The 144,179-nt window shown below is 45.7% G+C and overlaps 3 protein-coding genes across 4 annotated transcripts; 1 reads left to right on the forward strand and 2 right to left on the reverse strand.

Moving 5' to 3' along the window:
• The first annotated feature begins 18,168 nt into the window (after positions 1-18,168).
• Positions 18,169-24,052, forward strand: LOC135916745 (uncharacterized). The gene is made up of 5 exons (XM_065450193.2): positions 18,169-18,588; positions 19,227-19,342; positions 19,770-19,972; positions 21,320-21,434; positions 22,579-24,052. The coding sequence occupies exons 1-5, from the start codon at positions 18,245-18,247 to the stop codon at positions 22,686-22,688; spliced, it is 888 nt and encodes a 295-aa protein (XP_065306265.1). The 5' UTR covers positions 18,169-18,244; the 3' UTR covers positions 22,689-24,052.
• On the reverse strand, positions 23,046-26,030 carry LOC135916744 (uncharacterized). Its single transcript, XM_065450192.2, has 4 exons — positions 25,737-26,030; positions 25,016-25,162; positions 24,610-24,684; positions 23,046-24,345 (listed from the first exon to the last, which is right to left on the reverse strand). The coding sequence occupies exons 1-4, from the start codon at positions 25,936-25,938 to the stop codon at positions 23,312-23,314; spliced, it is 1,458 nt and encodes a 485-aa protein (XP_065306264.1). The 5' UTR covers positions 25,939-26,030; the 3' UTR covers positions 23,046-23,311.
• Positions 26,031-36,172: 10,142 nt separating this feature from the next.
• LOC135916746 (angiotensin-converting enzyme-like) lies at positions 36,173-116,588 on the reverse strand. Of its 2 annotated transcripts, none has more exons than XM_065450195.2 (14): positions 116,504-116,588; positions 110,640-110,917; positions 99,903-100,061; positions 98,076-98,184; positions 97,800-97,943; positions 97,119-97,310; positions 94,728-94,825; positions 87,090-87,259; positions 71,474-71,598; positions 63,489-63,587; positions 53,109-53,253; positions 46,239-46,337; positions 42,536-42,658; positions 36,173-36,859 (listed from the first exon to the last, which is right to left on the reverse strand). In XM_065450195.2, the coding sequence occupies exons 2-14, from the start codon at positions 110,874-110,876 to the stop codon at positions 36,595-36,597; spliced, it is 1,965 nt and encodes a 654-aa protein (XP_065306267.1). In that variant the 5' UTR covers positions 110,877-110,917; positions 116,504-116,588; the 3' UTR covers positions 36,173-36,594. The 2 variants fall into 2 exon arrangements, with proteins under 2 accessions (XP_065306267.1, XP_065306266.1); XM_065450194.2 differs by having other exon boundaries at positions 116,419-116,568.
• Positions 116,589-144,179: the final 27,591 nt, after the last annotated feature.

Raw genomic sequence — 144,179 nt, forward strand, 5'->3', positions numbered from 1 at the left:
GATTGAGTTCTAAGCTTCTTGTGTTGAAAGGGCTCCACTCTGGCTCAGCTGGAAGGCTCTCTCCTTTCAATACCGAATGACCAACATAACCACCCAGAAGTGGATCGTTCCTTGTGGCTCGTGCCACCACAGCAGGTGCAAGAAGTCGTGGATAGGCCTCCTCCAACATGAAAAATCTCGGCGGGGGCAGGCAGTGTCGTGCTGTCGTTAGGTAGTGGCAGTCTGCTAATAGCATCAGCAGGGCCAAGCTCTCTTCCAGGCTTGTATACAAGTGCGTACTTGTACGCAGATATCTTGAGAGCCCACCTGACTTATATTGGCGATGCTTGCACAGGGACAGGCTTGTTGGCACCTAGCAGCCCGAGAAGTGGCTTGTGGTCAGTGTATGCTTCAAACGGTATGCACCACAAGTACTAGTGGAACTGATCTACACCAAGCACGAGTGCCAGGGCCTCCCTGTTAAGTTGTAATTTCATTCTGCTTTTGACAAGCTCCGTGAGGCAACAGCAATGGGTTGTACTCGGCCATCAGCATCTTTGTGGGCCAGAACTGCACCTATGCCATAAGGTGATGCGTCACAGCTGAGACACAAAGGCGTGTCAGGGCGGAAATGGACGACAACTGGAGCTGAGGTTACCAGGTGCTTGCAGGCTGTGAATGCATCTTGCTGGTCCTGTCCCCACTCCCCTTTCTTTCCATCACAAAGAAGAGAGCGTAGGGGAGGAAGAAGTGCAGAATGATTAGGTAAAAAACGTCGATAAAAATTGACAAGTCCCAAGAAACTCTGAAGTTCTTTGACGTCTTTTGACACAGGGGCATACAGACTGGCTGCTACCTTGTCGACGTTCGGCGAAAGGCCTTCCTTGCTGATGATGTGCCCAAGATTCGCCACTCGTGGCACGAAGAAATGACACTTTTGAGTTTCACTTTGAGACCAGATTCTTGAAGCTTGCGAAGCACAACATGAAGGTTGTTGCAATGCTCAGCATCATTAGCACCTGTGACAAGAATGTCTTCGAAATAGACGGCCACATGTGCCAGTCCTCTCAGCAAGTTCTCCATCTCACGTTGAAATATAGCATGAGCTGATGACACTCCAAAAGTCAAGCGGGTGTTCTGAAACAACCCCATGCGTGTCGAAATTGTGACCTACCCTCTGGAGGCCTCATCAAGAACTACTTGCTGATGCACGTCGCGCAAATCCAATTTGGTGAATTTCTCACCCCCTACAAGGACAGTCCACAGGTCCTCAATCCTTGGAATGAGATATTTGTCAACTGACGCTATTGGGTTGATGGTGACACCAAAATCTCCACAGATTCTGATGCGCCCATCCTTTTTACCTCACGAACAATAGGTGCAGCCCACCTGGATGTTTTCACTGGAACAAAGATGGCATCTCTTCCAATCGTCGTATTTCTGGTGCGACTTTATCTGTCAAGGCATATGGCAGAAGGCGTCGCTCGAAGAACCGAGGTTGAGCATCTGAAGGAACATGTAATGACGTTTTAGCACCTTTGTACGTACCAAGACATTCTTCGAACACTTCTGCGAAGTCTTGGACTAGGTGTTTGATGTCAGAAAGTGTATGTATATTTACTGCAACATTTGAGAGGCCGATGCCCAGCTCGCGCCTCCAGTTGCGTCCTAGCGGAGTAGGTGAATTGTCCCTGGTCAGAAAAATGGGTAGATCCGCCTCCTTGCCATGAAACTTTACAAGGATATCAGCCTTGCCTTCGACTTTTTTTAGTTCTCCGGAATAGCTTCGCAGAAGCACTTGCGACGGCTGCACATTAACCGAAGGCAGAAGCTGTAGGAGTCGCGACTTGGCAATGACGGAGACGCTTGCCCCCCATGTCCACTTCCATGCGGAATGGTTTGCCGCAAACGTCAACGGTGACGGTGAAAGGCGGAGGCGGTTCGGCGTAGTTAATATGTCACATGTCGCAGACTTCTGAAGGCGAAATCGCAGCGGCATATTCATCTTTTATAGTGTGCACGCGAAGGTGGTTTCTTGACGTCGGCGAACTTCGTGCAGCGGACGAACGCTGCTTGTGAGGACTACTGCTTCGGGCTTGGCTGTCCTTTCTTTTCGTGTTGCAAACTTTCGCCAGATGACCCTATTTGTGGCTGTAATCGCAGACGGTCTTCGCATGCTTGCATTCGATTGCAAGGTGTCCACCTCCGCAGCGAAAACAGGTGACGGCCTCGTAGCCTGACGAGACGCGGTGAGTCGAAAAGGTGCCATTAGGGTTAGCTTGTGCAATCCCCCCGGCATCCCTTTTTGCTGCTTCCATTGCTAGGGCTGTCTGCACGGTATCCTGGAAAGTGAGGTCCGCTTTTTCTAGCAATCTTGTTTGAATGTCTGCGTTGGTCTCACCACATACAATACGGTCGCGTTTCATGTCTTCTAGCTCGGCACGCAAGTTGCCATGCTCAGAGAGTGCTGCAATGAACTCGTTGATAGATTCGCCTTCCGCGCGAACTCGGGAGTCGAAACGGAAACGCTTCGCGACTGCAGACGGCTTCGAGCAGTAGTAGTTTCCAAGAACCGAAAGAATTTGTTGAAGGGTTTTGTCACTAGGCTTGTCGGGTTTCAACAAATTGCGAAGTAACGCATACGTTTTGTGTCCGCAATAGCTGATAAATACGGACGTTTGCTTGTCTTCGGTGATATCGTTCACCGCGAAAAATGCTTCGAGTTGGTCCACATAGCAGGGCCAGTCATTACCTCCGCCCTCGAATGGCTCGAGACTACAGAAATTCGGCATGTGTAACTGGTTGTCGAGCCGTGCGGGAACGCAGACTCACTTGAAACGCAGCAGGCGCGGCATACCTGGTGCCCGTGGACGTAGTGGACGCGTCGCAGCAGAAGCGTTCGAAGTAGGGTTAGCGTCCGGGTAGCGTCTCAGCCGTTCTAATTCCGAGGAATAGGTCGCAAGCTGTAGCGAGGCTTTCCGTAGTAGCGCCTGAAGTCCGCAGTGTAAGTCGTTGTAGTAGTATACAAGAAGGGGTTCTTCAAAAGCAGCATGGGCAGCAAGTTGGACTCGTCGCGGTAGCAGTAGTAGCGGTCAAACAGGGATGCGTCTCAGTAGCGGCGATGTCCCCGGCATCCATCCCAGAAGTAGAATCCGAAGTAACAGTATCGTAGCAGCAGTAAGGCTCGGAAGTAGTGCGCGCAGCAGTAGAAGTCCTTTTCACCTCGTCACCAGTTGATACAATTGCGTATGGCTCAGTGGATGTGAACCATGTAGGTGCGCGAAACGCAGCCAGGGGGCGCTGCAGCTTAGCAACTCTTCACATTGTGTCAGTTGCCTGTTTTCAAGCGAACGCATTCCGAGCTCAGACATAAGTGTCAGAGATGCTATGCTGACGCTAATGGCGTATACTGCGTCAGTAGGCCTGAACTAGACGGATATGGAGAAGCTCGCGAGTGTTATAAGCCTCTTTCTTGGCATGCCCGTCCTTCCTACTTCGAGCTACCGGCTTAGAAAAGCGTGGAGGCAGTGGATGGGCGGCTTTGTCAAACGACACTACTTTTGTGAGGCATGCGAAACTGTGATGCCGAATACTCATCAAAAGGATTTTTTATGCCTGCACTGCAACACCGCCTACTCGGGGCAATATTTTTTGTTACATTGAACCTCAAGAAGCAAATTGAAATCATGCTTATTGACAAGTCTGTGTCAAAGGGCTTAATGGAATCCTTGAAGAAAAGGGAACTTCAAGCGGATGATGGCTCTGGGAAAGACATCTGTGATGGGCGGCTTTCCAAAGAACAGATGAAAAACTCTTCAGGGTGTGACGTATCCCTCACGTGGATAGTGCGAACGTTTTCACATACAACAAAGTTTCAATATGGCCAATTCAGTGTGCGGTGAATGAACTGCCATTATCATTGCGGTGGAGTAATGTCCTATTATGTGTACTGTATATTGGAAAGGACCACCCAAGAATTAGTCCATTCCTTGGAACTTTTGTTAAAAGCCTTAAAGAACTGAACTTTGTCAAGTGAAAGTGTCACGAACAAGGGCTTTCCTCGAAGGTGCACATCACGTGTTGATGTGTTGATGTCCCAGCACGTGCAGCAGTGCTCAATACGAAGCAATACTACGCCTACTTTGGGGGCAGCTTCTGCCTTCAGAAATGTGTCCATATCCGTGGTAAATACTTTCAATTACAAGCTAGTTTATGGCCGTTTAGGCACTTATTTATTCCCATATACGTGTATATATAACAAAGCTTGAGTTAAATTAGTCAAAATTGCAAAGGCACTTCATTACATACTTTATTATGTAACATCTTTTAAATGTCATCTATGATATCACTTATGGCAGTGGCATTTTACTACGTAGTGGACAATGCAAATCATACAAGGAAACTGGAGGGGCATTTTTTTTAGTTATTCAAGCCACCTACATGCTAAATAAAACAGCCTTTTCAGATATGTGTTTTGTCAACCCACCCAGAACTATTTCAAGAAGCGTAAAAGTTAGAGTGTGATGTGATTTATGTTCGCAGGGCCTCTGACATACCCAGTGCCAGAGGGAGAAAACCACCCAAATCTTAGGACCAACACAAGTGTCACGGGAGACATGCGGAGATCTCTGCAGTCGGTAAATCGATCCCATGGCATAAAGGGAGCTTCATCACTTGCTTACATACCCAACTTTGACTTAGGTTGGATTGTTCGTCCAGATTACATGCATTGTGAGCTAGAACGAGTTGCAAGGCAGCTGGCTGACATATGGTTGGGGTCAGCAGATTCACCATCATATATTGGAAAGCCAGCTCAATTCAAGATAGTGGACCAACGACTGCTCAGTATTCAGCCACCACAGTGATTCAGCCGACTCCCACGCACTATGCAGGAAAGAACGATGTGGAAGGCTAGCGAATGGAAATGGTGGGTTTTGTTTTATGGTGCTCCATGTCCCGACGGCATCCTGCCATCAAACTACCACAACTATTCCTATTTGCTGGTGTCAGCCGTACACATTCTACTGAAATTCAGCATTAGCAGAGAAGACATTAATGATGCAATAGGAAAGCTTTCTACTTTTGTCTTCAAAATGCAGATGCTCTATGGCGAGACATCAATGACTTTCAATGTGCATCAACTTTTGCACCTGCCGAAGAGTGGGCTGGAACTTGGTCCTTTCTAGGCTCACTCTACTTTTGTTTTTGAGACGGGAAATGGAGCACTGTTGAAATTAATAAGCAGTGCAAATGGTGTGCCAGTGCAAGGTATGGAACAGTTTGTCATGCAGCTACAGCGTGCACTGCTCAAGAATACTCCTAATTTGCAGCCTGAAGTGAAACAAATTTGTGTTCAGTTAACAGGTCCAGTAGCTTGCAAAGGTAATGAAACAAAGACTTTGGGAAGAAGGGTGGTGTGCGGCATTGTGGACAATGAACAAAACAATGCATTTCTTGCGGAGCTTGGCTACATACTACATAAGGTTACCAGCTTCCAGCGCGATTTAGTTCCAGGCCACCTGCTTCACACGAGTGCATACCACCGTGCGAAAAAAACCAGGAACTGTACCTTCAAATGTACAGTGGGTCAATTCTATACTTTGCACAGTGTGTATGAACTTTGTCATAGCTCTTGCATGGTAATGTGCACACAGTTGGCCTGTGAAAGTTATCATAACATTGCACACATCAACTCCTGAATGCCAAGGAGAGAAAAATTGTTAATGTCTCATGACAGAGTAGGTACCATTGCTGTTGTAATGTCTCTGGGCAGTTCCCGCTACTTTGTTGATCTACCCAATTTGCTTGAGAGAGACTAGAACAAGTGGTAGTCCATTTAATAAGAGGCAAGTCAACAGCGGTTAACATTGAAAAATTAGTTTACCATGTAGTTTGTTGTTCTTTTTTGTTATTCGGGAGGGTGAAATGCTCCCCTAGAATACCTTGGCTTTCTTTCTTCGATGTCAACCACTGCTGAATTGCCTTGACTTTACCTGTGCCATCGCACCCTCCTTTAGTACCATCTTACTCTTACATAGAGCCCAATTTACTTGATCGTTATTTCCTTTTTAGACTGCACTATTTCCAGATATGTTCAACATGTTTCACTGCGTAAAAAACCCTTCTAAGATGTCATTAAGATGTCATTAACTCGCGTTTGTTCGCTCACCCAATCTGCTCTTTTCTTATGCCTTAAAGTTACACCCATCATTCTTCTGTCAATAGCTCGTTGCGTCGTCCTCAATTTAAGTAGAACCCCTTCCGTAAGACTCCAGGTTTCTGCCCCGTACGCGAGTACTGGTAAGAGAGAGCTGTTATACACTTTTCGCTTGAGGGACGATGACAACCTGCTGTTCATGATCCAAGAAAGCCTGCCAAGGGCACCCCAGCCGATTCTTATTCTCCTGATAATTTCAGTCCCCCTGATGCTTTACTACGAATGGCAGAAAAGTGGTGAAATAAAAGCTATGCAGTACACTTTCTATGCCCTTCCTTTCTTCCTCACAGAAACGCAACCAATAAGGAAGTGGGGTCCAAACACTACAATCTCTGCCCACTTCATCTGGGTCACACCCATCTGACCGACCACTTGCATATAGTATTCGAAGTCCATTTTGAAAATAGGTCTGCATTTCTCGTCAGACTCGATGAAAAATCTTGAGACAGGAGGTCTTTTCCCGTGGCCTCCCTCAGCGAATAGGGGCCCTGCACTTCCACAGCACCCCACGGGAAGGGGTCACAGGGGTCAAAGAAAATCGCATCCGGTGACGCGCCCAGCCATGGCTTTGTGGGATTGACAAAAATTCGACAGTTAACCATATCAACAAGAGGGCCTGCAGCAATCATAGTGTCTTTGTATCGCAGGATTGCATCATTTTCATTTACAATTCTATACCTGAAAAACAAAATTTTACGTCAGGAACCCTACGTATTCCTCAGATGTGTGTGAGTGTGAGAAACAAATAAACATACCTGACAGCTGTAACACGAGAGAGGTCCTTCATAGCAGTTAGGTTAGCCAGCCCTTTCTCTGCCCAATTTTTGCGGCTCATCATGACGCCAAAGTTGGAAGCCGTTAGCCAATGGCTGTATGACTGAAACCATGTCGTACTCTATCTTTGTTTTCTGGAGGCCCTCTCCGGTCACTGGGCTTCAGAAGGCGTAACAAGTGTCCCATAAATTGCATAAAAACAATCTCTCAAAACAACACTCCATTATGTGGTACTTGTCTTAAACAGTTTTGGCTTATAATAGACATAGATGTCCTTACTGCAATAAACTAAACATACAGTTGACGAGAAGAAATGCCTTAAGCACTGCCGCAATAGCTCTATCCACTGCATAAAGGACCTGCCAAGCTGTCAGGCCACTGAAGCACACAAAAGGTTGAGGTGTCTCGCACAGCTGTGGTTGCCTGCTTCTCAAGTCATCTGACATGTGCACAGAAAACCCACGTGGCACAAGCGAATGTTAGTAGCTTAGAAGAGAGCCTTTTGTCCGCTCGCCATTTGTGGCTTCAACTGCTTCACTGAAATTGGCAGCTTGAAGCACACGCTCAAATTGTTCCATACCATTCAATGTATTCAAGGCATCACCGAGTTGTTTTATGTAATTTTCTTGCTCCTGCCTGTAGCGGTTCATGTGCAGTCTGGCCGTTGTATACCTTCTAGGTGCGAGGAACAGCTTGCCCGCCTTCTGCAACTTTCCGCCAGCCAAATTTTTGGACGCTGGTCCGTCGTGGTGAATTTGTTCTCGGCACTCGCCACTGCTGAGGCAACTCAGTGGATTACACACGACCTGGTGCCTCACAGAGTCTTTTTTCCTGAAGCAGCACCACAATCCTTAGCACTGCTTGCAAATAATTGTACGCATACTTGCCAGCATGACATTCACATCGACCACCAAGTACGTCGCCTTGCAGTGATAAGGCGGCTAAAACGGCGTAAGGTGGCTTCGTCTTCTTCTGACTCCTGTAGCAGCTGGCCCTCACAAATGCCACATTGTCACAAGAATAAAGGTAAAAGTACTGGAATCAGCATTTCTTGCATGACTACTCCAGCCTGACCCCAAACAATTTTTAGGGCAGAGAACAGCGAAACAGGATGAAAACGAAGAGACAGCACTGCATTACGTAGTGCTGTCCCTTTGTCCCCGTCTCATGAGATTGTTTTATCCCCTACAATGTAATACCTGCAAGCCTGAAACTGTAGCGTTGTCTTACATTATACGAAAGGACTGCCTGTGCGTTGCTGCTCGCCTGACGTAGTAGAAGCACTCTCGCTGCGAGGAAGTTTTAAAGCCTACACAGGTAAGGATATGCCGCGAAGCCGCAAAACACCCGCACAGCGACAGCAGACTCTGTAGTTACAGTAATGCCGCGAAGCCACGGCGTGCGGTGCAGGAAAAGCGAGTCCTACGCGAAACTTTGAAACAAGCTAGACCTTGTACCGCAACAGCAAAGTGAGGCCAAAACTGCGGTTACCTGGTTATTCATCTTACTGATAGGCGCAACAATGCAACACAGGCCTTAAACCAGACAACACGCACATGAGGCGCGCACGACACATCGACACACGAATGTTGCCTGTGTTCTTTCCTGCGCGTGACTTTATATGGCTCTTTTCAAGCAGCGTGTGGTTAGTTTACGAGAAAGACCTACACAACAACCCGCCAGCGCAAAGCAAAGCAAACACCGCACAGCGGGTGCCGGCGCAGAGTGTTCCTCCGTCACTACATGTGCGCTCAACTTGTTCAATATTAAAATCAGTGAACATGCCCAAACGAACTCCAGCTACTTACGCTGCGTAGGAATGATTCGGAGACACAGATGACGCGATGACGTAGCTCTCGGTGACGAGCGTGTCTTTCAATGACATTTCGTGGTCGCGGTCAATTGCGACACATATGATTCAATGTGCGCCTTCCGAAGCGGCGGCAACTTGGTCAAGTCGCTCTCCCATGAACGCACCGGTACACGATGCGACTCATTTCGATGCAGTCTCGTCCAAACAGTGTCTCTATACACCAGAACACCGTGAATTCAAAGGGCGCCGCCATATTGATGAGCGCCGGTCGCGCCATCTATCCCAAGCGCCGCGAAGTAGCAGGCCTGGGCTGCCACGCCGGGAGATGCGACCCGGCGCGAAAGCGAAACTTGGGCTTTTTAGCTGGGCGGAAGGCGTGTTTCACGTTTTTTTTAACCTGTCATTTTCGCTGTCTGGATTCAATCAAACTTCAAGACCTCGTGCAAGTCCACAATGGACACACTGAGTGCTGTGCAGACTGCAGAAGCGAATACATCGGGTAGGTACGCTATTACGTTTGTACAAACCGCGCGCTATATGCTAGAACACCTGTGAGCTTTTTGGCACGTAACCTGTGAAGGAATTTACAGAACTGTGTTGGTGCCATATATTATTAAAGCACGCAGAACACTGTCATCTGTACTTTCAGTTTGGTCTTGTTTGTAATAATCTCTACTGGGTTGGCCGCGCTTGGCAACCAACTGGCGAGGTCGTTTGACTGCCTGGTTAGCAGACGCCTGCCCTTCACCACCTGCACACTGAAAACTAAATAGATTTTATAGTAAGAAGGGCTGTTGTTCTTTCCCATGCCATCACTTTTGCGCAGACATAAAGTCCTCTCAAAATGAAATAGAAAATACACCAGGCCAATTGTATCGTGCAACCACTTAAGAGTACAACATTCAGAACAAAAGCCTACAGCACTCGAACAAGCAGCATATGATGTTAAACCTGCACTCATCGGAAAATGAGGTACTACAGTAGTTATAATGTTCAACTACATGTGCAGTCAAAGCCCGTATAACAGGGCGAGCATGACAGATGCAGGTGTTGTACAGTTGCACAAACCACGACAGGACACGTAAAATTACCATCCCTACTTAAAGCTGCATCATCAGGACCCCTTTGGTACAACACAACAACCGCACCTGCATTACAAGAAATTAGCCCCACCAACTGCAGCTACCTGGTACCAGACCTGTTTCGCTTGTGCGAGGCCATCGAATTGTTGGCGCTCCCTTAGAAAAGAAAACAGTAAAAAAAGAAAACTAGTGAGAACGATCAAAATTTTGTTACAAAATACAAGAATAATTAAGAACCTTATTTTCCTCGCCATATCAACAGAAATATTTTGCGCTTTGCCCCGCATTACAGCCCGCACGCAGTTTAGAGCTCAGGAGGCCCAAATGAATTCGTTACGAATGACACCCGCAACACCAGCTCGTAAAGGTAGGTGCGCTGCAAGAACACCTTCGGCGACGAGTAGTCGTCGTTTACGTTTTTGTGGACGCATGCTACGTGACGAGCAGACTTCGGTTTACTTTCATTAGCAATAACGCTCACCAGCAAGGCCTACAACTTGTCGTTCACGCTTAATGGTCATTTCGTGCACCAGCTACAAGTATCGCTAACCGCAAACTCAACTGTTCCGCTTAACCGTCGGGAGCTCTGCCTGAATGAAAGCACGAAAAGGCTTGCCTTTTTGTTATAGCCAAGGCGAAGCACCGGCGCGGGATTCTGCTCTGTAGGCTTGTTGCCCAGAAAGTGATCGGAGCAAAGCTGCGTATTACGTTTGTAGGGCGCAAAGTTGAACGTAGCACCAAAATATACACAGATCGAATACTCACTCGTGCATTTTCACTGGGTTGGTAGTTCTTCCTATTCGCTGCAGCTATCCACCGGTGGCGCAGCTTGGCATTCTTTGTTGCGGATGGAAATCGGCGCAGGCTGAAAACACCGCACCGGCACAATTCCCTACGTGTGTTGTGCTCTTCGCAAACAGCGCTAAGCAACCTGCTCCGTTTCCGCTGGTTGTTTTGGCATCCAAACACGACGCAATGGTGCCCAGATGACTTCTTCTACTTTGGATCCGTGTGAACGGGCACATTTCCGCACTTTGGAGCCCTAGAGCTGGCGCTTGCCATGTCTACTGGTCGCCGGCGAACACACTTTGGCAGCCCAGTACAAAATAGTGCCGGTCGACCGGGCAACCCGCGTGCGAGAGTATGCGTCCGGTTAGTCTGGGTGCGAGACTAGCGTGTTCTGGTCTATACCAAAGTATCTGAGCACTTTAACAGCGAGTCGGAGCTTAGCAAGCACTGTGTGCCCACACGCAACAGAAAGGCGGCCGGGCGGCCGAGACGGCTTCCCTTAAGATGGCGAATGTCTTCCCAGAGTACTTTTCGAATCAAAACTGAAGCCGGAACTTACCGGCAGGTGGCGTATTTTTCCGAGGGGAAATCAACAAAGAAGTCCTCAGCAACGTTTCCCGCAGCAGCGAACACGTCCTCCTAGCGATTGACATCGAAGCGGCTTTCGACTACGTCAGCCACCAAGGCATAGTAGAAGGCCTGGCCAACACCAACTGCGGCAAGCGTACGTACAAGTATGTTCAAAGCGTCCTGAGCCACCGCATCGCGAAGCTGAAGATGGGAAAGATTCAGACTCCAGTGTACCACCCTCCGAACAAGGGCACACCACAAGGTGCTGTGATCACGCCCACGCTGTTCAACGTCGCCATGATCGGCCTCGCAAGCAAACTGCAGGATGTAGCAGGTCTTCGGCCAGCAATCTACGCAAAGGACATAACATTCTGGAACACAACAGGGTCCCTCGTTGAAAAAGAACGGGCTGTGAACTGTAGCAAATCTCATTCAAGAATACGTCAGTCAATAGGGACTACAATGCTCCCCCGAGAAATCTGAGCTCCTATGAGTCTGGCGAAGCCGGGGAACCCACACAGTGTCCACAGACCCAACAAGAAAACTCGATGTACGCCTCAACGGGGGCTTCATACCAGGGAATCCATTGCTCAAGGTGCAGGGCATGTGGCTGCACTCCAACGAGCGGGCGACACACACCCTTGCACTCCTCAAAACCAGTGTCAAGGCTATATCATGCATGAACTCCCGCGTAACAACCAAGAACAGAGGCATGAAGGAAAGTGACACCCTCCGACTGGTCAGAAGCCTGGTTGTGTGCAGAATAACATACAGCCTGTCCTACTATCACCTTACACAGTCCGAGATGAAGCAGGCCGAGACACTTTTGAGGATGGCGTGCAAGACCGCTCTCCGCCTGCCGATGAGTACATCGACTGAGAAATTATTGGCGGTAGGGTTGCACAGCACCCTCAGCGAACTGACAGAAGCCCTTTACATGTCGCAGCAACAGAGACTTACGTGGACTCGCACGGGCAGGCAAGTCCGACAAATCTTGGGGTTCGCAGTTATAACAGCACGAACCCAAGAAACCTGATTGATACCTCGTCACGTCCAGGACAGGTTTCACGTTGCCCTGATACCACGCAACATGGACCCAAACCTACACTCCGGCAGGAGGAGAGGCAGGGCCCAGTATATGGAGAAAGCATTCAGGTTCAATACCACGGCCCGTTTTACGGACGCCTCCATGTATGGGACGAACAACAAGGTCGCAGTGATAGTGGTATGCGACCACCAAGGCCACGTTACCTCCGCTGCATCGACCCGCCCCTGCTACATTACGGAAGCCAAAGAGCTGGCCATCGCGTTAGCCATCCGTGAAGGCCAACACGCACACCAACCACTGATGATCCTCCAGGATTTCCAGCATGTCTGCCGGAACTTCCTACAGGGGAGTATTGGAAGACCTGCTGCCCAAGTGGTAGCCCAAATACTCAATTAGGATCCTGACGACTTCACCATCCAAACCGTCTTCTGGATACTGGGCCACGCTGGCGTCACGGGCAGCCTGCAGGCCGATAGAGCAGCTCGAGGATTCGTACATAACCGAGCACTCATCACGCCGGCTGCAGAAGACGCGGACCCCGTCAACCTCGAGTATTCAGCCATCGTGAACCACCACTGAGGGTGTCGCTTGCGATATCCACCATACCATCGAAATCTAAAAACAGAGGTTGCCGCTGCCTGGCGTAGGCTCCAGACAGGCACTCACACGAACCTACACTTATTACATCGCATACACCCCACAGACTACAAGGACGAATGCCTGTGGTGTGGGGCCACACAAAACCTATACCACATCACGCGGAAGTGCACACTACACAACATAGAACACCCCTACATGAACACCAAGAGGGAGCAATAGGAGGCACTGCCGTCCAGCTCGGCCCTTGACGACCAGCTCAAGCTGATGCAGAGAGCCGAGAAGATGGCAAAAGCCAGCGGAGCCCTGACAAGGGGCCCCGATCATTGGTGGTTTTTCTGATTATTCTTTTAATAAACTTTATCTGCCTATCTGGACAATGGTACACAACATGATATGAGCCCCAATGTGCTCACTAAAAAATAATCTCGTATGTCACGCTACTGCTAAAATGGCAGATTTACTGAGTGATCATGTATGCGATTTTCCGAGTTACAGAACTTCCATGCCATCTGTAAGCACAGCGTTAGTGTTTAGCAAATACCCCTTCTTCCCATCACAATGTGGAATTCTTTCCTGGTTCTCACATAATGTTTAGTATAGTGTAACGTAAGTAAAATCAAACGTGAAACACAAATCATAGGCACAAGTACTGGCTTTCAGTACATGACACAAAGTTGATATTGTGGAAGCTAGAAACAGAATATATCATTATCATAACCGCTCCCTTGCATGCCTTTATACGAAGTGTAGGAATGGTACGCATTCATTAGTCGTTATATTATTATATTTTAAAGCTACTTGTTTTCTGAAGCTTCCTATTAGGAAACCACGTGGAGGCAGCACACTAGGATAAAAGAAACAAGCATAATATACGCGCAGTTCTTTTTCCGCCAGTACTTCGCTATTTCCCATGGAACTTCTACTTGGGCCAAGGAAAACATGCAGTAATAATCAATTTCCGTACTTGTTGGATAGTTGAATTGTAGGCAAGTTAAGCAAGGAATCGGAATTGTAATTTGCGACACCCTGGCAATATATATATATATATATATATATATATATATATATATATATATATATATATATATTATCAGCCTGGTTACGCCCCCTGCAGGGCAAAGGCCTCTCCCGTACTTCTCCAACTACCCCGGTCATGTACTAATTGCGTCCATGTTGTCCCTGCACTGCAAACCTCTTATTCTCATCCGCCCACCTAACTTTCTACCACCCCCTGCTACGCTTCCCTTCCCTTGGAATCCAGCCCGTAACCCTTAATGAACATCAGTTATCTTCCATCCTCATTACATGTCCGGCCCATGCCCATTTCTTTTTCTTGATTTCAACTACGATCTCATTTACCCGCGTTTGTTCCCTCACCCAATCTGCTCTTTTCTTATTCCTTAAAGTTACACCCATCATTCTTCTTTCCATAGCTCGTTGCGTCGTCCTCAATTTCAGCAGAACCCTTTTCGTAAGCCTTCAAGTTTCTGCCCCGTAGGTGAGTACTGGTAAGACACAGCTATTATACACTTTTCTCTTGAGGGATAGTGGCAACCTGCTGTTCATGCTTTGAGAATGCCTGCCAAACGCCCCCCCCCCCAACCCATTCTTATTCTTCTGGTTATTTCAGTCTCATGATCCGCATCCGTGGTTAGTACCTGCCGTAAGTAGATGTATTCCCTTACCACTTCCACTGCCTCACTACCTATTCGTAAACTGCTGTTCTCTTCCAAGACTGTTAAACATTACTTTAGTTTTCTGCAGATTAATTTTCATACCCACCCTTCTGCTTTGCCTCTCCACGTCAGTGAGAGCATTGCAATTGGTCTCCTGAGTTACTAAGCAAGGCAATATCATCAGCGAATCTCAATTTGCTAAGGTATTATCCATCGAATTTTATCCCCAATTCTTCCCACTCCAGGTCTCTGAATACCTCCTGTAAACATGCTGTGAATAGCATTGGAGAGATCGTATCTCCCTGTCTGACGCCTTTCTTTATTGGGATTTTGTTGCTTTCTTTATGGAGTACTATGGTGGCTGTGGAGCTGCTATATATATCTTCCAGTATTTTTACATATGGCTCATCTACACCCTGATTCCGTAATGCCTCCAATACTGCTGAGGTTTCCACTGAATTAAACGCTTTTTCGTAATCAGTGCAGGCTATATATAAGCGTTGGTTATGTTGTGCACATTTCTCTGTCACCTGATTGATAGTGTGAATATGGTCTATTGTTGCGCAGCCTTTACGGAATCCTGCCTGGTTGTTTGGTTGACAGAAGTCTAAGGTGTTCCTGATTCTATTTGCAATTACGTTAGTAAATACTTTGTAGGCAACGGACAGTAAGCTGATCGGTCTATAATTTTTCAAGTCTTTATTATCGATTCCCCTTTCTTATGAATTAGGATTATGTTAGCGTTCTTCCAAGATTCCGGTACGTTCGAGGTCATGAGGCATTGTGTGTATAGGGTGGCCAGTCTTTCTAGGACAATGTTCCAACCATCCTTCAACAAATCTGCTGTTACCTGATCCTCCCCAGCTGCCTTCCCCGTTTGCATAGCTCCCAAGGCGTTTTTTACTTCTTCCGGCGTTACTTGTGGGATTTCAAGTTCCAGACTATTCTCTCTCACATTATCGTCGTGGGTGTTACTGGTACTGTATGAATCTCTATAGAACTCCTCAGCCACTTGAACTATCTCATCCATATTAGAAACGATTTTGCTGGCTTTGTTTCTTAACGCATACATCTGATTCTTGCCTATTCCTAGTTTCTTCACTGCTTTTAGGCTTCCTCTGTTCCTGAGAGCCTGTTTGATTCTATCCATATTATAGTTCCTCATGTCAGCTGTCTTACGCTTGTTGATATTTTAGCTGTAGAGTTAGAGGCTTTTATGCATTGGAGTTTCTTGATCAGATCTTTCATCTCCTGCGATAGCTTACTGGTCTCCTGTCTAATGGAGTTACCACCGACTTCTATTGCGCACTCCTTAATGATGCCCATAAGGTTGCCGTTCATTGCTTCAACACTAAGGTCCTCTTCCTGAGTTAAAGTCGAATACCTGTTCTTTAGCTTGATCCCGATTTCCTCTAGTTTACCTCTTACCTCTAACTCATTTATTGGCTTCTTATATACCAGTTTCTTCCGTTCACTCCTCAAGTCTAGGCTAATTCTTATTCTTACCATCCTATGGTCACTGCAGCGCACCTTGCCGAGCACGTCTACATCTTGTATGATGCCAGGGTTCGCGCAGAGAATGAAGTCGATTTCATTTCTAGTCTCACCATTCGTGCTCCTCCACGTCCACTTTCGGCTAACCCGCTTGCGGAAAAATGTATTCATTATCCGCATATTATTTTGTTCTGCAAACTCTTCTAATAATCCTCCCCTGCTATTCCTTGAGCTTATGCCATATTCCCAGCCTGCTTCTTGCCTACCCTGGCATTGAAGTCGCCCATCAGTATAGTTTATTTTGTTTTGACTTTACCCATCGCCGATTCCACGTCTTCATAAAAGCTTTCGACTTCCTGGTCATCATGACTGGATGTAGGGGCGTCGACCTGTACTACCTTCAATTTGTACCTCTTATTAAATTTCACAACAAGACCTGCCACCCTCTCGTTAATGCTATAGAATTCCTGTATGTTACCAGCTATATCCTTATTAATCAGGAATCCGACTCCTAGTTCTCGTCTCTCCGCTAAGCCCCGGTAGCACAGTATGTGCCCGCTTTTTAGCACTGTAATTGCTTGTTTTGTCCTCCTAACCTCACTGAGCCCTATTATATCCCATTTACTACGCTCTAATTCCTCCAATAACACTGCTAGACTCGCTTCACTAGATAACGTTCTAACGTTAAACGCTCCCAGGTTCAAACTGCAATGGTGGCCTGTCCGGAACCAGGTATTCTTAGCACACTCTGCTGCGTCACAGATCTGACCGCCGCCGCGGTCAGCTGCTTCGCGGCTGCTGGGGACTGAGGGCCGGGGTTTGATTGTTGTATTCATATAGGAGGTTTTGGCCAAGTACTGCACCAGTGTAGCCAATCCTGCTCTGGTGAGAGAGTACGTTACCGGTTCTGGTCACCGGGATCAGGCCGCACTCCAGGCCTGTTTGTGCAATTTTCTCAACACACGGTTTTTTTTCCGGTGGAGAATCGCGCGGCACCGGCGTTCGAACCACGGTCCTTTTTCACTCAAGGCAGATACTCTACCACCCGCGCAGGAGTTGTACGCCTCATTTACCTTCCAGTGGGGGCTTATTTGGTCCGTCAAGGTGGACCAATCTGAGCTCGGTTATACCGCGCGGATGGCACTCAACTAGAGAACCTGGTTTCAGTACCTGCATATTTGTGGTCATACATAATAGAGAAGATTTTTTTCCATTTTTTAAAAAGGGGGATAATAAAAAGGGAGGGAAAGGAAGAAGAGGAGGAAAAAAAAGAGAGAGAACAGGCGTTTTGAACTCGTGACCCTTGTATGTTGCCTGGAGAGATAGCTCCGTAGGTTGGCCCGTCAGGCTCGAGGTTACTATGAAGCGCCATAGCTCCTGTCCAGAGCCTCCTACTTACGTGGAAAGGAACTGATGTCCGCGATTCCGAGTGGTTCGAAGGCATACTTTCTTGGAAAAATTGCCGCTCGTGGAGAAGAGCGAACTCGAGCGGCTTTAGAGACTAGGAAAAGCTTGATCCCGTGCTAGGCGAGCGCGGCACTCTTAGCTTGGGAAGGTAGCCCTACTAACTATCTCAAGGACTGCGGCTCACGAGGGCGAAATACCTTCGTGTAATTATAATAACACTAAGAGGACTACTTTCGAAAAAGAGAACGTCCCGGAGAGCTGTACTACGAGTGCTATGACTGATAATTTTCGCTCTCTCTCTCTCTCTCTCTCTCTCTCTATATATATATATATATATATATATATATATATATATATAAATGTAGAGAGAGAGAGAGAGAGAAAATTATCAGGTATAGCACTCGTAGTACAGCTCATATATATATATATATATATATATATATATATATATATATATATATATATATATATATATATATATATATATATATATATATATATATATTCATCTTTGTGGGATCGAATGCCAGCGCTGTTGCTTTGTCTCTGCGTGTAGTAGTTAAGCGAGCGAATTTAAGGGAGGAGAAGAAGGAAGGAAAGGAAAGTTTCTGAAGCATAATCCGCCTTTTGCGATGCATTGTGGCGCCACTGTGCGGTGGCCACGAGAAACGATTTGGCAGGCGTCGCTCTCGCCGCGACAGACAGCCGCCGCACGCGAGACACGTGTGCAAGCAAGCAGCGTGTGAGTGAAAACCGCAACAACGTGTGCGCACAGTTTGTCGCCGTCCGCTAGCCATGGAGCCCGCTTGTGACTGCTTTGTACCTGGAGGTTTCTTCAGCGTGACGAACGGCTGGAAAAAGCGCTTCGGTAACGTCAAAATACCCACGGAAGCGCAGCTCGAAAAACACATGGTGTCGAGCGGAGCGCGCTTCGCGCGACAGCAAATGAAAGGAACGATGTTCCAAGAAGAAGGATACGTGCGCAGCGTCATGTACAACGACGTGTCAGCAGAATCCACGTGCGGACTTTTGCGTAGTATCTGCCTACCGTCAATGAAAGGCGGCTATTACATCGTGCACGCCGCGATTTCCAAGGCGTCGGGCTCCATCCTGGCTGGTCATTGCCTCTGCCCCGCAGGGTGAGCAAGCTTTCTATTCTACATCTGGAGCGCGACCTGCATGAACCGCGTGCTGGACATTTAAGTCTGATGGGTTAAATTTTGGAATTCATAACTATACCGGCCCTGCCGTTTTGGGCTAGCTGTTTGCTTATATAAAGGTACGGTTGCTTAAATGTTGAAAAAATACACATACTGTAAATGAAGAAAGCGGGGAGTTCTTGTTTTTGCGCATTTGCATGTATACCGATCGACACGGTCGTGCAGCATACCAATTTGCACTTGTCTGCGACCGTACACAGCCTTGGATTGCCGGTATCACACAGTACACTATTTAGAGGCATATAACGAGAATGACTTCCAAGTTTGGCTGTTTACTGTAAAACCGCTAGTTGTACCTAACTTCGTGCCGGCATAGCTGTCTGACAAGCCGCATCGCATCGTTCAATGATGCTGTTAATGTGTGCACATGGTGTTACAAGGCCAACGCGCGAGTGGTGGTGTGCGGCTCATGTCTGAGATTGGCGCATGTATTTCACGTTGAGTGACGTGAACTTAAACCCGTTCTTTCGAATTCATAAACACTTGATCCCATCTTTTCCTTGATGAATACCTGTTGAGCATGAAAACTCATCTCCTCTTCCATTTTATTCTTGCAGCCTGAGCGGCACATGCCAACATTTTGTTGGGTTAATCCTTCATGCCATTCACTTGGCGCAAAAGGATGCGGCAACGTGCACGGAAGTTCCATGTGCTTGGATTGTTCCTGCCCAAGGTAAGAATGCTACTACTTAGCAAGCATTAGTTAACATAGGAGGCGGCAAAAGTGCCTAAAAATCTGTGATCACACTTCCGGCCCCTTTCTGCAAACAGTTCTTTGTGGCACCGTGTTGACCATTTAACGTGTTGTAAAGTTTGCATTCGTGGTAGCAGCTGTTGAATATCAACTCATTCACACAGCTACATTGTTTACAGCGTACATGAGTATTGGTATGTGGACAAATATAGGCTACTGGTTTTAATTAAGAACACATATTGGTGTCGCTTCATAAATTCTTAACTACAAGACCTGCATAGAGAAAAAATAATCCCAAACTGCAACATTTAATTTTCTTACAATGGATGTGGTCGTTGGCTAAACATCACAGGAAGCACTTAAAATTTCGTTATTGTACTTGTACAAACAAAACTTTTTTTTTCAGTCAAAAAGCATGAGCCACCTCTGCCTCTGCAAGACATCACTTTTCACACAAGGAAACATGAAGGTGCGAAAAGGCGGCGGTTTGATCCACTGCCAGGGCTCTCACCAAGTGACCCATCTCTGCTTGCTGCCGATCTCGAAAAGGTGGCAGCAAACTGCCTGCTTCTCCGTTATATGAGCAAAGAAAACTCAGGAGAATCACTTGTAAGTGCTACACTTAACTCTGCATGCTTGTGATCTGTTAAAATAAGAGTTAGCAGTGTTCCATCAGCATGTGACGACAGACAGGAACAGTTTGAGAGCCCCTTTTACTGTGCTTTTATGCGAAGTACAGTTTGCATCAGTATAACACTAATGTCAGTAGTGTTTATATACGGTGACTTTCTTTTTTATCTCACTAAACAATCTGCAAGCTTAGCAATGAGATGATGCAGCAAACCTGTGATGTAAGTCTTGGTTAATTGAGGCAACTAAACCTATTTAAAGCCAAAGTTATTTTAAAAATTCTGGCAGAACCTATCTCGTGATGACTGAAATAATGCGAGAGCATTCATGCACATACACACTGTTAAACTGACACAAACATCTGTTCAACTTCCATTCTATAGCTTGTCTTGTCCATGACAGCAGTAAGGGACTGTGAATTCCAAAGTGTGATACATTTAAGGGCTTTGAAATGCTGTGTGCCTTTACAAATGACAAGACCTTTGACTCCTCCTGTAATACTGTAGGTATCAAGTCGGTGATGAACTCCCCAGTGCCTGCTTCATAAATTCTTATAGCCACATGTGATTCACATAATTATCATGCGAGACTGTCCAATCACCTGCAACTTATGCAGCAAAGCATGTGAGTATAGCATGCTGGGCAAGTCTTATTAAATTATCTGTACATAGTTTCCTTAGTTACGTGTATTAAGTGTCCCTTGATTTTTCATACCATGCTTTATAGCTGAATGGAATAACTTCTCTACACAGAGCTGCTGAACCTAATTTTAAAGAATTTTAAATCTTGCGTTGGCATATCTGATGTGCATTGATTACTGTTTACCTCTACGTATGGTTTGAGTTTTTTCTATCCCCTTCTGCAACATGCACATTATTGCACTTTCATATTTACATTTGCTCTTGATTTACAGCACATGTTAGCACGAGTTCATGTCACTGCATCTGAATGTTTTTTTAAATTTTCTAATGCTAGTAAGCTTGTAGTTTGCTTACTTTCAAAACTGTTCTTTGCTCACCCTGAAAGAAGGCATTTAGAGTACGAATAAATAAAATGTGAAAAATGATTCAGAAGTACAATACTGAGTTTGCTTGTTTAACAACCATGCGCAATAAGGCATGCCAGGTATGAGACCACAATCTGAACCTATTTTGTTGCGCTTCTCACCACTGGCGCAATATGATGCTGTCAAAGACCTGTTTACAAAATCCTCAAATCTTTACTATGCTGCTTCGTATATTTCAAGCTTCACTACTATTCAAGGTAGTCACTAAGCTAACATTTGCATGTTATCTGCGCTGTCTAATGTAAAGCACTATATTCCAGGATGAACACAACCCCAGTGAAGTGGCACCAGAAGCTTCAGACACTCCACTGGTCCCAGACATTGAAGACATCCACAGTGAGACCTGTCAAAGACTCATACAAGAGAGGTTTGATGGTAAGAAAGTCCACTTCCTTGTTTATTACTTTTTTCGCAACTTTTTGTCTTGGCACGTGTCATTCTGAGGCTGTCTCATTTATATAAGAATGCCCACCTATGTCTCTGGGCATCACCTTCACAAGTATCCCACTGAGCAGCAGATAATGCAGCAGTCACTTTTAGACTTAGTGTCTTGTCATTTCTTAACTTTTACAGGGCTGTCGCATAACTCTATGTGTGTGAGCACCCACAGGGTCCTCAAACATATCTGCTTCATCTATGGCATGTTTGTGAAGCACTGTGTGAATGTATAATGGATGTTCCTTGAGCATGAGTCCATCACCTGGATTCATGCACGGCATTTGTCATATATATATGTTGACTGTGTTTTAGCAGAGCATGGAATTGAAAGCATGCACATTTGTCTTGCTCTTCTTGTTTTTAGGCATGTTTAAATACTTGCAATACTGAACCAACTCTATGATTTAGCTATGTTGACCAGCATAATTAGCGAAAAAAAAAATAAAACATAATGAGCACATGCAAGTTACAAGCTGCAGAAAAATTCTTATGTCACTGTGAAAGTAAGCTGTACAATTTTGTAGGAGATTAGTATCTACCTACATTTTAATCGTTGCAATATGCAGTTGTGTCATTTGACACAACCTAAGTACTTTAGCCTCTTTGAGTAGGCCTGTAGGGGTTTCTTTGTAGGAGTAAATAAAAGCTAACCTAATGGTATTAAGTTTCTGACAAGTGATTCAACATAAAAGAAAGTAAGGCGTGCAAACACCAACAAGAGAACTAGACAACATGGCATTTACTTAGTTTGGTTCTCTTGTATCCATGTTTGCATGCGTTACTTTCTTTTAGTGCGATTCGCTACCAACTAGCTGAACTTTCTCTCATTTTAAGCTTCATTTCTAGTACACTTAGCTCCTATCTGCAGTGTTTGTGTTGTCTGGTTCTCTTGTGTCCATGTTTGCACCCCTTACTTCCTTCCACGATGAATCCCCACCAAATAGCTCAACATTGCCATGACAAGTGATGCTTTGTTGACGTCATGCTACTTCTCATTGCTTTAATACAATGTAATGCTTGCTGTACGACTTGTAAAACGGATTCTAAACCTATAAATTAACAATACTGTTTTTTTTTGCAGCTATACAGGCCCTCTCGGTGGACAGCAGAGCAGTTGTTCTCGAGTCAACGATTGGACAGGCCGCAAATCCAACCTGGCACATGGAGCGGATTGGTCGGCTAACTGTTTAAAAGAATTGTGTGGTGTTTGTGTAGCTCTGCGAACATTAGTTGCATGTTTTGTGCTAACTGTTGCAGCGTTAACGAATGAGTGCTGGAGGCGGTACTTTGTTGCAGTGATGTTTGTGGTGGTGATTTGGAAGTGTGGTCCGCAATTTGTATGGGTTGCTGTGATGTGCTGTTGTTTGCCGTGCGCTTAAAAGCTTCAAACTCGGCTCGTAGCTCGGCTAAACTGTTTCGAAGTATTTTGTTTTCTATGGCAAAATGAAAAGAAATAGCATGGCCTAAGCAAATTGTGTAGCATTGGTGATAACTATAGCCGTTATGTCTATAGACATAACAAAATAAATGTGCAGTGTACATGGAAGATAACTGAAAAAGCAGTATCATTTATTTAGAGATGGAAAATACAAATTTCCTCAGAAGGTAGCACAGTAGACAGCGTCGTCGTAAGTACACGTGATATAGTATGAGAGTACACTGTTGTTACACAGTCTGGTCTCTTCTGGTCATAAGCATGGTAAAGGAGGCTCATTTGAAGTAGAGATGTGCGAGCTGGCTACTTGTTCTCATTATTGATTGAAATGATTGGCTGTAGAAAATTGCACAAAAAGGCGCAAGTCCTAAAAATGCTGTCAATAATGTCGAGCATGTTGATTGGCAGTGGTTTGTCTAAAAAATAATTCTTTGATACGTCTTATGACTCGCTCAGCATGGATCCTAGCGCCAGCTATTTTTCGGGTGGCAATCACGTCACTAGCTGACAATTGGTTCCCCATTTTAAATGGTGGCATGTGGATTTGAATAGATGGTGGGAAAACGCCCTCCAACCTAAAGCCTTTGTCGACCATCACACCGTCCCCCGCATCTAATAAACCCAGTAGGCCCGATTTTTCGACAACTTCGCTATCACTAACATGCCCACCCCACAAATCTGGCACAAATGAAACGTAGCCATCTGGTGTTACCCCAACAAGTGCTTTGAACGTGTTATAATGCTTGTACGAGGAGAAAGTATGCCTCTGTGCCTGTAGTTTTGAAGGTCTTTGGATTCTCACCTCTGTGCAATCAAGGATGACTCTAGTGTTTGAGAAGTCACTGAATGCCATTGGCATGTGCCTTTTGATCTCTGCTAATGTGGGAAACCTTGTCAATGCTGAGAGCTCTTTATCGAGAAAAATTACCCATGTACAAAAGATGCGACTAAGGCATGACTGAGAAATTCCAAAGATTCGAGCCACTTCCTTGGCACAAACACCAGTCCTGAGCCTATACAGCACCATGAAAAGTTCTTCGCGCTTGGAGAGCTGTCTTTCCTTTGCTTGTGTTTTTCCTCCATCCCAATAAACCATGCGTTCTGCATTTTTTTCAATGTGCTTAAAGAGTGCTTCAAACTGTTCCTTACTTTGCAGTCCTGTATAAAACTTAAAAGACGATTTGTGAATAGTATCCACAGAAAACGTGCAGCGTTTTAGCTTTCTGCATTGCAGTTCTAGATCCCTGACTTTCCGTTGTATTGCCACATTTTCAGTTAATAGGTGGTCAGTGTTCTCCTCTCTGCTTAAGGGCGTTGGCTCTAGGACCTCCTGTGGCTCAGTGAGCATTGGGGATGTTGCAAGCAGCAAGAGTGCATCAGCTGCTCCTTCCTCGTCGAATGAAGAGTCTGCACCTGCATTTGCATCAACAAATGCAATAAAGTGACGCTATTGCTTTAGACACAATTCATTGAACACTGACATTTACTCTGAGCATTCGCACTTTGTGCGGAGTGCACTACTCTAATGACCTGGTCACCTGAAAGCAAATTATGGATAATTCATATGTCGCAAACGTGCAAGACTCGCAATGAGCAACATAAGGTGAGCCTCAGAAAACATTTCCAGCTGCATAATGTGACAGTGTGCTTGCCATTAGTTCAAAAGCCACTGCTCACCCTGAACACAGGACGTGTCTGGTTCCCCATCACTGAGACCTTTACAAGTTCCTCCTTGACCTGAAACCTCTGTACCTGTGACGTAAAGTGAGTAATAAAATAGTATGAGTACACACAAAAACGCATGACTCGGATAGGGCATGAAGTGTAGTTCTTAGGGCAAATATCACGTTTCACCACTGCATATATTCCTTTATAGTGTGCCATAGTGCTTGGCGTACATGCAAATATCACGTTTCACCACTGCATATATTCCTTTATAGTGTGCCATAGTGCTTGGCGTACATACACAGGCAATGGGGAGGCCAACAGAATGTCAGTTTGCATACGTGTTTTACCCACATAAAGTATATGTACACCTACAAAAATGCCAGAAAATGGCCAGTATGCCCGGAACCGGTGATACCTGCTGTTGGTGGAGCGCCTGTTTTCCTCTTGGAACGCGCCGCGGTACGAACATGGCGGTCGACCGCGTCCTTCTTTCTGAACTGGTCTGTATACACGAACAGCGTCGGTATGAAGTCCGGATGTCTGGGTGACAGTGAAGGTGCCCCTGGAATGTGTCCGTACTCGACTCCAGAAAGCGCAGCACGGGAAAATGAGCCATAGTACAAACCGTACTACATCGCTATTCGCTAAACGAACATAAGCTTTCTTCAAGAAATATTACTATACTCGGTGTCGACAAGAATGATGAAACGACAAATAGCAGCGATTGCTAACTAGCACCATCAGCTACTTAAACAGTGCACGCCGTTTCCAAATCTGCCCGGCAGTGCAGGCGCGCTTGGCTCCAACAGATAACTACGCCGACATCACGAGCACTCGCTGAACGCTTATGAAGTAGTAAAAGTGTGCACGGTGTAAAGTTGCTAAAGACGGCGTTCTAGCGGCGGCCGCACAGAGATGACAGCAAAAAAACAAAGTAAAGCACAACGCGGCGGCCGCACAGAGATGACGACAAAAAAGAATTAAAAAAAAAAATAAAGCACCGCGTTTCACTCGGCCGGCTCGCGCGAGCAAGAGATCGTTTGTTTCGCTAGCTCAAACACATTTGCGTCTTTCTCGAGATTATTCGTATGAGTCAGTAACGACAAAAACAGAGAACTACGTATGTGGATGCATACCTGTCACAAAGTGCTTCCCGCAGAGTCGAGATGCTGCTGACGGCTGCCATGGACGCCCTTGCGCATCTTGCCGCTTCACAGCCCTAATCCAGGCTTCACGGCGCTGTCGATCTCGTTTTACCGACGGAAATCGGAAAAACCGCACTGTCCTGCTGGGACTGTCACGTGAACTGCAGCCGTACGCGACACACGACATTGGCATCGCGCCAAATTTCGATGTCAATATGTTGGGAAGGCGTGCCGTGCGCGCGGCAGCGAGAATAGCGCAGCTGAGAATCGCAGCGCCTGCCCCGGCCGTCCGCCGTCTGCTCTAGCGCCTGCCAAATCGCTTCGCTCCTCAGCCGCTAGGGCACTGCGCATGCGCAGTTCGGCGTCGCAAAAGGCGGATTGCAGCGCCGTGGTTTTAAAGCGCACCCGCGGTAGAGAAACGGAAGGAGATATAAGCGTGCTTGTTCATGACACGCACACGACAAACTGCCTTAAAATATATGGAGACTTGAGAGACAGTGTTGCGAACAACCGATAACAGGGCAATCAGCACTCAAATACGACAAGAGAAATTGTCGACACGTGGAAAATTCCCTTCAAATAAGTATGCTTTGCGAGACAAATGATATGTGCATATATATATATATATATATATATATATATATATATATATATATATATATAGACGGAGAGAGAGAGAGAAGGTAATGTATCAGCTTATAAGTCAGCTTTGTCGTGTATCCTGCAATTTCGCAAGCGACTGCTTAATGCCGCGATCATTGAAACCTTTGTTTTAATGTTAATGTACGCGATGGCATAACTCAGCTCATTCTTTCCTGTCGTAAGTTGCTGGCACAGTCCTCATGAGGTTTTTTTTCCTTTGCAATATTTCTTTCCTTTGAAATATCAAGCTTGCCACTCTCTCTTACTGTCACCGCATTGAATCATTGAAGTTTTTTCATGCTGTGTGCCTCTTCACAATTTCCTTTACTCAGCAGCTTCTTCACAGCTCCTAGACGTACATCCACTTAACGCCACCTTGTCTGAATATGTATCCTTCTCATCACTGCACTGAGACATCTAACTATTGGTTTTGTCCACACTATCGAACTTTGGAATACTTCACTGGGTCAAGTTAATTCCCTGTCACCTGCTTAAATATCTTCTCCAACATATTTCTGATCATTTCCACCACTTTGTATCTCGTTGCAGGATGTATCAGCAATGTATTGCGCTTTGTATTTTGTTCATGCGCTTTTGCACGTACATGGTATGGAGAACATAAGAAAAAGTGTGGTGCCGACATTTGTGCTGGCCCTTGCTTCTATTTTAGTTACTGGCTTGTTACCAGTTACTTATACATCCTGTGTTTTGAGTTTTGTGGAATGTAATAAAAACAGTTCACTTTCCTCCACTTTCCTGTAGGAAAACAGGTGTTTCGTTCTCCTTTATTGGTGTTTTCATCAGGGCTGCTTTGTATTGATAGGGCTACTTATTCTTTATGAAGCATCTTAGCTAACTGCAATAAAATATATAATACTACAAAATGAAAACAACAATTTCTGCTACACGAACTTTAACACATCTTATGCAAATATCTGCAATCACTTGGTGTTTAGGTGGCAGTTAACATTAAAAAGTAGCCTTTGAACAAACGCGCCAAGGGCAATTCTTCATAACTCTTGACCCCCCCCCCCCCTCCCATGCAATGATGAGAAAATTCACATTAGAATGTCGCTCCGTATGTGTGTAAAGGCTAGAGCCTTGGCCATGAAGTATCAAGGTTTGCCTTTCCGTAGGCATTTTGCCTTTCAAAATAGCATTTTCGCAATAGTGCAGCCCTGCAGGATTAGCTTGCCAGCGGGCCACATCATTCGATGTGTAGGACAACTAGTGACCTATTGCAATATATGAAATAGGCGTTTCGTGCTATGTGTAGGACAATTTTTGGTCTATTGCAATAACAGAATTTGGTTTTCAAAAAAATGTAAGTGCACGCAAAGGTGACAGAATGGCCCAGAATGGTGTTATGAGATTGGGGTATAAAATTAGTAGCGATTGCTTAGGTTTGCTTTATGCATAAAATTAATTAGGTGTTGCAGAGGCCTCTATGTACTATGGTGGACTCTGCCTAAACAAGATGTATAGAAAAATATTAACAAGTAGGCATAGAGTAATTGGTGCTTTGTTGGAAAATACATGATGGTATGTCCAGCACATTTTTTAACAGAAAAGGAAGCAAGGAAACAAATAGAATGGTACTATAGCTGGGAAAACTTATAACATTAATTCCATATTCCCTAATTAAAGAATAACTAGTATTCCGCATCGCATATACAGCTACTTGTTATTGGCAATTACGTTTTGCGAAAACTATGGATATTAATGTAAAGATATTTCAACTCATGTTCACTTACAATTAAATGGTATACATTTGACAAACCGTTATACGATATGTGCTAAGCTAACTCTACAACGCCTATTTATCATTACATGTCCTTTCATAAAGTGGGGTTCTATATTTAGCATACTGCACAAAACAAGCTGCTGGATGTGCTTTAATGTGTACCTTCATAAACGTTTTTTTCTGGTGGATTCTGTTTTTCGTTCTTAATTAGTGCAATCCACTACAACTACATTGGAATGTAGTGCTTCTGGAATAGCATACGCCGAATCTCTCAAAACAATGCCTTAATTCATAGGAATTTGAGCGTAATGCTTTATCTTCAATTATGTATGTTGCATAGCTTCTTGATTGACAGTTACATTCCTACATAGGAAAAGCTACTGCGATATCTGGGTCATCCTCCATTGCATCGAATAGAGCAAGATTCATTCATTAAAAATGTAGCATATTTGAATTCTGTATCATTACTGTGGAAAATAAAGCACTTAAGTTCTTCAATACTTGACATTATATGTACGAAGATGAACATCCTTGCTAGGACTTTGTCCTTTTGGCACCTTGAAAGAACACACGTGTAGAAGCCTAGACAGTGCATTGAAAGAAAACATATTGCAAACAATCTAATTTATGCAATTTTGCTGATCTACAGCCTGCAGAACTATTTGACAACACACTTTTGCAACAGTGGCTGCCTTAAATAACATTGGCCTCCAGCTATTTTAGAAAGTTGGGAATTATATGTTACCTCTCTGGAAACTTGAATATCGCATGTTTTATGTGCCACATATGTATGATGGTCATTTGTGCGCATTATACACAAATTATATAAGAATAAAATTTCAGTTTGCCATCAGGATTCTATGCTTACTATTGGTCTCGCAACACTCACTGAGAGAAAGCGCTTCCCACTATGCTGACGGGTATATGCAATTTATCATAGCCAGTACTAGTAGCACAGGCGTATCTATCATGGTTTGCCATCACCATCAATGTTCAAGTTCAATTAAACTCGATATCACTTTAAACTCGAATCGTTACAATAATAAAAGGATTATTATACATACTAGACAGAATTTTAGCAGGATTATATTTTACGTAATAATTAGGCATGCATCTTGAAATAATATGCTGAAATATTAGAATAAAGCTTATAATAGCAAAATAAATGCGCATGCATATTTATATGCGTAAACATGGGACTACATACAGTGGTACCATTTGGCATATGAAACAAACATGTACAAATTAGGCACCCGCCATCATCACTCCACGTCTTACTTCCATTGATGGACACACCTGCCATTTTCTGGCTGTCACATGTGCTCGCTCATTTTCCTTCCACTATATGTGTTTCACGATGCACCGAGTACACCCACCATTCACCCAGCATGCACACCATTCACCTACCATTTACATGTCACCCAGTACTTATACGCACCATTCACCCAGCACATGCATCATTCACCCACCATTACCAGAGGTCACCCAGCATGCACCTCACCATCCACCCCCAATACCCACCATTCACCCAGCACATCCACCATTCAGACAAGTTACCCAGTATGTACCCCACCAATACATCTCACCATCTACCACTGTACCCGCTATGTACCCAATATACCCACGATCAATTCCATCATAGCAACCATGTCTTGCACTATGCGCAGCACGTTTTACATCATGCCCAGCATAAAATGCTGGGATTTTCAATAGAGTAAGGTCACAGTTGCGTCAAACAAAGTAATCTAGGCTCGTGTCTGAAGTGGTGAGCTCAAATTCGATGGGCTCTGAGTTCAAGGAGCCTCCAGAGCATGAGGTACGTACTGACTGTTCCATCTTGGCTCAAAATCCTGCACAACATAGGGTATGTCTTTGTTCAACTGCCTCTGCAGGTCGTTCAATCTTTTCTGCACACTAGGGCTATGTTTGTAGTGTCCTACAATCGCTTTCGCCTTCTTGCAGAGACTGTTGATTCCCGGAGTACGCAACATCGCATCGCTGATCGCCAGCTGCAGAGTGTGCGCAAAGCAGGCTCGCTCGAACCATGGCAGTCTCCTGGCAGCCGCTCGGATATTGCGGCTGTTTTCCGGCACGATATACTTCACGCAGTCGATTAGTATCTCCCAGTCGCTTCATAGCTGCGCCAATGAGGCAGCTATATTCACAGCCATGTGACTCCGGCATATGCCGCGTGTTCAAAGTGAACTTTTTCATATCGAACTTCACCGTAATAATAATATTTGGGGTTTTACGTGCCAAAATCACTTTCTGATTATGAGGCACGCCGTAGTGGAGGACTCCGGAAATTTCGACCACCTGGGGTTCTTTAACGTGCACCTAAATCTAAGTACACGGGTGTTTTCGCATTTCGCCCCCATCGAAATGCGGCCGCCGTGGCCGGGATTCGATCCCGCGATCTCGTGCTCAGCAGCCCAACACCATAGCCACTGAGCAACCACGGCGGGTGTAACTTCACCGTAAGAAAATGACACGTGAGGCTTATATAGCCCTTGTTGGCATGTGACGTCAAGATATTGCTCGTAAAAGCGAGTGCTTGTTCCTTGTTCAAGTTCTTTTCGTAGCTGGTGTCATACCTCGGCTCTTGCTTCGTCGTAGAGGCGCGGGACGAGCACACGCGACACTTTTGTTCGAGATGGCAGACTGTAGCACGTTGCAGCTGCTTTCGTCAGTACTTCGGAGCCCCGGTTTTCGACCAAGCTGTAAAGGAGGAGACCTATGGTGACCATTTGTGCCACCTTCTGGTTAGGTTCGTTTTCTTTCTTCTGAGACAATGGCTGCTGTCTCTGCTGTAGTATATCGTCCAGTGTCTGCTGTAGTGTATCGTCCGGCCGGGAGGAAGGAAAATCCCGTATTACAGGGCCTGGTCTCGTGAGCTTACCTTAAATACCTCTCTCGACACACAGCACAAAACTCTTCGAATATGGCTACACTAATTATTGAATGGAACGGCAGAGGTCTACTCCACAACCTGGGTGATATAAATGAACTCCTGCGCAAATGTAATCCAAGAATGCTGCGTGTACAAGAAACACACCTCAATTCTACACATACAAACTCTCTGCGACAATACACCATTTCCCGCAAGACCGCAACCTCGCTATCGCCTCATCGGGTGGTGTCGCCTCAATAGTTCATAAGGGTGTCGCCTGTCAGAATTTAGAGCTGCAAACGCCCCTTGAGGAAGTTGCAGTCAGAACAGCGCTTTTTAGTAAGCTACTGACAATGACTTCTTTATACATTCCACCCAACTGTCAACCCTCCAAAATAGAAATATAAAGCTTTATTGCACAACTTCCCGAGCCCTACGTTGTCGTTGGATACCAAAATGTTCATCATACCTTGTGGGGCGACCCACAATGTGATGCCAGAGCGCGTCTGATTGAAAGTTTGCTCCTAAATACAGGCTCATGTTTGCTAAATGAGGAAGAACCAACTTTTTACAGCATTTCAAGCAAAACATTTTCATCTATCAATTTGGCCATTGCATCAAGTACAGTCGTGCCGTACTTGGAGTGAACACTGCATCAGAATCTATATGGGAGTGATCGTTTCCTGATTCTAAAGCTGGTACAGCGCAACATAGAAAGGAAGAAACAAGCCGAACTGGCCTGTTCCTTCCTTTCTACGTTGCACTGTACCCGTTTTAGAATGCAATACCAACTCGCCCTATCCTCAACCCTAGTGAACTGCATTTACCGATTGTTTTAAAATTAAGAAAACACGACGAATGCTCCCCACGTGTGCCCCAGTTGAATGTTAACTCAGCGGGCAGGAAGCCATGTGGAGACCTGACATATTTCACCTGGGATGACATCTGTACGCTTAGTATTGACGATGCAGCGTCATATTTAACCGCATTTATTCTCGACGTTGCGTCAATATGTCTCCCGCAAACAAATACATCGCCTATTAAAAGATGTGTTCCCAGGTGGAACGATGAATGTAAGCAAGCACGAAAGAAACAAAATAAGGCTTGGAATCACCTCTACGGCTTTCCAACTACAGAAAACCTTATCAGCTTTAAGAAAATAAAATCGTAAGGGAGAAGAACGCGCCATCGTGCCAAAAGAGACAGTTGGAAAATATACGTCTCCGGCATTAATTCCTATACAGAAAAATAAAACCTGGAACAAGATAAACAAAATAAAAGGCCGCGAAAATTATCCTCTACCACTAGTAGACACACAAGCAGACACTCTTGATAACGAGGATGATTGCGTAGAAGCACATTTCAAGTACATTTGCATTACATCTCATTACATAGATACTTCCCTAAAATACCAGCGACAAGGTGAGCAGCTGACAACTGTGTCGGAAAGGCACATCCAGTTAATTATACAATCGTCAATTTGAAATGGCTGAGTTCCAGGCCTCACTGAATTCTTGCAACAAGTCCGGTCCAGGAAGTGACAGAATAATGTATCAGACTATCAGACACTTACACCCCGAAAAAGGAAACACTACTGTCACTAATCAATTCGATGTTCTTAGCCGGGTACATTCGGTTCGCCTGGAAAGAAGCAATCGTAATCCATATTCTCAAAGACGGCAAGGACCCTTCCTCACCCAACAGTTATAGGCCTATAGCTCTGACATGTTGTCTATGCAAAACTTTTCAGGAAATGATTAACCGTCGAGTCATCCATTTTCTTGAGAGCAACAAGGTACTCAATCCCTTACAGTCCTTATGCCTGATGCGAAATGTCTGTTGTATTTTTTCCTCTTCCTCTATTGCACTGCGTAGACTTTCTCTGTAATGCTTTCGGACCTTGCAAGTGTCCTTGTTAAAGAAAATAAATAACCGAAGCGCTCAGCTTCCATATAGTCCTTGGTATTTTTCCTATATAATGCCATTTCATATAAAATTTTATTCCTTATCGCTCGATTCTTTTTGCGAAATAATGCATTACTTTGTTTTTTCTTCGATATTAAGATTCTCATACTCCGGTTTAGAGAGCGAACACGAGTTTGCCTGATGTATGCACAGACTGTAAACATGGTCTTAGTTTTGAAACTTAGTGTGTTCACGATTCTTTACGTGATAATGGTGGAGGCTTGGGCTCGTTGGCTGTTCGTAATCAAAACCACATACAGCACAAAGGACTAGAACTAATCAAAACGACAAGCACTGCGGTGTGTGTCATCACTATTCATTATCGTCCTTCACGCTGTACGTGGTTTTATGTCTGTATGTGAGACATTCGCATCGCTTCCCTTTTTCGATTTGCCACTGAAGCTGTAAGAAGCAGAGCTTTACACATGTTTGTTGTGAGAATGACGTTGCTACGCGACCACGCAACTCTAAAAAATATTTCTACTGGCGCTGAATCTTCGTGTTTTATCATTTGAAGAAATCTGCAGCACCTGTGCACTTAGCCAAAAGCAATTTCTTTTTCTCATTATAATCTGAAAGGCTGAGCAAAAAAATTGTTGCGTTGGATACAGCTTGCTCTGTGTTTGTTGAAACTCGCGGACATGTATGTGATGAGAGATTTTGACAAGCATAAGTTTGCAGTTTTCTTTGGGCGTGCCTCGCTTTCATTCTGTTTTGTTTTGGTACTCAGCTTCGAAATATAGTCACGCCAGCTTTGTTTTCAAATTTCTGCTTCCGTAATCACGTTACTACGTGACCACTGCGAAAAACATGGCTGCAAACATCAATCAATAAATCATTATTTTACCGGAAAATCTGGGGTGACTCCAGAGCTAAAAGCCGCTATAGGCAGCTTGACTGGGTACATGAAGACGGCTACAGAGGCCGCATGCGACGTTCCTTCTACAATTATTCTACAACCAAGTGAAATTAATTATGAAGCATACAAGTGCGGAAATTCACGAGACATATCGCGAAATAGTTTATCAGGCAGGCTAATATCTACTAAGGCAAACAAGGTAAAAACAGTATATAAATAAGGCATAACTGTGTCATTCGAATAATCGCAACGTGAAAGCTATTGTTCGCGACACGTATTCAAACTGTCGGCACAGTTTCGGCACAGATTGGGCACAGATTCGGCACAGATTCGGCAGAGATTCAATATTGATCGTAAGTTGAAATGAAGTGTTTGTAAATGGCAGATAATTCGTAAACGAGGTTAGAACCAGACAAAACATTGTATCAGCAACCACCTCACTGCAGCTTACTCTATAAAAAAAGACTCGCCCGTCCAAAATTAGAATAGGCGTCTGCCATATGGGACCCTGCTCATGCCAATATAGCCATTTCCCTTGAAGGAATTCAGAACCGCGGCGCCCCTTTCATTCTCTCAAATTATTGTAGTCGTTCTAGCGTCACGTCCATGAAAACAATACTGCCTACCTGACCTTTGATTACGTCGCAAGCACTTTCGTCTCTGTCTTTTTTATAGAATATAGTACATCAACCCTTCCCTTAAAGAAAATCTTTTCACCACACCAATTACATCTCGTCTCGCATCGACTATCAACATAAAATTGAACAGCCATCTTGCCGAACTAACTTGTGCTATTCTTACTTTTTGCCAACAACAGCCATTGAATAGAACCGCCTTCCCGCCTCCACAGTCTCAAGATCTGACGCCACTAACTTCAATATCACCATTCAAAGTGCCTTATTGTTTGGGTTTCTATTCTTGTCCTGGACTGCAATTATTGTATATTTTACCGCTCCTTTCTGCGGTGCCTACTAGGCCTTGAAAGTATGTATAATAAAAAAATGAGTACCTAATTTTGCACCATTCACGTAGTAGTAGCGCCTCTAAACTCCTTCACGTAGTAGTAGTAGTAGTACAATAGTAGCGCCTCTAAAACTCCTTCACGCTTTATGGCATTGCAGAAACTGCAGAAACGGTAGTTGCAGAAACCACAGTTATGGAGCAAACCAGTTTATAATAACACCATGACGTCTCTGTCCCACCTTCTGTATTCTAAAACCACAACTGGTGCCTTGAGACATGTGTAGTAGTAAATGTTTTACGACTCTCTGGTGCTTGCCAGTATTATTTCTAAGGTTAGAAGGGGCAAAGCCCCATTCGATCGTTATTTAACGCAAAAAATGACAAGTTAGAAGTGTCATGTCAATATTCCTTCAAGAATCTGCTATACACGAACCCTGTCATCAAATTCTACCGGTGCGGGAGAGCTGACTCCCACAGAGCGAGTGTTTTAGGTAGGAGATGCATTTAGACGTGGCTTCTTGAGCGGCGCTAAATTCAACGCGGCTGCAGAACTGTGCTTATGGTGAAAAAAAAATAATTTGATATAGTGTGCAAACACATTTGCCTTTCACTATTCACCTACGTCATTTTACGGCGCTCATCCATCGCTTTAGCTCAGTGACTGTGACGTAGCGTTGCCCAGCACGAGGTCATGGGTTCGATCCAGGCCGCGGAAGCTGCATTCCAATGCGGATGGAATGCAAGAATGCTCGTGTAACGTGCATTGGGTGTAGGTTTAAAGAAGATAAGGCTTTCTCAGCCTGACATGCGAATTGCACTTCTACATTACCAAAAAGGTCGCACTTGTCCTTAGAAGAGCTTTGATGTGCTAGAAAAGATAACAAAACAAGTGGCGACGCCGCTTTGAAGTTTGCGCACCAGCTAGCCATGTTGCAATGAATTTTGACTGCGTCTGGTTGGGCCTATTTAATTTCATTTTGGCTAATCATCGACTGCATTGTATTCTACAAGTGCGAAAGGGTTGAACTTATTAAGTTTCAGAAAATTTTACTGAGATATATTGGCCCAAATACAAAAACTCCTTTGAAATCCATGACGTTCCGGTGCCTGGTTATCGGTGCGAAGTAAAAAAGAAATGAAACTTTGACCTTCATTTACCCTTCATGTGATGATTCTATTACTCGAAATTAACTAAAAAATGAGTTTCTAAATAATACTTCATTTGTCTAAACTAATGTAACGTTTCTCTTTAGTGGTCCCTTTAAAGAACTCCAGGTGATCAAAATTAATCCGGAGTTCCCCTTGCTCAGGCGTCGCTGATAACCCCTTCTGCGGTTTCGAGGCACTGAGGTCCACAATGTTCTACGATGTTCGCGTAATGTCTTGTCCTAGGAGGATATGTTACTCAATTACTACTGAAGCACTACTTTGGCAAAGAAGTGTTGTATAAATGCAAAAGCAGTAGGCCTCATTTGAAATCATAACGCTTATGGAAACAGTGTGAGAGCATATGCGTGCCGAGGGTATTTGCTATACACCGCTTGGAAATTTAGAACTTGTTAGCACGTCAACCAATCACGGCACAATGTCCGACGCCACAAGAGACTGCGACAAGAGGCTCGTGATTTGTGACAGGTGAGTTCAGTTTCTGTTTGAACTGGTTTTCATTCATCACCTTCTGTGCACTGAGAAGTTTGAGTAGCTTTATAGGTCTTGAAATGTAGACCGCAAAGCAAATTACTTAAACATGGTACTGGGGTGTTGAGTCCCTGCTCATTTATACTTCCTAGGTGCTCTTCAGGTTGACCTGCCTGCCTTTCCTGTCTTCGCCTTCTCTCTTTCTAGGGCACATTCTCGTAGCTCCTGGGCAAGCAGTCGGGTTGTTGTTCCTCCAGCCAACGTATGTTCCATTGTTGTACTTCTTGAACCATACATAGAGTGGTTCGAAGTACTCCAACAATGCACTGGCATCCATTTCTCTCGTCCTGCCTTTGGTTAGCATGGCCAAGGCTTCCGGCCATGGTTTGGAGTATCCCAGCTCCATTACATCTCTGCAAGAAAAATGATTCATGTTTAGAATACTGCTTATTATTTGTTACTCCAACATGATACACTAGAACCTTCTTATAGCGAAGTTGAAGGGGCAGCCAAAATTACTTCATTACATCCATTATTGCGCTTTTATTGTATTAACTGCCTAACAAGGTGCACAGTTGTAAACATGGAAATAAGACAACGGCATTGCGGCCCGCGGAACTGCTACACTGCCTCGCATGCGATGAAATTTGAATAAAATAGGAAAGGAATCTTCGGCGTGTGAACACGCGGCTTGGCACCTCACGCAACACCCTTTAGATAGACCATTGTGATTGTCTTTCGAGCTCGCCTTCCACTTGGCTCGTCGCGGTCGAGAAGCACGTGGCACACAATACAGCAATCCGATGTGCGATCGAGGAGGCAAGCGTACTTCGCCGCGCCGGCTTGGCTCGGCCAGCTCATGGCCACCGAGATAGCACCGATGCTAGTGTGATCTTTGAGGCCATGCCCCGCTGCTAGCTCACGCGGCATGTCGCGTGAGAAGTGAATCCACTGTCTGGGCATGACACCCGAGATCCCACCCTGGTGTCTCTGAGGCCAGGCCCAGCTGCGGCTGCATGCGCGGCGCGCTGTAGGGAAAGAGCAGTGAATGAACCAATCATTCACACCGCCGCGCGTAGCCGCGCAGCATGGCGCGACTTGCTTGTCACCCCCGAGGTTGCACTGGGGAGATCTCGGACGCCACGTTGCGCTGTGTCTGCCCGCGCGTCGCGTAGAAGTGAATGCACCAATCGTTCGCACCACCGCGCGTAGCCGCGCAGCATGGCGCGACTTGCTCGTGACCCCCGAGGTTGCACTGGGGAGATCTCGGACGCCACGTCGCGCTGTGCCTGCCTGCGCGTCGTGTAGAAGTGAATGCACTAATCGTTCGCACCACCGCGCGTAGCCGCACAGCATGGCGCGACTTGCGCGTGACCCCCGACGTTGTACTGGGGAGATCTCGGACGCCACGTTGCGCTGTGTCTGCCCGCGCGTCGTGTAGATGTGAATGCACTAATCGTTCGCACCGCCGCGCGTAGACGCGCAGCATGGCGCGACTTGGTCGTGACCCCCGACGTTGCACTGGGGAGATCTCGGATGCCACGTTGCGCTGTGTCTGCCCGCGCGTCGTGTAGATGTGAATGCACTAATCGTTCGCACCGCCGCGCGTAGACGCGCAGCATGGCGCGACTTGGTCGTGACCCCCGACGTTGCACTGGGGAGATCTCGGATGCCACGTTGCGCTGTGTCTGCCCGCGCGTCGTGTAGATGTGAATGCACTAATCGTTCGCACCGCCGCACGTAGCCGCGCAGCCAGGAACGCGCGATAGAGAGAGGTCAGTGAAGCAGTGCGATAGTGAGCTGATGCTTATGCGCAAGCACGCGCGGCGATGAAAAAGACCACTGCCTGTCGGCGACCTATTCAACGCGGGCTCGCGGGAGTTTTGAACTCCCGCGGCGAATGAATGTCGGACCCTTAGGAAAGCGATATAATCGGCGCGCAACCGTTGAGTACTTTTTTTTTGGTTTCGGAGACGAATATAGATCGTTATATCTATTGCCAGGACAATTTCGCTTTGTTAAAGGGAGGTTTTAAGAACATGGATGTCTATCGGAATTTAAGGGGTATTTTACTTACCTCATTATGTCCCGTTTTATTATTACGAGGTTCGAGTGTACATGCATTTGATCACGCGAGCTTTAAGTCACTGTCTGCACCTCCCTTTGGCATTTACTGCTGTTTTACTTTAAGATGCCTTCTTTTTTAAATATTTGCATAAGTCACATGATCACTCATGATGCGTTCACCTTTTGTAACTTGTGGACCTTTTGCAGAACTCACTCACGAATTTTTGGGCCCTGTCTTTATGAATCTTGCCCTGTAGATCTAATGACTAAGGGCGATGAACTAATTGGTTTATAATAGAGGTCCTTATATACTTCGTCTCCGTATTGCCCTCTGTAGATTACTGGAGACATAGCCGGAGCAAGCGACTTGTGTGTGGTGATACTCTGTTCATCCAAAGCATGTAGAGTTATCATTGGAATGACCGACTACTTCTAGTTATAGTACATTTGATGCATTTTTGATACCCCTGCATAGGCCAGAGGGACTTCCAACATATCCCCCACCCCAGTGTAGGGCAGCAAACTAGAAACTCGCCTCTGGTTAACCTACGTGCCTTTCCTCTCTCTCTCTCTCTCTTACATTTCCTGCGTTCATGACCAAAAAGTAGTGCGCCACATTTGAACTCAAGAAACTGAGTGCGTAATCTGGGGTAAAATTGGCTATACAACAAATTACGCGTGAAGAAATTAACATACGAAAGGTGTTACTGATCTGAGGCAATTCCCCATGGGATGAGCAGAGTGGTACATTTGTGTCACCACACCATTTGCACAGCACCCACCACATACGGCAGTGCATCGGCTGACGATACTTAGTCCATGAGATATACGAAATATACATGCAAGCAATGCACGATTTGTCATAAAAGGACCGCATGTTGCAGAGGCGACGTATGAAGAACTGATTCTGTAAAAGGTATCGCAGGTCAAGGGGCACGTCACCATAAAGTACGCAGTGATAAGTTTTCATGATCCATGACTGCACTACTTGCATAGCGTCGGCAACATTACCTGCTAATTATGACACACTGAGAATAGGTGTTAGCTTAACGGCATCTGCAGCTACGTGATCGTTGTAAACTTATGTGGCTTTCTTCTACGAGAGCACTCATGAAAACACATTTCTAGCCTGTTGTGGTTGAACACGGCGCCAGGAGGTTTCATTCCCATCGATGCTGCCTTCACATATATCATATTGAGTACAGTATGAAGGACACAAGTAACGCAAGTTGGGCGAGTTGGCATACATTCATTTTAAGAAAGTTTCAATCCATGCAAGAAGGCGAAGAGAAAGGTTTGAGAAAGAGTCTGGGCAAGCTTAATAGAACAGTTTTCTCTGCCCCTTCTCTGCGTCCTTTTATGCTACTTGGAATTTTCTTAAGTATAAATGGCAATGCGTATATGTATACACAAAACGGTGTACTGACTAAGTATATTTAATTGAAATTGTGCTTAGCAACTCTGGCGAACAGAATTGCCTAAACGGTGCGTGATAGTATATTAGCAGTGACTAGGAAAGGACTGATTCATAGGCTGGTATAGAAGGGTGTCTGAAGTAAAATTAGTCTTTCAATAAATGGCTAGAAGTATAGAGGTAAACTAATTCCTATATCTGTGATTTGTAACAGTCCATCAGTGTTATTGATGTGTAGCTTAGACAAATTGCACTGGCCGAGTTCGGGGGGATCAGGGGAACAGGACATATACGGCATCACTCACACAGGCTTTCTTTTTCAAAGTAACATCTTGTTTGCCTAAACTTTCAGCTGTTTGGTGTAAGCATGTAAGTACGTAATTTTCTCTCCGAATAGATTAATTATGTCGCAATGAAATGTTGACTGACAAAGTAGGACCAGCGAGCTTTCTGTGCTTTTTTCTGCCTAAGCAAGCAGTATATCACGGCATAAATCATCCGCATATAGTGTTGGCTTATAGGTGTCTTGAAATCACACAGACTTCCTATTGCAATACGCATGATAATCAATTGCTTCTATGATTTTCATAGCTTTCTTATATTTCGGCTTGGCCGATCCTTCATAATAAGTTTGTGCCTCTGTGACAGAGAGGGCATTGAATGACCAAACGTCGTCAGTATGTTACATATTTCTTCGTACATGCGCCTCTCGTCAACATTTTCCCTTCAACAAGAATTGTACGTTGCCTTTATATAAGGGGCAAGCTATGAAGGCAACGTATATATATACAGATCTAAATGTAGCAAAGCTTGTTTGAGTTAAAAGGTGATAAAAAAGTTATATATAAGGTTATATAAAGGTTATAAAAAAGTTATATATAAGGTTATATAAAGGTTATTAAAAAGTTATATATATATATATATATATATATATATATATATATATATATATATATATATATATATATATATATATATATATATATATATATATATATATATATATATACCTGCTACCTTTTAACTCAAACAAGCTTAGCTACAGTTAGATTTAAACATTACGTCGGATATGTGTGGTTTGTCTATTTCCTACCGCAGGTTGCTCTGTTTTGCAAGAAAAAATATTTCGCACATAACAAGTTGCCTTCGTGCTTTATTTAGTTTTTTATGATATCTTAAATTTGCTTACTAGACCACTGAAAGGTAATGTACAAATGAAATGTCACCGGGAAAGCATGAAATGGTGCATGGTGTGAGGTTCTTTAAACAGATTATTCGCTGCTCAGTCCGAGCCTCGGCCCATGAAGAGGTGAATGCTCAATTGCAACACAAACCCATTCACTCAACATGCGGGAAAATGAGACCAAATATTCTACAAAGAGACGCAGCCGATTAAACACATACTACTAGTCTGAAAGGAAAGATCAAAATAAAGTTTCATGGTCTATACTGAAGCTACGAGACGTAATAGAAGGGCGAAAGGATGGTGATGGAGGCGGCGCTCGGAGTCGGTACTGACGGCGATGCAAGATACCATCGAAGGTCGAGGTCGCCCACAGGCGAGCGGCAGGAATCCGAAGATCCAGGAATAGGTTCAGTTTTAACTTCGCGAACGTAGGAACGTAGCACGGTAGAAGTCTCGACGCTGGGCACAAAGTCCAATGACTTCACCTCTTATCCCGGTGCACAGGTTCCACTTCTCCGATGTCGCTCAGCCGCTTCCTTTCCTGCGACAGGAAAAGACGTGTTGACTGCGCCTCTGGAAGGTCCTCCTGTTTCAGTAGGAGGCACGAAACACGTCGGGCCCCGACACCCAACGACTTGATTCTTGCACCCGGAGCACTGGCGCACACCTTCCTGCCAGCTGACTTTCTTCGCTTCTTTTCTGCTTCACCCCTGTCGTGTAGGCTCCTCATTGGCTCAGCGCTTCGTGCTTTAGTTGCACGCATCGGGCTACAGTTGTCGTCGTCGTCTTCGAGGATTTATTCGGAGCACTCGTACAGCATCTGCAGCGTGTCGTCGCCGTCTGCACTCATGGCATTCGCTCACTTCAGGCACCACAGTACACCTCTTACAAACCGTAATGTGATAAAAGGTTTTACGCTGCAACCAATCTGGTCGTCGAAGGCCATTTAACCCTGAAACTAAGCGTACAAGCTGAAACAGTAGTAAGGTCTCGGATGAAGTGGCAAAAGCAGAAACAAAAGGAGTACGTTCAAACCAGGCCAAGTTCTTTAATTTTATTTGTTGCTACCCCTTCCTCAAAACTACATTCAGGCATGGTCCTGGTTTCTTGTAATTTATGTTCATTGTTTGTGCGCAATAAGTGTCTTTGTCCTGCAGACAATATGCTGTCGTGAGCAATGCGTGAGGAAATGCTGAATGTGTGCCTAAGCAACAGTTACACACGAACTGACACGTTGAAATGTAACGAGTAGCTTTGCCGTTACCATTTGGTTTCAAAAAGTACTTTTCTGTGTGGCGTCTGTGTTTCGCCACTGCGGCCTCGTGAAGGCGATTTCAGTGTTCCGCTTCATAATTTTCGAGGACGTAGCATGCGATTTTGTTGACATTTTACACACTTCCCGAGAAGGTATAATGAACATACCCAAATAATTTTCCAGCTTTTTTCGATCTGTAGAAGTCGCACTTGTGCAATGGGCCAGTGTGATTGGCTTCTTCACAAAGTGCCTTGTAGAACTGGAACTGTAATACGATGCTTGCGAAATACCTGCATTGGTGAAAGCAAAAAGGAAAGAAAGTTGTGCAGGCTCACTCTCATTAAATGGTTTGTAGATGGAGGTGCAATTGAAAGTTGGCGAGTCTATACTAGTCCAGGTCTTCCAAGTTCTATTTTTATTTGTTGCCAACTCAATTGGCCGGGTCTCATGGGTGTAACTTATCTATGAAGAACCAATGAGACTAAAAAAAGAACAGCAGTTTCTCAAGAGAACTGGAGTTGGCCTTTCTGACGTCGTATTAAACTACTGCTTGCACCCGCAATCTCGCAAGGGAATTAAGCGGTAATGTTTATTGGTAGGTTTTCCGATTATATGAGCAAGGCAGTTATTGTTCAATGCCTGTCAAAGCAACAAGATTTTGTGTTCTACACTCAGTCTATTGAAGTCCAGCCTCTTGGAGAAGCCTTATGCATCATATTTCACATTGCCATAAATCCTTCTCAGTAGTAACTCGGAAGCGTTTAGATAACTCATTACCTTGAATATGATGTCAGGTGAATGGGGAACTTTATGAATCTGGTTTAGTCGTATTTTAAAAAAAATTATGCTTAGTTTTTGCGTTATAAAAAGTGATTTAATTATAAGGCACCCGTAAGTAGGAGACTCCAGATTAATTTAGACCACCTGGCGTTCTTTAATGTGCACCTAAAGCTAAGCACATGGGTTTTTGTGTTTGTTTTTCATTTCACCCCCATCGAAGTGTGGCCACTGCCGCGCGGATTACGCATGCTGTGTATCTCAAGCTGCGCAGCGTAGCTCCGTAGCCACCACGTTACCGTGGCGGGTAAACCATATTCTTGCTACTACCTTTGGAAAAAAAATTGAAGCTAGTTTTGCTGAGGCTGTTACGTCGTCACAGAAGAAATGAGATATAGAAAATGAGAAATGAGAATACCAGGAAATGAGATAAAAATCTTGGATGAACGGTCAAAGTCAGCATGGCAACCCACGATACGAAGGTGCATCTTCTCAATGTTTATGCAAAGAAAAATCGTCTTTATCATGTAAATTATGAGGGGATAGCTAATATGTAAACGCACATGGAGATCCTGCTTGTGTCATCTCACAGCATCTTTTAAACAAAACCCTGCTTTTTGAAGTTTGTAACACGCAGCTTGCAACATGGCGTAAGAACCAACTTTAAAATCAAATATGACCCTCAGCTGTCTTCAGGTCTCAGAAAACATGGTCATGCAGTTGGAGATAATCGAGGATCATAAAATCTTTTACTGAAAATGAATTGGATCTCAGGCTGCCAATTATCTTGAATTTAGGACAGTCAGAACTTTTGAGTAAATGTCCAGAGTCCTAACTTCATCCAGTCAGACCGGCCAAATGCCCCAATTATTTTTTTTTTGCTGAATAACAACCAATAAACCAGATTTTCTTTACAATACCTGACAGTTCGGCTGTACATTCTTCCCGTTCATCTTGCGTTGTATCGTCATAAAGATAAAGGTGACTTCAGTTATGCTCTGGCTCTAGTTTTGGTGTATGGTCTAACCATTCAGAGTACCGCTATCTGTATTATCAGCTGTGTTAGCCAGGCAACAACGGCCCATTTCTTGTTTTAAATCCCGACAAGATGGGGTTAAAAGGACTATTAAACTGATTAACGTACCCACTGATAGCTCCTGGCATTGAGAGGGTCAATAAAGAGTCGTAAAGTACTGCCACGCTTTGAAGAATGCCGCCTCCTCCTCGCGCGCTCTTGCCGGGGCCGACGCCGCGTTGCTATTGGTCTAATAGCATCACGTGGGCCCTCGCGCCCTGCATCAGCGCCATTTTTGCTCGAGAAGCGTCTACGGAGTACGAGGAGCACATGTTGGCGCCGTTGCTGCGCTCGAGCAGCGTACGTGGCGCCACGGTCGAGGAGAGAGCGTGAAAGAGTGGAGAAACGAGGAGGTATGAAGGCGGAGGAGGAGTGTGTCACTACTTTACAAAGTTTAAGGGGTTTTAGTCAAGAACACTCACACCTCCCCCCCCCCCCCGCCCTGCTCCTTCCGTCTCCACTTCATCCACTTGACAGCTGGCAACACTAGTTCGAGCGCACATGGCAGGCACTCCCAAGTATCGACTGAGAGCTTCTTATTCTTTGCTTTGAAAAGATCGTGCACAGTCAGTGTCTAAATTAATGGGCATGGGTTCAGCAAAAAAGTACCAGTTTATGCACAGTTTCTGGCTTCTGGAAGTAAAGCCCTATAATTTGCTGTTGGTCCCATACGCTAGAAATCAGGCACAGTCTGGGAATCCCAGTACCAGGTCGCTTGCTTACGTTACGGTGGTATTAAAATTATTTCCCAGATCTCGTGTCTTCTGAACTTGTGATGCTGATATTAGATTAGCGCACTTGAGCGATATTGCACTTTGAGGCTGTAACATTCTGGAGAATGGGCTAGTGTCTGCGGAACATGCGCTGTAATAGAGTACGTAGATACAACGTTAGGAAACAGGATGATAGCTTTGTGCATTAGGAAACGAAAGGGGAGGATATTGAGTTGGTCAGGCCTTGTATAGAGAATAACTGCCAGACGAAAAAAATCTGAAAAAAATTTAGCAAGAACATATTTTGTGGAAAACTTTAACAAACCTCTCTTTATAGCAATATACAAGCATTTTTTTTTTCTGAAGAAACCCTTGTTAGGGAATTGAAGAGCCAAGTTTGCTGAATATCATGCATGATACACCATGCCATAACAGGCATATTTTATAGCTTTGTACAAAGAATTTTGAATTTCAGGAAACTTACATAAATATAAACACCAGTGAATTACCTTTAAGTAGATTTTAAAATGGAATTCATTTTTCTCAGCTTTAGCTAGGTAAGTTTCTCTAAAATTTCGTGAAGTTATCCCTGATTGATCAACTGCAGCTTCAATATCTTGGTTGGATAGTTTATAGAACTTACTTTTAATGTTTGCTATGCAGTTTTCGGAATTGGACGCAAGCCGAAAGTAGGCGTGCTTCCCCTTCTTCCGAGAGTTTCTTCTGACTACTTTTGTTATTAGCTCTTGGAACATGGCAGGCGCCATGCTATCTTAATTGCGAGCGGTGCTGGTATTTTCACTTTCTTACCTATTTTATGCCACTTGTGGTGCTTATAAATATTATGGCAAAAAAATTACATTTTGCCATCAAATTGCTTCTTTCGCAAGTAAACAAATTTCTACGTTCGTCCACAAAACAATCCACAACTACATGCTGTATGATATGCGATACGGCAATTAATGCTTGCGTCACAGAACCACACGTGGTCAAAACATCACAGTAGCTTATATAGATATAGTAAGCCCACCGGTATTGTGCGTTGACTTAAAAGGCACAAATTTTGAAAATTACCTTTTAGTTGCGAACTTGCTGCGCATTTTGTGACGATCGAGCTGCCGCCATACACTTCCTAATGCAAAAATACGATTATTTCCACAGCTACATTCGCTATATATTTCATGGTTGGAGAGTATATAGATTCCGGCTGAATACTATACTATAGCATTTTTTCAGATTCCATTCTGCTAGAAGTTGTTCTATGTATGTGCGGTATGCAATACACCGCGCCTTAAAACGTGTCACCTTATGTATGGTACGTTGGCAGATATGTGGTATTTCGATGGTGGGTCGAAGTCATCCCGGGCTCGTGGGACACCAGGACAAATTCCTTGGTAATTCAATCTGAAATGTAAATTTGAAATTTGAAATCGCCCCATATATCAGAGATGCGAGAAAAATCTGAGAAAAACGCTTTTTCATTTACAATAAAAGGCAACAAGAAAGAAATTGCTTCCTTGCCCGTATTCGAGAGTAGATGCAAGCATGAAATGGCAACTGGCGAAGCAGACGGGTTCGAGATGATACTAGCCACACTCTCAAAATGGGGGTAGTGTGTGTTCGTAATGGCATACCCAAGCACACCACACCGCACCAAGCCATAATATGCACTGGTCCATATGGACGCTGCCCAGCCAGAAGAATAAAACCGGCTGAAGGTGACACGACAAGCAGTGAAATGCGCCTAAGAGACTGAGCGGACTGCCCAGCTAGAAGGACAAAGGCGGCTGAAAAAGGCCCCACGCAGCGTGGCGCCATCTCTCGAGGCGACGCAAAGCTCGCGCTGTGGAACTCACGGAATGCTGGTGTTCAAAACAGCGCAGGCAACCCGGTCTCAGCACTAAAGTACCAAAAGATGACAATTAGGTGTATGGTGCCCTGTATCTGCCTTTTGAACGTCGCCTATTGGACATAACAAATAAAACTTCTGTGTACCAGAAGTTACTGATCCAGTGATAGCGTGAACAAACATTACGAATAAGGCAGAATCAACATTTTTTGCAACTTGTTTGGGGAGTAACTAGCCTATGTAAGGCGGTCCTTTACGAATGGTTAGGGGCCAGATACCGCATTTTTAAAATTTATGAGTGGTTGCCTGGTTGATCTCGTTTTGGTTTCGCAACCTGCCGGATCTTCTCGTTCGAGTGCCTGCATAACGGATCTGGCTTTTGGCTCCATATCATTCGAAGATGACCGATAAGGGGAGCTAAAAGCACTTCATGCGTAATACTGCACTATGATAGGGGGATTGCGTTGAATCATGTGAAACTAGAGCTGACGTTACTCTGAGTGTATAAACATTCATATCACCCAATTATCTACCTAATTTGCATTTTTATTGTCGGCTTGTCTGCAACATGTACTACCCGCTGTGGCAACTTTGGAGCAATGCTGTTGCACTTTGCCGAGTTCCAGGTCACGGGCCTGATTGCGGCTTAGCCGGCTTGCGAAAAATGTTCTTGTCTTCGATTAGGTAAAATTATATTTTACAGAGTAAGCTGTTATGGGCTCATTGCATCATCCATTTTGGTTGGCGATGGTGCCGCCGCCGGTGTCCGTCGTAGCTATTGCTTGGCAATGAGAGAAAAAAAAATCCCACTTCCCGTCGGGATCAAACGCGTTCCCACTGCGCGAGAGTCAGCTGCTCTCCCACTGAGTCGCGCCAGCGTTTGGTTTTTCGTCTTTTTTTTATTTCACTGAACCACGTTAGCGCTTGCTAGCTTGTAGCTAAAGAAATGCTGCATACACAACTCCTAGCGCGCGAGGAGACATGCGATGTGAGATGCGTGCCGTATAGCGTCGATATGTGCACACTTTGCATTGCAGTTGCATAATGTTATACTAGGTGGTACGCCACGTAGCAGTTGCACAGGTAGCGGTACAAGGAAGCTAGAGGAGTCTTGAGGAAGAAAAAGAAGACAATGAGATGCATAAAAAATTGTAGCATTAAGAGCATGTATGGCATACTTGATTAAATCAAGCAGGCTAGGTAACTGTCACGGCCTCGTTTCGAAGGGCATGCCAATAAATAATGACGATCAACGTGATCATCATGTGCACCGCATCGAGCCACTTGTCACGCGATGCGAGATGTGCGCCGCGTAACTTCGATGCACGATCACTTTGCATTGCAATTGCATATTATTACACCAGGTGACACGCCATGTAGCAGTGTATAGGTAACGGTACAAGGTAGATAATGAAGGATTGAGGAAGAAAAATAATATTAAGTTGATGCATACAAAAATGCTAGATTGCATTTTTGTATGTATACTATGCAAACTATGTACAATACTATAATAATGCTATACTATAATATTGTATAATACTATGTATTGCATACTATGCAAACATGCATAGTATGCCTTATGAAATCAAGCTGTCTAGGTGACTATTTTTCACTGCGCCGTTTCAGAGGGGAGGTCAGTAAACATTCGTAATCATCCTGAACATCGTATCGTTCCACATGTCACGCGATTGGAGATGCCCGCCGCGTAGCGTCGATGCTTGGGCACTTTTCATTGCATTTGCATAATATTACATCAGGTGGTGCGGCATGCAGCAGTTGCAGTTGTAGGAGTTTCCCAGCGGTCGATTTAGGCATCACTGGCCCCCTAGATGCCCTTGGGTTCAGGGAAAGCAGGGGAAAAGTAAACATGTCTGCAATAGAGATTAGTAAGAGGCGATTGGAAGATTTGTGGAAGAAAAGTAGGGAAACGACAAAAAACGGAGACGCACAAAAGCAAAGTTTAGGGGGTCAGAAAATTTGTGGGAGGTCATCGTGTTTTTTTCTTTTTCTTGATTTTAACCTAGGCAGGACAGTATAATAGCAAGAGCATGGTGGAGCAACCCACCGCCCAGTTCCAAAGAGGACGCTCATAACATCTATCCATCCATCCAGTATAGGTAGCGGTGCGAGAGAAAGTTTAGAACGACAGAAAGCTGAGCTAGTTGGTAAGGACCTATTAGGCAAAAAAGGTGAAGCGTTCAGACAGGACACAGAAAAAGAGAAGTGGACAACACGAATGCCGGCGTTCGTGTTGTCCACTTCTCTTCTGTTGTGTCCTGTCTGCACGCCTCACCTTTTTTGCATAACGAGAGGTAGTCTTGAGGAAGAAAAAGGAGATTAAGGAGATGTATATACATCCTGGAATGAAAACCATGTATTGCTGACCTGGATAAATCAAGCAGGTCAAGTAACTGTCACTGCCCCGTTTGAAAGGGTATGCCACCAAATAACTGTCATCATTGGCATCGTGTCATGCGACTTGTCATGCGATGTGAGATGCATGCCGCTTAGTGCACACTTGCATTGCACTTTTATACTATTGCACCAGGTGGCACGCCACTTACCAGTTCGTAGGTAGCGGTTCAAGGTATATATATTAAGTTCGAGGAACAAAAAGAGAATTAAGGTGATGCATAGAAAAGTGCCGGAATGAAAAACATGTACAGCATACCCGAATAAGTAAAGCAGGCTTCGTGACTATTTGTCACTGCCCCGCTTTAAAGGGATTCAATAAATAATCATCATTATGATCATTAGCAACATATCGTGCCACTTTTCATAGCTTGACATCCGTGTGTCAATACGTGCAACTTTTGCATTGCAGTTGCGTTATGCTCCACCAAGTGTCCAGATATGTAGCAGTTGCATGTAGCATGTAGCTGGACCTCGTCAGGTGACTATTTGTCACCGGATCGCTCCAAAGGGGATACAAATAAATTAGCATAATCAACAACAGCATCGTATCGTACCACGGGTCAAGGAATGTGATGTGCACGCCGCATAGTCTCTATACCTGTGTTTGCTCTCCGGTACTGGTTATGGCGCTTCCTGGCTAAGCGCGAATCCTCTAGTGCGTGCTGCAGAAAATGGAGCTCCTTTGGAGGCGCTCATCCAGCTCACGCTGTGACTCTGCTGTGTGTGCCGCGCAGGCATGTGCCTTTTTTCGTCAACATTGCTTCATCATTCTCTTTTCTCCCCATCCCTTTTTTCAAGCGAAGAGTAGCAGGACAGACAAATCCATAGCTCAGGCCGACCTATCTGCCTTTCTGTAAATGATTGTCTCTCTCATAAAGAATCTCAGACAGTTAAAATTACTCCTGTGTCCTCACTATGACATGCCTCGCAATTAAATAATGGTTTTGACGTATAAAGCTACAGAATTTACTTTAATTAATTGTGCAATAAGTTTGGTTCTCTGAGCAGCAAGCTTGGCACGTTTCACTTGCAAGAAATAGGATGCAACCTTTTACACATGCAGTTTCACAGGAAAGAATGTCCTTATTGTAAATTCCCATTCAAGGCAATTCAGCATAAGGTAGCATCAAAACCTTAATGGGATGCCATGCCTCATTTGTCGACGTTTGGGGTGATGAACTATAGAGAATTGGCCCTTTTTCATGGTGGGGGAAAAGGCACACGACCTGACAGATTTGCAATTCTGTGCAGCATTCTTCAATAGCTATGTTTGTCTTATCCCCTGATGCCAAAGTAGATGATGCGCAGAATAACGCAAACACTAGCTACAGACACATTTATTCAATGTTCAGCACCACTGAATAAATTGTGCTTCATCCTTCATTGCTTTTTATGTCGGACCCATCAGCAGTGGATCCTACTAAGGTTAAGGAGATATATGTACTTTGACACGCTCCCAAAAATGGTCTTCCTTGGTGCCTCTTATGCAGTTAAGATATTCCAGCAACTTTAAACATTTAGTAACTGTATCAAGTTCTACAGAGTACTATGCGTTCAAAAAGCAATTATTGGTGAAACCTATTTTTCAACAATTCTGACCTCCAATCTGGAACTGCAGGTCCTACGCGAGTAAATACGGGAATTGACAAAGGAATACCACTAACGCTGCTAGCTCATGTGAAAGCCTCATCGAACTTGGTTTGCTTTACGCCTCATATTCTAACAAGGGAAGGCACTACAGAAGCTCCTTTCACTCGCCTCAATTTTTGTGGAAGCCTTCATGATGGAGAAAGTGTTTGGTTTTATGGCTGCACAAGTTTGACAAATTTTCGGAGACAATTTGAAGATTGCGTTGTAGGCAAGTCTTTTGATCGCCGGAGAGGGTGAGAACCTAGGATAGGAGCAGCAGCACAAGTGTAGTAAATTTGCCGAAAAGAATTACTTCAGTCTTACCTTGATGAACTTACAACACAAAACTGACCAAGCAGCAGCATGCACATCCACACGAAGTGTGGGCGTGCACGTTTGTTTCTATTTATACAAGAATGAAAAGAAATTAGAAATGAAATTAGAAAAGGGACAGCGCTTGTCCGGTTTGTCTCTTTTATGTGTCCTAATTTCACCGTGCACTGCAACTAAGGAGAAATTCAAACTCGACTTATTCGCCATTTTCTTGCAGAAAGAAAAATCTGCATATCACAAAGGGCAGTGCCTTGCTATTTGAGGCATGATCGGTTGCTTCGAGACCAGAACATATCGCTGCAAATATCCGCAATAGGATGAGGCGCGGGTTTGCAGCAGTTTCTATCCCAATAACATATCATAATAAAACGCGAAGATTTTTTCACTCCGGCGAGTACTGCGGATAACCTCCACATTTCAGAAGCACTGGAATAGAAAGAATACGGAAGCATAAACTGCTCGGGAGTCGCGATAAGCACGAGACGTTTAGAGTATTGTTGAAAGAAGGAAGGAAGAGACTGACTGGACCGGATCCGTTACAGGCATAAAACTGTAGAAGGCTGGTAGAGGTTTTAAAGAAGATACAAAAAAGATTGTAAAACTAACGGCAAAATGACAGACTGATAAGCATGTATTGGTTACCTGATTAGTTCAACCAGACTAAGCGACATTTTGCCACCGTCCCGTTTCGAAGGGGATGCCAATAAATCATCATCATCATCATCATCATCATCATCATCATGATCACCATCGGGTTAACCTTGTACACAAACAGCAAAGCCTGGAGACCGCAGTCTCTGAACTACTAATGCAGCCCACGCATAGTGTAGAAGATGTGGCTTCTGTCTCTGCTTGCGGCAAGCGATATTTTCGAGCGCTTTTACTTTCCCTAATTATTTCTACGTTTCAAATAACCATAGTTAACTTATTTCATGTTTTCATGGCCTAATTTTCTGTGATGGTCGTGACCAACAAAAAGAGTTAGCTAGACCATATTACATGCAAATGCCATATCATGGAGGAGCTGTATCATAAGTGCAACGAAGATATAGCAAACAGACGGTGACAACCTAGCGAACTAACGAAGGCGAAAAGGTGGAGCTACTATGCCGCATTATGTGAGTCGACCATGACCTACACAATAAATGTCTCGATAACGCAGGATTTAACTTGGTCAAGCCGTGCGTGCGTGGCGTCTACTTGTGATATTCTACGCATAAATAGCGAGCTCTCAGTATTAAAATTTGGTCGACGATAGTTAGTGCTCGTGCTCGTCTTACCCCTTCTGTGTTCGTGGTTTATTGCATGCTAAAATGTTTCGTCGTGAAATGTCGACTTGCGTAATCTCTGACATTTTTAAAGTATTGTATATGGACAAAAAATTCACTCTGTGAAAATTTGTGAGCAGTAAGTGCATATTTGACGCAAGGGTGCCGTTTAACAGGTGACGTAGGTGTGCTCGTCCCATCTAATACACTATTTTTCCCGGTGGTAGTTTTCTAAATATTTTCTGTCGGTGACTATATATCATGCAAAGCCTGCGTTACGTGACGTGGTAGTTGCAGGCAGAGTTATGGATTTGTCGTCTTTCTTTGGTCTCTTGTCGCGTTATGTTTCCTCAATATTTTATTCTGCAGGTAATGCGGGCAACATGCATATACCACATTGTTAAATGCTTTTTTCTAAGCCAGGCACGAGCCACGAGGTGTTCCGCTGTGGAGCATGATGCTGCGAGCTTGACTTTGAAGGGTGGGTTTGATGGAAGTGAATGCAAAATATTAATGTACAGAACATTTCGGTGCATGTTGAAGTACCCGTGGCAGTCAAAATTATTTTGGAATCCTTCACTAAGGCATCTCTTTTTGCCATGGTGTTGCTCGAGGTTGTTAAATGCTATTAATCGGCCAACAAGCCATGATACTTTCAATTCAATGTGAACTGACACTCACAGCAGGGTCCACCAAGCCTTGTTGTAGTGTCGCGGCTTGTAGTTGCCCTTGAACACGTTCCACCTCCAGAGGTCAAAAATGTAAACCGAGGGGATGATAGCCACTTTGCTCATGGCAATACTGTGCAGATAGTTGATGTCCGTTTCTGGAATGCAGGATGACAGGGCTGCAGGTTTGTCCTCACCGACTTTCTCACACCACTCTGTTTCCATTTTTTTTTGTAGTCAATATCGTAGATCACTCATTTGTAGTAATCATGGGGCGTAACGCTCCCCGCCCTCTCCGCATGTCTGGTCGTGGGTTATTCAGCACATCAAGTGTTTTTTTTAATGATTAGATAGTCGTGCGCGGTCTCGCATTGGCAGTGCAATGTCTTTTTCAGGTGTTAAAATGATGTGCTCCTAAAGTTTTTGGATGTTTCAGCGCTCAGCCAAGATATGTGAACTGCTTGAACCAATACATGCTTAAAGTTCGGCGAGCACTCTAACATTCGCGAGTTCAAGCAGCGTAAACAGTCAATTTTATTGCAAAACTTGAGCGCCGAGGTGATGAAACATGTTAAAGAGGGTATATACAAGCACTCAGTGAAGCGTTTGTACTTGTCGTTTTTGTTCGTGTTTCACCCACCCAGTGCTCTAGTTTCCCCATGGGGTAACACCAACTAGCGCAACTGCCCGTTCTATTAAACAGTTCCGCTGAGCGCCATATCGAAGCATGTCAGAGTGCTTTGAGTATGTGTGCATAAGCACTCACTAGCATAAATAAATAAATAAATAAATAAATAAATAAATAAATAAATAAATAAACCGAACCTTAGTAATAAATAAATTAATGATTGTTGAAACTATACAGAAGGGAACAATACAGACGCCTAAATAAGACTTGTGGCTTGAGTGCGTAGCTGTGTAGTCACCGAGTTGTTCACAATTGTAGACTAGGAAACCTAGTAAACCAGTAAACAGGAGGGAAAAAATGCTTTGCAAAAACAATTACTGCGAGCGGGTACGACTGTGCCATATATGTTATGAAACACGCTTTACGTACAATTAGAATATATCTTGTAATACAATAATTATTAAACGTACAATGAAACACTCCATGCACGTGAGTGTTTTTAATATTCTTTTTTATTCTTTATCGTGGCCACGAGAAATAGCATCCCAAGCAGGTAGCCAAACTAGCCTGTCCAGTTATTAAAGACAACCTGTCAGCCTGCCGTGCAAAATATTCATTGTAAAAGAGCATAAAATAAAATTTAAGTCTGCCTTGGTTTTTTTTCTTCCTTCCACTGTGTACTTAAAAAATAATTATACACTTTATCCATGTTCTCACCCCCGTGTACACAGGCGGTGTCATTTAGGCCGGGGGCGAGAGATAGAAAGCGGAGGAAAGAAAGGCAGGGAGGTTAACCAGACTGAGTCCAGTTTGCTGCCCTACACGTGGTGAGGGGGCGTGAAAAAGAGGGAGAGAAAACATGAGTCTATATCGCACTTTCACATGAACTAAGTTAGGTGCAGCATGTCTACAGTTGCGCAGTCAAGTATGTAGTCTTCAAGAAGTGAAGAAGCACTGGAATGGTTTCCTGGGCTACTGAAGTTTGGAGCACTCGTGCTCGTTATAGGCTAACATATTGCCACCTTGTTCTTTCAATGGAATCACAGTTTGCTCCTGCAAAAGTTACAGATGTATTGTCAGACCATGCTGATATTTGCAAACTGTTAGACACCTCGACACTTAGTTCATCAACTGGAGAGTGTGCATGTAACCTTCTAGCATAATCCTGTCAAAAGACCCAGTCAGGATGATTTTCTAACTGATTGTTACTGGGTATCTATTTTTGAGGTATTATTTACTGATGTAAAAGTAGCGCAATTATTTTTCAGATGAGACTGGCACTTGAGAGGTGTCAAACCTCTTGCCATTTCAGTCCGCAAGGGCAAAGCGTGCCGTAAGCCTCCTGTCACAACACTGTGTCAAATTAAAACTCAGAATTACACGGCTGCGCTTTGTCAGGTCTGAAATTTCATGTGCCCCCTATTTTCTGTGTGGCTTAGAATAAAGCGCCAAGTTTCTCAGGCAATAGTGAAGTATCAGGACTTCCAGTCACACACCGCGCTTATGAATGACCATTAGGTCATGTCTAGTCATTCATTTATCAAGTTTTGATTCAAGAATGGCAACATAATGTCAGGAGAAATATATATCAGGAAAATATATATAGAAAAAGCAACGCACCAGGAGCAATGGCAAAATCTATTTAAGGCCTCCTCACGAATCTAACCAAGCATTAAACACATGAGTTATTTGCATGTCCAACAGTTGTGCACTTCGAACTACGCGTATTATTCCGTTCCTCCTATTGTAAACTTGAGGAAAAGAGTGTAGCAACAAGGTGCTTCAGTAATGCATTAAAAAAGTGGCGTCAGTATTTAGTGAACGCCAGCCTCGGGTTGTAGGCCACACGGTTTCGCCAGGTTCGCTAGTCATGTACTGGTATCCGTTCCAGAAGGCCAGCTCAACCAACCGCGACAGAAAGAGGACATGTAGTCAAGTGCAAGAGCCGCAAACACTGACAAGAAAAAGTTTCCTGTAGTCGTTTTTAACTGCCTCTTTTGCACAACTTCAAGTACCATGACGAGCGGACATCACTGTTGTCTTCTCTGCATATGGCAGCCTTTATTTGCAAGAATACAAAACCAGGAAAAGCTGCAAAAGTGAAACCTACGAAAGAAGTACAGAAACAAGCTTCTCAAATGCAGCGCATGCATCATTCATCGCATCCAATTGAGTACTGGATGAAGCTACATAGGCCAAACAGGGAGATGTGTGTATGATATAGTACGTCAACATGTAACATGGTGAAAAGAATGGCGCAACATTGTTTACGCAACATGGCACAAGATCGGATTGCTTGAAATGTAGTTTCCATCGCTGTTTTGAAGATGCATTCGCATTACCGGCGGAAATGGGTGCGAGTTGGCTCTTCTGATTATGAAGGCTGAGTAGATTGCCAGGGTTGATGATGTTTGCTTCCCTTGCCTTTCCGAATAAACCATTACAATTCTTGGCGATGGGTTGGGATTAAACTTTAGGTCTGAGATTTTTCATTTGTTCTTTTCGTTAACTCTTAACAAGTTTACGCTCTTGCACACGTTCTGTTACAGGTAAGGCATTAGATATTGAAACGTCTATTTACCCGCCATGGTTGCTCAGTGGCTATCGTGTTAGGCTGCTGAGCACGAGGCCACCGAATCGAATCCCGGCCGCGGGGCCGCATTTTCATGGGGGCAAAATGCGAAAACACCCGTGTACTTAGATTTAGGTGCACGTTGAAGAACCCCAGGTGGTCGAAATTTCCGGAGTCCTCCAGTACGGCGTGCCTTATCTCCAGAAAGTGGTTTTAGCACGTAAAATGCCATAATTTAATTCTTAAACGTCTACTTGTTTATGTTTCCCTGGTGGCCGCTTTTCACCGGCTAGCAAAGGTTAAACATTACTGCTTAGCGCAAAGGGTGCCTGCATGATTTGGAACTTACGGGAATGTTATCTGTAATTCTATCTGTTGTGTATGTGCTCGCCCAATCATGTATTATCAGACTGCACACCTCAAATTACGGTACCTCAAATTAAAAAAAATAATTATGGGGTTTTACGTGCCATATCCACGGTCTGATTATGAGGCACGTCGTAGAGGGGGACTCCGAAACCATGGACCGTGCACCTAAATCTATGCACACCGGTGTTTTCACATTTCGCCCCCATAAAAATGCAGCGGCACGACCGGGAGTTGATCCCGCGACCTCGTGCTTAGCAGCCCAACACCAGAGCTACTAAGCAACCACGGCGGCCCATAGAACCTGAAAATAAAGATTGCTGAAGGAAGTTAGCACACTGAGCGTTGATGTGGTCTTTCTCATGTGCTCGTCATATTCACGCTACTCCAGTATTCCAAAAGTTCCCCGTCCTGCCACTTTCATTGTCCTTCATTTTTTAAACTTGCATATCGAACATTGTATATCTTATTGATTTAAGATTGAGTGATAATCAATCAATCAATCAATCAATATTTATTTTTAACAAAACAAATACAAGATGGGTATAAGTACACATTCGGAGGTCCCGAAGTAACAACTGTCGGGGGGACCTCCTAACAAAACATGAAAAGGGGATAGTAGGATCATGGCAAACAGTGAGTCATGTCATATATTATACAGTTTCTACATCGGAAATAAACGGCAAGATAGAAAAAAAATCTGTTAACAATATCACAGGTATATTCACAAAGTTAAAAAGAAAAATAATTGAAGAAATCTTAAAAATAACATGCAGCAATTCAAACGAGGATAAATGGCACGTAAAGCTAACAACGAGAAGTATCAATTAAGGCAAAATTTAGTAACTCGGTAATTGAAAAGTACATTGCGTAATGGTAAAGTGAACAACATACTAATTAATTCTAGGTTTGTTAAATTATGCTACGCGTCAGATAAAGTGTTCATGAAATGCTCCTTCGTTCTACATTTGAATGATAATAATGTAGATGTCTTCATGTCAGATGGTATAGAATTCCAAACAGAAATGCCTGAAAACGCGACGGTAAATTTCCCATAGTTGGTTCTTGCTTTTGGAAGAAGATTGAGTTGAGCTGAAAATCTTGTGTTGTTATAATTGATTATAATTGATGATTATAATTGATGAATCTCTTTCATGTGGGCCAGCTGACGAATTCATTCATTTGAATTCTTATTTTATTGTTTAAGACCAAATTTAAGCATATTATGGCGGGCTTTGTGCCAAATCTAAATGTACTTGCATTCCTAGCGCGCAGTCTTTGTCTTGGCATTGTAGGGGTTGGAGGACGGGACTTCGGGATGAAAACCCAAACTTGAGAGGATTTATTCTACATTATATACAGGGTACGTGAGCGTCAATTAACAGGCGTACAGTCATGACGGGCCGGCAGCAACTCGGACGCTGCGGCCCGCGGCAAGAAGTTCGAGAGAGGTGAATCAGGGAATCAGGGAATCAGGGCATGTCCCAGAAATCTCAGGTCTCTCTGGAAGGCTTCTTATAAACCCTTCGAGCACTGTAAGTCACGTCATGTTTCACCAATGGGAGAGTCCGCTCCGATGACGCCACTTTCAGCCAATGGTAGGCGCCCGTGTCGCGGTGTCGCACCTGGCGGCTCTCTGCGGTCTTGCCTCGCAGACTGGCAATCCACTTCTTCTAGGCTGGAGAAGGAGGGGGGGCGCTCATGCTTCATTGCACAAGGGCCCACCTGCACCCGGTGGCTCGGCTCCGCAGCGGTAGCAGATGCCTTCTTCAAAGCCGAAGGGGGACGATTGAGCTCCATTGTACGAGGCCCCCTTCTAATCCCGGCGACGCACGAACTTGTTGGCACGTGAACTTGTTGCCTTAAACTTGTTTGCTCGGCCGCTTCTCTGGAATGCACTTTCCTGCTTCTGCATTCCTCAATTAGCTGTGCTGCCATCCGATGTGGTCTGGGGAACTCGAAGTAGCCTCAGGAAACGGCGCCATATCTAACAGCTCGTCCTCGCCCCGGTAGTTCTGAATGGCCGGTGAACTCAATTCGCTGGCCATGAGGAACGCTGAAAGAAGCTGCAGGGTACTGGGGTCGAGCCTCGTTTGACAACCCTCGGGATCCTGGGCCCTGGAGAACATACGTCAAACAAACCAAACAACACAGCGCTGCCCCACGTGTAAGCGCAGGCTCTTGACCCCTGACTCGCCAGGCTATTACTGAGTCAAAATGAACCCTGATCTTTTATTTCCCCAATTTTGACAAAGCAGTTCCAACCACCCTTCCAAACAGCTATCCATTTCTCCTCGATTGCCGACAAGACCAGAGTACTATTGTTGTTGCAAAACAAAAGGGTCGTTAACGATGCAAACAACAAATGAAAACAGCCGAACATAACTTAAGTGGCCTAACTACACGAACAGCATGTTTCCAATCTATCGCAGTGGCGTACTTATCGCACGTAATGGTGCCACTGAACAATGTGGTCAACCTCACAAGTACGTAATCACAAGCGCACTAGCCTTGTGGTCACTAAACAAAACGCGTACTTGCGTTGTAGGCAAACTTTTCGCTTACGCTTACTCACGTTTCTTCCCTGAAAGTCCTACAGGACACGTGACATAAACGAACAATTAAACTTGCGGGACTTACACACTCCGCAGAACTCTTAAAATAATGCGTCTTCTACTAACTCTTTCCACGCACGCTCACTAAAGAAGTCAGAATACGGCTGCCCTCCACACACACTAGGAACCCAGTCATAAAGTCTGCTTCCTTCCGTCCACACAGGACACGCGCTAATGGAACTAAAAACGCTTCTCCGTGCAAATCACGCACTTACTGAAAACCTACGCGCTTAACCTTAGAAAATTCAAAAACACTTAAAAAGAAAGAAGGTTAAATAAAACACACGCGCGTTACGATAGGCCTCTCAACAATAACCTTGACCCTCAGGTTACTCACACACAGAAAAAAAAGTCTACCTACTTATTAATGAGCATCTCGCGAGACTACATGTTTACTTAAAACGCATCTTTCAAATCTCGGAGCTTCCCAAACAAAACACAAACAGAGCTCATACCTTACACATTGAAAGAATCTCTAGTCTCAAATCGCGAAATTTTCCGATGCTCAAAAATAAAACCAAATAACACGTTTTACTTCTACGGAAGCTCTCTTGGCTTCCCGTTCCCGATAGCTTACGACTGACTCATACTTTCAGCCTGACCCGAGGTGGGCGATGTTTCAAAGCTACTCTGGCTGCCGAGAGACAACAAAAGGGCTGATTCACTATCAGCTCCCCCAAGACGTTACGGTCTCCTGCCAATTTGCGTCCTCGCGCCCCGCTTTCAACACGAACTCGATTGACCGCGTCGCTACTCCCCACCTGGTCTCGTCCTGCCACCTTGCGTTTCTTCGAACTGCACGCTGAGCTGTGAAAAGAACTACGGAACGACGAGGAGCTTAACTGCCTCGTGCCCTTTGTCCGCGTCCGTGCAGAACATTCTTCGCGGTCCCCCTTTGACCTGTGGCTCGAACGTTTTGGGTGCGTCAACATCGTCAATGACGACCGCACCTTTCTTCTCCTCGCGCCCTGCCCATTTGGGTTTCTCGCCATCTTTGGCGGCGCTACATTAATTACCGTCTTTCGGTCTTTACCGCGCTTCTTTTTACGGCGCTTTCTCTTTGCACTTGCTTTCATTTCGCCTTCTCGTGCCTCGTGCTGGCCGGTACACATTTCGTCGGCCCGGATCGGTCTCTTACCCGCACAGTCTGAGTGATTCTTACTTAAACCAACACTCTCTCTGCCTCGACTGGCGGACAGCTCAACCGACTCTGGCACAATGCAGCAGGCTTTACTCGAGTGAGACAACTCGCACTCTTGCGAACTGCCCTCTGCTACATTGCCCAGCGCACGCTGTGCATCGGCACACAGCCCGTCGGTATCGATCGCTGTCTCACGCGCACAGTCCGAATGATTATTAACTGAACCATCCCTCTCTAGGCTATCTAGACTGGCGGAGAGCCGCACCGATCCCTGAACAATGCAGTTGTTCTCTCGTGAGCTACGGAGCTCGCCACCCCGAGAGCTATTCTCAACTGCATCGTCCAGCTCGCACTTCACTTCTGCACGCAGATCTGGCTCTACATGCGTACTCGCGTCTGTCGCGTCAACAGTACCCTTTTCCTCGCTAGCAACCTCGCTAACCTTACCAGCGACGCACACACGCGGTAACTGTGCCAATTTGTTCGCAGCTGGCCTAGCTGTCTCCACAGTCATCTGTTGGCACCGCACCTCGTCGCTCTCACTCTGGCCTTTAACGGCCTCTATTGCCACTAAGGCATCGTTAGCAGCTAGCCTTTTCCCTTTACTTATGAATCTGCAGCTAATCTCACAGGCACTACTCTTCTCGTCGGCTTCTGGCGAAAATCCGCTCGATGCTGCCTCATTCTTTCGCTCTGTACTACGTACAGAATTCTCAGACAGCCGTTGTCTCTGTGCCAATAACTGATCACAATACTGTATCTCTTTGATCAGTGCTGCCTTCTCTCTCTCATACTTTTCCTCTCGCTCACGTTCGCGTTCATTCTCACGTCCGTGACGCTCACACCTAAGAGTAAGTTCTTGAAGCTCATGCTTCCGTTCATTCTCGCGTTCTTCACGCTTATGCTTACTCCTAAGTTCACGACCCTCTCGCAAACGTACACGACGCTCACGCTGCCGTGGCTCCTGTATCACCTCCCAAGCAAGCTCAATGCTTTTGTCATCATTGCCACTATCGTTAATCGCCTTTATGATAGCTGGCGTTTCCATCCGTTCGTCCGCCTCAACTCCCAAATCGTCGCACACCAACAACAAGTCTAGCCTCGTCAACCTTCTAAGATCCATGGCAGCTGCCCCGACAGGTGGTTAAAACTGTTTTCCTTAATTAATTTGTGCAAACACACAATGCAACAAACTCCCGATTCCCAGAACTATCAAAATTGAACACACAACCTTTGAGTCTGGCGAATCATAAGGAAAAAAAACCACGCACTCACTTACGGTTGCAGCACCCTGCCATCCGGTTCATTCGTCCGCTGTTTCCGGTTCCTCCGGACTTCCTGGGTCGAAGGCTCGCTCCTGCTTCGCTACTCCCAGTTTCTTCGGACCTCTTTCGACGAAGGCTCTCTCTTCTTCGCTCTTCCCGGTTCCTTACGATCTCTCTCGACGAAGGTTGATTCGTAGCGCTGCCACCAGCTGATGTATTCGGAGGCGATCCTACCGCTGCCAACCAGATGTAGGGGTTGAGGGACGGACTCCGGGGATGAAAACCCAAACTTGGGAGGATTTATTCTACATTATATACAGGGTACGTGAGCGTCAATTAACAGGCGTACAGTCATGACGGGCCGGCAGCAACTCTGACGCTGCGGCCCGCGGCAAGAAGTTCGAGAGAGGTGAATCAGGGAATCAGGGAATCAGGGCATGTCCCAGAAATCTCAGGTCTCTCTGGAAGGCTTCTTATAAACCCTTCGAGCACTGTAAGTCACGTCATGTTTCACCAATGGGAGAGTCCGCTCCGATGACGCCACTTTCAGCCAATGGTAGGCGCCCGTGTCGCGGTGTCGCACCTGGCGGCTCTCTGCGGTCTTGCCTCGCAGACTGGCAATCCACTTCTTCTAGGCTGGAGAAGGAGGGGGGGCGCTCATGCTTCATTGCACAAGGGCCCACCTGCACCCGGTGGCTCGGCTCCGCAGCGGTAGCAGATGCCTTCTTCAAAGCCGAAGGGGGACGATTGAGCTCCATTGTACGAGGCCCCCTTCTAATCCCGGCGACGCACGAACTTGTTGGCACGTGAACTTGTTGCCTTAAACTTGTTTGCTCGGCCGCTTCTCTGGAATGCACTTTCCTGCTTCTGCATTCCTCAATTAGCTGTGCTGCCATCCGATGTGGTCTGGGGAACTCGAAGTAGCCTCAGGAAACGGCGCCATATCTAACAGCATGAAGCGAACTGTTCTTTAACTGTGCAGTCGAACATTTGCACAAATGTGGAGGACTGGCAGACGTTACATTTCTTTATAACAGAAAAAACTATGTGATAATATAAAGAGTGTACACCGTCTTACAGGAAAACAAATATTACAAGGTAGTAACTCTGCCTCAATCTGAACTCTAAGTATTGAGTTTCTTCCTTCAGTTGCAGTGGTAAATTTTAGCATATCAAAGTTTATTTAATTTGTGGGGATGCACTTATTTATGCCCCTTATATAATCATATCCGTACGTTTGCTTTTTCTAGATTTTTGCAAAAAAAATGTTATCTGCTTCGCCTTTACTGGCATTCCGTAGCCTTATTGCTAATTTTTCTAACATGCCTGTTCTATTTTAGGTCTGTCGTGAATGAAACACGTAGGTATTGATATTAGTACATTTTATCTGTAGGGGGCGAGGGCTTGAGCTAACGCCATCCAATGCGCCATATTGGTGAAGCAGCACTGTGAGCAGCGGCGTCCGTTGGCGTCTCACGCGGCTCCAGCAATGCACCACAACCAATCGAGCAAGGGCCGGTCCTACCTAGGCTTTGCTTTGTCTGTGGAAGCAGGTAATCCGCAATATGCTACATGATACGCTATATGATACGCTGACGTTATCCCAAGCGCCATATCGGAGAACTGTCATGGTGACAAGCTGCTTGAGTGACGTCACGTGCAAGCTGTTTACACATACATTATGATGCCCTTGCATTCAATTGCTTATTTTATTTCATGATTGGTGTTATTTCTCTATTCCTGTGCCTGAACTTTCACGACACAATCTCTACGAAAAAGTTTATGATGTACATGTTTGCACTGTACCTTCGTCCTCCACTCTGTCTTGCAGCAGGCCAACTGCCTTCAGGTGTTTCAGCGTGGCAACAGAGAGAGCAATAGTATCTCCAATAGCCTCATGGAAACCTAGGTATAGGAGAAAACCCTTAAGACAACAGTTGTAAATTGCTACACTCTACTGCTATGTATAGCTGTACGTTTGCCTGTAGAACTGCTACTGAAAAAGGAGCTCTTAAAGGGAGAACTGGTTTTTCAAACTTATAATGAAGCAGACGCGCCTCGTGTTTCCGATAGCAGCTCGGAGACGACGACCGCGACCCATGCTGTGATTTGCAAGAGAGCTCGGGCTGTTCACTGCTGCTAGTCTGCTGTTTATCTGCTGCTTCTCACCTTTGATTAAACATAATTACATTTGGTGGAGATTGCTGGAAACCCTCAAGTCACCCTGGAGCTCCACAATCGTACGTTGCCCAACGACACCATGACTAATGCGACCTACGCACTCACTGTACCCATGACTACCCCTTGCGCCGCGTCCTCTGTCAGCGCTACATGGCCATCTTTTGCGGGAGTGGAGAGCATGACGTCGAAGACTGCATGTCCTCCTGTGAACGTGCAAGCGCTCACACTAAGTGGGACGGCTAATCTAAACTGAATAACGTCATATTCTACCTCGCTTACGTCGCCAATCTATGGTTTAAGAATCACGAATCTGACATTTCGAATTGCTCCGCATTCAAGACACATTTCGCCGAAGTGTATGGCTGCCTCACATTCCGCAACATCCGCGCCGAACAGCGTGTACGTCAGCGAGCATAGCAACCGGGCGAAACTTTCGCCAGCTATATTGCGGATGTCTTGGATCTCTGTAGCCGTGTTAAGCCAGCGATGGCGGAGGACGAGATGATCAACCACATTCTGAAGGGCAGTGGGGACAACGCGTTCCAAGTTCTGCTGGCCGTGAGTCCGACCAGCGTTGCTGTACTCTTGAACCTGTGTCAGAGTTTCGACGGATTGCGCTGCCAACGGAACATCGCCCGATAAAACGTCCCACAGATTGGCTCGGTCTCGACCATTGCAGATGCCGCTGGCCATACCGATCCTTCAGCTCAAGGATTTCATTCGTGAGGAAGTGGCCCGCCAGCTGTCGCTCCTCACTCATAGCCAGGAGCCTGCCTCACACACTCACTCCGACCGTGAAACATGCCATCCGTGCCCAAATATCTGATTCACTTACCCCGTTCCCGCGCCAGCTCCTGTGAGGCTCTTCTATGTTGACTACCCGCTACTATTCGCATCTCCGACGGCACCACTCTCTTATGCCGACTACCCTTCGCGGGTCACACATCCACCGCTCAACTATGCTGCCGCTGTCGCACAGTCACCCCCATCATCATATTCCGTCCCACCACCAACGCACCGGGTTTCCCCTGCTCCCGTTCCACGGCAGTCACCCCAGCTTCTTCGTCGAGCCGACACGTGGAGCACGCTAGACAACAAGCCTATTTGCTACGCCTGTGGCATTGCTGGTCACGTCGCACGCTTTGCACGCGTTGCACGCACCGTGATGCCTTCGACCAAATTCCCTACGCGCCACAACATGCCGCCGAGATACGCTGCCAAGATGCCGCTGACTCCCCGCTGAGACCCATCGATCGCGACCGCCGTTCATACATTCGTCGTTCTCCTTCTCCATATCGACGGTCGCTGTCACCTATGCGTGACCAGCCACTGTTACGAATGGCCTGCAATGGTACCAACCTACAAAAATTTCCCAGCCAGCTGCAGCCGCGGGGCTGGCGAGCTTCCTAGAAGCAGCCTTGGAACCCTTCCCCACCTGCTGCGGCGACTTGCTTTGTAGGGACAATGATGTGCCGCGTCAAAACCCCCTCGGCGCCGCTATGACTAACGTGGTCGGCGGACCAAGTATTGTTAGTGGATTCGCCGTCGCCGCCACGGGTTGCTTGGAGCGGGGAAATCCCTGAAAAGAGATGTTTTGCAGCTGCGGTCTCATGGGCTCCAGAAGTTGTTGGTCAATGGACAGGCGCGGCGTCGGCTGACTACGGGGTCAGTTCTTGTATAAAGAGGCTCCTTCTCGGGTCACGACCCCTGTCTGCAAGACACCCTCTCACCTCGGTGTGTTCAGTGAAACCTGCGTGGAGGTGGGTGTGTAAACCCTCTGCCTCAAAGGCGGGACGACGACGATGACTTTGGATGCTACCATTGGTGGAAGGTTAAACGCGTTTTCCCTCACCTAGGGATCTAGGGAGAAAGTGCATTTAAGCAGCCGTTGGCGGCTCCTCAGTGTGCATTCCTCTTTCAGTCATGCTAGACTGATGAACTGTAGCGTTCTCATGTAGATACTCTAAATAAATCCCATATTCTTAGTTCTCGATGAGAACTAGTCTCTCTCTTCAACAACGTCCTCAGCGTGGTTAAGTTGCATGACGGCGTGGGCCAGCTATTATCTTTTTCATGCCCGACACCAACCATTACTACACCTGCTGCCGAGGGAAACTGACTGTCGCAGTTCCGGAGGAAAGAACTGCAAGCTCATTGAACTTTCTAAGGCCTCAATTTTCACCACAGTAGAGAACTTCGAGGGACCATCCGCCCAAGCGCTTATCGATACCGGGGCCACCGTTTCCGTCATCCATCAAAATATTTGTCGCAAGCTGAAAAGAATCACGAACTCTCCATCTGGCGTGGCACTATGTACTGCTGGCGCACAAACCATTCTTCCTCCAGCTTTATGCACCGCCCGCGTAGTCATCCAAGACAGCTTGTACGTCATCGAGGTTTTTGTGCTGCCTTCCTGTTCTCATGATCTCATTCTCGGGTGGGACTTTCTGTCACGTCATAGTGCCATCATCGGTTGTTCTCGTGCGCAAATGTTCCTTTTGCCGCTACGTGACTCGCCATCGGTCGATCTCAATGTTCTCAAAGTCTTCTTGATGATGGTACTGATCTATCTCCGAAGACGTCGGTGCTTGTGACTTTGTCGTGTACTTCAGGGCCAGACTCAACTGTGGCGTTTACGCCATCTGACATGCTTGCTCACCGTAAGGACTTATTTCTCCCGTTCACCGTTGTCACTGTTAAGTCTGAATCCTCTTTGATGCCCATCTGTAATCCGCACGAGCATCGGTATTCATTGACCATACTGCGCAGTGATACCTTAGCATCTGTGGAAGCTGTCACGCTTATTGAAGACCTTGACGTTCATGATGGCGCCACCCGTTTGCATCTGGACGCCATAACTTCCGTCTCATCAACACCGCCTTCAGCAGTTTTTGACAACTCCATCGCCGCAAACCTTTCCCAGAACTTTTTACTCTTCTCAAGGAGTTCGTTTCCTTGTTCGACTGCAACGAACCATCCTTGGGTCACACAACAAGTGTTTCTCATACCATCGACAGCGGCTCTCATGCACACTTGTGACAGCGCGCGTATCGCGTTTCCGCAGAAGAGCACTGAGTAATCACAGAACAAGTGGACGACATGCTGCAGCGCGTCGTCATTCAGCCTTCTCAAAGCCCTTGGTAGTCACCTGTCGTTCTAGTGGGTAGAAAAGATGGCATCATTTGGTTTTGTACTGATTATCGCCGCCTAAACAGGATTACAAGAAGAGACGTCTACCCATTGCCTCGGATCGACGATGCTCTTGACTGTCTGCAAGGTGCCGAATACTTCTCGTCTTTAAATCTCCACTCTGGCTATTGGCGGGTTCCCATTGCTGAGGCTGACTGCTCGAAGACAGCTTTCATCACTTCCGATGGCCTGTACCAGTGCCATCATGTACATCATGCCTTTGGGACTCTGCAGTGCTCCCGCTACCTTTGGGCTCATGATTGATACCGTCCTTCCCGAGCACAAGTGGAGAATATGTTTGTGTTACCTGGATGGAATATTTGTTTTCTCACAGCATTTTCCGACACATCTCGCCCATCTGCATGGCATCCTGACCTGTCTGACTTCAGCTAGCCTAAAGCTCAACCTCAAGAAGTGCCGTTTCGCTGCCCGCAAGTTAAGTGCTTTGGGCCACGCTGTCTCGAAAGACAGCATCCTTCCTGACCCCGAAAAGCTTCGCGCAGTCGCCGAGATTCCGAAGCCCACATCTATCAAGGGCCTGCGAAGTTTCATAGGCCAGTGCTCTTATTTTCGACGCTTCTTGCGGAACATCGCCTTTATTATCGCACGCTTGACAAAGCTGCTTACCGCAAGCAAAAGCATTTCCGTGGGGTCATCAGCATGTGATGAAGCCTTTGACATGTTACGCGAGTTGCTGACTTCGCCGATTCTTCTCCATTACGACCCAACTGCGCCGACAGAAGAAGTATTTTAATGATTGGAAAATGTAGAGAGGTCGGCCGGATAATGGAGCATCTGGCCTGCTACTCTACGTAAGAGTAGCAGGCACTGATGCGTTCACACTGGCATCAGTGTGAACGCCGACAGAGGTTCACACTGATGCCAGTGGTGTCTGCCTTGGTGCGGTCTTGGCCTAACGGAAAGCCACGCATGAAGAATACGTCATGGCTTATGCCAGCAGTACTCTTCACAATGCTTAGATGAATTACTCCGTTACAGAGAAGGAATGCTTAGCCATCTTTTGGGCATTGGGCAAGTTTCGATTCATCTCTACGGCCGTCCTTTCAGCAGCATCACTGACCATCACGTCCTTTGTTGGTTCTCCTTCTTGAAACACCAGTCGGGCCGCCTCAGCCATTGGGCGCTTCGCCTGCAGGAACATGACATTAGTGTCGTATACCGCTTTGGTTGAAAGCATTCCGACGCTGTCACGCTCTCGCGCTAGCCGATGACACCTGATGTGACTTTCTTTCCGTTCCTTCTCCGACCTCAGACCCGTCACTACTGACCGCTATTGACATGCACACCGAGCAACGCAAGTACCCGTCGCTTGCCCTGCTGGTCGACTACCTTGCCGCTCCATCGGTGGTTGCTTCAACGCGGACACTACGCCGTCAAGCAGCCCACTTTGCCGGGCAAGACAACACCCTCTGCCGCCGCAACTATATGCCTGACTGTCGGAAATGGCATCTGGCTATACCTCGTCACATGTGTTCCGATATGTGCGCGTACTTCCGTGCTGACCCTCAAAGCACCCACGCCGGCGTCCTAAAAACCTTCAAAAGGCTGCGTCAACAATATTACTGGCATGGAACGTATCGGTCTGTGCCATAGTGCGTTCGATCATGCACCGCCTGCCAACAAAACAAACCTCCCCCACTGCGCTCTACTGGCCCACTACAGCCACTACCGTGGCCTGGTCGACTGTTCGACCACGTAGGCATCGACCTCTATGGCCAACTCCCATACAGCGGTTGTGGAAGCCATTGGATAATTGTTGGCGTCGATCAGCGGACGCGCTACGCTGAGACTGCGACTCTTCCTGCCGCGACCACGCGCGTCGTTGCGATGTTCATTCTTCGCAACTTCTTCCTTCGCCACGGTGCTCCTCGAGAACTACTAAGAGATAGGGGTCGTGTGTTCTGGTCGAAAGCAATACGATCCCTCCTTCGCGAGTGCGATCCCTCCTTCGACCGCGTATCACCCCAAAACGAACGTTCTCACGGAGCGCTTCAACCGGACACTGGGCTACATGTTGAGGATGTACGTCTCGTGTGACCACACTAATTGGGACACCGTACTCCCGTTCGTTACTTTCGCTTGTAACACCACGGCACAAGTGACCACTGGTATTTCACCTTTTTTTCTATTGTATACATGGGCGTGAGCCTTCGTGTCCTCTGGATACTATCCCGCCCTACTGAGCTGACGCTTCCGGGTGCACAACTATTTCAGAAGTCGCCCGATACGCTGACGATTGCCACCAGCTATCTCGTTCGTTGACCAGCGAGGATCAGGGGTGTCGGAAGACAAGACGGGACAGTCATCAGGCTACGCCAACCTTCCCTGTTGGTTCCCTTGTTTGGCTATCAATACCGCTTGACATGCCTGGCCTTTCTTCTAAACTGCTTGCGCGGTACCACGGTCCGTACCGGATCATTGAAGCCTCGGCCCCTGTGAACTATAGCGTTGAGCCCGTCACACCATCGCCGGACCTTCGTTGTCGAGGTCGCGACACAGTTCGTGTTAGCCGGCTGAAGCCTTATTTCGACCCCCTCATCTTCTCGGCTCCCTGAATCGGCAGGATGGCTCCGTTTCACACCCGAGGCCAATGTAATGAAGCAGACGCACCTCGTGTTTCCGATAGCAGCTCCGAGACGATGACGAGCACCCGTGCTGTGATTTGCAAGAGAGCACGGGCTGTTCGCTGCTCCTAGGCTGCGGTTTATCTGCTACTTCCCACCTTTAATGAAACATCATTACAAGCTACATATTCACAATATCGCTTGTTTTACCTAATTAGTGGGAAGCAAATGTCAAAAATAGAATATTGAAGTAATTGCAGGTTTAAGCCAAAGGCATATTGCTAACATAAAATTAAGCTAAGGAATTCATAGAGGGAACAATCTGTAGCTGGAATATTATTGTAAACAATGATAAATATTTTCAAGCACCAACGATATGAAAACAAGTGAAATGAAACTGGAGGAAAACAGAGGCGTAGTAGCGTTCAAAAGGAAAAGCACCGATTAAAATAGCAAATTAGTAATTATCTATATGAATTACAATAGCTTTATCGGCCATATAAACTCGTAAACATCCGCTAACTAGCTAATTTAACAATGGCATAATGTGTAATCTCGACTTAACGAGGAGGTAAAATGAAACAGACACACGGAGACAGCGCTGCATCTGTGTGTCTCGCTATCAAAACGATGGAGTGAGGAATCGCAGCATCAGCAGGGATCGGATTGACCTTCGTGCATATCTCATTTCAACGCGAACAAAACGTGGAAAGCAGCGCATGCCAAACTACCGGTGCTACGCGCACTCTGCAAACATCGCGGATTGCTTTGAAGATGAGGCCCGCGCGCGTGCGCAATTCGGCCACGTCGCCGAACCAGGGCCGCTCGTTTCAGCTTCGCTGGTTAACCGTCTGTACGTGGGGCTTTCGCAATGATTTCTTTTATTTCATACTTGCAGCCTTTTTCAGAGCCCGTAAAAGATAACCACGTAAAAGACAACAACAAGGAAGTAGCTTCTTATGGTGTTTCTGAGTACGCCGTAAAATTTTGCAAGTACGACTCATGTCTTTTAAAAAATAGTTAAAATTTTGCAGAATTAAACCTAACAAATTGGTGACACTAGTCGGATTTTAAGAAATAGTCTGAAAAACTCAAGATGACTGTGAACTGTCCTGTTTTTCTTAGGTGCACCATTCTACTTTTAAAGTTGGGGTAATGTTACGTGAAAGATACGGTGTAATAAAAAAGGGCAAATATGGAGTGATCTGAAGCTTGGTAAGCCATAAAATACTTTATAATGAAAGACCTCGTGACATGCACGTCGAAGTTTTTGCGTCAAACTCCGCGTAACATCATGGATTGTGAAAGTGTTGGTAGTCTGTGCGCTACATTGATAAGCATTATTCATACACAGTTAACCAAGCCGAGGTAAATCTCTTATTTATCGATTCTCCTTCGCCTGAAACTACAGCGCACTTAACGAAGCGGGTTTGATAACTTTTTCTGCGCTAAAGTGGCTCAGACAAATAAAAATTTTCGAAATCTTCAATGACGTAACGCTGATGTGTTAAGGTCGCGGTTCATGTATAAAACTCAAAAAAGAAATACGCATGGTTTTGATTTGTATTGTTAAATACGAGTCTCAATCCCCACCAAATGCATATAGAGGCTAGAAATAATTTCAGCAATGTAAATAGATTTAGTACTCTTCTTTAGTGTAACACTACTTACACTCATGTGAAGTTATTTCGAGATGCTGTGCAAAACAATGTGCTGCAAAAGCATGGGCTGGCAGATATTCTAAGACCTGACATACATAAAGCAGTGACGACTGGGCCTCAATAATGTTTCATATTGTTGTTGGGATGGTAAAATAATTCCCAAATGTGTGCTCACCAGGATTTGCACCAGTCCTAAAGAAGACAGGCTGCTTGGCATACTTGAGGAAGTACTCAACGTGGCCCATTTCATGGTGCACAGTGAGCAGATCATCCATCTTAACTTCTGTACATTGCTTGATCCTGTTGGCAGTCGGCGTCAAATTCAAGAAACCGGCCCTTATCGACAAAAGCTTACCTACAAAAACTGACTGCGCGAAGGTCAACTTGAGCAAAAGTTCCCTTTGGCTAAGTTGGTTGTAAATAAGCTGTGTTACAATCAAAGCAATCTTGGCAAGTCTACAGGGGTAATGAGTGTCTAGTTTTGTTATTAAGGCATTTGAATATCACCTAACTAAACGACGAGCCACTTTGGAGTCAGAGTTGACATTCAAGTTCTTTATTTCTGCCTTGTAACGATACAAGGTACAGAGAGCGGAGGCGCAGAAAAAGCTGTCATATACAGCTTGACAAAGCAGCAGCCTCCATTCGCATGGCAGTGGCTTCGCAGCAGGGCTTTTAATACAAAGGTAATTGCAGTGTAATAACAGCTACACAATAATGAGCAAGCAAAAAGAAGGTATAGTATTTAGACAATATATAGTATAGACAATATATAAAAGAAGGAAAAAAATTAATTAAATTATGGGGTTTTACGTGCCAAAACCGCTTTCTGATTATGAGGCACGCTGTAGTGGAGGAGTCCGGAAATTTTGACCAGCTGGGGTTCTTTAACATGCAACTAAATCTAAGTACACGGGTGTTTTCGCCCCCATCGAAATGTGGCCTCCGTGGCCGGAATTCGAACCCGCGACCTCGTGCTCAGCAGCCCAACACCATAGCCACTGAGCAACCACAGCGGGTCCAAAAAAGGAAAATAGAGCCTATATGGTAATATACATAGCACGTAAAGCATTGTTTGACGCACTGAAGAGGTCAAAAGCTTTATATGCAGTCACATTTAAGAGGGTAGGCGTTCTCTACCTCAATTGATTCGAGGGGTCGGCACTACCCGATTCTCCGCATAAGTTGCCTGGAAACTGCTTCTCGGGCACTCAAATCAACAAGCTAACGTATGTGATTTACGTTTCACCATGTTTCAAGGTTAACCTGGATACTCAAGCGGTATTTGTACAAGTCACGGTTCTTCAGCACGCTACTTTGCAGAAAGAGATCCGCGCTCGGGGAGTGGCAGGGGACATTGCCAACATGACGAAGGAATGTCTTCCGCAAAATGTAGATACGCTGAAGACTACTAAATGTGGCTGTGCTCTGCACTCAATCACAGTAGTTTAAATAGGAGCAGAAAAGGAAATTATAGAGGAGTAAACTCATTGGCCTTGGAAGACCATATCTGAGCCGGCCTACGACCCCAATTACTTCAGCCACTTTCGTTGTGATATTGACACGTGGACTTGTTTACCTTTTTTGGGTGAGGGCTTTTCACCATCTGTTGTCGCTTAGCGCGGCGTGCGCCTGCATGTATATGAAGTTTCTGGAACGTTATCGATGGCGCTATCCGCTGTCTGTTGTCACCGAACCTTGCCTTATCTGATAGCTTGTATGCGCGACGCGAATAGTATTAAACTTTCTGGAAGACACGCGGGCATCAGCGTTTACTGTGGAACGTTCGACGTCTCGTGTATAAAAGTCGACGCGTTTGACCAGCAGATCAGATTTCGACGATCGCCGCCTTGCTCGCCGCTATCGCTGTGCTTTAAGTGTAGCCTGTGCTTGCGGGCACAGGTTCGGCCAATAAAAGTTAATTTCGTCATTCACGGTATTGCTACTATGTTCCTTACCGTCACTACTACGTGACATCTAGTGGAGGTGCTTTGCATTCATGTACCGGACGCCCCCACAAAGACGGGACCCAAGCCCGAACGCGGAAGACAACACTAACGTCGCCAGGAACCAGCGAGGTAGCCGCAGGCTGCAAGGACTGCCCCCGGAGCACGGACTTTTGCCTGAAACGACAAAGGTCATCGTCGCCAAGTCCGCCACAGTGACAACCCCAGCAACCCCATTGTGCTGCAACAGCCCAGGGAGCCACCGACTTCCCGTGGATCATCATTTGAAGACCAGGATAACTGGCTGCAAACGTATAAAAGGGCCGTTGCAGTCAACAACTAGAACTACGCCGACAAGCTCCGGCAAGTGTACTTCACTTTAGAAGACGTCGCCAGGACGTGGTTTGAGAACCGGGAATCAGCCCTGACTACATGGGACCTGTTCCGCAACGACTTCCTGCAAACATTCTTGAAAGTACTGCGCAAAGAGCGAGCTCGAGATCTACTGGAAACCCGCATGCAACTGCCTAACGAAAACATCGCGATATTTAGGGAGGAGATGACTCACCTCTTCCTACACGCCTACCGAGTCGGAAGAGAAAAAGTTCGCTTCCTGATGCGCGGTTTGGAGTAAGAGCTTTTGGCCAGATCAATGTGCAACCCACCTAAGACCGTCGCCGAATTTATTTCCGAGGCCACAATCACATAGAAGACGCTCGATATGCGGACAAAGCAGTATAACTACCTACCGCTCACCACAAGCTATAGCGACGTTGAAGCACTCGGCAGCGGGGATCTCCGAGAGACCATCAGAGTGGTCGTTCGCGAGGAACTGCAGAAGCTCTTTCCAAGGTTGCAGCCTCAAGTGGCCTCAATCGCCGACATCGTCAGAGAGGTTCAGCAGTCACGTGGTGTTTCTAACGTGCAACCACAATCACCGCAGCCCCAGCTGGACGCGATGACATACGCCACGCTCACCCGCCGTCAAGGTCCCCTCCGCGACCGTGCTACGGCCCTATAACGCTACAATTGCGTCGTTTACCACCACCGCCACCACGCCAAACCGTCGCCCAGCGCCGCCACGCGAGGATGATGGACATTCGGTGAGCCATCGCCCACCGCCCGCTCTGTTATCACTGTGGAGGAACCGGTCATGTGTACCGCCGATGCTCATACCGCGACTTGGGACTGAGAGCGTCCGCCATCAACGCACCGCGTACACACCTTGGGGAGCGCCCAACTTACATCGCCGAATACCTCAACACCACTCAGTGGAATTCTGGACGATGGGCCCGTTCGCACTCACGAGGCCACTACCTGTCGCCGCAACTCCGACCGTACACTGGCCAAGCGCAGGCCCGGTCTGCGAGCATATGTCCAGAAAACTAAAACCAGCAACCGATATAGGTGCGGAACTGACGAAGATCCTTCACCGCCGACGAAGACGCTGAAAACATTGTCTCGACGACATATCAACGAAACGCCACCATCCCAATGAAGCCTGGAAGCAAAGAATACGCCGACGAAAGGCGACCTGACGATGCCACGTTCGTACCAGCCACAGGTAAACGCGACGCAGCCGTGATGTGTCGCCTAGACCTAACTGCAGCGCGAGACAAAGAACCACCGACCTCGACGGGCTTCTCGACGGCCACGCAGTCACCGCCTTAGTGGACACAGAAGCCGATTACTCCATCATGAGTGGACCCGTCGCCGTCCAGTTGAAGACAGATAAGGCTGCATGGGAGGCTCTCAAATGCGGGCTACTTGAGGACACCTCGTAACGCCAACTGGTATCTGCACGCCAAGAATTACCGTTCACGACCGGACTTACCCTACCAGCTTCGTTAATCTCCAACAGTGTTCACGAGACGTCGTTCTCGGCATGGACTTCCTGAACGAACATGGTGCAATAATCGACCTGGAGTCGAAGCCTATTGATAACGCTGTCGGAAGATCAAGTGATACCATCGAAGAACAGGTGAGCATCCCGCCTTGCTCCAGCATTGTTGTTCCTGTTGGCACCGAAACACCTGCATACCTAGAAGGCGTCATCGAGGGCGACCGACATGTACTGCTCGACTTAGAAATTTGCGTCGCCAGAGGGGTCGTTCGACTGCACGGAGGAAAAACGAACTTGTTGCTGACAAACTTCAGCCAGGAGTTCAATCATACCAACAAGCGCACGACGATCGCGTACATCGTGGAAATTGTGGAAACCAGCTATGTGGATGTCTTGTCGGATTCTGCCGCATCTACCCAGCGACCATGGTTCCAGAACCACACTTCGACATAAATCCAAGTCTCCGCATAAGTAAGCAGCAACAGCTCAGAAGTCTTCTCGGACGATACAAAAACTGCTTTTCGACGTCATCCAGGATTCGACCAACACCAGTCACAAAGCATCGCATAATAATCGAACAGTGTGCTCGACTACTCCGCGAGAGCCCTTACCGAGTTTTCACGCGAGAATCTGAAGCTATAAGACAGCACGTTCACTAAATGCTGCGTGACGACATCGTCCAGCCGTCGAAAAGCCCGTGAGCATCACCTGTTGTTATGGTGAAAAGAAAGGATGGAACCCTACTTTTCTGCGTCGACTATCATCGACTGAACAAGATCACTAAGAAGGACATCTACTTCCTCTTACGGGTAGACAACGCATTGGATCGGCTGTGTAACGCTAAATACTTCTAGTCGATGGAGTTCAAGTGTGGCTACTGGCAAATAGAAGTGGACGAGAGAGATCGCGAAAAGACTGCCTTCATCGCGCCAGATGGCCTATACGAGTTCGAGGTAATGCCATTCGGACTGTGCTCGGCGCCTGCAACGTTCCAGCGCGTCATGGACAACGTGTTAGCAGGACTGAAGTGGCATACCTGTCTCGTTTACTCGGATGACGTCATCGTCTTCGACAGAAATTTCTACGATCACCTTAGGCGGCTTTCGACAGTACTAGTCATAAGGGCTCACTCTGAAGCCGAAAACGTCTGCTTCGCTTACGATGACCTTCTGTTCCTGGGCCACTACATAAAAAAATCTGGAGTCCGCCCCGACCCGCAGAAGACAGCTGCCATCGCCAAGTTCCAGCAGCCCATCGACATGAAGGCACTGCATAGATTCCTTGGAATGTGTGCCTACAACAGGCGCTTTGTCAAGGACTTTTCACGCATCGCTGAGCCTTTAACACACCTAACTAAATGTGATGTCGAGTTCAAATGTTAAACGGCGCAGGCCAACCTATTTCAGGAACTCAAACGACGCATGCAGTCGCCACCGGTACTTGCGCACTTCGACGAGGACACCAATACAGAAATTCACACTGACGCCAGTAGCCTAGGAATCGGTGCCGTCATAGTCCAGAGGAAAGACGGACTTCAACGGGGGATAGCTTACGCTAGGCGTTCGCTGTCAAAATCAGAATGCAATTATTCTATGACCGAAAACGAATGCGTCTCCATCTATTGGCTACAGCGAAATTCCGTCCTTACCTAGATGGCAGGCCGTTCAAAGTCGTCAGCTACATCACAGCCGGCACTGCATCATCATCATCATCATCAGCAGCAGCAGCAGCCTGGTTACGCCAACTGCAGGACAAAGGCCTCCCATACTTCTCCAACCACACCACTCATGTGCAAATTGTGGCCATGTTGTCCCTGCAAACTTCCCACCCACCTAACTTTCTGCCACCCCCTGCTACGCTTCCCTTCTCTTAGAATCCAGTCCGTAAACCTTAATGACCATCGGTTATCTTCCCTCCTCATTACACGTCCTGCCCATGGCTATTTCTTTTTCTTGATTTCAACTAAGATGTCATTGACTCGCGTTGTTCCCTCACTCAATCTGCTCTTTTTTTATCCCTTAACGTTACGCCCATCATTCTTCTTTCCATTGCTCGTTATGTCATCCTCAATTTAAGTAGAACCCTTTTCGTAAGCCTCCAGCTTTTTGTACAGTAGGTGAATACTGGTAAGACACAGCTGTTATACACTTTTCTCTTGAGAGATAATGGCAACCTGCTGCTCTTTATCTGAGAATGCCTGCCAAACGCACCCCGGACCATTCTTATTCTTCTGATTATTTCAATCTCATGATTCGTATTCTCGGTCACTACCTGCCCTAAGTAGATGTATTCCCTTACCACTTCCAGTACCTCGCTACCTATCGTAAACTGCCGTTCTCTTCCTAGACTGTTAAACATTACTTTAGTTTTCTGCAGAATAATTTTTAGACCCACTCTTCTGCTTTGCCTCTCCAGGTCAGTGAGTATGCATTGCAGTTGGTCCCATGAGTTACTAAGCAACGCAATATTATCAGCAAATCGCAAGTTACTGAGGTATTCTCCATTAACTCTCATCCCCAATTCTTCCCAATCCAGGTATCTGAATACCTCCTGTAAAGACGCTGTGAATAGCATCAGAGAGATCGTATCTCCCTCACTGACGCCTTTCTTTAATGGGATATTGTTGCTTTCTTTATGGAGGGCTACGGTGGCTGTGGCGCCGCTACATATATTGTTGTAGGAAGAAAGCAGGCCCACGAGTGTAAAATAATGTATATTTACAACTGGTGTATATGGAGTTCAGGCAACGGCCAGTCTTCGCCTTCCTTTGGTCATGTCCTCTTCTTCTTTCTCTTCACTGTTACATCACCCTCCCGGCGGGGTTAGCTCCATCCCGATGCAAGTTATCGAGCCTCCCTTAATGGGGCTTGAGCCTGGCGACGTGAACAACATCGCTGGTGATGTTGGGAGGCTGGCCGATTGGAGCAATGTCGTCTGTCGCGTCGGACAGTTAACGTAAGATCTGGTACGGACCAGAATAACGGGAAAGTAGTTTTTCTGACAAGCCGACACAACGTGAAGGCGTCCAAAGAACAAGGAAACCAAGTGGAAAATTGGGGTCTCGCTGCCGAAGGTCGTAGCATCGCGTTTGAGAAGCTTGCGAGACTGTGAGGCGATGATGGGCGACCTCTCGGACCTGGGTGGCTAAGGCAAGAGCATTGCGAGCGTAACCAGTGCTGGGGGATTGTACTGCGGAAGGTAGCGGCGTGTCAAAGGGCAAGATGGCGTAGCGGCCGTACAAAGGTAAAATGGTGAAGATCCGGCAGTGTCATGATGGGACGAGTTGTATGCGAAAGTGATGTATGGTAAAGTGACGTCCCAGTCACGGTGAGCGTCGGAAATGTACGTGGCCAGCATTTCAACTAATGTGCAGTTGAGTCGCTCGATCAGGCCGTTCGTTTGAGGGCAGTTCGCGGTAGCAAGCTGGTGTTCTGTAGAACAGGAGGGAAGAACATCATCGACGACTTTCGATAGAAAGTAGTGGCCGCGATCCGTGAGTAACTGGTGAGGGGCGGCGTGGTGCAGGATGACGTCGTATAGTAAGAAGTCGGCGACATCTGTAGCGCAGCTAGATGTCGCCGACTAGATATGCCATCGCTCGTGCGATGGCATATCTCGTGGTATAATCTGTCGCTACAGCAATCCATTTGTTTCCTTTAATTGAAATTAGGAAGGGTCCAAGGAGGTCGAGGCTTACACGGAAGAAGGGCTCTGTAGGGAAATCAATTGGTTGAAGCGAACCAACAGGAGGCATAGCAGGCCCCTTCCGGCGCTGACACTGGTCGCAAGAAGCCACATAACGGCGCACAGAGCAATAAATGCCGTGCCAGAAGAAGCGGCGCCGCAGGCGGTCGTAAGTACGAGTGATGCGCAGATGTCCAGCAGTAGGAGCGTCGTGAAGTTGCTGGAGCACGGCCAGGGTGCTTGGGAACAACTAGGATGAGCTCCGGGCCATCAGGACGAACGCTACTACGGTAGAAAGTTCCATCGCGCAAGGTTAACATCCGAAGGGACGGGTCGTTGGAAGAGGAGGTTAGGCGTTCGATAACTGTTCGAGGAACACGATCTTGCCGTTTCTAGAGAGGGATAGAATATTGATGTCCAAGTCTGCATCGGTACCGTCCGGTTGATCCACGGGATTGCGGGATAGGCAGTCAGGCTTATACATAATAATAATAATAATAATATTTGGGGTTTTACGTGCCAAAACCACTTTCTGATTATGAGGCACGCCGTAGTGGAGGACTCCGGAAATTTTGACCACCTGGGGTTCTTTAACGTGCACCTAAATCTAAGCACACGGGTGTTTTCGCATTTCGCCTCCATCGAAATGCGGCCGCCGTGGCCGGGATTCGATCCCGCGACCTCGTGCTCTATACATAATAGAACATGTATATTCTTGTAGACGCAGTGACCAACGTGCAAGTCGTCCAGTTGGGTCCTTCAAAGAGGAGAGCCAGTAGAGGGCGTGATGATCGGTTACGGCACCGAAGCTCCGACCGAAAAGGTACGGTCGAAATTTCGCGACCGCCCATACGAGCGCGAGACATTCTCTCTCAGTAATGGAGTAATTTCGCTCGGGCGTGGAAAGAAGGCGGCAAGCGTAAGCGATGACATGGTCTTGGCCCTGTTGACGCTGAGCGAGGACAGCGCCGATGTCATGACCACTCGCGTCAGTTCGTACTTCAGTGGGCGCAGAAGGGTCAAAGTGTGAGAGAATCGGGGAAGTTGTAAGCCACTCAATCAGGGTAGAGAAGGCTTTCTCCTGTAGTGGTCCCCAAGAGAAAGAGGCGTCTTTCTTAAGAAGGTCAGTGAGAGGGTGAGCGATGTCGGCAAAATTTTTCACAAATCGCCGGAAATAAGAGCATAAGCGCAGAAAACTACGGACCTCGTTCGTTGAACAAGGTACAGGAAAATTTCGCACGGCGTGAACTTTCTATGGATCAGGTTGGATTCCGGCGGCGTTTACGACTTGACCAAGCATGTTAATTTCACGGCGACCGAAATGGCACTTGGAGGAGTTTAGCTGAAGGCCAGCCCAGCGAAACACGGAGAGTATGGTTGTGAGGCGCCGCAGGTGGCTCTCAAAGTTCGGCGAAAACACAATCACATCGTCGAGGTAACACAGGCATGTAGACCACTTCAAGCCGCGCAAGAGAGAGTCCATCATGCGCTCGAATGTACCTGGCGCATTGCATAATCCAAAGCGCATGACTTTAAATTGGTACAGACCGCCCGGTATGACGAAGGCGGTTTTCTCGCGGTCCATCTCATCGACGCTAATCTGCCAATAGCCAGAGCGGAGGCCAATTGATGAAAAGTATCGGGATCCGTGAAGGCAGTCAAGAGCGTCATCAATGCGAGGCAGGGGATAAACATCCTTCTTTGTTATCCTGTTGAGGTGACGGTAGTCAACGCAGAAGCTCCACAAGTTGTCTTTTTTCGTTACTAAGACAACCGCTGATGCCCACGGGCTACTGGAAGGTTCAATGATGTGCTTGTCCATCATCCTGTCTACTTCTTTTCTATGATGGCCCTTTCTGTTGCGGAGCCACGATATGGCCGCCTATAAATGGGGCTGGCGTCACCGGTGTTGATGCGATGCGTGACAACATAAGTCTGGCCTAGTTGACAGTCGCCCAAATGAAATATATCCCGATAAGAGGACAGGAGGTTACGAAGAGCTGTTGTTTGCTCAGAAGGAAGGTCAGGTGCAATCACTTTACAAACATCGTATGCAGGCGTCGAGTACCGAGGAGCGGCTGACAAAGGTTCGTTGGTACTGAGTAATGATTCAGAGGTCAACGAAGAAATCTCAAATTGTTCCAAAGGTGTGATATGCGGTATGGTGATGCCGTATGGCAGCACATGCGACGAAAATTCGAAATTAAGGATGTGCATGCGAGCGCAGTTCTCGCGCATCCGGATTAAGGCGCTCGGTAGGGCAATATTGCGTGACAAACCACGTCAGTAAGCGGCGACACGACGTAGTCACCATCAGGTACGAGAGGACAGGGCGTCAGGAGGACATATGTAGCCGTCGGCGGAGACAGCCTTGCAAACTCAGCTGAACATCAGCGGTGTGAAGCACAAGTTGTTGCGTCGGCAGGAAGCGGCAGATCTAACTGTACAAAACCTGCGGAGCAGTCAGTTTGGGCAGAGGGTTTCGAAAGGAAGTCGAGGCCGAGAATTAGGTCGTACGGACAGTGCTCAAGGACGATAAATAAAACAAGGGTATAATGGCCCCCAATGTTCACACGTGCTATGCACATTCCAAGGGCAGGTGAAATACTCCAATCGGCGACTCGCACAGTGTACGGTACGGCGGGTGTCAGAACATTTTTGAGCCTTTGGTGGACAGCAGCGCTGATAACTGAAAGCTGCGCTCCTGTATCAACGAGAGATCTAACAGTAACGCCATCAACTTCAATGTCCAGTAGGTTTCCACAGGTAGGCCGGGTCAACAGGATTTGTGGGCCGGGTCGGAGTTGCAGCTTCATATCCGGGAGCTGCACCACCTAGTTTCCCGAAGCGAAGCGACCTAGAACCTTGCGCAGACGGGGAGCGGCTGGATCTTGGTAGAGCACTGTCGGCGTTGATGTTCCTAGTTGGCGTATAGGGCGAGAAAGTGCGATTGTCTGGCACTTGGTGGTAGTTACTTCGAGACGACCACCGAAGAGACGACGACCAGTGGTTGCTGCAATGAGGGGCGATGTGTCCAATACCGGAACATTTAAAACAGATGAGTTTATCAACCGCTGTGCGACAGGCAGCTGGGTTGCGATGAAGTGGCGGAAAGCTTTGCGTCTGGGAGCGAGCGGCCAAAGACATCTGGTAGGTGTTTGTATGGCGGACCCAGTAGAGAGGAGGAATGCCCACACTTGCTATTGCCTCCCGAACGACCGCTTGTATAAGGGAAATAGCGGGCACGCTTTCCTGACAGTCGAAACGAACTGTAGCCGGAGCCATGGCCTCAAGCTCACGGCGAATGATGTGCGTGATATCTTCCGGTCCTGTGGGCTGGACGAACAGCGGCGCGTCTTCGCAAAAATATGTCACGGTGGTATTAGGCAATCAGTCAAAAGCTTGAGCGACGTGGCGGCTCTTCGCTTGTTCGACGCGCCGGCACTCCTTTATAATTGCGTCCACAGTGGCATAATCCTTACACATCAGGAAATTGAAAGCATCGTCTGGAATACCTTTCAGTATGAGACCAATCTTGTCTGCCTCGGTCATGTTGTTATTAGCCTTGCGATAGAGGGCCAGCACATCCTGTATGTACACAACATAGGATTCCGCTGCCAGCTGTCGACCGACAGGTCTACCAAACAGGTCGCGCATTTTTTCTTTGAAGACATCCCAACTTGTTAGGTCAGCGTCATGTGTGTCGTACCGTTGCTTTGCAGTTCCTCTCAGATAAAATATCCTGTTTGCTAGCATCATTGTTGGATCCCGCCTGTTGTTGCCGCACACTCGCTCGTACATCATAAGCCAGTCCTCGACGTCGGCGCTGTCCATGCCACAAAATGTCCCCGGGTCCCGTGGAGGGATGAGGATGACCTTTCGCATGGGCTGCTGAGCTAGTGTTGCTTGTGTCGCTTGATTCGCTATTGTGGCGGCAGGTAGATGATGTCCGCTGAGAAGTTCCGCCATTGTACCCCGCAGCTTCCATTAAAATGTTGCAGGAAGAAAGGAGTCCCACGAGCATAAAATAATGTATATTTACAACTGGTGCATATGGCATTCAGGCAACGGAAAATCTTCATCGTCCTCTAGTTCATGTTAACTTCGTTCCCTTCACCGTAACAATATCTTTCAGTATTTTTCCTGCGGCTCATTTACACCCTGATTCCGTAATGCCTCCATGGCTGCTGAGGTGTCGACTGAATCAAACGCTTTCTCGTAATCAATGAAAACTATATATAAGGGTTGGTTATATTGCACCTATTTCTCTATCACCTGATTGATAGTGTGAATATGGTCTATTGTTGGGTAGCCTTTACGAAATCCTGCCCGGTCCTTTTGTTGACAGAAGTCTAAGGTGTTCCCGATTCTATTTGGGATTACCTTAGTAAATACTTTTTAGGCAACGGACAGTAAGCCGATCGGTCTATAATTTTTCTACTCTTTAACGTCCCCTTTCTTATGGATTAGGATTATGTTGGTGTTCTTTCAAGATTCCGCTACGCTCGAGGTCATGAGGCATTGCATATAAAGGGTGGCCAGTTTTTCTAGAACAATCTGCCCACCATTGTTCAACAAATCTGCTGTTACCTGATCCTCCCCAGCTGGCTTCCCCCTTTGCATAGCTTCCAAGGCTTTCCTTACTTCTTCCGGTGTTAATTGTAGGATTTCCAATTCCTCTAGACTATTCTCTCTTCCATTATTGTCGTGGGTGCCACTGGTACTGTATAAATCTCTATAGAACTCATCCGCCACTTGAACTACCTCATCCACATTAGTAATGATGTTGCCCGCTTTGCCTCCTAACGCATACATCTGATTCTTGCCTATTCCTAGTTTCATTTTCACTGCCTTCAGGCTTCCTCCGTTTCTGTGAGCATGTTCAATTCTATCCATATTATACTTCCTTATGTCAGCTGTCTTACGCTTGTCGAATAACTTCGAAAGTTATGCCAGTTCCATTCTAGCTGTAGGTTTAGAGGCTTTCATAGATTGGCGTTTCTTGATCCGATCTATCGTCTCCTGCGATAGCTTACTGGTGTGGTGCCTAACGATGTTAGCACCGTCTTCTATTGCACACTGCTTAATGATGCCCATAAGATTGTCGTTCATTGCGTCAATACTAAGGTCCTCTTCCTGCGTCAATGCCGAATACCAGTTCTGTAGCTTGATCCGGAATTCCTCTATTTTGCTTCTTACCGCTAACTCATTGATCAGCTTCGTAGGTACCAGTTTCTTCCGTTCCTTCCTCAAGCCTTGGCTGATTCTAGTTCCCAACATCCTTTGGTAACTGCAGCGCACTTTTCCGAGCACATCAACATCTTCTATGATGCAAGGATTAGCGCAGAGTATGAGGTTTACTTTATTTCTAGTCTAGCCATTTGGGCTCCTCCACGTCTACTTTCGGTTATCCCGCGTGTGGAAGAAGGTATTCATTATCCGCATATTATTCCGTTCTGCAAACTGTACTAATAAATCTCCCCTGGTATTCCTAGAACCAGCCTGCGTCTTGCCAACCCTGGTGTTGATGTCGCCCATCAGTACAGTGTATTTTGTTTTGACTTTCTAATTGCCGATTCCACATCTTCACAGAAGCTTTCGACTTCCTGGTCATCATGACTTGATGTAAGGGCGTAGGGGCCTGCAGGACCTTCGATTTTTACCTCTTATTATGTTTCACAACAAGACTGTCATCGTCTCGTTAATCCTATAGAATTCCTGTATGTTAGCAGCTATATACTTAATAATCAGGGATCCGACTCCTAGTTGTCGTCTCTCCGCGAAGTCCCGGTAGCACAGGGCGTGTCCGCTTTTCAGCACTGTATATGCTTCTTTGTTCTCCTAACCTCACTTTGCACTATCATATCCCACTCACTGCCCGATAAATCAGCCAATAGCACTGCTAGATCCACGTCACTAAATAACGTACTAGCGTTTAACGTTGCCCGGTTCAGATTTCCATAGTGGCCTGTCCGGACCCAGAGATTCTTAGCACCGTCTGCTGCGTCACAGGTCTGACCGCCACCATGATCAGCTGCTTCGCAGCTGCTGGGGACTGAGAGCCGGGGTTTTATCATTGTATTCATATAGGTTGTGGCCAAGTACTGCACATAGGTGGCCAATCGTGCTCTGATGAGGGAGTGCATTACCGGTCTGGTCACCAGGATCAGGCCGCGCTCCGGGCCTGTTTTATGCAATTTTATCAACTCGCGGATTCTTTTTTATACCGGTGGAAAATTGCGCGGCACTGGGATTCGAACTTCGGTCCTCTTGCATGCGAGGCAGATGCTGTACCGCTACGCCACCGGTGCATAACTGACAATGCTACGTTGAGTACAAGCTCGACGACCGTGTTTGGGTTTGGACCCCAATACGCCGACGAGGACTTAGTGAGAAGCTATTGCGCTGCTACTTCAGACCCTACAACATCACGCGGTGCATTGGCGCACTCGACTATGAGGTAGTACCAGACGGCATTTCACTATCAGAGGGGCGCGGCTCACGACCTGAAATAGTCCATGTTGCGTGTCTTAAGCCGTTCTACCAGCGCTACTGAACTTTGCGACTTTGCTTAGCTGGCCTTCAGACTTTCTTTTTTAGAACTGCGTTACGTTGGACTTTGTTTCTTTGATCATTCTTTTGTGTTTCGCTCTCCTGTTATGCTTGTAGCATCGGGACGATGCTTTTTCATGGGGGGCGGGGGGAGGGGGGGGCATGGTACTGACACGTGGACCGGTTTAAGTTTTTCGGGAGAGCGCTTTTCACCGTCTACCAAATGTTATCGCTCATGGCGGGACGCGCCTGCATGCATCGGTGGTCCTATCTTCTTTCTGTTGTCATCGAACCTTGTGTAATCTGATTAGATGTATGCGCGACGCGAATGGTCTAAATCTTTCTTGAAGACGCGCGGACACCAATGGATCGTTCCATGGCTCGTGTATAAAAATCGACGCGCTTGACCAGCACATTAGATTTCGACGACCACCGACTGTGTTCGCCGCTGTTGTTGTGCTTTAAGTGTAGCCTGTTTCGTGGGCACAGGTTCGCCCAATGAAAGTTGGTTTCGCCATTCACATTATTGTTACTGTGTTCTCTTTACCGTCACTGCTACGGGACAATATGGTCGGCGTGGTGCTCCCAAGATATACACACAAAAAAAAACTACTCCGATACCATGAAATTGTTCAACCACATCTATACATCATGAGTTTTGCTTAATCTCGAGGGAGGGGGGAGCTGGCTTATCTTTAGGGTGGGATATGACAGCTTGTGTTTTCCTTTCATTTAAACGTATGCGCTTGGATTCGGACCATATTTATAACTACATGACGGTATCATTGAATTCGTGAACAAGCAGATCAATATAATTTCCAGCAAGGAAGATGCGTGTATCATCAGCGTTGATAATAAGTTTAGCCGTGGAGTTAGTGTTTGAATTATTGTTGCGTGTGGAAAGACACAGACAGAAGAGGCTATTGAAAGGCTATTCACACTGGAGCCAGGCAGCCAGGCCGACACTCGCTCGCGCCAAGCGCACCGACCAACTTCATCATCGTTCTCGCAGCGGCTCGTTTCTTGAGCATCGCTCGATGATATCGTAATAATAATATTAAGGTACGTACTAAATAGTAATGGCCCCAATATACTACCCTCTGGAACGCCATAAATACCAGATTTTGGCTCAGATATCAGGTTGTCTATGTAAACAGCCTGTTTTCTATGCGATAGACGTGATTTGAGATGCATTTGAGTCTGTCTGCGAAAACCTTATCATTTTAAGTTTTTTAGGACAGTATGACTCAAATTATAGTACATGGCCTCTGAGATTGCAAGCAAGCCGCAAGTGCCACGCGATTTCGCTGGTCTGCCCAGCCGCAGTGCTCTTTCTTAACTTTCATAACACGTTCTGCGTCATTTAGGCAAGGAGTAAGGGAGGTGTTTTTCTATTTTTATTACTATGTTTCTGGAGCTTCTGTTCTGCAAGCTTTTCGTACGTGCACATTCATTCGTATTTCAAGCGTTAAATGTGGCGCGGAAGCTGCTGTATGTGTACAATATCTGATGCTAGGCGTTTTAGTGACTACAAGATTGCTTTACAGCTCTGCTAAATAAAATAAAGTTGCTTCCTGGTTTGCGAGGTAGGCTTCAAATGTATTGCGCATCGCCGAAAATGTGGCCAGACAAACGTACGCTCGTGTTCAAGTATCAGCAGTTTAGGGGTGCGTTTTCCAGTGTGATCGACGACCACTAAACTTTATTGCGCGCCTCCCCCCCTCTGCCTTCGTTATCATCTCCGCTCACATCTGTGACACACTTGCCTTACATCCTTGCCGATGTAGAAATCCCAAGCCGAAGCATGGCACACAATCTTTCTGTCTTTCGGCTTTATCAGCACCGACCGCTCCCAGAATGTTTTAGGCATTGGTGGGAGGCCCATTGAGGTGAAAAACTCCTCAGACATCTTGAACATGCCGAGAACCATCATCTTCTGCAAAATACAAGTGCACAGTGGGTGGTCAACTTTTATAGGGATTTCCTAAAATGAAAAAAAAAACACTATTTTCCTTCAAGTTTCTACATTGCTGTTGTTTGAATCAAACTGCGATAGAAAGCTGAATGCTTACAGCGCGCTAAATGTACGACACCAGTTTTGAACCATTGCACGCGTTTGTAACGCTTTGAACCTGCGTGCAATTTACACTCTTTTATACAAGCATTTCAAGCGAAAGAAACTAAGTCTTTAATTATTACAGCACTAGTCATGGCTCATTTTGGGCGTCTCCTTTTCGTCGTAAGGGGTGTTTGGAGCCGTAGATGGCAGATGAATGTCGATGTTTGCTGCTTAAAGAAATGATCAATGATATCTAACATCCCGAAGCTACAAGTGTTGCGTGAGAATCGGATTATACGTTACCAGCTGGTTGATTATCGCACACTCCTAAATGATAGTACACGAACATACCTTCATTGCGCCCGCATCAAAATACGGCCACCACAACCGGTAATAATATCCGCGACATCGCACTTGGCAGTTCCATAGTCCGTCACTCTTAGTACTTAATCTAGTTTTTTTGTTGTTTAGAATACACATGTGCAATTAAAGGAACGCTACTCTTGCTGTGATACGGCCGTTGCGGTGGCAGAGCTGCTATAGAATTCTGATAGTAGTTCAATTCCCGATAGTAGCGGCCGTTCAACACTATCCTGGAACAGCGCTTCAGACGCGGTCGCTAACCCGCATAGCCTCAGTGCTGCTTTGCGCCCTTAAATTCTGCGAATCAAACACTTTACTCGATGTAATCAAATGCTTTGTTATCCGAAGTGATGGAAAATTAATAATCAAAAGACAAGATGTCGCGAGTACGCTTGGAAATCCCTGCACGGCCTCCATCTGGTGTCCTAAAGTTTGACATCAATGGTTTAGTAAGGAAAAAAATTTGCACTCATTAATAAGCTAGCCGTCACTCTTGACTAATTGTGTGAAATTTTCCTCTATAAATATGACCACCAATATGCGGTACTATTATTAAACCAGCAATGTCAGATCGACGTCATTGATGCTAAAGTCCGGTCGCAAACCAAAAGTGAATTACGTTTAGCCTTCTTTTTCTGAGATGTTCTGAGAGGATGTGCTTTAAGTTCCACCTTATCCTTTCTTCTACTGTGCTTTAGAAAAGAGTCATAAAATAATAATAATAATAATAATAATAATAATAATAATAATAATAATAATAATAATAATAATAATAATAATAATAATAATAATAATAATAATAATAATAATAATAATAATAATAATAATCACCAGCCTGGTTACGCCCACTGCAGGGCAAAGGCCTCTCGCATACTTATCCAACAACCCCGGTCATGCACTAATTGTGGCCATGTCGTCCCTGCAAACTTCTTAATCTCATCCGCCCACCTAACTTTCTGTCGCCCCCTGCTACGCTTCCCTTCCCTTGGAATCCAGTCCGTAACCCTTAATGACAATCTTCCCTCCTCATTACATGGCCTGTCCATGCCCATTTCTTTTTCTTGATTTCAACTAAGATGTCATTAACTCGCGTTTGCTCCCTCACCAAATCTGCTCTTTTCTTATCCCTTAACGTTACACCCATCATTCTTCTTTTCGTAGCTCGTGGCGTCGTTCTCAACTTAAGTAGAACCCTTTTCATAAGCCTCCAGGTTTCTGCGCCGTAGGTGAGTACTAGTAAGACACAGGTATTATACACTTTTCTCTTGAGGGATAATGGCAACCTCCTGTTCATGATATGAGAATGCCTGCCAAACGCACCCCAGCCCATTCTTATTTTTCTGATTATTTGTGTCTCATGATCCGGATCCGCCGTCACTACCTGCGCTAAGTAGATGTATTCCCTTACCACTTCCAGTGCCTCGCTACCTATTGTAAATTGCTGTTCTCTTCCGAGACTGTTAAACAATACTTTAGTTTTCTGCAGATTAATTTTTAGACCCACTCTTCCGCTTTGCCTCTCGAAGTCAGTGAGCATGCATTGTAATTGGTGCGCTGAGTTACTAAGCAAGGCAATATCATCAGCGAATCGCAAGTTACTAAGGTATTCTCCATTAACTTTTACCCCTAATTCTTCCCAATCCAGGTCTCTCAATATCCCCTGGATTGGGAGGTACTTTTTATCATTGGTTTCTAAAAGAACTGGGCGTTGAATGAAATGCTTTATTCTTTAAGAGAATGATATAACGGTTGACCATTACTATGTGATCATGCGCACGTAAATACGATGGGGAGGGGGGCAGAAGAAACGGAATTTCTTGATGGAGCCCTTCTCAATTGTGTTGCTATGCTCTCGGGCTAATTGGTTGTGGGGGAACGTTTTACAAGTTAGTAAGTAGCCTAGCCAACATCACTGCAACATGTCTTAAAGGTTTGTCTTGTGGGCACGGAATGTCCTCCTAATTTTGATTTCTTCGTGAGACAAACTAATAGTTTCTTCCTAAGGGCGAAGCAATGAATTCGATAGCAAAATGTTAGAATATTACACGAAGGGTAAGACTCGTAGCTGCAGTGGAAGTACAAATTGAAGTAAACGTAAGCTATGTAAAAACAGGCTGTTGTGCTAGTGTTCCTCTGAGTTCTGACGTCGGACAATTTTGTTTATGCTTATTAATTAATGCCAGCGTCTTAGCAACTTCACCACCGCTCTTCCACAACGGGTGTATTTCAAAACGCTGTTCTGGTCCGATCCTCGCGGCAATAAAGTTACATCTTTTTCAGATTTGAGCTCTGTTATTGTTTCGAACTTTTAATATTTAAGTTTGAAAATATTTAAGATAAAAGGCATGCACTGTCAGTGTTTTCTTTCGTGGCATTTGTTTGTGCACTTCCGATCTAAAATCTCTTCGGAATATATTGTCAAGAATTTAAAAACTGGTAGGGGCAACATTAGTGATAAAGTGGTGCGGCAATATAACCCTCATATACCGCATGTCTTATACCGCATGTCTTATTGCATGGCATAGCATATAGTATACATATGCCTAATTATATACGGAATCTCACGGGGACGTCAACGGTGATGGCAGACATTTTTTGGAGTGTCCATATAACTGCTATCGCGATAAAACGACGAAACAAATTCCGGCAGACGCCATTTCCCATTGACTGTCGACATTAATGCAAGTATCATTCAAGCACTGGAGCGACATACCAAATGACTGAAGACACCTTTATTTAGAATCTGTAGTGGCCCTTCATAAATTTATATTGCTGTGGCTATATGCGATACAAGCTATTTCTAAAGTAGGCCCGCTTTGCTATGACACTAACTCGCTAGGGTCGGTCACGAGCATAACGGTAACGACAATGTAATGGAAAAGAAGGAATGATGTTGATGGAAGGACGAAGGTGGTATGACGCACGATAGCATGGTGAGAACTGGAGGACGATTGGGAAATGACGAAGGTCGCACACGAAGATAAGACGGCATGAGGTGAATGGGATGACGAGAACTGTATGGTAACGACAGCACAACAAGTATTGGACGAAGCTGGAATGATGACGATGCAACAATTACGACGGCACCTTGACCCAAGTATGACAATTGCGTGACGACGACAGTAAGACGGCGATTGATTGACGACAGCATGATTACGATGGAATGACGAGGAAGGAATGACGTCTATGAAACAACAAATATGGTGCGATGACGCGGCATGACGACAGTAGGATGACGAGGACTGTGGGACCACAACGGTACGACGACGATGGTGTGACGAGATTCGGAGGACGAAGCGGGATTGACGACAATGCAACGATCACGATGGCATCACAACCAAGAGCACACACCCAGTGGCCCACACTACGCATGTGGGCAACTTGGGTCACTGGGTCAGAATAAAAGGATAGATAGATAGATAGATAGATAGATAGATAGATAGATAGATAGATAGATAGATAGATAGATAGATAGATAGATAGATAGATAGATAGATAGATAGATAGATAGATAGATAGATAGATAGATAGATAGATAGATAGATAGATAGATAGATAGATAGATAGATAGATAGATAGATAGATTGCCTAAAGTAGGCAAAGAATACTCAATGCGCTAAAACACATTAAATGTCTCAGACTATGTTTTTGGATGAGGCACTGAGCCGTACCCAAATGTTCTAGCAGTTTGGGCTGTTACAAGAGGAGAAATGAGCGTTAAAGACCACCCTCATTTCGCAGACCTTCAACCAGCCATACAGACGAAATTTTCGAAAAGGTTGAACAAGAAACCAACCAGTCATCGTACACAATTTACAAGATTGCTGATGGCACGAGTTGGAGCTCCTGTGAGTTGATTTTGAGGCTGAAAGCAGGCATGAAACGCATTGCCATGCTGTTTGTTCCCCGCCTGCTTGCAGAGAGAAAAAAAAAACTCTTTTATGTTGCGTTGAGCTACTTTTAGATTTTCTTTTGGAGGTCATCGCGGGTGACGAAAGCTGGTCTAATGGGTATGATTCTTGAAGATTATTTCTTGGACGCGGCCGACAAAAAGAAACGTGAGGGGTGCGCTCATGTGAAAACATTGGTCATCGTTTCTGACTTTCCTCGTTGTTGCTTTTTTTTCTATGTAGTTCGATAGTTTTAAAGTTTATTTAACATAATGAACGTATACAATGGCAAAGTACACACTTTTGGGACCCAACAAATTCGTTAAAGGGTCCTTACCGATTGTTATCACAATCGGAAGCAAATACTTTATGGGGCGAATCTGGATGCCATCGGAGTCCAAGGAGCGGCTGTTTCCTATATCGCTGAAGCAAGAAAAGACTTCTAAGGGGCTAGTTGGGGCAAGAAATAGAGTGTTACTAAACGGATTTATAGGCAGGAACAGAGTATAGTTGTTGAGGCCATCAACGTCATTTAACTATGGTTCTAATGTGAAGATTTCAGTAAACGTGTTTGGTATACCATTTTCGGAAAGTTTCTGCCCGTTATGACACAAAACATCTGGAATAGCTGAAATTGAATTGGGCTTTGGCAAAGCATTCAATTTGCGCAAGAGCACATCACTTTTTTGATTTGCTGGGTCACTAAAAATTCCCACGTAATAAGTATCCTTAGCAGCCCTAAACTGATTTGTGAGATTATTTCTGTATTTCTTAAACTCCCTTAGAAGGGCAGGATCTCTAGAATTCACAAATCGAGCATACATGGCGTGTTTGTGTTTAACCATAACAAGAAGCTCAGCTGGTAGCCAAGGTTTTCATGGTTTGGATGGCCGTGTCATTTTTTTCATGGGGAAGTGTTCATGGTAAACAGTTTTGAAAGTGCCCATAAAAGCAGTATACGCAGTGTCTCGTGCTCGTGTAAACGCTGTTCCAAGCTACATGAGTAATAGCTTGCCCAAATGCTCCAAGATTTGATGAAGTAATGTATTGAATAAAGAATGTTTTTTTTTTCGTTTTACTAGCAATGCAGTGAATTCTATGTACTAGTAATGTAATACTCAGATGATCACTGATATCAGTGTACACAACTTGGGCCTCTAATAAACCAATAATAATGTTTCAAATGAATACATCTAATTGGGATGCACCTTCAAAGTTACGTGCGTTGCAGTAGATATTATATTTGAAAAACCATAGGTTGTGATAAGAGATTGAAAATCTATTTGTAGCGGGTAAGACGAAAGCATGTTTATATTGACATCACCGCCTAAGATAAGATTGACCTTCTCTTCTAATGTATGACTGAAAAGTTTTTCAAGAAACACAAGAAATTGGGTTGCGCCACCTGATGGTAGCCTGTACACAACAGAAAACATATTACTCTGACTCTGCATTGTTAACACCTAGTAGTCGGAAGTTATATCAGTGAATTCATCTACGGGCTTAGCCACAATATCGTCCCTGACCAAAAGAGTGACACCACCCCCACGCTTAACCTGACGACTTCGGAAAAACGATTGATAGCCAGGAGGCTGAAACATGTGCGATGTGGGCGTGGACCAAGTTTCAGTTAACATTATTGCTCTAAATGGTACTCCAAAAGTGTCGATTAGCGAGGTCAAGTCCTCTATTTTATTTGGAAGTGACCGAACATTTTGATGAAAAAACTTCAGTTCCGGCTTTTTAACTTACACTAATGGTTTTATTTGGGATGGAATATAGCCCATTATTAGGCCAGATGAAGCATGGTTAGTCCCAATTAGCAAATTTTAGACAGGTCCCTTGCACTTCCAATGACACGCACCTGGCTAACTTCTGTTTCCCTCGCCTTGATGCGGCAACCACCCGTCCAAAGAAATTAAATTTTTTCTCTCTTCAGAGCGAATGCCTGGGCTAACAGACGCTTATTGTCGGCCGTGAAGTGCTCATTAATATAGACAGGAGTGACTGGAGTCTGAGAGAGATCAAGGTCTGTCGTAGTTCATCTAGCCTTTCTAGATTTGCTGATGAAATCAGCCTTCTTTGTTCTCAGACAAAATCGGACTACTACGTTTTTGTCTTTCTTGGGGTACCCAGTGAATGACGTCGATATCTGCAGGAGTCACTGGACACCCAATCTTGTCCCCGATTTTTTGCAAAATGGCATTGCAGTCCTCCCCTTGTGTGCATGGTAGACCCTTAAGTCCTGTCCTTGCGTGCACGTTATATCATAAGAAGCCAACAAACACTGACACCGAGGACAACACAGGGGAAATAACTTGTGCCTAATAAATGCAACAAAGAAACGCTAAATTAATGGAAATGAAAGTAGACGGAAAAACAACTTGCCCCAGGTGGGAAACGATCCCACAACCTTCGCATTTCGCGTGCGATGCTCTACCAATTGAGGCACCGCGGCACCCTTTCACCATCCACTTTCTTGGGTATTTATGTTTCCTAGCAGAACCCTGGGAGTATTAGCCAGCGCCACCACGCTTTCTTCTCGTTTATTATATAACGAGGGTCTCCAATCCGGCAACATTGATGCCTTCAGGTAGCATGTGTGGCTTTACTGACCAGTCGCCTTCACCCGAAACGATCACGTTCTCGTGACGCCTGCGGCAAAAAGGACGTTCCACGTCCGCCGCCTATGTCGCTGAGTGGTGGTGTTGGCTAACACGGCCAGGGTTCTGCTAAGAAACATAAATACGCAAGACAGTGGATGGCGAAACGGTGCCTCGGCAACTCAATTGGCAGAGCATCGTGTGCGAAATGCGAAGGTTGTGGGATCGTTCCGCACTTGCGGCAAGTTGTTTTTTCATCCACTTTCTTTTCCATAATTTTATCGTTTCTTCATTTCATTTATTAGGCACAAGCAATTTCCCCTATGTTGTCCGTGGTATGTGTTTGTTGGCTTTTTATGATATATATATATATATATATATATATATATATATATATATATATATATATATATATATATATATATATATATATATATATATATATATATTTATTTATATATATATATACGCAGCTTGCAAAGTACTTGCCCTTTTTTTCATGGCACCTGTGACGTCAACTGCCGGTTTGTTCGGGTATGGTCGGCTGAGTTTGGTTAACGCAATCCAATCTTGAGAGTGGATGTGACCTGCGCAAAGAACATACAATGTGTTGTTATTTAACGAACCCGCCAGTGTGTCGCAATGCATATAAATTTCATCTGTGGTGATACGTTCCTAAACGGTAGCCTGTATAAATAAAGAGACGGAGAAGTCTATGTATAGTGTCATAAGCTACTGCAATGCTGCCAGCTGTTACTTAGGGATTCCCAGCGCTGTGTTCCGATCAACCAAGAAGCACTAGCACTTCAGAAGTGAGCGCTTAACTTTTTCGTTTAGGATATATATGGCTGTTTCAAAACACGCGTCACTTAAGTACAGGATATAAGAAGAATGTGTGATGGCATAATCAAAATCTTAGGGCACCTTTACCACAATGATACTCATGAATATACATCGGATGTCATTAAAGGTGCCCACATGAAACCTTCCAGATGATCTTCTATCATCATCAGCAACAGCAGCATACAGGTTAATATTTTTTTACATCTACAGAAGTGGCGAAGGCCTTTCCAAGTGTTCTTCATTGCTCCGATCCATTCGTAGAATGTTGCTCATCTCATCACACCATGTAACATTCTGACATCGTCGACCTTGACATTCATTCACTTAACGGACCACCGCTTATGTGCTCTGCGCATTACATGACCTGATAAACACCGTTTCTTTCCCCTAATGGGAAGTAGCATATCTCTTGCAGCACATTTGTCTCGTAAATAAACAATGTGAAGTTTTGAGAATGTCTGATGAAATCTGTGGGAATGCGCATCAGAGGCCCTTGAGAAACAGTTCTGTAAGGCAGAGAGATGCGCTAGTTGATATTTAGACAAGGACATGCTCTAGCACAGTAGGCACATCGGTTATGCCAGTATGTTTGGCATCAGGCGAGGAGGACGAAGTTGCGTTTCTTTAATACAACGAAACTACCACCTCACAGCAATTTAGAATTTTCATTACCCTCCTACGGTGTCGAATATCGCAAGCAAAACTATGAGTAGGTGTGAGATCGCCACATCCAAACCTCTGCACGTCACGTGGAGATATAAAATCACTGGAGCATTTTCTCCTTCTAGGCGGAAAAGGCGTATGATCCCGAAAACAAGACCAACTTAGAGCAACCTCTATCGCATATTGGCCTTCCTCTCTCGGAGCTTTATATTTCATCTCTTGGTGCGAGCACCTTTGGTCAAGCGTGGAAGGAAGTTTGTCAGATTGAAGTGAAGTTTGAAGTTTGAGTTTATACGCACACAAAACGTAAATACATAAATCTAGTATACAGACGATGGTCCCATAGCATTGCTAACGACAACGGTACCCTCGTTGTGCAGGAGTACTTCACTGCTAGAGAGAGACTGACCTGCTAAACACGTTTTGATCACTGTTAACATCATAATTTACATTTTTTAATCTAGTGGCTTCGTCAAAATTGCCATGCTCTCTTTTGAAATAATTTTTGTAGAAATATAATCATTATTATTTAAATATAATGAGTACGGACCACTAAGTTAAACGAAATGAAGGCCTTATGTTTCCATTGCAAACCTTCGCCAATCCCCCTTCTTGTGTACGCACCATATTTTAAAGGCGACAACGAGTATAACATGAATCAGCGATAACTACCCGCTTCCTGGCTAATCCCCCAGAGTGGGCATACGCCACTGACACCTGCGCTCTACATCTACACCTGTATCGTGGCCGATCTCCCGTAGTAGGTGCAGCCATTCCATTAGGAACCAAACCAAACCCCAACTGATGGCTCCACTCCGGGCCTCTTTGGTAGGCCCACGCCTCTTGGCCCCACTGCATTCTTGGAGAGCTGCCCCAGAACCGGCCGCCATACTTTTTTGGAGCGCTCATTCACGGGCCAGTGGTGGCACTCGTCTCATCTCTCGGGACGCTTATTCTTTTGTAGCATTCAGAGGTCTGCGTTCTTGGAGAATTGAAGTAGTTGGGGCGCTCCCACATTGTGTGCGTGTTGGAGGAGCAGGCGTTTCGCACTGTACACAGGTTCGTAAGGAAGCTTTGGTCCCCGATTGTGTAATGCATGCATAGCGTTGTTTGAAATTAAATCCTAGAGTTTTAAGTGCCAAAAGCCATGATGCGATTGTGAAGCACGCTGTAGTGTGTAACACCGGGTTAATTTTGAACACGTAGGGTTACCTTAACGTACGTGTAGTGGGATGTATGTTCGGGCTGACCATGGGTTCCTCTGTTGAATGCGTGTGTGGGATAGTGTGCGCAGAAGAGTGGACGCGGACTTCCGGGACTTTAGAGTATGCAGCCTACAAGGCATTTCTTGCATGCGCTGTGGTGCGGTCGTACCGAGCAGGTGTGCCGGGATGGGTCCGTCTTCTAAAATCTTGTCCGGGCCGTAGATGGCACGCAACTTGCTGCGCACGTACGCGTGCAGCTCCTGGTAGAGCGGGAACAGCTGCTTCCACAGCTTGGCCATGTTCCTCTCGAGGCCGTTGTATTCGTACACGTCCTGCCAGAGGCCGCTCGCGTCCTTGAAGCCTGCAGCAAAATGGAAAATTCGAAGGCATAGCATGCCTTCCAAGTCTTTGCGCCTGGGCAGGTGTAACACTTTATTTCATTTAATATGGTATGGCCGGAGGTAGAGTCAGCAGGGAGGGCGAGAAACAGTACGAAATAACAAGTCGTAACAGCTGCGCATCGGGAACAAAAGAAACTGGTATGTGAAATCGGCAAATGAATTGTCTGAGCTCATTCCACTAATTTAGTCGGTGCGAGAAAGAATATATGGCAAGCGGGTCTTTTGTCCGATTACACAATTAATTTTACCTGCACTTGCGCAATGATCTGCATTTCTGAACGCACGTTACCAACTGAAAGTTTCATTTGGTAGGGCACATTCACGCACAAATGCTACTAAATGCAACTGAGAATTTCGGTCGATAGCATCTGTGTGTAAGGGCAGTGTTTCATGCACCTTTTACGAATATGCATCAACCCCATCCGGCCAATTTGGCTATTTTATCTCACCGTTCAGCCTGGCCGCTTCGTTCATGAGATCGACGTAGCGCAGGTACCTCTTCTTCATAGGCTTCCCCGCAACCTTCCGCCACTCGTTCCATACGTGCTGAAGCTCGCAGTAATTCCGGGAGTCCTTGAGGATGTTTTTGATCTCTGATTGCAGATGCGCATGAAAAATATGCACCATCATCACTTACAACATCAGACGTAGCAATGAGCACAAATGAATCGTGGCCTTGTCTCTCAACATGCAATCCACATATTGTGTGAGTTCCACTGCCGTACCTGGTTGTAAAGACAAGTTGCATTCTTCTGACGTGTTAGTTTTTCGGAGAAAAGGACATATCTTTCCCGAAGCATGGTTTTCTTCCATTTCCGCAACTATGTTCAGGAGCTGCAAAAGAAAGCAAAAAGAACCAGAAGTTGTTTTACTCGGAAACAGGGCCTTCGGAATCCTCAGCGCATAGAAGCCATTTGAATTGTTTAACGTTCTTCTCGTCGCAGGAGAGAGTGCTCATTTATGGTGCTTTCGTGATGGATCATTTTATTTCAGGAAACATTACAAGGAATGTTACTCTAAATTCCAGCTTAACTGTTAGCCTCTTGCTTGGAAGGAAAATAGTAGTAATGTCGAAAAAAAATTCTTGGCGTCTTTTTGTGTAATTTCTAAAATTGTGCTAAAAACAGCGTGCAAAAAAAGAATAACTTGGAAGCGTTCAGGTTCGGCCTCGTTCGTAACACATAACTTGCAAACATCTAAGCGCTGTGACAGGTGATAACAAGCAAATAGACACACATGAATACTTTGGAGCTACCCGTCTTTTGTGTGCAAAATAACTTGCCTATCAATCGTAACTTTTCAGCCTTATATTTTCGCAGAAACCGATGGCTGCGTAAGAGCTGATTTTGTCAGGATCTCCAATAAAAAAATGACTACTTGAAAAAGATGATGCACTGTGCGTGTGCGTGAGAGGTGATTTGAGTGATATGTCACGTGTTCTCAAATTTCTCTCGCACGAATTTGTGGTGGTGGTGATGCTGCAGCAAAAGGGAGCGTTGGCATGGCATACACAGCCGGCAGTTGCTCCGCATGAGTCTCTTATGACTTGAAGTCAATAGTGTTTTTCACCAGGTGTCGATGTGCCTCGTGTAACGAAGGAAGGCAGTCAGCAGTCGTTGCACACTGTTCCTGATTGGCGTGGGCCCTCTGAGGGAAATGATGTTTCGAAATGTTCTATGCATGCGACCACACTTTTGCAGGCTGTCGACCATTGCTTATAATTCTGTGTCCAACTGCGGACATAGGCTTGACTTTGCGCTTTCCCCGCTCTACGCCATCTGTGTTTATATGGGCGACATTGAACGTTTATTTTCGCGCAGTCTGAGCCTTTCGACCAAATATTTATTCATGTATATCGAATACATGTGATCTGCTAAAGTCACTAGATGTAAAGGCATATGAGCGCTCCTCCGATGCGATTTGTGCTTTTGTTTCGTCTTTCTATGTGTTGTAAGTAGGTTTCGCAAAAGACCGAATTGATTTCGCCCACTTGGAATTCCTTATCGCGCACGCAATCCACGGTACACGGGCACTTCTTTTCAGTCTTTCTACGTCTGAATGCCAAAATTATGCAGGTAGTGTACACATCAGCGTGAGCAGAAGTGAGGGAACGTGTTCTGAATAGCCCTAGCTTGTTCGTATTGCACTTGTCCACGAATTGCAATCTACAATTCGGCAAGGGCGACAAGCACTTGAGGTAAAAGGCGACGATGTAGTCTGGCCAAGGCTTTCTCTTTTGATATTTCTGTACATGCGCGAACCATTGAGAAATATATCAAAAGAAGCTTAGTATTGAATTTAATACTGCACAATGTTTCTTGCAAATGAATTTCACAGTCAGTGATTTACGTATCGAAAAGCTATAAATCAATGTGGCCGATTTTATATGAATTGGTGAACAAATAACTTAGTAAAGCTGCTGAACAATTCATTTGCGTAATCGGAATTTAGTTCCATTGAAGTACGAGCAATTAATAAAAGAACGTATCAGAGTAAGGGTGAGAAAGAAAAAAAGTTTACTTCGGGAATGAGAAAAGAGCAGGTTTCGTTACCTCTTTTTGCTTGTCATCGCTCAGAATGGCAGTTCCCAGAACTGATAATTTTTCGAAAATTCTTCGCGTCACCGGATCCTCGAATTTTGTCCATTTGTACTTGGTGACATTTTTCCAGACTTCCTTCTCCAGTTTTTGCATCTCCAGTGTCGCCTTCACCTAAGGAAGGAATACAAATAACGCGGTAAATGTAATCATAATGCGCGCTCATGCACGAGAATGCGCAGAAACACGCAATGGGGTGTACTTCAACACGCGCGAATGTTCTGCTTCGTAGCATTTGGGACATATCATGAGGAAAAAAAAATTGGAGGACGCTTATGCTATCTTCGGCTGGTCGCTTCCATCCCCCGGAGCAGAGTCGGGCAGATCCGGCGTTCCCCGAGCTCAGAGGTAGAGGACGAGCGCGCAAGCCAAACGTGCGACTCGCTCTCGGAGGAGGCAATGGCAGATGCTAAACCACGTGACTACTACCAACGTCCGATGTTTCGCTTATCGAAAGCTCCCGGCGCTGCCGGGAAAACCGGCGGACGCGCCGGCGGGACGAGCGTTCGTCGCAGTGGCCTAGGTTGCCTAGGTTACGGTGGGCCGTCGCCAACAGCAGCGACGCGGCTCTGCGATGACGTTTCAATTTCGACGACTGCTCCGACAACAGGGCTCGGAGCGCCTCAGAGCGCTCGAAGGTGGAGGAGAGCAATCGAGAAGAACCAGCCGAACGCAGGGCGGGCACCCTCTTTCAACCAGCCGAAGACAACGCCGCTCGCGAGAGCGCTCCAGAGCGCTCAGAAACGACCAGTCGAAGATGGCATTAAGCTTCGCCTTCAAGAGTGGAACGCGATAGCGTTATCGCACCCCGTTCGCACCGCCTACTCAAACGATCTGCGCCACCGAAACGTCGCGATCGGCACAGATAACCGGGCCGCGGCGCGCCATGAACGCGGACGCGATCATGGGTAAAGCCCCTCAATTTTCCAAAAGTAGCGCCATTCTTAGATCTTTCCGCCACCCCGCTCACCCAGGCGCTTCCTCCTCCACTCCTCCTGTCGCCCCAGCCTCCTCCGCTCCCCCATTGGCCAATCTGTGTCACGTGAAAGCGGGCCCCGCGCTTTTGTATATTTTTTTCTTTCCGGCGCAGAGCAGGCGCCGCGCTTTTGTATATCTTTTCTTTCCAGCGCGCTGCGACCCCCAATCTTGGGCCTGCGACCCCCATTTTTGGGCCTCCGCGACGAAGTACGGCAGGCGGTTTGAAGGAGCGCGGTAGTTTTATACAATGTGTTAGGGCCGAGTGCTTAATTGCGATGCCGTGCTGCTGCGCCTACGGTTGCCACAACAGACCCAGTGACGGCAAAAAGCTTTTTGTTTTACCATCCGCCGGGCGCAACGCAAAACGAAGAAAAGTGTGGATTCACAAGATCGGGCGGGCTGACTTCGAGCAAGTGGCAAAGAACGCGCGGCTTTGTTAAGTGACACGGCTCCTCCAACCTCTTCTTTTGACGCCCGTGTCAAAACGGGCCCGTGTCCAGTGCATTGGGGGTGCGTTAAAGAACCCCAGCTGCAAAAAAAATTAATCCAGAGCCCCCATTATGGCGTGCCTTATGAGATCGTGGTGTTGGGATGTAAAACCCAAGAATCAACTTTTCTTCTGTCTTGTGTGCCTTGACTGTTCCAGTTAACGCAACACTGCTTCCTTGTGAAAACTTACAACGCAAAAGAATACAGACGCACGTAGTATACAGAGATAAAATTAGCACTTCAACAAAAGTGTTGCTGGTGCCAATGAGGGAGGGGGATAATTATTTTCTGAACCTCTTTCCAGTTGTCCCATCAAGTTCCTTCTTTCTTTTCTATCAAATTCTAACCATTTGCACTGTAATAAATAAATAACGATTTCATATGCTGGTAAGTTGTTAAAATTATCTATACCGCCTATGTGTGAAAACGTTGCTCATGGCCACCACAACCTGTACATGAGCTACGTACATCTGTAAAAGGCGCGGAACAGAAACGGCCCTGCTGCCAGGCATTGCTGACCGCAGACAGTCGGAATCTCTCACGCGCCGGCCGAACAAAAGCATCCTGCAGGTACGTAAATTAACCTACGAAACCACGTGCACATACTTTCGCGCTGTCAAAACCTGAAACTCTGGTAATTACTCGCGTGTCTGAGCACACCGCGTGCTTGTGTCGTGTTTCAGCAACACGAACTTTCAACGTGCGCGCGCTTTGCGCCTTAAATACGCCTTGAATAATGGTGCTTTTCTCTATTTCTTCCGCAAATCCGACACGACATTCTTAAGGCCAGTTACCGACTGACAAAGCAAGATCTAGATTGAAAAAACTGCTCCGCAGGACTCGAACGAACTTTTCCGCGGATTTCCTCCCGTAGCGTGTTAGCCGTCGTCTGCTACGGCAGGCCCACTGCCGGCGGCGCCACCGTCGAGGCCGCGCCGAGCGGAGGAGGAGAGAAGTGAATGGCGCTACTTTGGGAGATTGAGGGGCTTTAATCATGGGATGAGTAGGGCGCCGCGTGTCGGGGCAGCGCCGTAAATTGCGAGGAGGGGCTCTTCTGTGTTTGCCGCAAGATGGCTCTGCGTGTGCGCAGAGCGCAGAAGAAATGTAGCGGAAATGTACTTCGCTACTCGTGAAACTGCGACTTCTGTAAGTTACATGGTCGTAATTACCGACATACACCGCAGTATAACTTTCTACGGCGCGTTTCTAAGGCAACACCGCATTCACTAGAGGCGATTTTGTCGTACTTGCAAGGACGAACTCCTGGCTGAGTGGTAGCGTCTCCGTCTCGCACTCCGGAGACCCTGGTTCGATTCCCACCGGCCCATCTTGCAAGGTGTATCTTTTTTTATGAAGTGCCTTCTGGGATTTATCGCTCAGGGCCAACGCCGCCGACACCGACACCGGCTTTTCTGCGACACGAGCTCCTTAACGCTGTCGCGTTAAAATGAGAGATTGAGCACAAGCAATAATAAAGCGACTGCGGAAGGGAATCGTGCATTCGGAGACATTCCCGGCATCTTGCTTTCACTTTCGTCGCATGATCGCCATGTGACACCAGTGCGATCTTAACTCCAGAATTGGAAATTTTAGCAACGACGCCCAGCGGTGGCTTTCTTTATTTATGCTACAATAGTGCAGACTGCTACACTGCCCAAGCAGGCGAGGTTGCACAAAGAACATATCCAAGCCCTTTTCAAACAATGAGATTTTATCGCATTCTGCAGCAGATGCAGGTAGAGAATAGCACAGCTCAACAGTGCTAAGGAAAAAGAAATCACTTTTAAAAAAGTTTTGCCCTGGCAACATACGGACGTACAAGCATGCTACGATTTAGCCCTGACGACCTTTTTGGTGGAGCAGGGAAATATTTATTCCGTTCAACACAGGTTTTAGAATGATATAGCAGATAGAAGATGTTAAGCTCTGCTATCGGCAGCCGTACTTGCTATGGGCGGAGCTTGAGTGAGTGCAACATATGCAGGAAATTGACGATGTAGTTCGGTAATTCGATAAAATTTACCTATATTCGGAACACTGTATGCGCTCAATCCTTGCGACATCTTTAGAATAACACACATCCCACACGACAGCTGCGTACTCAAGAACTGGGCGAAGAAAGGGGGTGATATGTTTCAAGTTTAACATTTGAAGGAGAGCTTTCAGCTTCCTTCGCAAAACCTTCGTGCTCGTGTTATTGATGTGCAAATCTCCCCTAAGTTTGCTGGTAATTGTTATGTCGAAGTACGTTACATAAGAAACTGGCTTGATTTGTTGGCCACTAAGAGTGTAATGACCAGAAGTATTTTTAGTAGGTACAGCCATAGACACGGTCCTAGCAAAATTAATCTGCATTCCCTTACATTGGAACAAATGCGCGAGTTTATAAATATTATTATTTAATAGCGCTTGGGACATACTGTTGCTGAAAACAGAGTAGAGAATACATTCATCAGCGAACAACTTCCCCGTTAGACAACCATCAGTACCGGTAGCAATATTATTTATGTACATAAATAAGAATAATGGTCCCAGTACGGAGCCTTGTAGAACACCTCATAACACCTGTAATTTACTAGACCGCATTGCTTTGATTTAAACAAATTGGGCATAATTATTCAGGCATGCTTGAACCAAATTAACGAGTGTGTCAGAGAGCCCCACTTCTCTCAGTATGGCAGTGAACGAACGATGCGGAACATGATCGACTGCTCTAAATAAAAAATTGCGCCTATCTGAAGCTCCTCGTCGAATGCGAAGGAAAAGTCATGAATGACAGATATTAAGCGTATCATAAGACGCCAACAAAGACACCAAGGATAACATGGGGGAAATCACTTGTGCTTACTAACTGAATTAAAATTATGACAAATTAATGGAAATGAAAGTGGATGAAAAAACAACTGGCCACAGGTGACATACGAACCCACTTCGCATTACGCGTGCGATGCTCTTACGAACTGGGCTACCGCGGCGTCGTTTTCGTACCCACTTTCGAGGGTATTTATATTAGCAGCTAGAACTAACCCTGGGAGAGCTAGCTTGTAATTAATAAGCACAATTTCCCCTATGTTGTCCTTGGTGTCTTTGTTTGTTGGCGTCTTACAATATGATTAATAAAAATCGTCAGTTCCCTTTCTTTTCATTCATTACATTATGAGGATCTCGAAGCCGGCCAAATTCATGCCTTCATGTAGCATGTGTGGGTTTATTCAGCAGTTTCTGTCAGCCAAACAGAGCGCGTACTCGTTACGCCTCCGGCAGAAATGATGTTCCACATCCGCCACCAAGGTTTGTGAGTGGTGGCGCTGACTAACACTCCTGGGTTAGTACTAGTAGTAAAACAATAAGACCCGAAAAAGGTAGATGGAGTAACGGTGCCGCGGTAGCTGAATTGGTAAGAGCATCGCACGCGTAAAGCAAAGACGTGGGTTCTTATCCCACCTGCAGCCAGCTATTTTTCAACCACTTTATTTTCATTAATTTATCATTAATTCAATTATTAAGTACATTTAATTTCCGCTATGCTGTCCTTCGTGCCTGTTTGTTGGCTACTCATGGTCCGATTAATAAAAATGAGTCCCCTCGGTTCTTTTTCTTGTCAGATAATAAGTGTGCTATTTTGAAAATATTTTTTTACTGTGGAATCGATGCTGACAAGACAGAAAAAGTCATCGGATTGAAGGTGGTTAAGTTCGTATGTGGCTGGCTATTTTATACTCGAGTTTATCACAGTGCGTACATATTAAAGAAATTGGTCGGTAGTTCGCTGCATTTAATTTGTCACCAGGTCTGTGCACTCCGACTACTCTTGCTGTTACCCGATCTGGAATTTCCTAGAACACAAGCGTCGCGAAACACAGCGCTACGCCCCGACCCATCCTCAGTTAGGTTTAACGGAAGTCTATGAGTGGCGCCACCTGCGGGACAAATACATACCCGCACTTACGCTTAAAACAGGCCACCCACCCCACTGCATACGTGGCCAACTCTTGCCCACATTACGTGGGAATTTGAGCTAGGCCACCAAAAATTAATACGCCTCTCAGTCCGGCTCAAAATTTGAGAACGGAGCATCAGGAGACCTGGCTCGCCAACGAGGAAAAAGAGGCCCAAGAGGCACTCCTCCACCAAGCTCAGCGGGCTGCTGAAGCCAGTGAATTTGCAGCCATCTGATTTGATGTTTGGAACTACATGAACCAGTTTGCGACTAGAAATTCCGTCGGCTGTACCTACGGAAGACTCGTCGGGACGATTCGCAAAATCCAGGTGAACGACAGCCTAGGTTGCATTGTCGGGCGCCGAGGCGGAACGCCAGAACAAGAGGACCAGCGTAGCAGGCTTCTAGGACTCAAATGCGCGGGTCGTGCTTGCGCATCGAGCACGCGCCGCCCATCTGAATTCTCCTCGTCTTTCGAGGAGAATCTTTCGAGGGTCGGTGGGCGCTGCAGGGTCTCCCGTCTAGACGGAACGGTCAAATGTACGCGATTCACTGTGGTAGTCTGGCTTGAGGGCGCAGCAGTGGACGAGGTTTCGATAGTGGTAGCTTGAGAAACGTGGCCTCTACGATCGCTGCACCGCGGAAGGCGCAGGGGTGATGCCATTTGTGCTCTAATCTACAGATGCTGCGTGGTCGGTGAGCATGGATGGTCGACTTCAGAGAGGTGCGTGGCACCCGGGGTCCACGATCACATTGTCTTAATTTGGCGTTGTCACGGGGTGAAGGTTGCGGTAGGGCACCGAGGCGCTTCCGAGGCGCTTCCGAGGCGCCTGACAGCAGCATTGAATCTGACGCCTGCTGATGTTGCGACCGAGGTGGCAATCTCTCAATGATGAGACTCGGCTTGCTCAATCGAGGTCACCTTGCCGCCGTCGCCTGAATGTGAGGTGGACTTGTGAACAAAGGCTTGGTGCTGTTGTCGGGCGCTTCTGAAGCGCGTGATGGCAGCGTCTGGCCTGGCACCTGTGGAAAATCGGCTGGATCAACCGTCGAAAAGTAAGGAAGCAGCGGGACCGTTGGTCGTGCTGGGCACAAGTTTGCCGACGCGGACTACCTCAAGTCGAGGAGGCATCTCTGTGGGCAAATTTCAACAAGGCAGTGTCCTTGGGGCATGCAAGCCGAGACACTGAACGGCGGAGGTGAAGCATACGATAAGCACTCCCCATACCTGGGCAGATCCCAAAGATAGTTCAATACCCGGCCGACCCGCGGCGGAGGTGAAGCAGGCGTTAAGCACTACCCATACGTGTGCCGATCCCAAAGATGGTGCAATGTCGGGCCGACCCGCGGCGGAGGTGAAGCAGGCGTTAAGCACTAGCCGTACGTGGGCCGATCCCAAAGATGGTGCAATGCCGGGCCGACCCGCGGCGGAGGTGAAGCAGGCGTTAAGCCCTACCCATAGGTGGGCCGATCCTGAAGACAGCGCAATGCCGGGCCGACATGCGGCAGAGGTGGTGGTGGTGGTAATAACTTTATTGAGAATCCGGCAAATTCGTGGCCTCAGTCTAGGCCGCCCCCGAGGAGGTCCGGAGATCCTGTCTCCTCGCTGCCTCACGGGCATGCTGGATGGCCCATTGTTGATTCTGGAGGTTTGAGCTGTGCAACGCGGCCGTCCATCGCACCGCAGCTTCATCTGGGGAAACTGTATTTTTTCTACATATAACCTCACATTCCCAGAGAATGCGTCTAAAAGATGCGTGAGCCCTACCGCATAGTCAAAGCAGGCGTTAAACACAACCCATACGTAGGCCGATCCCGAAGATAGTGCAATGCCGGGCGGACCTGCGGTGGAGGTGCAGCAGGCATTAAGAGGAAGCTTTAGCTCGGGCCCAACTCCGATGCGGCCTATTCCAATACACGTAAAACGCAAAAAACGTTCTTATGCGATAACCCCTGGACCGATTTTCATGAAATCTGATGTACTTGAAAGATAAATTCTAGTGACTGCTGGGAGCCGAATTTCGATTTAAAGCTTTAATTTTCTTTAAAATATTTTCAAATACTTGACCGTTTGAAAAAATATAAGCACGACGTTTACAAATTCATAGCTCTGCATCAAGAACAGGTACCGGGGTTCTGTAAACGGAATCCATTAGATCATTCAAAGAGGACGAATTCAATATGTCATTTTAAATCTTACGTGAATTTATTACGTTGGTTACAAGGGTTTGGCAAAAGTTGTATTTCCCTATTTCTAAATATATTTTTATTCATGTGGGACATATCAATTTTGTCCGCTTTAGATGTACTATTAGATGTAATTCACAGAATTGTTTTATCATTTTCGGTTGTTTAGTTATAGAGCTGTCAACTTCATAGTTTCGTTTCTGGAAAATTTTCGATTTTTGCCAATTTTTGGTAAAGAATTGACGACCTAACTCAAAATATTCGAAACCAGCAGTCACTACGTTTTAAGTTCTTCTTTTAAATGCAACAAAGCTTGTAAAATTTGGTGCAGTGGTTGCTGAGACAATGCCTCCTTTACTAGATGCCTGCCGCGTGACCCGAGAAGCTGGTTCCTGCCCCTCTCCTCTTTACTCTTCCCCACCCGGGTTAACCCCGGGTCGGCTGCAAGCGCTAGCTGCGGTGGCCGCTGGAAACCTAAATCATGTAGCCCAGCCTCCGAGATTTTAGCGGCGTCTGTTGCAATCCCGGAGGCAGGACCCACAATATCTCGTCAAGCGATTGGTCGAGCGCGCGCCAGCCTAGTAATCGTCATTTCCTCCGCAACAGGAAGTGGGTCGGCTGCGAGCGCCGTCTCTCTGCGACTACCCTGAACTACGGGAACCTCCGCTTCAATGGGAAGACTAGCGACGCGGCAGGCATCTAGTAAAGGAGGCATTGGCTGAGAAAAACGAATTCTCCTTTTACGTGTACTTAGATAAGAGCACCCGAGCTAACGCTTCATCTTAAGCATTCCGCATACGTGGGCCGATCCCGAAGATAGAGCAATGCCGGGCCGACCCATGACGGAGGTTAAGCAGGCGTCAAGCACGCCCCATGCGTGGGCCGATCGCGAAGATATTGCAATGCCGGGCCGACTCGCGGCGGAGGTGAAGCAGGCGTTAAGCATTACCCATAGGCGCGCCGATCCCGAAGACAGTGCAATGCCGCGCTGACACGCGGCGGAGGTGGAGCAGGCGTTAAACACTACCCAAACGCAAGCCTATCCCGAAGATGGTGCAACGCCGGACGGACCCGCGGCGGAAGTGCAGGAGGCGTTAAGCAATCCGCATACGTGGGCCGATCCCGAATATAGTGCAATTCCAGGCTGGCCTGCGGCGGAAGTGCATCAGGCGTTAAGCACTCGCCATATCAGGGCTGATTGCGAAGACGGTGCAATGCCAGGCTGACCCGCGGCAGAGGTGCAGTAGGCGGTAAGCACTCCCCATACGTGGGCCGATACCAAAGATGGCGCAATGCCGGGAAGACCCACGGCGTAGGTGCAATTCGCCATTAAGGGGCCCACATACATAGCTTCGCTGCTCATCCTTCTTCACGGAGTGGAAGGGCACTGAGTCTTCTTGGGACGTTTAATCTGGCCCTGCTAACCTATATAATAATCCAGAAATCAATGAGCCCGTCTAGCAGCATTAGTTACCATCGTTGATAACATCGCATATCCGACATGCCCCACATTTGAAGCGTGGTACAGCGTACAATAGTGTGTAATTGCAGTGTAGTAACAGTGGGAAAAAGTAACAGCCACAATCTTCCACTAGATCCCGTTCCCGATATCACCCAGGACACTCTTTGTTAAGGTGTACAGGGTGTGGTGTGGGTGGTTATGGGGGTTGCAACTAATATTATTACACTGTTTCGCTGTGCGCTAGGCTACCACCGTCCACTGCAATGTTGTGCACCCTGCCGCAGGATGTCATGGTTGTGGTTGGAGCCCCATGATGCAGGGCCTGTATCACGGAGCTCTAAACGCTACCATAGCATTGTGCTGCATGACGTACAAGATTCACTAGGGTTGAGGATTGGGCGAGCCGGTATTGCATTCTCAAACTGGTACAGCGCAACATAGTAAGGAAGAAACAAGCCGAGCCAGCCAGATAAAGGAACAGAGCACTGACTTCCAGCTGGTTTATTGGCAAGTTGCACGAAATATATAGCTGCAAGAAAACATCAGGGCATGTCGTCACAACACTTCACAGAGCGTCACACAGATTGAAGGCTACACCTTCATGTGTCACAGAACGCGCAATTCTTTCATGCAAGGTTAAACTGATCAAGAAATCTTACTTCCTGTGGAGATAGGCACAATCTTTGTGCCTATCATCTGTGCCAGAAGGCGTACAAAACTCTGCCACGCGAAAATCCACTCGCCCAGAGAAGAACGAACGCGCACTGAAGTGCGCCGCGTGGTGGTCGGGGCAACACTATAAAAACGCATGCGCCCTGGCTGGCTCTGGCAGCCCTTGGGTAGCGAGAGCAAGAAAATTAAAGAGGCTCAATGTGGTCCTCGCGAATAACAGTCAAAGTAGAAAAATAAATAAGAACGTAGTTACCTTTGCTGGTTTTAGTGTCTTAACATAGTTGCTCTAGCGCAAGAGAAAAAAAAATGTTGATATATTTTTCTGTGACATGACGGCACAAGTGAATCACCACAATGCTTCGTCTCATCGTACTTCGCTGCCTGCTTTGTCGACTTGTCTGACAGTGTGTTTATTTGGCTTGTCTCGTGTTATATTCCAATGTACGATTTTAGAAAAGTCAATGCACCTTTGGCGTCAAATGTTTGTAACATAATTAAACGCACACAGTTCTGGAATTGAAAATCTAAAGCGCCACTATAGAAATGTCAATGCACATTCGCATCGAAAGATTATGAAAACTTTATACCCATAAAGTTTCGGGATTTAAATCCATGCGCTCCGTAGATTCTGCGGCTTCCGCGCGATGCCGCGACGAGCCCTTGCGCCAGCAAAACGCCCTTGAAACTGTGTTTGGTGAGGCACCTTGCGGTATGTGACTCCCGGTGCATTGTCAATTTTGACATCATTTTCAACCCTATTTCAACATTTACATAATGTTCTTATCCTTTTCTTTCTCTCATTTATCTCATCCCCTTGTCGCTCCTCCAGTAGAGGGTAGCCAAGCGGAGATAATCTCTGGTTAACCCCCCTGTCTTTCCATTGCCTTTTTCTCTCTCCTCTCTCTCTTCGAGAAAATGTAAAGCACCAGGCGCAGAAGTGCCCGAACATGGCTAAAATACTCACGCTGTTGTTCTTGTTGTACTCCGTGAGGTTGGTGGCGTATTTCCAATCCGCGTGAGCTACTCTGCCATACATTTGGGTAACGAGATAGTTTGCGTAGCAGGCGTACATCCGGGCCAGATCTTCGTCCTCGTTGTCGCCTTCCACAGCTTGCCTGGCAGCTCCGTGGGCCTCGGTCAAAACCGCTGCGAGGATCATGCCCACGAGCCACGGCCACATCCATCGATGCGGTGGAGCCATCTCTCACAGGATCACAGTGGACTCGGCGGCTGTGATTCCTCCTGTCCAAAAAACGAAACAGCGCATGCCTACGTTTGAGCCCATCAAGCCCGTATCTTCTAGTCGGCTGTCTGGAAGACAGATTGACCTTCAACCGGTTCATCCAGGGTTCATTCGCACCCCGAGGTCGGCCCCTCTTTCGCGTTCCCTGAAATCAATGGTTTGACAACCCCTCAGCTTGTCAGGAAAAAGCATGCTGGAGGATCGTCTTAAAAACTTCATGTGGCGAATCGGTTGAAAGTTCATTGTGAAGTCAGAAAACCGCCATTCTCAATACAAGGCGAGAATGTGGAGTTTAAGTCCACTGTGTGCGGTTGACAGCTGCCATCCGGAGTACAGTGGCAAACGACCTATTGTTTAAGATTACAAAAGATGTGCCGGCGCAAAACATTCTACGAGCCCGTACGCTTTCGCAGTTCCACATACGCCATACGTAGAAAGGAGGGGTTGAACTTAGGACAGAATTGCCTAAGCCTATGCTAAAAGGGGGATAGCAAGCAGTACGGGACACCATGGTAAACACCCGACCAGTCTGGATAGAAGGTGCGCTAAAGGTTATCCAATATGAGACGTTGTGCCACTCGTGCGTACATTATCCAAGGCCGCGTAGAAATCCCCATTCCTATGACGGCCTTAGCACGTTGGTTATGTCGTGCCAAACTAGGCGGAGCCTTCCTGAACAAGAACTGTCGAATATATGCGTTGAATTTTATGTGCAGGTCTTTGCTCGTGCTCCTCACGCATATATAGATAAATAAAGCGTGCTACATCAGCATAACCCTCACACACCCCATTATCACGCATCAGGCATTCCGCACCACGTCGACCACCATATAATGCTACCCATATCTCTGACAGCTCCCATTCAAGAAAGTTCCGCTTAATAGTTCTTAACATATCCTTATTGGTTGGCGTTTCCACTATTTCTTTCATTCAACATGCTTGGGCACCTGGGCACCTACGCAGAGGGTAGGTTCCCAGGAATAAAAGAAAGAAGAGAGCGAGAACTCTGCAAGCCGACACTAGTGGGAAGTTGGACAACTTCCCATTCCTATGAACCGGCGTGTGGCTGTCCAGAAAAAAAAAGTTAGTGACAGTCGATAGCGGCTCTGGGCACCATGACGTGCTTCTGGGAGGCTGCTTGTCTGTGCGGAGCAGGAGCAATGGGAGAAAGGACTCGCATCCTCTGCTTGTGCGAGTACATGTGGAAGGAGTATAATTTCTCGTTTACTAGTTCTCTCCCTGCATGCACTGCTTAGCAACCGTATCTACACACTGCGGCTGGGGTCTATAACTTCCTTGACGGACGAGCTCAAGACACAAGGACGCTGAGATCGACGACGCAGTGCGGCGGCCGGCTCAGCTGCGAGAGGAGCGTGGTTCGAACCTCACCGCCCCACACCCACCGGTTTATACAACTGGTACAAAGCGGCCGCCTGGTGTGGTGCGCGCTGCTTGGACAGCGTTTCCACGCAGATCAATGAGATTGCAGTGCATGATATAAACAATCAAAAGACCCCAGCTACAATCTTGAAAAATCAGCGCTCGTAATTCCGCAAGTCACGCTGGGAATCGGCGCTTAGTCCACGCCAACTTCCCCGTCCTTGTGTCAGCACCTTGCCTGCCCTGCCTCGCGTCAGCAGACACTCAGCAAGTTTCCTTGTATACAGTCCCACAACGTAATCGACTGCCGTCCTCGCTTGCATTTTTCTTCCCTTCGCACATCTGCTTTACGTATTACGCGACACGCCGTAAACGCGTTCCTTTTATCCTGAACTTCAATGTCAGATACATTCGTTTGACTCTCTCGCCTGCTATTTTCCGTTCCCGCACTCGTTGCCCATAGTCATCAAAACACTACCGCGCAGGCTGCTGTCGTATGCGAAATCAATGCTTACAAAGGGTTATATTTGGTCTAGTGGTTTGAACAAGGGCTTTGAATAAACGTGCAGTGAATGTTGTTGTAGTACACTTGACAGTTCGTGGCGCAAACACAGTGGCCGACAATGAAAAGATTGTTGCTCCCTGCCTGACACCGTTCTTCATCGATATTTTTACGCTCCTTTTTTGGATGAATATGGCAGCTTTGGAGAATTCTTGTAAGTATACTGTGACATGTTCACATATACCTCCTCCACGCCTTGACGACGTGATACCTGCGCACATGCTGGTGTTTTAGCTCATTCGAATGCCTTGCCGTAATCGGTGAAAAAGAAATATGCGTATGCTCTGCGGGTATCTCGATAACGGAGCTAATGACGCGAATGTCATCTCTTGCTGAAGACACTTGCTGAAAAGCAGCGTTTTTCTTTGGAATGAATTGCAGCCGTGTTGGTCTTGATTCGACTCGAAATTGTTGCAGCGAATATTTTATGCAGCAGCTAGAGGGAGCAAGCTAACAGTGCTGTAACTTTATCCAACCTTTGACATCACTTCCCTCAGTAATTACTATTTTCTTAACGTTCTTCCGTGTACCTGATGCACTTGACGTGGTAACACAGTGCACGATTAATTATCTAGGTCAGCGAGGTCATCGTTAAGCGTGAGGCTTGCATGGTACTTTGGTACAATATTCCGACCGTCTTCAGTAAGTTCCTTTTTTTCGCTGAATCATCAGCTGCTTTCCCACTGTACATAGCTTGTGTATAGCTCGATTAGTTTCCCCCTAGCTACGCCTGTGACATCTGCGCGAATATGTTGGTTGTTCTAGCTGCTAAACAGCTGATAATCGGTGTGTTAACCTTACTTTCTTACCGAGGCTGCTTATTACATCACTTTGTTTTTCTCGCACATTGCGTTCCTGCCAATGCCTAGTCATCTCTTAGGTGTTTTCGTCTTTCTTAACTTAATGGCGCGTTCAGTCTTTTAACGTGAGAGCGTTAAGGGCCCCGTGTCGCAGGAAATCCGGTGTCGGCGTTGGCGTCCAGGCAGTGAAACATGCCCTATATATATATATATATATATATATATGTGTGTGTGTGTGTGTGTGTATGCCAAGCCTTGCTATATGACGTGCTACATGGAGGTTATATTGCCACACCATGCTATCGCTAAATTTGCTCATACGTGGTCTTACATTCTTGACAAAGTTATTCCTCGGAATTTTGAGAATGACAGCCGACAAACAAATGTCATGACACATAACATGGACGGCACATGCCTTTCATGTTAAATCTTCTCAGAGTGAAATATTAGAAGGGCAAAACAATAAGAGAAACCTGAAAATGATGTTTTTTTTTTTTGGCGCGGCTGCGTACAAGTTCCGGGTTCAGGAAAACGTTCATTTGGGCTAGATGGTGCACACTTGAATTAGAAAGGAACAGCCTCCTGTGTCGTTCTCCCTCTCGTAATTGTCTTAGTTGGCGCTGTTCCTTTCTAATTCAAGTTCCGGGATAGGCCCACGCAAGAGCCCGAGTTTCTACCAGAATGTTCGCCTTCACGCATAGCTTTCGCCGCCAGCGTTTCCCTGTAAACGTTATCGTTACATTAGCAGCTGTTACCGGGAAGCACGAGGAGCAGTCGGAGATCTATGAATGCTGACGCGTTCCATTCTTAAAGGCGTAGCTTTCAAACGTACCCCCATGTTTTTTTTTGTTTTTTTTTTGCTTCTTCCTGACTTGACACTTCGTTTTAAATTATCGATCACGTCAGACAGTTCATGCCCAGTGTCTGCAGTTCGCAACGTCTGTGCTCTGCCGTTTCAATATTGCTAGGTCTATCTGGTCAAAATTGACTATCTTAATCAATTTATTGTTCATTACATTTATACCAATTCCTTACTGGTCAAAAAGCACGTATTTTTATGTGAAGCTGCCACACAAGTTTCTGCAATGTTTTCCGGATGTTTAACCTGTTTAGCTGCTCCCTCACGGAACACGATGTCTGTGAAAAAAAGGGACACAAGAAAAAAATAGAAAGAAATGTAGTCACTCTTTGCGGCTGCATGTAGCCTGAAACGGACATGTACAAACCGCGTTTTCGGATACTAACATGCATGGCTTCTGCGAACTCCTGGCCCTGATATGGGCATATCGGATGCAAATAACTTCGCACATTTTTTTCGAACATCGTGGCCCACAATGTCCTTGAACGGGGCCTGCTTACGTGCAAGCATTTCTGCCGCAAAAACGCTTTTTCTCGAAGTATCGCGTAGGATTCCCTTTCGCGGGAACCCTTATACATTTGTGTGCTCGCTGCCGCCTCTCAATTTCGGTTTCGCGCTCTCTGATAGCCAACAATTCGTCATGTCAGAGTTCCACAGGCAACCCCCCCCCCTCCCCACTTCCTTTTCAGGTTAAATAATAGTTATGGCTCGTACGGGGAGAGCTCCCTTCAATTTCCCAATTACGATGAGGTCACTAAAGACAAAACAAATCAATGAATTTTCGCTAATTAGAGATTAACTGTCATTTCATTTCATAACGGCTATCTTGAAATATTACTTAATGTCTTCGCAGACACACCCTGTATGCACTATCAAGCGCATTTTAGAAACGGTTTTAGGCGCATAAACTAAGACACGGACAACAGAATAAAAGACACGGATATGACACGTGCCCCTGTCTTATTTTATACGCCTAAAACCATTTCTAAAAGCGATATACCAACTAGCCCGACAGCAGACGTTACTAAACTATAAAGCGCATCTGTCCTTTGGCAAACAGAATTCGTTTCTTTGGCTTTTTGTGCCATTTTAAAGAGACTAGCTATGTTTTGGCTCATTCGCCAGTTTTCGTAGTTGCGATTGGGCGCGTCGGTCGCCGAACTCTCTCAGACGAACGTATTGTCGCACGATCGCTTTGTGGCACCTGAAGGTTCAGACACTGCGGTCACTGGTAGCGCTGTGCCACGCTTCATTCTCATGGTCCATGGTATTCACACGGGTGCCACACGCTCTTAATATACATTTCAAAGTAATTTACTTCCAAACCTATTTGTCACTGCTATCACCATTTTCATGACGCTTAGCGGACACAGCTTGCAGTAGACGTTACCTTAGCATTATTAGAGTAATCTTGTACATTTGAGCAAGTAAAATATGAGCAGCAATATAGGGTGTCCCAAATTCATAAAAAAATTCGAGGGACTTCCACGGTAAAATAAACAACCGGACACGTAAATGTACTGATCTTCAGACAGCAATCGTTATAATCGTGACCATTTGCTAACCCTCGAGCTTGCACCACCTTCGAGATTTACACATCTAAATGTGCAATAAAATACATTATAGCATTCAACTCTCTTTTCTTTTTTTTTCTCAGGGCTATTTCACGCATTCTTTGAGAATGCGTCACGCGAATGCATTTTCCAGCGCAATGTCTGGTTTTACATCTCAAACTAGCAAACTAAATGCACTGACCGCAGGCTCGGTTTAAATGTGGAGTTACTACGTGGTGCCATACCGAAATCGAATGTTGATTACGGTGAGTTTAATTACACTAACTAAGTGCACTTTCCTTAAATGTGCCACGTGGGAATAGCGCATCGTCGAAGGCAATATTACCTCCCTGTTCCGAGTGCGAGCTGTTGAAGACAAACGTCGAGAAGCTCCGACGAAACTGGTGCCACGGCTACGAACAATAGCTTACCTTTTTTACGAAAGCAAGCGCGACTTCACGACCGCTGTAGTCAGTGTCGCGAAACAAAATGAACAAAACACGCGCGATCTCTTCCTCCCTATAGTGCGCCAGCTGTCCGCAAAACTTAAAAGAGGGTAAAAATAAATACTACAAGTTGAGAAACTCCTCGTCCTCCACGGTGTATACGCAAGCTGTCGCCAATAGCCTGACCGCATCTCCATTCTTTATCGGCCCCGCGTGCTGGCGCGGTGTCCAATACCAATTGTTGTGTCAAAGATACAATGAAAAACGTTTAAACGAAGCTTTTCCTGCGATCTTCAAGCGACTACCTTTGTGACTCATTCTTTGCTTGTGAAGCGCTAAAGATAAAACTATAATTTCCAGTAACGAATCTTGCAGCTTAATTTTGCACTCTTTCAAGGCGTTTCTTGTCACCAATCATTGGTGGGTCCCATACCTTGTATGCAAATTCTAATTCTAACACTGACCTGACGAACGTCTTGAACAATAGCTCCGTAGTAATCATACTGACAAAATTAGCATTGCGCCGCAGAAACCATAATGACTTGCCTGCACTCGCTTTTACATGAACAACGTGATGATGCCATTTTAAATTACTGATAAAAAAAAACTCCTAGTTATTTATATACAGCCACCCGTCACAATGCAATATTATCTATGGTATACTGAAACAAACATGTTTTTTTTTTGCTAAATGACACAAAAACTGTCTTAATTGGCTCAATCTCATGGTTCACTTATACCACCGAGCAATGTGGCTGAGATCAAACTGTAAAAGGCGGCAATCGTCTTCAGGACTAATAGGCTTGTAGAAAACGCAATCATCAGCCTACAATCTCAAATGTGACAGGATTCCTTCAATGATATTACTGGTAAATAAGAGAAACAAAAGTGAACCCAGAAGTGAACCCCGAGAAACGCCAGATGTGACGTCACTTTTTGATGACTCAGCAGCATTCAAAAGTACGTACTGTTTGCGCAGTCATAATTATTCAGCAATCTATGCAATACCTTTTGTAATAATGTTGTACGCATGAAGTTTCTCAAATAACAAAGAATGGAATACAGTGTCGAATGCTTTCCTGAAATCTAAAGATATACAATTTATAGGAAATCGTTCTTCCATAGCACTGGCAATATCATGTCTTAATTCAATTAATTGTGCTACGCAAGACAAATTCCTTCTGAAGTCACGTTAAGAGGGACTAAATAGGGTACACCAATTGATATGTGCTATAGTACTTCAGTATAAAACGTGCTCTAAAACTTTGCACGCAAGCCGCGTTGAAGAAATGTGTCCTTTTTTTTTCTTCTGCGCCTTATTATTGTTCGTTGCCTTTCTTATTCTCTACAGACGTTAGCCAGCCCAGATACCCCCCTACGCGCCCACGCAGCACCGAAATCTGTTTTGTACATTTTACAAACGTTAGCCCAGATAACCGCCCCTCCCATCCTCCATGGGACACGCATGGGGCTCATTCATACAGCTCCGTCAGGTAAATAGCTTCGCTGTAAAACATAGGGGAGGGGTCAGGAAAAAAGACAACTACAAATTTCCCTCGGATGGGTCAGTCCGGCGGTACCGTCTGTGCGAGGCAGAATTCAAATAGTTGCGCTGCCTCAGCTGCGGTACCCTAAATTTATGCACAGTGTGTCCAAACTACCATGCCCCAAGATGGAAACATGCAAATGCGACGTAGCTGGACAGAACCAAGATACTATCGTGGCCGTCACTTGGAGATACTCAAATTATTAACGGGATAGCGTCATGGGCACCGTGTCGCAAAAAGAAAGAGCAATGTCGGCGTCGGACCTTATTTGTCAAAAAAAAAGAATAATGCCGAACCACAACCACGCAAGCCAATCAAGCGGCGCAGAGTCGTTACTGAACTAATTGAATGTCTGAAAGTAACATGCGTCAGAAAAGTCGTAAAGTACAATCTAAGCACAATCTACACACAGTATAGCGCCGCATTGCAATTTGAGTATACGAGAAAACAATTCTGTTACGCGGGAACTCAAGCAGAAACCCATTTTCCAGCATTTCTACCACTCATACGGCGGCCATGGCCTCCAAGATGTGCGCGCGCCAGCCGGTGCATCCGCGCGCGCTTGTCTCGGACGCCATGGAGCGGCGCTCCAGTCTCCTTACAACATCTCCAGATAGCACTCACCTCCGCCGCATAGCCTGCCATTTTACTAGAAACTCTCCTAGGGCAACATTGGATCATCTGTTGTGGGAGTGTGAAGTCATTGGCTCCTCCTTCAGCGAGGATAGGTTGGGCTGCGCTCTTGGGCAGCCCTGAAGTCAACGACCAAACCCTTGCCTTCCAGAGTGGCCGCGATCGGGCTGTCAAGCTCGGCTTCGTGGTCCCTACGTGGGACCAGCCGGGTGGGCGGGCTATCCCATGCGTCTACTCTGGGCCGAAATAAAGTTATCTCACTCACTCACTCACTCACTCACTCACTCACTCACTCACTCACTCACTCACTCACTCACTCACTCACTCACTCACTCACTCACTCACTCACTCACTCACTCACTCACTCACTCACTCACTCACTCACTCTCTCACTCACTCACTCACTCACTCACTCACTCACTCACTCACTCACTCACTCACTCACTCACTCACTCACTCACTCACTCACTCACTCACTCACTCACTCACTCACTCACTCACTCACTCACTCACTCACTCACTCACTCAGTCCTGCATAGCGTTAGGGGCCAGCGTTTCGCGGTAAACTTTGCGTTTACATAAGCTGCAGTTGCCGGGAATCGTGATCTCTAATGCTATTGCTCTCCACTCTTAACTCTTAAGAACGAAGCTTAAGTGTTCTTCCAGTTTTTTATGCATTCCGCCTAATTGCATATCTAGTCTTAATTAATAAGCTTCTTAAATATTATAATTAGACTTAAGGTGTCAATGAAAAAGTTGTGGAGCAACATGAAAAACTCATTATACAGCTTTCTCTTGCTGAATACGTAATAGATATAAGTGTTTTGCCGAGTGTGAAAGAAGCCACGATTACAGATAAAGTATTAATGTAAAAACACGTCAAGTACTTCGAGCAGCCTGTCGCGCGGCAACTTTGACATAGAAGAACTGAGTGGCCAGTGCTGTCAGATGCTTTTGAAGAATCAGCAAAAATAGATCACGTGATGTTACCATTACAAATGAATGATTTAATTTTGTCAGTGAAATATGGAATCGGGGTATCAGTTGAGAGACCACCCCTAAAGCCGAACTGACGTGAAGAAAGCATCGTAAATTTACAAAATATATTTGAATAAGTGAATCAGCTTTCTTAAAAACGAGCACTACGATTGCCAGCTTAAGTTTTTTTCAGGAGGACCGTAGTTCAAAGAACCGTTAAAATATCGCTTAGAACAAGGGAAACAACAGATCTTAGAGATATAATATGCTTTGTGCGAACGTTGTCTAACCCAGGTCCAGTGGCTTCTAATCCTGAAATAACGAGACACGCCTCGTAGGCATAAGAAGTAAAAAAAAAAGCGATTCGGAAGTACGAGAAAATGGAAGCGCCTATAGCAGGAGAAGGGTGAGACGGTGAAACTAGAAGAAAAGAGAATGTTAAACGCATTGGATACGTCACTGGCCATGGTGAGGATAGTGTTGTGAACACAAGCGCACGTAAGTTTGCTGCGTTACTCGCTAGGATTTGAAACTTCGTTTAGCAGCTGGCACTTTCCGTTTATGTCAATTCCACAGAGTGGAAGTTCATGTTCGTAATAATTTTGTTTAGCATTCTTTGAAAGAAAGGCTAAGCTGCTGGGGTATCTCTTATAACGCAATTTAAAATTTTTATTCAGCGGTTAACGTTCGGTCTTTTTATATAAATTATAAACCCAGTAGAACGGATTCCATTCCGCCCATACTGGTCCAGACTTGCGATGTTGCAACAAAAGACAAATGGTTTAGAGCAAGAAGTGGTCTCTCGGGCTTGGTTCAAGCAGGGTCTTTGCCGCGGCTTTATTTCAATGAAAATTTGATCCGCCACAACAAGGGTCTGTTCAGACTGGCTCGTCTGAAAGGGAGGGAAAAGAGCATCAAGTTCATTTGGTCAAGGAATGGCAAGATTTTCGCCAAGAAATGTGAGGGCGCATCCCTCATCCGTGTAGAGAAGGAGTCGGACCTGGATAAAATAAGTTAAGATGGCAGACACTGGCTCTGTGACCTGCAATAATTTTGTAGAGGTTTCGAAGTTTTTGAATACTTGCAAAGGTGATGCTTTTCGTGCCTCACATGTTGAAATTCGCAGCGTTCGAAAACACTGGGACGAATTTTGTGCAGTCACGGCATCTACTCGTTCCGACTAAGATGTCTTTGCACTAACAGAAATGAATGTCACAGTAGACAGCCTGAAGCATTACACGTTACCTGGTTACACGTTGTATTCCTACACGCGCCAAACACAACAGGGTGGGGGAGTTGTAGTATTTGTTAGAGATACCTCGATCGTAACAAAGCTAAGCTTTAGCTTTCACCACGCTGAAGTTATTGCCCTCCGACTAAATACGCCTACTTTGTCATTGGTTCTGTTCGCTATTTATCGACCTCCTTGTTTCAACAGTCGATTGTTCTAAGCCGAAGTCGATCAGGCACTCTCGACTTAGTCACACGAAGATTACGTTTGCCTGATAGGCGACGTCAATATCGATATATTACGCCCTGCAGTTGGCTTGGTCGTAGATTACCTTGATACGTTGTCGAAATGGGGACTGCAGACTACTGTTCAAAAAGCAACGCGTGAAGAATACCTATCTGGCCGGTTTACCGCTTCCTGCATTGACCACATAAACATTCGTGCTCCAGCTTTGACCTTGCAATATGCGGTTGTGAAAACAAAACTTTGCGATCATTACTTTGTTTGTTGCTCGTTGACTTGGCAGCCTAGCTTATCTGCCTCCTCGGTGGCCTCCGTTAAGAAAGAAGTTTCCATCTGTGATTCAAAAACCTTCTGCACTCTAGTATCAAACTATGACTGGGACGCGTTTTTTAAAAGTGTTGCACCAGCCGATATCTACGCCAGGCTCGTTGAGGTATTACACCGGCTTAAGAAGGCGACCACGCGCACCGTACTTGTCAAACAGCGTAACAAGGAAGATGAATGGATGACTTCAGAAATTCTGGCTGCATTAAAAGAAAACGACCTTCTCTGGGCGCAAAATAAACGTTACCCCGCCTCTGAAGCCATGCGGTCAAAATTCAAAGAAACCAGAAATAGGGCAAATGCGATGATTCGTCGCGCGAAGCGAATGTATTTACGGAATGAATTTAAATCCGCTCGGACAGAAACCAGAAAAACATGGTCCTTAATAAATAACCTTAGAGGTGCTAATAAGCACTGAAATCGCGAATGTGATTTCGCTTCTTTTGGAACTAATGACCGTACTCTTGCTAATGGTTTTAATACTTCATTCTCTCTAGTGTCGGGTAATGCATCACCGCTTCCACCGTCGCGTACTTTGCATAATAGTACATTGGAGTCCGCGCACTTGCCTTTACTAGCCGAAGACGAACTTAGGTCACTTATCTTTAGCCTAAAGTGTAATCAATCACCAGGTATAGATGGAATTTATGTAAGTGACCTGCGTGCCATCTGTGGTGTCATCAAAGATGTGTTACTGTCGCTTTTTACCAATATCATTTCCAGTGGTACAGTCCCATTAAATATGAAAACTGCTGTAGTAATTCCACTTTATAAGGGAGGAGCACATAATAGAACAGAAAACTATCGCCCAATTTCTGTGTTACCCTCCTTATCTCAAGTATTGGAAAAAACATTTATTACTAACATTGACAAGTTTCATGGATAAACACGGGATTTTATCCTCTTGCCATTATGGTTTCATCCCCGGAAAAGGTACGCATTCGCTTCTTGAAGATCTCTCTGACGTGTTGAACTTGTCTTTCGAACGTAATCAGATCGTATGTGCCGTCCTCCTTGACGTCAGCAAAGCTTTCGATAGCGTGAGTCATGGTATCCCTGTACTCTATGCAGACGATGCTAACCTTATTATAGCAGAATATGAAGAATGCAACCTGATTAATAAACTTAACTCTGAATTACAAATTTTGCACCGTTGGTGTACAATGAATGCCCTTCACCTTAACCCAACTAAGACAGTTTTTATCTTATTTCACTCCGAAAAAAGGAAAACGGCTATTCATTCAGATGTTGTTTACAATGACCATCCGATAAAACAATCTAGTGAGACAAAATTTCTTGGTGTTATTATCGATAACCATTTAAAATTCCGCCTTCATGTGCGTTCCGTAGTTCAAAAGGCTTCATAAGGCTCGCATGTGCTGTCGAAATGTCGAAACTATTTCCCTCCCCACATACTTATCAATCTTTACTACGCATTTGTTCACTCTCACATTAATTACTGCTTAGCGAGCTGGGGTTGCACATGCAAAACTCATCTGTCACCGGTGTTTACACTTCAAAAAAGAGCTCTTCGCATTATAGCACCCAAGAGTATGCATATTACCAGTGAAGATTTATTTAAAACCCTTAACATTCTCAACATTTACGATTTGACAACATACAACATCGCCTCCGTCATGCATCAAATAGTTCATGAAAAACTGGCCTTGACAACAGTCTCGCTCCATCCCTCACTTCGCAATGTTGGAAACGCACCTCGCTGTCGTGTTTTGTTGCCAAAGGTAAATACTAATTACGGTCGCTCTACACTACAGCTTACAGGTACCTCAGTTTGGAATAAGCTTGATAGTGAGCTAACCACTCTAAGAACATTGCATACATTTCTTAAACGATTAAAACTCTCACTTATTAACAATGCGTAACACTGCGGATGCTTGTACATGCCCTCACTTTTCTTTTTTTTCTTTTCCTGTGCCGATGTTTTTGATGGCGTAACAAAGAAAATTGTTAGAAAAATGTATCTCATTTGTGAAATGTTCCCTACTACTGTATTTTCTTGTTTTACTTATTCAGCTATTTAGGTTTTGTGTGATTTTGCAGTATAAAAAAAGAAAAACAGCTGCCATAGAAGTGCTTTTTCCCTGATAACAATCGGTAGGGACCCTTTAACAAATTTGTTGGGTCCCAAAAGTGTGTACTTTGCGATTGTATACGTTCATTATGTTCAATAAACTTTCAAACTTTCAAACTTTCAAACTTTCATAGAACCTGATGCACACCTACTCTGGATCCTCAGCAGCATATGTACTTGACCAATCTGCATTTTCAATGAGCTGAAAGTATTGTCACAGTTGATAATGTGGGAAGAACAGGACGCTGATGACGGCCTTGGAGACGATGAAGAAGAGTTTAGTGTTATCGCTGCTCTACTCTTGTGGCCTCAGCCATTAAAAGTCATATGTGAATAGACGCATGCTTCTTCCTTCCCGTAACATCATTGGTGGAGGTGCGGAAGACGCTTGCGCAAGACGGAGCTCCGCAGCGGACGTAACCTGGCCGCCATGTTATCCGAAAGAGAGGGTTCAATCACGGCCCCGTCGTCGCCACCGACGATCATCCTGGCCTAGCCTCGCGACCCGACCCTGGCATCTTTGCCGGGATTGACAACGTTGACATCGATGAATGGTTGCAGAATTACGAACGGGTCAGCGTACACAACAGGTGGGATAACATGCTTATGCTGGCTAACATAATATTCTACCTCAAGGAAACAGCACGGGTCTGGTTCGAAACACAGGAAGAAGAGATTACAAGTTGGGAACAGTGCAAAGAGACGCTTAGAGATTTGTTCCGCAGTCCTGTCGGCCGCCAACGTGCTGCGAAGAAGGACCCTGGGACTCGTGCACAGACGTCCATTGAATCTTACATGGTGTATATCCAGGACGTCGTCGCTGTTTGCCGCAAAGTGGATAACAATATGGCAGAGGCAGACAAGGTCAGCCACGTTTTATAAGGTATCGCGGAGGACGCGTTTAACCTGCTTGTTTACAAGAACATAAGAACGGTTAATGGGATCATTAACGAATGTCGCCGCTTTGAAGAAGCGAGGTGTCGCCGCATTTGTTCAACAGTTTACACGTTTTTGCACAATGAAGTACCTCCACCAAAAGTCGCGTTGTAATGATGGTGAAGAACAAGACAGTAACAAAGAGGTGAACCCACGAAAACCAATACTTATTTGGCTAACTTGGGCCAAGTTAAGCAAGTGACACTCGATATGCAATGATACCGGTGAGCGCATTCGTCGGTGGTCGATTTTTATTTCACGGCTCAAATGCCATCGCATACTTATGACTCGTAGTACCCTCTAGCGTACTGGCCGGTGCATCCGTAAATTTCGGAATTTGCATCACTATTTCCTTCGAACTCCTCATTTGATTAGACAAAAATGTTTTGTTATAAAATCGGCGTAAAACATTCCGGAAACATCTAATACAGCATCCTTGCGCCAACTGATAGCTTGGTAACAGCTAGCGTATGAAAGAAGGTCACCGGTACAACAAAGAGTGTGGTGTCAATATCTATCTATCTATCTATCTATCTATCTATCTATCTATCTATCTATCTATCTATCTATCTATCTATCTATCTATCTATCTATCTATCTATCTATCTATCTATCTATCTATCTATCTATCTATCTATCTATCTATCTATCTATCTATCTATCTATCTATCTATCTATCTATCTATCTATCTGTCTGTCTGTCTGTCTGTCTGTCTGTCTGTCTGTCTGTCTGTCTGTCTGTCTGTCTGTCTGTCTGTCTGTCTGTCTGTCTGTCTGTCTGTCTGTCTGTCTGTCTGTCTGTCTGTCTGTCTGTCTGTCTGTCTGTCTGTCTGTCTGTCTGTCTGTCTGTCTGTCTGTCTGTCTGTCTGTCTGTCTGTCTGTCTGTCTGTCTGTCTGTCTGTCTGTCTGTCTGTCTGTCTGTCTGTCTGTCTGTCTATCTATCTATCTATCTATCTATCTATCTATCTATCTATCTATCTATCTATCTATCTATCTATCTATCTATCTATCTATCTATCTATCTATCTATAACGTTGAAGAAAAAGGCAAACGTGTGAATGGCAACTTTAGCAAGCTTTAGGTAGGCGGTAATGTGTTTGTGAGAGCGCCGAAGTAGTTTGTCTGTACGTACGTATTTGTGCATCACTACAGCCAACAATCGGTGCAGACTGTTCCTAAAATATATTTATATGGAATTTCAAATTGAAGTCACATGCACACGGTGATTGGCACGTCGATATGCGCAATAAAACTGAATTTATTTGAATTCTGGGGCTTCACGTGTCAAAAACCACAATTTCATTATGAGGCACGCCGTATTTGGGGACGGTGGATGAATTTAACCACCAGGGGATCTTAAACGCGGCCCCATTGCGCGAGACAGGCCAGTTCGCTCCGACTGAAATGTGGCTGCCATGGCCGCTATTTCATCCTGCGACTTCGTGCTTAGCAACGAAACACTATAGCCGCTAAGCCACCGCGGCGGGTACGAAATAAAGCTGTAAACTAGAATCTTGTAATTATTTAGAAACATTGCGGGTGTATAATATAACCGAGCATACTGTACATCACATTTAAGCGCAATAATTTACAATACTACCACAGTCTGTCAGTACCCGCCCGCACATGCGCTGTCAGATGAGGCCAGTTGGTAGGCTTCCTCACGTCTGATCGCCCCAGGCTTGTGACCATTTAGAGGGACACCAATGGCAAATACGAAGTCGACGTGGACTGTTCAAATACCATTCCAGAAACTTCGTAATACTTTTTTCGTGTCAAGAAAAGACTTAGTTTACGAGAAAATCGCATCTTAATGCCTTTAACGCAATTCAATCTTCCCGCCGCCTAACCAGAGGAGTGGTGACGTCGTATACGCCATGACCATACGCCGCGGCAGCTGCTTTTTGGTCAAGTGGTACCATGAGTGGCATAGTAGATCAACGAAACAATTATATAGATAGAGCATTCGGGCATCCCGTGACGTCACATGGAAATTTAATTCTCTGCTACTTGCAGTTTGTGCGAGTTTTGCGAGCGAGAAGAACCAGCGCAGCACCACGCGATGACGAAAGTACTCTGAAACGCGAAAACATGGGTGGGCTCGGAGTCGAGCGAAAATGAAACCTTTCAAACGCCCGCGTCAATGTCAAGGATAAATTCAGTGAGTGAGTGAGTGAGTGAAACAACTTTATTTGGTCGACTATAGACGTAAGCTAACTTCACGTCCCCTGGCTAGGCCCACTCGGGGACCATCAGGTGAAACCTGACGGCCCTCTCGCGAGCCCTTTGGACTGCCAGGATTTGAGAGGTCTGATGCTGGGCCCTAATTACCTTCATCATTTCCTCTTGGGTGAAAGGGGGACCGGCAGAGGTGCAGCCCCACAGGACATGTTCGAAGTCCGCATAATCACCACACAGAGGGCAGTCCGGGCTTGAGACCCGTTCGGGGTACATTGTGTGCAGCGCCGCGGGGATCGGGTAAGTGCGTGTTTGTAGAAGTTTGACAGTGACTGCCTGGGCCCTGCACAGCGAGGAGTGCGGCCAAGGTAGGAGTCTTCTTGACAGATAATTATATTTGCAGATTTCGTTGTACGAGCAGAGAGGCTCGGGTCGCCCAGGAGAGGACGCGTTGCCCAGCGCATGGTCAGTCAAACCTCGTGCAGCCGAGTGCGCCTCCTCGTCGGGGTTGGTCGAGGCACCCTCAATGGTTCCAAGGTGCGCAGGGAACCAGGCCAGAGGGTGATGTTTCATGTCTTTGGCACTTTGGATGATACGTAGTGCCTGGGGAGCCACCATTATCATATGAAAGGCCCCGACAGTGGCCTTGGAATCCGAATAAATCGTGTCATGTACACTGTCCGTCAATGCAAGAGCAATAGCAACCTGCTCTGCAACGCTGGAATTGGAAGTATGGATGGTAGCGCAGCTATCGAGTTTAGCATCACAGTCGATGACCACTGAGGAGAAGGCCTCTTCTTGAGCGTAAGAAGCAGCGTCTACGAAGCATATTCGGTCCCTGTTCAAGCGGGCACTGGTGAGCAGAGCTTTACCCCTGGCTCGTCTTCGTCCTTCGTTGTAGGTGGGATGCATATTACGTGGCATCCGGTGTATGTAAATCTTGTTATTTTTTTCTAAAAACGAAATGGAGCTGAACAAGAAGCATTTTATTTCGTCTCATAATACAACGGAAGGATTTTTTTTGCTACTAGTGGTTGCATACTAGTGACAGAATTTGACTGAGGAGTGCCTTCGTCATCGGGCAGATACTTGAATGTCCCGGGGAAGTCTCTATTCACGTGCTGCATTTACGTCAATTTCTCTGTTATTAAGGCTCTGTCCGCGATAATATTGGCGCCTTGGAGACTCTAGACCACTAATCTGTCATTTTAGTTTGACTTAATATATGCCTTTAGTGTTTAGGGTTCGCACAGAGATGTGATATCAGAAAAACATGACAAGCGGTACCGCGATAAGTGTGCTTTATCTAAAGCCACTACCCGTCGCTCCCGAGCATGAACTGTGTGTGGAGGTAAGGCCCACTCGGAATATATAACTGTGGCATCTAGTTTCTGTGAATTAGGTGTATTAGGCGGGTACCATATAAATATGGGAATACACATATTCGCGGGATCCCCTTGCAGTTTCATTGGGCCATATTACAGCTAGCGTTTATACAATAAATCCTGTTTTGTGATCTAATTAAGATTTCAAGTAAGCTTCACGCAATGATTTTATCGGATGGAAAGGTTTTCAAACAATACGTTAACTTACCAAAAAATTGTCAAAAATGCCTAAATTATTGTTTTGGTATTACGCATTATTGAGATCCTTCATTTGACCATACTGACGCTTGCAAGAGGTATCCAAAGGCTTATAAAAGGGATAACTAAATGCTTACTCCAGGTTATTGATGCTAAAGATATTGCGTAATTATAATAGTGTCCTCACCTGGCGTAAACCTGTACAACTGAGCATTGGGGTATAGATGCTGTCCCATCCGGAATGGTGTCGCAATGTTAGGAAAAGTGTAGCTGCACTGAAAGAGAAAGCTGTTGAATGAAATAAAAAAAAAACATGTTTAAACCAAGCCTTCACCGTTATTGCGTTAAGATTGACTTTTGCTTACTGCATAGGTTAGAAATTTAAAGCCATTATTCCACGTGAAGCAGCAAAACCTACCGCCGCTAGGATAGGTCCACCCGCAAAATTGTATACACAGTGCCGACTCCGGGTGTCCCAGTTTACTTAGAACAAGATTTTTCGAAAACACAAGAGCCCTATAGAAATCGTGCCGACTGCATAGCAGCGGCAGTCATATGTGGTAATCTTTTTCTAGACGACGCATTGATTAATAAAGTGTTTTTAATTAGTAAATTAACGTACGCTTTAATAATTGCTTGAATCGCAAACATATCAGTTACAAAGTCGTAGAGCACCTGAAATAATCGCTGAATCAAGCATTTATTTCGCGCTGAAGTGTGCGTCGTCGTTTTTTCAAAGAAAATACAAAAGCTCGCGAAATACGCGAAACATGAACTAGATGCACGCTAGCGCGCCGCTACTGGAGCGCTTTCAAGCAGTCTTTGAAAGGTGTACGGCTGCATTCGTTTATCGCCGCACCGTACAAGGCTTCGTCATGTAGGATGGCTCGAGAGGTTTCGCGACCTAACTAGCATGCATGGTGCAAAAAGTGTCAGCATTTGCGGACGCAAATATGTTGCGCTTGATCATGAGATACTCAGGATAGTTTAAGCTTCGCGTATCATGAAGGAAATCTACAAAAGAAATTAAAGCAATGTTAAAAAGGAACAGTGTGCAAAAGAGCAGGAAAAAACAGGCAGCTCTCGGAAGAATAGAAAAAACCTACTCACGAGTTTATTTTAAAAAAATAAACCAAGAGCACGTAAGGCGTCTCAGCTACCGACAAAGAAACATCCAAAGGTTCAATTGGTTTAGCCAGTTACCCTTTCTGTCTCCTGGACTCCAGGAAAGAGGCAAAGCAAAGCAGTTTTTTACTATCTTTGTCGCTAGCTTTCTTTATGTAAGGATAGGGTGACATCATGAAGATGCGTTAAACAATCACGTTTTACGCCAGTTTTGAGCGGTCATTTTCCACTGCCACTTATAGCACGTGCTCAAGCAGGTCACAGTCTGAAGCAATACAGCACTTGCTCCTTTCCAACACTTGTGCTGTTGCAGCTTTGACCGACGACGTTGGAATCTTGCGGTATATTCTGATAATTTTAGCCTTTAGGGCGTCTGGAGTGGTAGCTTCGCTTCTATACACGCGATCTCTCACGTAGCGTCACAGAAGTCCAGCGGTGTCATGTCCGGTGACCTTGCAGGCCTGGGTACAGGTTTGTGCCGGGCAATCCACTGGCCAGCAAAAAGCTTGAGTCTGGCCACTCGAGTCTCGAGTGGCTCGAGACTATAGTTCGAGACACGGGGCGAAATAAAAAACGCTGAGCCTTTTGATTTAGGGCCACGTTAAAGAACACCACGGTGCCAAAATTATTCCGGAGTGCACCACTATGGGCTGCCTGATAATCCGATTGTGGTTTTGGCACGTGCAGCCCAATAATCCTAGTTTAATGCTTCTGCCACGATACTATGTGCAATGTGAGGCTATGAGAATGCTCAAGCCTCTCAAAGGTTAGGAGATATGACGCACAACAACGCCTCAAGCAAACACCTCTCCCTTTGTGTTTTGTGTAATACGCAGACAAACAGCAGTGGTGCACGTAAGATAACGTTTAACATCAACTCACCACTGTCGTGTTGGACAAAACGTTGAAGAAATTAAACATTAGCCATCAACATCACCGCTAATTATCGTCAATAAAAGCAAAGACCACAGAAAGCTTCGCTTACACCGATTGCCCCAGTGCGTGGGACCTGTATAAGCCTGGGTTTTAGTTCCGTTGGCTCTTCTCGGAAAACCCAACGAGGCAAAGCTCAGCACGAAACCAGTGCTTGATTTGGAGGTTATTTGATTTGGCCTGCAACTTTGTCATTGTTACGTTAGCGATTCAAGCAGTAATTAAAAAATTCACAAATTAAGAATAATTAATAAATAATGAATACTTCGTGATGAAAAATATACTGGCTATAAGTACGCAGGAACACAACTACTATGCAGTCGCTACGATTTATCTAAAGTTCTTTATGTTTTTTTAATCTTGGTACAACTTAACTGGGACACCCGGTATGTAGAAAAAGTAAACCTGCCATGGTTTCTCAGTGGTTATAGTGTTAGGTTGCTGAGCACAAGGTCGCGGGATTGAATTCCGGCCACGGCGGCCGCATTTCGATGGGGGCGAAATGCGAAAACACCCGTCTACTTAGATTTAGGTGCACGTTAAAGATCCCAGGTGGTCGAAATTTCCGGAGTCCTCCCCTACGGCGTGCCTCTTAATGAGAAAGTGGTTTTGGCAAGTAAAATCCCAACACTTAATTCTTTTTTTAGAAAGTAGACTGGTGTAGATTTCTGGAACCTGTTACCTGAATGAGAAAACATAGGATTTTACAAAATGGAATTTTTCGCTGGAGGAAAAAAAGGGATTGATATTGCCTTGGAGTTTCTAAAGTGTACGTCAAGTATTCTTATCCAATGCACTGTCCTTCAAGCGTATGAATGGACCGGTACTCAGACCATATAGTTGTATTGTTCCGAGATCATTTAATTGCATGAGCGCTCAAGGCGTATTCACACAGTGGACCACACTACCGCCATTATCACGCTGTCCTCTTGAACGCACATGAGAGGCCAGTGACAAAACTAAAATCCACCTTGGTGATTTAGTAGAGAACTGGCGAGAAAACCAGAAAATGATAGGCGAAAACAGTGATGTGTTGTGCGGAGCATCTAAGACTGGCCGCTCAATTTAAGTTGGAGTAATGACTTTAGTTCCGTGCAGATCGAAAAAAAATGACATTTCTCTTGAACTCCTTTTTTTGGCGCTGCCTTATATACAATGGCAATAGGTTCGACTGCATAATCATCATCATCTTCATCAGCCTGGTTACGCCCACTGCAGGGCAAAGGCCTCTCCCATATTTCTCCAACAACCCCGGTCATGTACTAATTGTGGCCATGCCGTCCCTGCAAACTTCTTAATCTCATCCGCCCACCTAACTTTCTGCCGTCCCCTGCTACGCTTCCCTTCCCTTGGAATCCAGTCCGTAACCCTTAATGACCATCGGTTATCTTCCCTCCTCATTACATGTCCTGCCCATGCCCATTTCTTTTTCTTGATTTCAACTAAGATGTCATTAACTCGCGTTTGTTCCCTCACCAAATCTCCTCTTTTCTTATCCCTTAACGTTACACCTATCATTCTTCTTTCCATAGCTCGTTGCGTCGTCCTGAATTTGAGTAGAACCCTTTTCGTAAGCCTCCAGGTTTCTGACCCGTAAATGAGTACTGGTAAGACACAGCTATTATACACTTTTCTCTTGAGGGATAATGGAAACCTGTTGTTCATGATCTGAGAATGCCTGCCAAACGCACCCCAGCCCATTCTTATTCTTCTGATTATTTGTGTCTCATGATCCGGATTCGCAGTCACTACCTGCCCTAAGTATATGTATTCCCTTACGACTTCCAGTGCCTCGCTGCCTATTGTAAACAGCTGCTGTCTTCCGAGACTGGTAAACATTACTTTAGTTTTCTGCAGATTAATTTTTAGACCCACTTTTCTGCTTTGCCTCTCCAGGTCAGTGAGCATGCATTGCAGTTGGTCCCCTGAGTTACTAAGCAAGGCAATATCATCAGCGAATCGCAAGTTACTAAGGTATTCTTCATTAAATTTTATCCCCATTTCTTCCCAATCCAGGTCTCTGAATACCTCCTGTAAACACGCTGTGAATAGCATTAGAGAGATCGTATCCCCCTGCCTGACGCCTTTCTTTATTGGGATTTTGTTGCTTTCTTTATGGAAGACTACGGTGGCTGTGGAGCCGCTATAGATATTTTTCAGTATTTTTACATATGGCTCGTCTACACCCTGATTCCGCAACGCCTCCATGACTGCTGAGGTTTCGACAGAATCAAATGCTTTCTCGTAATCAATGAAAGCTATACATAAGGGTTGGTTATATTCCGCACATTTCTCTATCACCTGATTGATAGTGTGAATATGATCTATTGTTGAGTAGCCTTTACGGAATCCTGCCTGGTCCTTTGCTTGACAGAAGTCTAAGGTGTTCCTGATTCTATTTGCGATTACCTTAGTAAATAGTTCGTAAGCAACGGACAGTAAGCTGATCGGTCTATAATTTTTGAAGTCTTTGGCGTCCCCTTTATTATGGATTAGGATTATGTTAGCGTTTTTCCAGGATTCCGGTACGCTCGACGTTATGAGGCATTGCGTATACAGGGTGGCCAGTTTCTCTAGAACAATCTGCCCACCATCCTACAATAAATCTGCTGTTACCTGATCCTCTCCAGCTGCCTTCCCCCTTTGCATATCTCCCAAGGCTTTCTTTACTTCTTCCGGAGTTACCTGTGGGATTTCGAATTCCTCTAGACTATTTTCTCTTTCCTTATCGTCGTGGGTGGCACTGGTACTGTATAAATCTCTACAGAACTCCTCAGCCCCATGTACTATCTCATCCATATTAGTAATGATATTGCCGGCTTTGTCTCTTAACGCATACATCTGATTCTTGCCAGTTCCTAGTTTCTTCTTCACTGTTTTTAGGCTTCCTCCGTTCCTGAGAGCATGTTCAATTCTATCCGTGTTATACTTCCTTATGTCAGCTGTCTTACGCTTGTTGATTAACTTCGAAAGTTCTGCCAGTTCTATTCTAGCTGTAGGGTTAGAGGCTTTCATAGTTTGGCGTTTCTTGATCAGATCTTTCGTCTCCTGCGATAGTTTACTGGTATCCTGCCTAACGGAGTTACCACCGACTTCCATTGCACTCTCCTTAATGATGCCCACAAGATTGTCTTTCATTGCTTCAACAGTAAGGTCCTCTTCCTGAGTTAAAGCCGAATACCTGTTCTGAAGCTTGATATGGAATTCCTCTATTTTCCCTCTTACCGCTAACTCATTGATCGCCTTCTTATGTACCAGTTTCTTCCGTTCCCTTCTCAGGTCTAGGCTAATTCGAGTTCTTACCATCCTGTGGTCACTGCAGCGCACCTTGCCGAGCACGTCCACATCTTGTATGATGCCAGGGTTAGCGCAGAGTATGAAGTCTATTTCATTTCTAGTCTCGCCGTTCGGGCCCCTCCACGTCCACTTTCGGCTATCCCGCTTGCGGAAGAAGGTATTCATTATCCTCATATCATTCTGTTCCGCAAACTCTACTAATAACTCCCCCCTGATATTCCTAGTGTCTATGCCATATTCCCCCACTGCCTTGTCTCCAGCCTGCTTTTTGCCTACCTTGGCATTAAAGTCACCCATTAGTATAGTGTATTTAGTTTTCACTCTACCCATCGCCGATTCCACGTCTTCATAGAAGCTTTCGACTTCCTGGTCATCATGACTGGATGTAGGGGCGTAGACCTGTACAATCTTCATTTTGTACCTCTTATTAAGTTTCACAACAAGACCCGCCACCCTCTCGTTAATGCTATAGAATTCCTGTTTGTTACCAGCTATATTCTTATTAATCAGGAATCCGACGCCTAGTTCCCTTCTCTCTGCTAAGCCCCGGTAGCAGAGGACGTGCCCGCTTTTTACCACTGTATATGCTTCTTTTGGCCTCCTAACTTCACTGAGCCCTATTAGATCCCATTTACTGCCCTCTAATTCCTCCAATAGCACTGCTAGACTCGCCTCGCTAGATAACGTTGTAGCGTTAAACGTTGCCAGGTTCATCGACGTCACTGGTCGAGCGTCATCGACGTCACTGGTACGCTATCTTATATTTCTTTCGGTACTGCCATACTGGGTGGCCAGCAGCGCCAAAGTACTGCAGGCTCCAGCACGCAAAACGATTTTGTTTAGAGAAGTTTTTCACAACCGTTAAAAGCGGACACCGACCTAGAAAGTTTGTAAAACGAATGACGTTTCTGCTCCGCTGAAAGGGTTTCCGCTCCCACACGGGAGCCTTGTTCACAATGAAGTGGAAGGCGTAAATGGTCCGTTTATGTAAGCTCCAAATGTGACGTAGGCAACGTGCGTGCACGTGGTGAAAGTTGCCTTCATTTCGATTAAGTGTGAGCTCCCTGGTATGGATTGTCAGGCATTTAAGGTAATGTGGAGAAGTCCAGTTAATTTCTTTTTCCATTGAATTGCATGGTCCCTGTCTATTTCATGGCGAGTCATTTCTGCGTGTTCGGCGAGAGACTTCGAAGATACGTTCTTCTTTTTTACGTCGCACACGTGCTGCTTCAGTTTTTGCTAGAAATTACCCGTCTCGTCAAAGCGTCTTCCATCGCAGTCTGCGTATTCCGTATGCAGAAGGCTTTGTTGATTTAATATTATGAGTTTGGCTTCTTAATTCTGCAATAACAATGTTTCCTCTATTGCTAGTTAAGCAATCATTTAAGATATCTTTATTAATTATTTGCCATACTTTGCAGGATACCCAGTTCTTAGTGGTCACAAAAACATATAACGTGATAGAATATTGGGAGATATCCACTCCAAATTCACTTTTTTGAAAATTCTGTGCAGCTGAAACAGGTCATTGTATTTGTGACATGAAGTCACACAACAACAACAGAAGGAGAAGGAAAAGAAGGAAGGAAAGGTAGGAAGGTTTACCAGACGCATGACTGCTTTTCTACCCTACAGAGTGGAAGGGGTTTAGGAGAAGAAAAGAAAGGAGAGGGAGGGAGGGAAGAAAGTACTATTAGTGTGAATACCTCCGGTTGTCCATGACTTCAGGCCTATAATCGGCCACTGAGGCCAGTCGATTTCATGAAGCGCAGCAGTGCCCGCATCGCTTTGTAAGCCAGCGACGCGTGGGGCCATAGTACAAGAATGTTAGTGTTTGAAAATGGTCTGCTATCTAATGGGTTTAACACCCTCCGAAGAACGTCACGTTCGATTGCATAGAGATTACGAAAACGCAACATGTGCTCGATCCTCTCTTCACATTTGCGCGAGTCACAAATCGGCGTGTTGGTCATTCAATAAGGAATGAGTAGGCTTTCGTAAAAGCCACTCCTAAACAGAGGCGGTATAATAAAGTTGCATCTCAGCTGGAGGAGTTTGATGGATTCTGCAGTTCTATGTAGGAACCAGCCGATGGAGAGAGTAGTTAGAGAAAATCGCGGTGTTCCACAAAATTACAGTCGTGGTTTGCGCAAGTAAACGACCCCTCGCAGCGTCTGTCCTTGATAAGGCTATAGGAAGTGTCATGGCTTCTTTACGGACTGACCGGGCGGCACCATCAGCAAGGTCCTTCCCGACGATGCCATAGTACCCCGGAAGCCATTGGAATATGATTTGATGTCCGCTTATAACGGATTGATGGAGAATCTTTATGCTCCTAAACACCAGTTGTTAATGGGTCTTCCGTCGTAAGACTGACTGCAGACTCTGAAGGGCTGGCTTGGAGTCACAGAAAACGACCCACTTTCGCGGTTTGACTTGTGCGATGTTTTTACCAGCAGTCCGTAGGGCGGCAAGTTCTGTTGCCGTAGAGGTTGTTATATGGGTCATTCTGAGCGCAGTTGGGACATGGTTGGTCGGAATGACAACAGCGTCTATGAAGCTGGTAGCTCAGGAAGATCCACTGGTGTAAATGCGCGTTATTTACTGATATGCCTCGTCCAGTAATTAGTGTGAAGTGACGTAGAGCCACTGCTGAACGACGGGTCTTCATCGCAATTCCCGGAATCGTGAGGCGTACTTGTGGCGATCGTAGGCACCACAGGGGTAACAGTGGTCTTGCTGCCCGACGGAAGGTAGCCACGATGTGTCGCAACAAGTTTAGAAAATGTGCCTTGAGGTCTTTGTGCTGGCAAAACATGGTATGTGACACAGATATCGAATGTGTACTCTAAGGTTGTCAATCGTTATACTATATGTTTGAACCAAGTAGTCTTTAGCAATCATGATTGTTGCGTGAGTCGAGACGCATCGTGGTAGTCCAGGACATGTCCGTAGAGCCTGAACTCGGAAAGTTTCGAGGGTACCAATGTTTGTTTTACACATGTCCACCAAAACCGGCAAGCTGTGCCGTAAAAAGCCCAGAAACAGTGCTCTGTACAGCTGCAGCCTGGACCGTACCCACGTGGCCCAGGTTTTTATGCACATGAACATCATTATATGCACAATTGAAATTAGTCTCCGCTTCAGGTAAATGCAACGGGGGCTGAATGACATGTCCCTGTCAATAATCACACACAGAGAACAGTGATACTTCTGGTATGCGATATCCTGGCCGCTTAGAGAAACTGAGTACGGTGCCATGAGTTTGCGGGTAAATGCGATTAACGTGCATTTTTGATGGACACACTAAGGTCTTGTGTGCGAGAGATTCGAACAAGTTCGGGTGGTTGCCGGCTGAATTCTTGCGTGCACTTGAATACGAGTAACCGCAGGAGATCAAAGATAAATATCATCAACGTACACTGATAGTTGCATTGCCTTGGGTAATATTTCAGCAAGGCCAACCATAGTTAGGCTAAAGAGAATAGGAAGAGAACACCGCCCTGTGGGACGCCACCGCGACAACAAGAACAAGATGACAAAGAAACGGCTAGCTATTACTAGGAAACAGTGTTTCTATTCAACAGCGTGAAACTGATACGAAACTAATACAAACGATACAAAACTGATAAATGGAAAACTGTTTACATACTCACGACAGACAAAGCATTGCTTTGTGTGTCCACAAAAATAATGCACAATGAAAATATAAAATGGGAAAGCCCGCACCATCAGTGATCGTATAGCAGGCGCAAAAGCCAATGAAATATAAATGAATAGGGGAAGCACGAGCTATCCCTATTGAAATTTATGTAAAGCCAATTAGTAAAACAAAAGATCGGAGGCTAGCCTAATGAATAATCAGCATAAAGATGGGATCGCCATAGGAAAACAATGAAATGCTTCGCATATTGGAGAGGCGCTCTCCTCTTTGTGTGAGAACCCTACAGCCCCCGAAAGGCACCCACCCATCGCCCCGACAGCTACCCGCAGCACTAGCGAAGTTTATTGAAAACAATGCAGATCAGGGGCGCAGAGCGCTCTTCGGACCTTGCGCGTGTCCAGGAGTAGGCAGTTGACTCCAGCGTAGCCACGCAAGAATGCCACACCAGTCTTCCAGCGGAAACGGCCAGGCAGGCGGAGCCCATGCCCTGGGCTGCACGCTTGGCTAGAGAAAAATGATAAGTAATAGCCAGAGGGCAAAGATCATGGTAGGACACGAGCGCACCGCACGAGAGCACCGAACATAGAACGTTCCGCTGAGACGGGTAGTTTAGCGACCACTAAGCGAATTAAGTTTCTTTGCTCTCACATTGGTGCAATTATTACGTAGCACGTTGATAAAGCTGCAGCCGACAATTCTGCGGCACTAAACATCTGGTAGATCGGGTCATGAGCATGGGTTGCTTGTTACCGGAGCATTTTTTAACATATACGCCCATTGAAGCTGGTGGAACGAGGGGGGTCTTCAGATATATATGACACCCCCCCTCGGCACCTGGCACCCGGGGCCCACAGCCCCCGGCCCTCACCTCCAATCACTAGCTATGCCACTGCTCCCATCGTCTGGACGCCTGGCCTACGCCCTGTAGCTTAGTTTGGGTTGCTGCTTGTGCCCACTGTCCGTCAACATGTCGCAGGACGAGCAGCCTGGCGCTTTTACTCTAATCATCCCGACACCACAAGCCGTACCTTCTGTTGCCACAAACAGCCGCCAGCTTGATCCCCATCTCTTCGCTGCAGGTAAAGATGCTGAGGACTGCCTGCACGTATGCAAGCGCGTCAGCTCTGCTAATAAGTAGAATGATCTCAAGCGCCGCCATATCTAGTTCTGTTTGACGAGTTGGCGAAGAGAGGGTTCTATTGTCATATCAATTATATATCTAGGCTCATTTCTGCCGTCGCCGTTGCCGTAATGTTCCGCATAAAGTATAACGGCAAGAACACCATCGCCACGCGCCGTATGTTACAAGTGCCAGTTAAACTGTGCGAGCGTAGCTGGGCATAACGGCTCAATCTCACGTGCGCAAGGAAATAAAGTGGGAACGAAGGGCGCCATTTTCCGACGCGTGCTACGTTCTGGGAGAGGGAAAAAAGGCAGGCGTTGTACTGCGTATTCCGTGGCTGCATTGAAAGTGATGTACGCTGAGGGCAGCGCATACGCGCTTCGACGGCTCATACCTTTGTGTGTGCTGCGTTCTCGCCGCTCAGTTTGTGTTGAAGTGATTGCCCGAAGTTCACTTCTCTCACTGCTGCTTCCATGCTACATTACGCAAGCGGTTTGACAGCGAGTGTCTGCACTCATTCAGTGTGATGTGCTAACGTTTGCCTGTGCACGCTAACATCATTCTTGTTAACTTTCGTAAGACAATGTTTTCAAGTTTATAAAGCCAATAAAAATACTATCTCTACTTTGTATTGCTGACTATTACTTTGCTACTGCAATCGATGCTTCGCCTTTCAGGCCAAACTGTGACTATTCCAACAATGAGATTGGTATGCCCAATCAGGACAACTTCAAACAGGAGCTTCACCAAATTTTTGGCGCGCCAGCGGTTCGCTCCTTCTTGCAAAGAAATCTCTCCGGCGACTCCTACACATCGTACATTGAGGATCTGCTTGCACTATGTTACGATCGCTGCCATTGTCTTCATGTGGCAGCGCCTCGACGAGCTATCGTCCGTATGCTTGCATCCAGACTTCTGCGAGCACCGTTCTACGGCAGAACCTGACTTGTGTGTAATGATCCGAGCGATTATACGCAAAAAACTTCAATCATTTGGCTTTTCATCTCCGTTGGTCCTCCTCGCTCAGTCTTGTGGTGCAGCCCTGCACGACCTGATCAAGGAGGAGCTCGCGTCCGTGACCTGCTCTGCGCATCTGGACCTTCATGCCATCGCCCCCTACCAACACGTGCTTGGGTTGCTACCGCACGTACAACCAGTGTCCGTTCAACGTTGCCTCTACCCACATACGCACATGTTGGCGTAGCTCCTCCGGCGAATGTCTACTCAATATCAATTTAGCCTGTATCGCCAAATCTGACCACACTATCTGCCAGGTCGCCATGCGCCCCCTACTACTCGCCTTGCTCTGTCTCGTTCTATCTGCTAATACTATGGTTATTGCAGTCATATATGACATCTCTGCAGCAAGCGCCAACAGAATGAGCGTCGCCGGTACGACATATGCGAACGCGATGCTTATAATGGTGGGGTCTCTTATCGAAGCCGGTGTTACGCTTCCGCTCCGCGCCGTTCCACATATTCACCCACTAGGGCTGAAACAGCGAATAGTCACCGCACCATCAGACGGCGCTCCTCGTCACACTTCGGCCTGCCTCGGTCATCTGTGACCGCTACCCGGACAAATAAGTCATGCAGTTTTCATAGGAAAAACTGCATTCTGACAGGGTTACAATTCCTCCAGCGCACCCTTGTATTATGATGTCTGTGTTCGTTGAAGGTGAGCAAGTTGAACGTTTTGTGGACATCGGTTAGGCTTTATCTGTTATTTATATCGATTTGTGAATGCATATAATGGAAGTCACGACAAAGTAAGATGGACCCACGCTGGTTGCAGCTCAAGGGGACACCATTCGCCCTTCGGCGTTTTGTACTCTGCGTTTAATGATTCATGGACCACATACAGTTCGCTGTGCCATCAGCCTGCTCCTACCAGCACAATTTGGAATAAAATTTCCCTGCTTCTACTTCTTCTGCTATATGTTGTGGGAAAGTTGTCATACATATGAGCGAAACTGACTATTCGCTCGGCGATGAAGAGTACAAGCCACTTCACCGGCTCGCTGCAGAAGATACCGAGCTACCTGCAGGCTGTCAGCAAATTCTTACCATCACGTCCAACGTCACCGATCATGGCGATTTCTTAGCGCTACATTCTGCGCATTGTTTGACAAAAGTAACAGCCACTGTATCCGGCATAGTAAAATTTGACAAGTTGTTTTCACTTCTCCACGCAATGAACACATCACCTGAGAAAATTTTTCTTCTAAAGGCGCCACTTACGCTTGTGCTTGCCATTCCCAGTACACCTGCGCTCTTGCAGCCGCAATCAGCGCCGACTTCACCCGTTGGCCAGCGCAATATTTACTTGCCTACAGTTCTCGCAGAAAGACTTACAGGAATATTCTAGTTCCCCTCCGTCCGATTCGATTTTTTTTCTCATAAGACCGCTCACATTTGTTGTTCGAGCTTGTTTTATAGCATCAGTACGTTGACTAAACGTCTTCGTATTGAGTGGCTGGGGAACTGTAAGGCCAGTTTAATTTTGTAGGGATCAGTGGTAAAGTTCACAAAGCGTTTCGCTCATAGGCTCTCTTTTCCATTGGCCGACCACGTTTGCTAATAATAAGCCGAGAAGAGGAACTGCCTCAATTTTGTTTCATTAACAAGCCTAGCATGTGACCTATTTGGGTATACGGCCCCAGGTTACATTCTAGCTGCTTTCAACGCATTAGGTGAGCCGCTCTTGCCATTGCAGAAAGGATACAGAGGGTCATATAGCACAAACGTGCGAGTCAGCAGGCTCATATGTTTGTGTTTACTTGCTATTTACCAATTCCTGCCACTCAAGGAAGCATTGAGCGCTCGACAACATTTGAGAGAACGTCTGCATCTCTGATTTGCTTATTTCTTCAGTGGAACGTTACTCCATAATACTACAGCAGCTCTTCATATTAGGTGCGAAGCTCCAGTGCGCTGAGTGAAGCGTCCCGCCACCGGGTCCATCCCATAACTTTGTTGATTGTAATAAATTCTTGCAAAATTTCGTTTCATTCATTCAGCACAAAGGAGATCCCCATAACGTACTTATAATTATACATAAGGAAACTACAGCACATGAATACAACAAAGGAAGACAATTCGCGATTCCTTCCATGGTCAAAAATGCCTGTAGAACGTAACCGACGCCTTTCAAATGTAGAGCCTCCCCTATGTGACAACTTATGTTTACCTCAGAAAGAAACATTCTGAAAATATTTTATATTCTACTTAGTTGTTCGAACCCAATGTTAACTTTCGAAAAGTAAGAAAATACAACGCACTTTTGAGCATAGTTGTGTTAGACATAAAACCGGTATTTCCGGTTTTTATCGCAGGGACATTCGTTTGGGTTTCTCTCTTCAAAGAAAAGAAAAACATATTTTTTGTTGGTGAATTTTTTAAAGTAATCGCACGTCTAATTCGGCAAAAGAATAAAGGGCTGCAGCTAATTGAATAACAGTAAGTAGATGTAACGTGGCGTGTACAGGGGCCTAATGTTCACCGCTCTAAGAATGCGCAAAACATATACTGGCAATAAAACTAAGACAATGATCACAGTGAGGTGTGCTTTATATATAAATAGCATATGAATTTAAAGACAGTTAATGCATTATTACGTTGTAATAATCCACTACCTATCAAAATATTTAATTTTCCGGCACGAAACACGGGGGCAGCTACTAAAAACTGTATTAACCTAATACCATGTCACAGTGCATATGGACAGAGACTCGTGGAGTTGAATGGGGCTATAATATGGAACGCACTCCCGCTCAGTGTAAACACTTGGCAGAATTTTGTACAATACTTTAAATACTTTTTTTCATGAATGCTCACAGGGTCTTTCTATTTCTATCCCCTTATGTCATAACATAATCTTCTGTTTATCCTAAATTTTCAATTTAAAAATGCTTTAATAACGTGTGTTTCAGTTGTCTCTTGCAATAAGTACGCTGTTCTTATGTATATTTTATTATTCGTACCCGAACTAGCCGCCAAGGCTATGGGGCCAAACAGTATTGCATATTGTGTGTATGCAATGAAGTAATTTAAAAAAGAACATTAAATTCCAACACTAAATCCAACCCTTGTTTGCAACGGCCTGGAGGCGAGTGTCATAGATATCACTGCCTCAACAAAGGCCTTTATTAAGAGGGCGCGCTACGCATCGAGTATAGCATCGAGTATACCAACATCACTCAAACATCAAAAACTGATTTCGCGTCAAAGACCTGGTCTTTGCCGAAAAAGAATGCCGGGTGTACTGCAATACACTGTGTACTTCCTAGAGAAGACCACATTTTTTTTCATCTTTTACTTCGCGACATTCAAGCAAGTCGTGGAGAACAGTTATCGTTGCCACAACTATTTTTTATTTTAATTTTAAATTTTTATATTTACAGTTTTTTTTATTTTCACATATTTATTTACTGATACGAAGCATCTATTTCACTTCCTTGTCTGACTAGAACTTCAACTCCAACTACCGTAAACCCATTACTTGTATTTGATTGTCTCCATCACTTTGTTTAATATGGGATCTGTGACTGCTATGTATTGTATTAATATATATACAATGTATTAATATATACTGTATGTAATCTATAATGCATTATTTATATATTGTTAAATTACTAATAGCAGTTCCCCCTGACAGACCTCCTCCTGTACAAATGATAAGTGATGAAAAAAAAATAAATAAATACATAAAAAGAGGAGGATAATCATTTTTGTAAGCTCAGGTTCTCCTGCAGTACCCGGCATCTCGAGGTTTGGAGCGGCGCCTGACAGCGGCAAAAATTTCCGAGAGCCATTGGGGATACACTAGCCCAGGTGCAACCAAATTAGTTAGGGCCACCAAGCTTCAAGAAAAGACAGTCCTTCTCCAGAAGAGGAATGCGCCTCGAAGGTGGAGTATTCGGCCACTACTTCCCTTGTGAATCAACCCATGGCTCTGAGTCCCCAGCAGCTCCGGAGCACCTGACCAAGGCGGCGGTCAGACCTGCAATACAGCAGAGGGTGCTAAGAAACTCTGCACCCGGACAGGCCGCCAGTGAAAATTGAACCTGGCAGCGTTCCACGCATGAACCCTCTCGAGAGGCGCTAGCTTGGCAGGAAATATCATGCATCTTTGAGGAAATGTCATACATTGCCTGCGATATTGTTAGCCTTCGTGTGGTTAAAAGAACTGGTGAGGCTTATACGGTGCTCACTAGCAGCCAAGTCCTCTGTTATAGAGGTCTCCCCCATTATAAGCAATATGGGGTAGGATTCGTACTCCACGAGGACATAGCGGGCAACATTGACGAATTCTACAGCATGAATGAGAGGGTAGCGATAGTCGTAATCAAACTTAATAAGTGGTATATATTAAAGGTAGTACAAGCCTACGCTCCAACATCCAGTCACTATGATGAGTTAGTAGATCAGTTTTATGAAGACGTTGAATTAGGCATGAGAAAAGTGCAAACTCAGTATACTCTAGTAATGGGCTACTTCAATGAAACAATTGGGAAAAAGCAGGCTGGGGAACAAGCAATTGGCAAATACGGCGTCCATTCTAGTAACGCTACAGGAGAGATGCTGGTTCAATTCGCAGAAGGAAATAAACTTCGTATAATGAACACCTTTTTCAGGAAACGTAGCAACAGAAAGTGGACCTAGAAAAGCCCTAATGGTGAAACAAGAAATGAAATTGATTTCATACTTTCTGCCGTTCCCAGCATAGTTCAGGATGTAGAAGTGATAGGTAGGGTAAAGTGCGCTGATCATAG

The sequence above is a fragment of the Dermacentor albipictus genome, chromosome 4 (genome assembly GCF_038994185.2).
Source record: "Dermacentor albipictus isolate Rhodes 1998 colony chromosome 4, USDA_Dalb.pri_finalv2, whole genome shotgun sequence".
Lineage (NCBI taxonomy): Eukaryota > Metazoa > Arthropoda > Arachnida > Ixodida > Ixodidae > Dermacentor > Dermacentor albipictus.

What these genes read in the sequence shown, in the direction of transcription:
- LOC135916744 (XM_065450192.2), bottom strand. Translation starts at nt 25,938, where the DNA reads ATGCCAATGTCGTGTGTCGCGTACGGCTGCAGTTCACGTGACAGTCCC. An exon ending in CGGGAAGCACTTTGTGACAG is followed by an intron (nt 25,163 to 25,736) that starts GTATGCATCCAC and finishes GACACATTCCAG; the next exon opens with GGGCACCTTCACTGTCACCC. An exon ending in AGACACGTCCTGTGTTCAGG is followed by an intron (nt 24,346 to 24,609) that starts GTGAGCAGTGGC and finishes ATGCAAATGCAG; the next exon opens with GTGCAGACTCTTCATTCGAC.
- LOC135916745 (XM_065450193.2), top strand. Translation starts at nt 18,245, where the DNA reads ATGGAGCCCGCTTGTGACTGCTTTGTACCTGGAGGTTTCTTCAGCGTG. An exon ending in CATTGCCTCTGCCCCGCAGG is followed by an intron (nt 18,589 to 19,226) that starts GTGAGCAAGCTT and finishes TTATTCTTGCAG; the next exon opens with CCTGAGCGGCACATGCCAAC. An exon ending in CATACAAGAGAGGTTTGATG is followed by an intron (nt 21,435 to 22,578) that starts GTAAGAAAGTCC and finishes TTTTTTTTGCAG; the next exon opens with CTATACAGGCCCTCTCGGTG.
- LOC135916746 (XM_065450195.2), bottom strand. Translation starts at nt 110,876, where the DNA reads ATGGCTCCACCGCATCGATGGATGTGGCCGTGGCTCGTGGGCATGATC. An exon ending in GCGATGACAAGCAAAAAGAG is followed by an intron (nt 98,185 to 99,902) that starts GTAACGAAACCT and finishes TTTCTTTTGCAG; the next exon opens with CTCCTGAACATAGTTGCGGA. An exon ending in CAACTTGTCTTTACAACCAG is followed by an intron (nt 97,944 to 98,075) that starts GTACGGCAGTGG and finishes ATCTGCAATCAG; the next exon opens with AGATCAAAAACATCCTCAAG.